Source organism: Miniopterus schreibersii (genome assembly GCF_964146895.1).
Source record: "Miniopterus schreibersii genome assembly, chromosome: 16".
In the NCBI taxonomy this organism is placed as follows: domain Eukaryota; kingdom Metazoa; phylum Chordata; class Mammalia; order Chiroptera; family Miniopteridae; genus Miniopterus; species Miniopterus schreibersii.
In genome coordinates, this window is record NC_138116.1 from 3,035,217 (window position 1) to 3,148,019 (window position 112,803).

General features: G+C 53.8%; 4 protein-coding genes and 1 long non-coding RNA gene across 12 annotated transcripts; 4 read left to right on the top strand and 1 right to left on the bottom strand.

The window, feature by feature from the left end:
• Positions 1-3,202: 3,202 nt before the first annotated feature.
• PRPSAP1 (phosphoribosyl pyrophosphate synthetase associated protein 1) lies at positions 3,203-21,748 on the top strand. 2 transcript variants are annotated; one of them, XM_081116175.1, is made up of 10 exons: positions 3,203-3,928; positions 6,506-6,558; positions 8,752-8,818; positions 11,994-12,166; positions 13,321-13,436; positions 13,862-13,917; positions 14,395-14,540; positions 19,068-19,138; positions 19,924-20,070; positions 20,572-21,748. In XM_081116175.1, exons 4-10 carry the CDS (start codon positions 12,013-12,015, stop codon positions 20,728-20,730), a joined length of 849 nt encoding a protein of 282 aa, XP_080972301.1. In that variant the 5' UTR covers positions 3,203-3,928; positions 6,506-6,558; positions 8,752-8,818; positions 11,994-12,012; the 3' UTR covers positions 20,731-21,748. The 2 variants fall into 2 exon arrangements, with proteins under 2 accessions (XP_080972301.1, XP_080972300.1); XM_081116174.1 differs by having other exon boundaries at positions 3,205-3,628.
• Positions 21,749-29,102: 7,354 nt separating this feature from the next.
• Positions 29,103-43,769, top strand: QRICH2 (glutamine rich 2; the record flags this gene model as incomplete). Its single annotated transcript, XM_081161988.1, has 17 exons — positions 29,103-30,626; positions 30,753-31,665; positions 32,709-32,794; positions 33,323-33,420; positions 33,835-33,949; positions 37,254-37,508; positions 38,058-38,180; positions 38,284-38,358; positions 38,517-38,681; positions 38,774-38,895; positions 39,398-39,463; positions 39,711-39,812; positions 40,433-40,636; positions 40,934-41,078; positions 41,567-41,654; positions 41,983-42,111; positions 43,591-43,769. 17 exons carry the CDS (start codon positions 29,103-29,105, stop codon positions 43,767-43,769), a joined length of 4,389 nt encoding a protein of 1,462 aa, XP_081018114.1.
• Positions 43,770-46,269: 2,500 nt separating this feature from the next.
• UBALD2 (UBA like domain containing 2) lies at positions 46,270-51,440 on the bottom strand. The gene is made up of 3 exons (XM_081161467.1): positions 51,033-51,440; positions 50,722-50,784; positions 46,270-47,302 (listed from the first exon to the last, which is right to left on the bottom strand). Exons 1-3 carry the CDS (start codon positions 51,150-51,152, stop codon positions 46,985-46,987), a joined length of 501 nt encoding a protein of 166 aa, XP_081017593.1. The 5' UTR covers positions 51,153-51,440; the 3' UTR covers positions 46,270-46,984.
• Positions 51,441-64,314: 12,874 nt separating this feature from the next.
• Positions 64,315-112,425, top strand: RNF157 (ring finger protein 157). Of its 7 annotated transcripts, none has more exons than XM_081115727.1 (19): positions 64,315-64,493; positions 72,542-72,660; positions 90,357-90,445; positions 90,942-91,088; positions 91,539-91,656; positions 92,450-92,516; positions 92,814-92,857; positions 93,077-93,124; positions 94,632-94,707; positions 95,484-95,639; positions 96,050-96,162; positions 98,408-98,646; positions 99,201-99,306; positions 100,891-101,002; positions 101,397-101,590; positions 101,860-101,922; positions 102,893-102,941; positions 104,660-104,770; positions 109,682-112,425. In XM_081115727.1, the coding sequence occupies exons 1-19, from the start codon at positions 64,406-64,408 to the stop codon at positions 109,801-109,803; spliced, it is 2,061 nt and encodes a 686-aa protein (XP_080971853.1). In that variant the 5' UTR covers positions 64,315-64,405; the 3' UTR covers positions 109,804-112,425. The 7 variants fall into 7 exon arrangements, 6 of the variants coding, with proteins under 6 accessions (XP_080971853.1, XP_080971854.1, XP_080971856.1 ...); XM_081115728.1 differs by having other exon boundaries at positions 94,632-94,703; positions 95,480-95,639; XM_081115731.1 differs by lacking the exon at positions 64,315-64,493 and adding an exon at positions 65,529-65,853.
• Positions 74,121-76,366, top strand: LOC308546602. The gene is made up of 2 exons (XR_013997361.1): positions 74,121-74,217; positions 74,324-76,366. It is a non-coding gene; the product is annotated as an uncharacterized lncRNA (long non-coding RNA).
• Positions 112,426-112,803: the final 378 nt, after the last annotated feature.

Below are 112,803 nucleotides of genomic sequence, written 5' to 3' on the forward strand. Positions count from 1 at the left end.
TCACAATGACTCCACTGTGTCCCCAAGCCTCCCTCACCCCAACCTGGTTTCAAGAAGAGCCAGGCCAGTCCTCATGAAGAAGTGGGGCCTCTCTGCACAGATACCCACTCTCCCCAAAAGCTGGCCTCTTCCCCCTCCTCCCTCCCATGACTAACAGACACTCCTCTCAGGAAATGTCAAGGACTTAGAGGTGGCCTTTCAGGAACCAGGGACAAAGGCCAGACAATTCTTGATCACAAAAAGGATTGATAAGAGTCAGGACCATACAGCAGCTTGGTGATGCTGCTGGGACTCCGCCCCATTTCACCCTCTGCTGCCATCAGGGGGCGCTAGAGGGTCCTTCACCCTGGAGCAGAAAGGACCAGCTGCTTCCTGTCCCTTTCCTGGTCTCCTGACCGTTACCCTGGCAATGGGAACATGTGGTTCCAGGTTCCAGTGTCCCTGCACTCCCCGAACCAGCCTCTGTGCCTCTCAGACATACCAGCACGAGCTGGGCACTGCCCCCTCCTCAGATCTGAGCCCCAGCTCCACGGGACTCCTCCAGGCTTCTAGGATCCCATGACCCCACCTCTCCTCTTGCTCCCCTAGCCGTGGGGTGGGGTCCTTGCTCCCTGCAGTTACTCTCTCTGCTCCCCAATGACCGCTTTCTGTCATTTCTGCCCTGCAATACTCATTTAACCAATTCTCAATATTAAGTTCTTAAAACAAGGAATGTGGTTTGTTTTCCCGATTGCCCCAACTCATAAATATGTATGAACATTTCCCATCTCCCCTCACCTAATAGCTCAGAGGAGCCGGACCCTGTTCTAACTCACGGATCCCTCGCAAAGCGCTTCCAGCCAGCACCCTGCCGGGGAGAACACTGAGGCCAACGCAGTTTGCCGGTGGTCGGACAGCTGATAAGGGTTGGCTCCTGAGACAACAGTCCTATCGCTGCACCTGCAGCCTCCAGGAATGTCCCTGAAGCATTAAGTGACTACTTAGTGTTTCAATTTACGGATCGACCATAGCTACTCTGGGACACTTGAATCGCTTGAGGGTTGTAGCTATTATAGAAGCCGGATCTGCTTGAACCTGCCTGACACATTAGCCGCACTTGAGCCAGGAACCTTGTGACTTTCTGAATTATTTGGTCCATGACTTGTTATAACCCGTCTCCTAATGTTCACTTCCTCCCTCCTCAGCCCCTCCGGCCTCTGGCCTTTTTCCTCCCTCCATGTCTTTCTCTTTGATCCCATCTTGCAAGTGCTGCTATAAATCTGGTCATATGGGCAAGGAAATAGCTCTTGTTTGGCAGGTGATTCTGCAGAAGCTCTAGAAGGCATTAGAAGGCACTAGATGGCTTCTACTTGAACCAAAGCCTTCAACGATGTATGAGTATTTGTGATACCCTGAAATACCTCTCCCAAGAGTTACTGAAAGGCCCGCAATAGGTGAGGTTCTGTCCTACAGAGGACTGTACAGTGCGACTCCATTTCGGATTTTCCAGCGGCCAACCGCAGCAGCTGCCCTCTACCACTGTCCTTGCTGACGTTGGGAAGGGTCACTCCCAGCATGCTTGGCTCCATCTGCCCCGTATTTTGCTCTCGCCTCAGCGTGGTTTCTGGTGTCCTACAGAGAGAATCAGCTTAGAGATCCAAGTTGGTATTATTTTTAGAAATAAAGACATTCCGTCTCAGCTTGCCGAGGCCTGTTCAGAAAAGGAAAACAGGGAAAGGCCCGATATTTTTCCAAAGTTCAAGCTGGAGTAGTGCAAAGTGGAGGCGAAACTCCTGACTCATTGCCTGAAACGTTCTTCTTTGTTGCAAAGACTGACCTTGCCTTCCAAATAACTCAGCTCTTGAGAACAGGGCTGAGCAGCCCTAGACACAGGCCTCTTTGTCTTGTTCTGTCCTCTCTTGGACAATTCCTCACGCCAGATCTGAACCTGTGCCACCCTTTGTCTTCTTTAAAACACTGTAGATCATATTTCCACAATTCATGCTGAACCTGCAGCCCAGTTAACAAGAGGATCATTTTTTTAAAACTTGAAAACTGAAATTGGAAATTGTCGGATACAGGAAATGTCACCTTGTGCTGGGCAGAGCTGTTTTTGCCCTTGTAGGAAATGTCCGGCAGGTCAGAGTCTCAAGAGCCAGCATGGTCTATAGAGAAACATTTAAAAAACACACACACACACACCACTGGATCTGGTCAAGTAAAGTCTCCCTTCAAACTCCGCAAAGGACCTTCTTTATAACCTGGACTAGGCAGGGTTCTCCAGGGAAACAGAACCCACATGACATAAATACATGGCAAATGTTGGCGAACTAAGAGGAAAAATAAAAACTCCACAGTCGCAGACAAGTAGATTAAAAATAATTAAGGCCCTGCCAGTGTGCTTCAGTGGTTGAGCATGGACCCATGAACCAGGAGGTCACAATTCGATTCTAGGTCAGGGCACAGGCCGAGTTGCCAGCTGGATCTCCAGTAGGGGACATGCAGGACTATCAATCCATCAATATTCCGCTCTCACATTGATGTTTCTCTCTCTCCCTTCCTCTCTAAAAAGAAAAAATCAATAAAAAATATGTTTTAAAAAAAATACATGGAGTGGTCCAGAGGTCTGGGCTGTGGTGGTGGTGGTCCTGGTGGTGGTAAGCGGGAAGGGCTTAGTGTGATCGAGGCGATCTAGAAAAATTTCGTGGAAGGGGAGGAAGGAAGACATTATTAAAAGCAAATTAAAAAAAAAAGCAAAGACTGTCTGGAGGGCCTTGGACTCAGGAAACCTTGCCTTACAAGGTTGGATTCTGGGGACTCACGATCAGCTCAGTGCACCCCCTCCGGGCAACTTCAGTATTGCAGGGAGAAATAGCCCCGCCCTCCACTTTTAAAAATCAATCAGCCTAACGCATGCGCCTCGCAGGGCTAGCGCCGCGTTACCATAGAGTCGCAGAGCTAGATCGTCGGCCTCCTCGGAGGCAGACATTTTGGGTCCTGGCAGGAAAGTTGGAAAGGGCTGGGACCACTACCAAGCCAGGCTACACAGCCCAAAACCTTGACAGCGGAAGACCTCCTGTGGGACGATAAAAATCAAGCGACGGAGCGAATTAATGGTGCTTCTCTGGGAAGAACAGGCTTTTAGAGTTGCCCACCGCCTTGCCCTCACTCGAGATGGCGGCTCCGCGGGCGCTCTAGCTGGCGCCTCTCGGATTTCCCGGATGCCCGGAGGGGGCGGTGGCCTCCCCGCTGGGCGTCTGGAGGCTGCGGCGTCGGTCGCCGGGAACGCGGGTTCGGCCGGAGCTCGCTGTGGCTTTTGGTACGAGGAGGGTGAGGGTCCCAGACCTCTCCTCTCCTCTCCTCTCCTCTCCTGTCCGGCTTCTCGGCATCTTCCCCAGCCGGGCTCCCGGGCCTCAGTCGGATCCCCCCCGGGCTGCAGCCCCTCACGGGCCGGCCGTAACCGCGCCGCGGGCCGGACGATGCCCAGGAAGCTGCTGCTGCTGCCGCCGCTCTCCGTGTCCTCGGCTTTCCGCGCCCCGCGAGTCTGCCCCGCCGCACGCCAGGCCATGAACGCCGCCCGCACCGGCTACCGGGTCTTCTCGGCCAACTCCACGGCCGCGTGCACCGAGCTGGCCAAGCGCATCACCGAGTAAGGGCGGGGCCGGGCCCACCCGGGGGACCCCTGCCGGCTGCGTCCTCGCTTCTCTTTCCCTCCGCGCCCTGCGCCGGGCGGAGGGACGACCTGGCCCCGTCGCCCCGTCCCTCGGGGCGGGGGTAGCAGGGAGCAGAATCCTGCCGTTTGGGGGGCTGGACAGACCCTTGGAGGTGCCCGAAGGCGTCCCCTCCTCCCCAATTCTGCAGACTTTTGATGACTTAATACGTCCCCACCCCGGTTGCTCGGGCCGCTCTCCCTCCTTTCGTGACCCTGCTGCGGCCGCCAAGGCCAGCGGTGAGGATTCTGCAACCCCGGAGGGAGCGCCTTGGGGGGGGGGGCCTGGGTCGGCTCGAGGTGACCTCGGAATGTGGTCGTCGCCGTTCCCAAGCCGCCTCAACGAGACGCGGGGGCCGGGGTGCAGTTATAAGGCGCAGGACCCGGCGGGTGCCGCAGGTGGAGGGTGCGCGGGGGGCCGCGGAAGCCAAGCTGTAGGGTGCGGGGGGGGGGGGGGGGGGCGTGAGAACAGGGCAGCTCCGGGCGAGCAGATTTGTGGGAGCCGGCGACAGAAAGGGCGGGTCTGGCCGTGGTCTGCAAGTCAGCTTTAGGCCGGATCATTTAAAGCAGTCTTCGCCTCTGCGCGTCTGCTAACCCAGGACACCTGTGATCCTGAGTGGCCTTGAGACGGCTCGAGGTGCCTTCCCGGTCTTGCCACTCACTAGCTCTGTGACACTGGGCCAGAGGCTGGATTTTTCTGAACCTCATTTGTAAAACAGGGCTGACTCTGTCTCCCAGGCAAGAGTATTGTGAGCATGCATCGCGCGTCTTGCAGACAGAGCAGAGGCTCCCAGGACTGCTCACTGAGGGGCCCCTTTCCCAGCCGACTCCTGCGGAGAATCCGGGAGCCCTGGTGTAAAGGAAGAGCTTTATGAGTCCCCATACACTTGTTACAAATATAAGACATAAAGGGAATAGCGTGTCTCTTCACCTTTAAAGTAATTTTCATGCTTTAAATAACTTACATTCGAGTTTCCTCTGAATTTTCCCCGAGTTGGTGAACAAAGGCGTGGTTATATATTTAGATTCTAGATGGAAGTGTAGAAGAAAGGGGAAACTTTAGTGATATTTTTTTCAGTAATGCTTCTTTTCTTTTCAGTTGCAGTTTTAAGTGAGCACAGTGAAAAAAAAAACACAGTCGTTTTGCAATCTACCGCCTTGTTTCTATTTCTAACCCCGACTGTTTGTCTTTCTTTTTGAGGCCAACTAAAACACTACCTTTAAGTATAAAACTTGCGTTTGTTTATTTTGGGGCAGGTTTACCACATTGACCTTGCTGAGCGAAAGCAGAAAGTTGGAGGGCACATTTTTTTATTATTACTAATCCTCACCCAAGGATATGTTGTTGTTGATTTAGAGAGAGAGGAAGGGAGAGAGAGGGAGTCATCGATGTGAGAGAGAAGCATCGACTGGTTGCCTCCCGACTGGGGACTGAAGCCAGCCAACTGAGCCACCCTGCCAGGGCTGGAGGGCGCGTGTAAAACGTCCCTGGTTTTTGCCTTTTTGTTTTGGTATTAGGCTCCTCCCTGCCTGGGTCCAGGAAGGTTTTAAGTTACTGTGAAGAATAAATATTAGTAATTCTCTTACCTATTTCATATGTTGAGTTTCTCAGATTTTATTTGAAAAAAGGGTTTTACCACCAAGCAGAAGTTTGAGGATCATTAAATTGGGTTGACCCCTGAGGTTGTGATATTTTATTTCCATGATTCCTTTCAGGTCTAAATGTCAAGCAGGGATTTAAAACTTTTTTTTTGCTGATGCACTTTAATAAAGTTAGGTGCATTACATTCCCAGGCTATGTGTGAATTACATGTGTGCTGTAATGAACTCCCTGTTTCCATCCAGCTTCCACACGCTGCCAGTCTTGTTTCATACACTCCTTCACTGTTTTTGGCTGGAGTATTTAATGGTAAAATAATACATAACAAAATTTACCGTTTTAGCCATTTTAAAGTGTACAATTCAGTGGCATTAGGTACATTCACAATGTTGTGTGACCATCTCACCTTCCCAAACTGAAACTGTCCCCATGAAACACTCTCTTCCCCTTCCCTCCTCTCCCCCGGTAACCTCTGTTCTGTTTTCTGTGTCTTATGAATTTGCCTGTTTAGGTGCCACCTGTAAACAGGATCATGCAGCGTTTTTCTTTTAGTGCCCGACTTATCTTATAATACTTTCGTAGCATGTAACAGAATGTCATTTCTTTTTAAGGCTGAATAATATTCCATTGTATACCTGGCCAGAGTATTTTTAAACAGATTCCAACCTCACATCATGTCATCTCACTTATAAAATGGTAATGCTAACCGGTGAGAACTAAAACGACGACGAAAGTGCACCACCGTTAATTCCTGAGCATCGTCTCGCCGCAGGCCTTGTGCATCGTGCCCTGATTGTGTCAAAAAGGGCTTTTTACACTTGATTTGTTCTAATCGGGATCCAAACAAGCTTCACCCTGATTTTGGTTAATGGCACTGAAGTCTGTATGCTTTTGACAGTTCGGGCAGTGACCCCTGGCTTACGCTTTTGGAATGGTTGCTAGGAACCGAGTAGGTTTGGGAACGATTTTCCAAGACAGTTACTGTTCAGGAAACAGCGAGCTAGACACTAGACTCGGTTGTTCCAGTAAAGCATTGCCTCACAAACAGGTGAGCACGGGAAGCTGCTAAACGGACTTTTAGTTCTTACTGAATTACATTTTCTAAGTAGTTTTTCGGCAGAGAATGCCAGTCCAGGTATTTTCTTCTTTTTGTCAAACACGCATATGAGCTGGGTTGTTTAGAAAGAGCACTGCTAATTGCCTTTCTCCCCCCACAGGCGTCTTGGTGCTGAATTGGGGAAGTCTGTGGTGTATCAAGAGACCAATGGAGGTAACGTTAAAATGATTTCCGAAACATACTCTGTTCTCTAAACTATGCTTAATTGGCTGGCATGTATTTAAAAGGCAAATGTTACTCATGTTTAACACAAACATTTTTCTCTTTGGCATTAGAGGTGTAAGTCATCATTCTACACTTCCCTTTAGATCTTGGCTCCTTGTTTTTTACCTTAAAGTCTCCTTTCCCCTTTTTCCAAGGTAATGCAAATACCCTGTCACGTGGAATGAAACAAGGAGAGCTGTGGAGAAAGCCTCTTCTCCTTTGTTGGGCGATGCTGGTGGATTCTCCTTGCTTTTATCTGTCTCATTGGGCCATCGGTAGCATCAAGAGCCACCTGGCACTGGGTAGTGGTGACTTATTAAAAAACTGTTCTGTTCACTCTTAAGTTTTTCTCTCGAGTTTCTTGTAGACTTTCACCTGGGCTAGTGACCTGCTTTTGCTGCCATGTGGGTTTCCATGGGGAACCCTAACATTAAATGATCATGTTGGAAGGCATGTTGCTTGTGGCCCATGTCCTAGGAGAGCTATTTCGGAAATCTTGGGGCGGGGGGGGGGTACTTATGGTTATAGTTCCCTTAGTCGGTGCAGAGACACCTTAGCATCAGATGATTTAGAATTCTGTTTTCAAAGTTGAAAGCCCCGATTCACGATTCTATTGCTTGCTTTTCTCTTTCTGAGGTATAATTGTCTATGGTATGAGTAGCTTAAGGAGATAAATTACTAAGACATAATGATGTTTGGGGACCTAAAAAAGTAAAGTATTCAAAAAGGAATTGTTATTTTAATGGATCTATATGTTTCATCCAACTTCCATATTTACTTGGTGACTTTAGGTCAAGTCAGGAAGTGCTAGTATTTAAAAACCTGAAGGTGAAGACAGATAGGTGAGTCTATTTGGCAATAACTACTTTAATTCATAGTGGTAGCATTTGGGGATCTCATGGAATGAGGCACTCGAAGAGAAGGTGGTTTAATGAAGACTTGTTCTCCATTCTTCCGTCACTGTCCTGGGCCTCCTTAGCTCTTGGGCTGTTGAAGTAGCTCCCTAGCAGGTCTTCCTAGCTCTGTCTTCAGCCTCTGTAGTCCAGTGTACTCACTTCCACTAGGATATTCCCAAAATGCAAATCGTTTGGATTTACTGCTGCTGAGAATCCTATAGGCTAGAGCCCAGTGTCCTCGGCAGTCACTGGGGCCCTGGGACCTGGCTTCTGCCCACCTCGCTCGCCTTATCTCCCACCGGGTCCATCAACACATTGTGTGCCCTGACTCCAGGTGCATCTAAGTCCAGCCTCTTCTCACTGCCTCCACTGCGGCTGCTCTGGGCCAGCCTGCTGTTTGTTGCTTCTCTGGATTATTTAAAAAACAACTGGGTTGGTCTCCCTGCTGCCACTCGTGTCCTGCCACAGGTTTCTTCACACAGTAGCCAGTGTCCACCCTTCCCATCCTTGAATCCGGCGGTGGTGGCTTTTCTATCACACTTAGAATAAAATCCAGACTCGTGCGTGGCCAGGCCCTGCTGGCTCCCTGACCTCCTGTCTGCCTCGCCTCACCCACTCCACTTTCCACGTGGCCAACCGCCTGTCCCTCTGCCTGGCACGCTCTTTCCCCACACCTTTGCCTGTTCCCACACTCCCTTCCTCGCCACACATTCCACTTGCAATGAGGCCATTGTTCCCAGCTCCTGGCTCTCCCTCCTTTCTCACGCGGGTCTGCCTGGCACGTGGGCCTGAGAGTTTGCCAGCCGTGGGCATTGCGTTGCCTTTCTGGGTCAGTCTCCCCCCCTTGGTGCAGGTCCTCCACGTAGGGACTCCAGCTCTAGGCTGGCACGGAGGAGGCTTCCGCAGCTGTCGCAAGAATAATGTGGATGTTAACCTTCGGCCTTTTTATTTGCTGCATACTTTCCCCTGAGTGTCTTATCTTTCTTTTGGTGACGGGTGTTCTGTTTTGGACCCTGAGGTTTTATGTAGACCTGTTTGTTACTTTTGCCTTCTCATCTATTTTCGGCTTATTTCCCCCTTCGCTTGACTTTTTTTAAAAACATATACATGTCACCCTGAAATCAGGGTTTATTTTGGTGCACTGAGTGAGGTGCTGGGTAGATTTGTCTTTGCTCCTCCAGATGCTTCCTGATCCTCGCATCATGAAGTCCTTTCCTTAAAGCCACTGGACATTTTTATTTTTCAGAAACAAGAGTTGAAATAAAAGAATCTGTTCGTGGACAGGATATTTTCATTATACAGACAATACCCAGGTAAGAGTTAGCACTACTTTGATGTAATTCATTATCGTTTCATATAAACAACAATTCCGTTCTCTTTAAATTATAAGTGTGTTTGCATGTTAAACGCTTTTCCTGAGTCCTGTGAGTCATTCTAGCAAATTCATAACCCAAGAAGGGGGTCATGGGAACCTCTGATTTATAGTGGGTCAGCCACAGTCACAGGTGACAGTGAGTCTTGGCATTTGTCATATGAAGTGGGGAAGGGGTGCCGCCCTGCTGGACTGAGCCCTCAGCCTGTGGGATCTGATGCTATTTTCTAAGAAGATGGTGTCAGAATGGAGTTGAATTTCAGGACACCCAGCTGTTGTCTGGAGATTCTGAGAATTACGTGATGTGGGAAAAGGCCCGCACACATTTGGTGACCAGAAGTGTTCAGTGTTGTCAATGTATAGCCTCCTTTGAGGATGTTGAGAAAACTGTGTCTGAAGGAGACTGAGGACCACAGGGTCACAGAGTGAGTTATTTGAACCCAAGTATAACAAAGTCCCCTACGTGATAGCTGGCAGATACTAAGTACTTTATTTTTAATATTTTATTCTGATTATAAAAGCAACGTTCATTATTAAAAATACAGGCATTATAGAAATCTGTGTAACAAATCATTATCTCTCTTTCTAAAATTCAAAAGCTAAAAAAGTTTAAAAAAAGAAGAAATCTTGCCCTAGCCAGTTTGGTTCAGTGGTTAGAATGTCAGCTGTGGACTGAAGGGTCCTGGGTTCGATTCCAGCCAAGGGCATGTGCCTCAGTTGCAGGCTTGATCCCCAGCCCCGGTCGGGTCTCACATGGGAGACAACCAATTGGTGTGTGTCTCTCACATCTATGTTTCCCTCCCTCTCCCCCCCCCTTTACTCTCTCTGAAAAGCAATGGAAAAAAATGCCCTCAGTTGAGGATATAAATAAATAAAATCAATTGATTTTTTTATAAAGAAAGAACATTCACCACTTGTTTTGCTACAGGTGTTAATCGGTGGAGGTGGGGCAGGCGGGGTAAATCCTACCCCATTACCGCATCTCCTGCCCTCTGGAGCTGGTCCGGCTGTGGTCCAGGGCAGTTAATTGATGTATATAAACCATGTCTGTTTCCTCACCTCACATTCCTTTTTGCCCATCGAAAAAAGCCAAGTTTAATATAGGATGCGCTTCTCTGAGGGCAAAGAAAAATGGTGACCAATTAAGGCGACCTGCTTAGATACAAAGATGGCACGAAGGCCATGGTGTACGGGAGCAGTCTTCAGGAGCAGACAAAGCAGGGGCTGCCAGCCGGTGTTTTCTCGGCCCCAGTGACTGCCTGGTGTCCAGCCTGTCCCGGGCCCCTCAGTGAAGGGGAAGGCCAGTGTGGCAGAGCCCCCGTGGCCTTCCTGACTAGTAAGCCTCCCCCGCCTTGGGCTGGGGGCTGGAGGCTGCTGCTCTCCTGGCCTAGCTCCTTAGGAAGAGGAAAAGTGGGAAATAAAAACCTCCTGGGAGAAATTAGTAATAATGGAAGGAAAGTTACTCCTCCAATTAACACCTGTTCGCTGGGCCCTTGTGTCCTATCCACACCTCCGGTGTCATAGGTTGTGTATTAGAAATGCTCTCACAGAGCCAGCTCAAACCCACCGCCTGGGCAGGCGGTCTCCAGGCTCGGTCGCGGTCACTTCAGCTCTGGACGTCTTGCTGGGATCTGGTAGGAAACCAAGGCCAGTGGGGCTTTTCCTCACGGGCGGAGGCTGGGAGGGCTCTAACCTCACGCCTGCCGTGGACAGGCCGTCCGTATATGGAGAGGGCATGTGGCGCCTGGTGCTTAGTCTGGATAAGGACTCCTGAGTCATTTACGCGCTGCCCTCTGGAGACTCCGCGGGCCTCCAGCCTAACATTCAGAGCCCACAGGGCATCCGTCCCTCTAGGTGTTTGGCAACATGCTTTTTTTTCTAATCCTCTCTTGAGGGTATGGTCATTGATTTTAGAGAGCGTGGAGGGGAGAGAGAGAAGGAAACATCAATGTGAGAGAGAAACATTGGTCAGTAACTTCTTTAGTGACAGGTTTAAGCCAGCCCTGCCCCGTGTCCTTGTGCATCTATGTTAACACACCTTTGAAGTTGCGGAAGTAAACCTCCCCAGGCCTGTAAGAGTCTAGTTAATGCCCTGTAAGCAGAGCCCCTTGCTTTCTCCCACCGCCTTGTAATCTCCTTACTCTCTCCTTAATTTCAAATGCGTGAAAGAAGCTGTAAAACTGCCATCCTCCAGGGCATTGGAGATCTTGCTTCCCGGCAATTTTCCTCGTATTGGCTCAAATTGACGTTTCTTACGTCACCAGCATGAGGAGAACATGCTCCAGTTTACCTTGGAGGAAGGAATGATAACTGGACAGGTCCTCTTTGTCTGGGGAGGGCCAGGGAGGTACACTCCTGATGCAGAAGAGGGGCGGTGTCTTTACGGGCAGTGCCCGCCTTGGCTTGCTCAGCCTTGGCAGAGGCTGGCGTGCTCGTTCCTTAACATTGGACATGGCTTTTCTTTGAATGCCTTTCAGATTCCCGTTTCATCCGCTGTTTGCCTGGGTAATCTTTGCCAGGCGTCTGTATATCTCAAGGAAAGACGGGATGGGGAGATTTTTGGAAATTAAGTTCCAAGACCTCTCATTTCCTACCCTACCCTTCATCCCCAAGGAAGAAAGATACCAGAGCCTTTCTGGTAATCTTACCTCCCTCCTTAATCTCAAGTGTGTAACAGGAATTGTAAAACTCACTCAGTTTGAAAGACAGCTAACTAGAAGGAGAGGCGGGTGGCTTTCCCTCAGCGTTCACAGGAAAACCAGGGACTGGCCTGCTCCCTGAGCCTGAGTCCCCAGGATGGCACCAGCAGGTGTGGTGAGCACTGTCACCGCAGTTGAGGTCCGTTTCACAGGCCACTGCAGTGACCGTGCCACTGACGGGAGGTCCGGGCAGAGGTGAGGATTTAAGTAACCACAGGTGGAAACCGGAGTTCACACAGCTACAAAGGAGAGTTAATACGCTTTCCCTGTACTCACGAGGTGGCACATCAGCTAGGGTGGCAGTAAAGTGCCTATGATGCCCATCTGGGGAGCTCACGTTAAATTGCTGAGGGCGAGATCTGTTCTAGGGGCTAATAAATGAAATTAACCCTCAAACGCGACCCCCTACTGTTGCAGAGATGTGAACACGGCCGTGATGGAGTTGCTGATCATGGCCTACGCCCTGAAGACCGCCTGCGCCAGGAACATCATCGGCGTCATTCCCTACTTCCCCTACAGCAAGCAGAGCAAGATGAGGAAGAGGGGCTCCATCGTGTGCAAGCTCCTGGCGTCCATGCTGGCCAAGGCGGGTGCGTGCGCCGGCCCCTCGGGACCTGGCCGCCCTTCCCTGCCCCGCCCCAGGCTCTTGTTCCCGGTCCCTCGGAGGCGCGCCGCTTAGGAGTAGTGAGCTGAGGTAGAAATCGGCCCTTTTCCCGTCTCTAGAGGACATGATCCGCCTGCTCCCCTGCTTTCTGTGCTTCTCTAACCTCGGCCTTTGCCATGTTTGCTACTTCCTTTACATTTCACCTTGTCACTGTTACAGCCTAACTGGCCGTCTCGGCGTCCGTGTGTGATCTTGGAAGCTTCGGGCCGAGGTATTTGCCTTTGTTAGCTGGATTCTCTTTATGTGCATAGTATTAAAACTGGGTTTTCTCTCACTACTTCTTCGGCTTGTGTACTCTTGTTCCCCTCCTGATGGTCATGGTCTTTGCTTTTATTCTAATGTATTTGGGTAGCGGTGACATACTTGTGGCCTATGAATCAGATGTGGTAACACTTAACAGTTATTAGAATTTTATTTGCCTGTTATTTGTTTTTTAACAAAAGAAAAAACTACCACATTTGAGTCCTCAGAAACATACATCTGTCTCTTTTTGTTTAGCCCTGTTGATTATATCCGTTTGTCTTCATTGTTTTTCCAGAAGGATATTCCATGGCCCATTCTTTCATGGCAGACAGCAGTTGTCTAACCCTTCAAGATCTTATCTTTGTCGCACTCAAGTGTCTTGTTTCTAACGTGTGCGGTACTTCGCTTTCTCATTCCTCCTGCCACAGCCGCAGTCTTTCAACATTTCTTCCGAAATTCTTTAGTCAAGGCCTTACTATTTTTTTACGTCCCTTTCTGCTTCAGTATTTATTAATTCCATCTTCATATTTTTTGCTTCTACGTGAGTTCTTTTCTCGATTTTGAGGACCAAGCAAATAGCAGAGCAGAGTGCTTTTCTCAGCCTTGGATCTGTGTCCGTGTGGAGGAGAGAGGCTCCTTTACAGTAGGCTGGGCACGTTCCTCAGTTTGTTAAGTTTTGTTAAGGTTACAGATAAAGTCTCTAACTAATGTGCTTGTTAACAGTACCCCCGGCCTTCAGTCCTCTGTTAGGAAACAGGAGTTGGGCATCTAGTTTGTGTCCCCTGTAGCCATTAACTTGCAGGGGTGAACTTGTAATTCTCTGTTTTAAAATTTCAGGTTTAACTCACATTATCACTATGGATCTTCATCAAAAGGAAATTCAAGGCTTTTTCAGCTTTCCCGTGGACAACCTTAGAGCCTCACCTTTCCTGCTTCAGTATATCCAGGAAGAAGTGAGGAGCCTCCGGCACACACCCCACTGTCCTCAAAGAGGCCCCATGTAGTTCTCTCTGGTATCAGATTTCAACACTGAAAGGCTCTTCCAATGACCTTGCCCTTAGCCTTGATCCCAAGGCAGCCAGAGTTCAGGCGTGGAGGGTCCTGTAGTTCAGAGGCTTTAAAATGGATGTCCTTCTAGTATCTTTAACAGTTTGCTTATTTTTTTTAAAATGAAGGTTTTAAGAATTACTTTTTATCTTGTTGATGTAACAGTACTTTTGCAATGATGTTCATTGACAGGTGTTAAAATTCTAAAATGTGTGAATGAAATTCTAGTATCTATGGTTGCTGGTGTGGGTCATTGTTATAAAGGAAAAAATGTAATACCAGCCTCCAGGTATAACTTTTCAGTATTTTCTTATTTTTCCTCCAAATCTAGATTCCAAATTACAGAAATGCAGTCATTGTAGCTAAGTCTCCTGATGCTGCAAAAAGGTAAATAATCCAGACACTTATAAAACCGCTCGCGGTGCTTTCTGAAGTCAGCATGAGCTGTTGGGCGTCCAGGGTCTGTGCCCCCCGGGCCTCCCCGCCTCGGAGCGGGACGCCGTCCCCCCGGCTCCCGGCTCCCGGCAGAAGGAAGGCAGGAGGGCCATGAGCACGTCCCCGGCAGTGGTTTTTAAGAGACCATTTCCCAGCAAAGCTCTTTCTTCTGAAGATGAGGGTGAGAATATTGGACAGAGGGTGGAACCAGAACGGTCTAGAAGCAGATACTAGCTCACACCTCAGCTCGCGTGCCTCTCGAGGCTTTTACACTGGGGCCTGGGCCCCGCATTCTGTTTCGTATAAATAATTCCTTCGTGTGTCCCTAAGACGTTGAATGATAGTCATTTTGTGATTAATAAAATGATGGAACAGTGACACTTGGGTTTTCTTCCCCGTGAATTTCACCGTCTCCCCTCCTTGTCTTAGGGCGCAGTCGTATGCTGAGCGGCTCCGCCTGGGCTTAGCTGTGATCCACGGAGAGGCCCAGTGCACAGAGCTGGACATGGACGACGGTCGCCACTCTCCCCCAATGGTCAAAAACGCCACTGTCCACCCCGGCCTGGAGTTGCCGTGTAAGCTTAGCTCTCTTTTTTACCTTATTTGTAGACTGGAGAAAGGCTTGGATAATATGAATGGCTAGGAGTTGATACTTTCATGGATGTGCTATTGGTGTTTTTAAATGACAGAATGGTATTGCGTAGATTTCGCCTTTTGCAAATGGAGATTGGGTTACACATGTGTAGACTGTGTCAGACAATTGCACTTACCGGGTAGCACTTAGCATTCAGAAGGTGTGAAATAATTTTAGCTTTAGTAGAGAAGTTGTATGTGTGATGCTGTGAAATCCTAAGTTTTTATATCTTGGTACGACGGGTGGTGGCCACCGTTGATCAGCTACCCGGCTGTGGCGATCAGGGCGCTCTTAGCGCCGTGTTAGTCCTGGAGCTCTTGACCTGGCTCCTGACAGACCTGTAACTAATCCAGCAGTGTGGAGGCTGTTTATTTCCATGGAATTTTTGAGTGGCAATAACCAGCATTCTATACTGGAAGACATATTATGCTTTTTAGAGGAAGGAGAGTATTTCCTTTAAAAATATGTATCTACTTGCCATGCCTCAGAAACATGCAGGTGGAAACAGGAGGATGGTTATACCCCAGGTTTTTTCAGACAGGCTCCTGTCTGAGACGTAAACATTCTAATTGTTTATAATGATCAGACTTGGGAAATGAGCATTGTTATAATACTATTGTCTGATCTTCAGTCCCTATTCAAATTTTACCAGTTGTCCAACCAGTGTCCTTTAGAGCAAAAGAAAACAGTGTTTTTCTGGACTAGAACCCAATAGGAGATAACACGTTGTACTCAGTCGTCACTTCAGTCTCAGTCAGTCTGGATGCTCCTCTCTTCTTTGTCTCTTGTGACCTTGATTCTTCTGAAGAGTATGGGCCGGGCACTTTGTAGCATGTCCTTTAATGGGGGCTTGTTGTTTCCTCATGATTAGGTTGAATCAGTTGTTACTCCAATTGTTGTCAAATGGTGATTTTTCTAATTCCCCTTCTTTCCCCTGGGTGCCTTTGTTTGTATCAGTATGGAGTCGCAGATCTTATTTTATTCAGTGTGTTATAATCTAACCCATGCAACTGTTTATTTTAATGTTCAAATTGTCTCAGATGTGGCCAAAGAGAACTCCTGAAGCTGCCTCCCGTGTTCTTTTGACGTGCTCCTATCATTTTTGGTAACTGTCTTTCTGGTAGAACCGAGACGTGGCCTTGTACTTTCTCAGCCCTGGAATGTGCTCTATCATTTCTGGTAACTGTCTTTCTTTCTGGTAGAATGAGATGTTGCTTTGTACTTTCTTAGCCCTGGAATCTGCCCCGATTCCTTAAGTGAGAAGGGGTGTTTAGAAACCAGCATTGGGCTTCAGGTGTACACGCAGTCACCACACTCTACTAACCTTGACTTACGTTCTTTCACCAGTGACTGAATGTGTTTATAGGATAAATTCCAAGAAATAAAATTACTGGGTCAGGGGTTGTTTTGATAGATGCTGCTTGCTGACCACAGTATTGTATGTGTGGGATTCTCTGTTCTGGGAATGTTGCTGTTACTTATGATCGGGACAGTGTTTTCCCTGCAGTCACCCTGTGTGTCCCGGAACCCCTTGTAAAGCTCTGTCCCTTCACGTGCATGTTGGGTGCTTACATCACAACCTCTGGAGTTGCCACAGGGTCGTTTTCTGTGATCCCCTTTTATAGATTTAGTCAATTCTGAAAAAATGTTATTCCTTGTATGTAATTGAACCTTCCGGATTAAATATGCTTTATATATATTTATCAGTTATGTTTCCATAATTTATTTATAGTAATGAAGGTGACGATATTAGAATGTTAGGAAAAGGCCAGAGGAAAGCAAATGTCACTCTTGGAGTCTTTGCATCGGCTAGGAAGATGCACTGTTTCATCTTCCTGGAACCCGGTCTTTTAGAGCAGCCACCATTCTTGCTAAGGGCGACTTTCACCCCTAGCGGATTTTGGAGGCATTTCTGGTCGTCTCGGCCAGGCAGAGGGGGGACATTGCTGGAATCCAGGGAGCATCCAGAGGCCAGAGGGGCTGCTGAACATCTTCCATGTAACCAGCGGTGTCCAGTCCCTAGTCAGCAGTGTGAGGTGGGGACCCTCTCGTAGAGTCACTTATTAAAGGGGAGGTGGTTTCTGTGGCTGTTTTATAAGGTGGACTGGGGACCTCCCGGGTGGCTCGGGGGCTCGTGCGTGCGGGAGCATCGTGTGCCGCGGCTCCCCTGCGTGCCGTCTGCTGCGTTTCATGCGGAGGGAGCAGACGCGCTGTCCTTGAGCATCTGCTGGCTGTGGATCTTGCCTTGTTTACATGTAGATTTATGAGCTTGAGACTTGTTTCCGCTGGTTCTCCTGGAGACTGTACTTTATTTCTCATCTCTTTTTAATGTCAGCCTGACAGCCTGACATTCCACTGAACTAGAACTGGACCAAGATTAAGATTAAAATGGATCGGGAATAAATAATTCTCCACAGTCCTTTTTTGTTCTTTATTTTAGGAGAGAAAGCTTTGGTTAATTGACTCTGGGGAGAGAGTGAAATTTGTGTGTGTGTGTGTGTGTGTGTGTGTGTGTGTGTGTGTGTGTAAATGCAGCATTATTTTACTTGGAAAACGCTAATTTTAAACGCAAATGACAGTTTTCTTCGTCTTTCCTAAGAACATTGGAACATTTGCCCTGCAGTAAGTTGAAGTAGTTTTAACAGTGACTTCTGGCCCCAGTAGAGGCGCACAGTTCATTTTCTCCTTAAACAGGTTGGGTTTTGTTTGCCAAAGTGGAGGAGATCAGCGACTTGAACACAGGGTGGCAGGAGCGCCCTTACTGCGACCTTCAGTACCTTACCTCTGCTGAACTTGTAAAGTTCTGGTATTTTATTTTCTGGGCAAACTATTGGAAAAATTTTGGCGTTTTTTTAGCCTGCCAGGTACTGTTTTTTCTGTTGACCCTGTAATGAAGTCTGTCTCTGTTTTTTAGTAGCCGCCAAATTGTGTTTTCAGGTTTAGCCCGCCCTGAGCCGGGGACGGGCACCCGGGGAGCAAAGCCTGCTTTTTGAGCCCGGTCCTCGCGGAGCCTGTTTCTTACTTCAGACGGATGGATGAGTGTTTGCGGGAGGCGGATCAGAGACATGAGCAGGGCGCTGGGGCTTGTTTCCTGCGTCGGACCAGAGTTGAGTCTCTGCTGCTCTTTGATGAGGGATACTGGCTTGCAATCTTTGTCTCTTTTTACAGAGAAAAATGGTCAAGAAAAGGACCACGTCTCTTTAAGAAGCGGTCGGTCCCCAGAACCGCCCGCCTCCGTGGTTTGACGAGAGGCAGGACTCGGGGAAGGCTTTCCTAACGGTGGTGGTGTATTTTCTTCCCCTTGGGTGATAGTTATGTACAGAGCCTTTGTGACCGTCCACATTCAAGAAATTGCCCTTGTTTCTGGAACGGGAAAGCGGGGAATGCATGTTGAAATTTGCCAGGAAGACAGCGCTGTTTCGCCTCGGCTCGCCTGGCCCTAGTTTGCCGGAAGGCGCCTGTTCGAGGGTAGACGCCTGCAGGTGGGAGTCAGCTGAGCTGGGCTTGAACGACTCAGCGGCTGGTGACCACTGGACTTAGACCATCACCAGTTTTATTCTTTCCCCCTCCCGCTACTAGCCTAATACATATTTCTGAATAAAACTTTCTAAAAACCTAGGATACGTGGCCCACCCTGAAATATTCTCAGTGAACTGACCCCTTGAGGGTGAACTCTGTTTCTCCTCTCTGCCCTGTAGCTTGCTTTGTGCCCCGATGGCCTTTTCCAGATGGCACTTCTGTAGCGAGATCAGACGCCTCTGCCTTGAGGCCTGATTAACCCCCGAAACCAGGACGGACTCGGGGCTATTGTCAAGCTCCTTGTTCTCAGGAAACTGGTTATGTCATTAGAGTAGCTGTCTGTTAATAGGTTTCGTCGTCCAGTTAAGGCCGCTTTGGAAGAAAGCGAGCGCTCCTTGCCCGGCAGCGTGCCCCGTGGGTTTCTGCAGAGCGGGCTCCTTTTCCACGGTGACAGGCGGCAGTGAGCTCCTCGCCCTGCTGCTCCGTCGTCACGGCTGGGCCAGTAAAGCCTGGGGGCTGCTAGTCAGCACGGGGCTCGTCTCAGCTGAGAAGTGCGGTGTGTGTAATACGCACGCCAGGTACCTTAGGCTTAGTGTGAAAACCACGTGAAACGTTTCTAATACATTTGCATATCGATTACATATTGAAATGGTATTTTGGCTATATTGGGTAAAATAAAATCTATTCATTTCATCTGTGTGTGTTTTTAATGTGGCTACTAGAAAATGTAAAATTGCATGTGCCTCACCTTCCGTTTCTGTTGGACAGTGTGCTCTAGAGTATGTTTCTGAGAGACCCGCTGGCTCATTGGAGAGGATCTGCTGCTTTGTTCTTTTATTTTTTTGATCTACAGTGGTTCTGCCACCCCTTCCGGAGGGCGAGGCTGGTTGTGAGCACGTTTTGGCGATGCACGACTAACCAGGTCTTGTCATTTGTTTTGTTTTGCTAGTGATGATGGCCAAAGAGAAACCACCAATAACGGTGGTCGGAGACGTTGGAGGGAGCATCGCGATCATAGTGGTATGGCGCGCGTCTTCCTTCGTGTGCAGAGATGACACCTCTGGCTCTTAGTAGGGTCCACATTGCGTTGTATTTCTAGTAACGATGATAGATTTAAATGGATCTGTCTGTCCTTTCTCACCCAAACTCCTTAGGACAAGTGGAGGTTTTTATATAGATGAACAGGGATTATTACAGCCTACAGATGTAAAAAGAGCACAGGAACTCTTGTAAGAAATTCAACCCCATAAGAAATTCAACCCCATTCGTCTTTAGGGCTGTGGGTCCCAGCGAACCACCTGACCCTCTCAGCCGTGAGCTTTAGGGCCATGAGGTGAACTGAAGGTGAGCGGCCCCATTTCTCCTAACGAGAACCTGTGTTATTCTTCAGATGGGAACAGGATGCACTTGCTCCCAGCTCTAAATGCCGTTGCTGGGCCGGAGGGTCGTCCTTTGTCGTAGCTCACTTTATTTCTTTGTACATGTCGTTGAACTTTCTCTCAGAAAAAGTAACTGAACACTGGCTGTGTAGGATTGATCTGAAATTTAAAACAGGAAGTGAGCCTTGGCAGTAATAACTAGCTGTAAATGTCCCATGTGACTGTAAGGCTTTGCTGCCCTTTGCACCGACAGCCACGCAAAGCACAGTCCATGAAGTTCTGTTGCCATTGCTGGGTGCTCGCCCTTTGACCCACGCAGATAGCTCTGATTTTGGATTTTACATCCTCTGAAACAGGTGCAGAGAGTATGTGTTCATAGGCGGGGTGGACGGTAGCTCCTTAACGCCAACTCCGCTCTCTTTTCAGGATGACATCATTGACGATGTGGAAAGTTTCGTGGCTGCTGCGGAGATCCTGAAAGAGAGAGGTGCTTACAAGATCTATGTCATGGCCACTCATGGCATTCTGTCTGCGGAGGCCCCCCGCCTGATCGAGGAGTCCTCCATTGACGAGGTCTGTCTGCTTTGAAGGGGCTTGAACACTTAGCTTAAGTCAGGGTTTGCTGCTCTCTTTTCTGTGAGCAGTGAAATGACTCAGTTGGTATTGCTCACCCCCCCCCCCCCCCAGAGGACCTGTGGTGGCTGATGGTGGTTGGGCAGATATATACTTAGGAATATATGTCTGTTTTCATAATGATTTGCTTTACATACTTCAGTGTAATTTGTATTTCAATATGGTTGAAAGTAGCGTTTCTCTTTTGAGTGGTGCTGGGGCTTACCCTGTCACTTCTGCATACAAAGACCCTGGCACTCAGAATCCTGTGTTTTGAACCATGAAAACTTTCCCTTGTGTAAAGTTGGTTAAGTCTAATTTGTAAAAACTGTACACTCAGCGGAGTAAGGTTTTGCAGGTTGGGACTTGGGCTCTGGGTAATAAATGTTGGATAAACTTTTCCGAGTGACCATGAGGGGCACATCAGTAACAGTGTTTGTTTCCCACTGTGGCCATGACTAGGTGGTGGTGACCAACACTGTCCCTCACGAGGTACAGAAGCTGCAGTGTCCCAAGATAAAGACCGTGGATATCAGTCTGATCCTTTCTGAAGCAATCCGGAGAATCCACAACGGGGAGTCCATGGCGTACCTCTTCCGAAATATCACCGTGGATGACTAGCTTTCACGGCCGCCTTGCCTGGGACTGTGCCATCAGCTATGTACAGTGTTTCCTTTCAGGGGAGTCGGGTCTCTGTCTCGTCAAGTTTGGTAGGTAGGAGGCATTAAGTAGCCGAGAGGAGACAAAGCTAAGGGATCAATGGCCTTAAATGTGTGCCCTTGTCCTCCGGTTCCTTAAAGAAGACTTGCAGGCACTTTCCTGAGAAGAATTGGAAAACCTTTTGCTATCCGAAAGGAGTCATGGGCAGATACAGTTTTAACTCTAATGTCCATGCAGTTTCAGCCACAGGGACGTCACGTTGTGTGGAACTTGGTTGGGGAAGCTGGGTGCCCTGGCTCTGTTTCCACTCCAGTGTCCGCTCCTTAGTCAGCGTCATGTAAGTCCTTTATAGGGAGTTTTCTTTCTGAGAAACTGCTGTGCCTACAGCCACTGAACGGGGGGGGCATGTAGGGTTGCTCCCCAGCAAGGACCGCGGCGAGAGAGCACCTGTCTGTGTCTGCGTTTGTTGCTCTTCAATTGCAAATAAAAGAATCTGTTGTTTTGCCGGTCTCTTCACGCCATTGCACAGCCGCCCACTGTCACACCTCCTGGTGACTGGGGAGACAAGGGAGATAAAGGGGGTAGGCCCTGGTTGGTCCCAGTCCCAGACGTAAGTCCCCTGCAGGTCTGTCCCCTTCCTATGCATTGAAGATAAATCCTTGAATAATACAGTTAAGACCTAAATTTGTAAAAAAGAATCAATTGTACTTTTTCCTGCTATAGGTGACACGTATATCGCATCACTTAGGACTGCACCCAACCTTTCTAAGCAACATTTATAATTATATAATCAGAATTCTAATCTCTACCCCAGTTGTCAGGTAGACCTTGCTGCAAATGTGGTGTAAACTTTCTGTGCCTTCTAGTCTCCCCGGGTCAGGACTGAGTGTAGTAATGAGAGGGAGTGTCTGCTCGGCAGTGACCTGGAAGTGCTCCTTGGTTCTGGCAGTTCCTGAGATAATAAAGGCCATTTTGCACATTTTGTACAGTTGTATTTCTCTGCAGGAATGCTGCGTTGACATTTCTAACCCTTTCCTAGTGACCTGAAAAGTTCCCAGCCCACAATCAAGACTTTGGGCACATTAGCTTTTCAAGCATACAAATAAGTTGCCTTCTGCTAATAGTCCAGGTTGGGGCATTTTTAGCAAAGAACTTAATGATAAAATGAGGAGCGTGGGTCGAGGAGGAGCTATAGACTTCCTCAGGAAGTCGGTTCTTGTCCTTAGGTCGGGCAGATGGCTTGTCCTTCCTGGGCCTGTCGTCAGGAGTATAAAGGGAGCTTCGGAGTTGAAAGCTAAGGCCCTTTCAACTCAGATCCCACTTATACCTCCATTTACTCTCCTCCCCTGTGTCTCTGAGAGCAGAGGCTTTTAAATGTACATGCTTAGTGGAAGCATGTTAAGTAGGATCTCCTTCCTGGGACTGGGTTGAGACTATTAGAACATGCCCTTTCTTAGAGTCCTTGTATATTCTGTGCCTGGCGTGATACCAAGTCCAAGGATGTGAAAATGAAAACGGAGGACTCAGAGCTGACATTCCAGGGAAGCACAGTAACATCCTTGGGGAAAGTCATGGAACTCAGAGCTGAGAAAGCCCACGTGCCCTTGCCCCCACGCACCGCAGCTCCCGGTACAGGCGATGCTGGATCCCAAGGCTCTAGCTTTGTCATCTGGCTTTAAGTTTTATAAAGTAAGTGTGTGAGTGCACCAGAGAGTACAAAAATCTGCTCTTTTGAAGATACCAGCAACCACATGAAGGCCTGTGTGCCAGGCATTGGGAATGTAGTGGTAAGCTGAGTCCTCGGTGTTACCCTCATGGAGTTATAGGCTGTGTGTAACTCCATTCCCAGGGGACACTGCTTTTTCCGGGGGGGAGGGGAGGATATAAAGGGTTTCAGTTAAATTTTACCAGCTCAGACTGAACTAAAAATTTAAATTTGAAAGTTAAAATAGGAGTAAGTACAGGTTTTGTTTAGCTTTCCCAAATATTTTACACACCACTTGGAAGAACCTGGGATGGGAGGGCAGGCCTCGTTGAGAGCACCAGGTCGGGCCATCCCTGTCTAACCCCGCCTCGCCTGGCCAGGTGAGCATGCTCTGAGAGAGAGGAGGCCTGCGCAGCGCAGGAAAGGTCTGTCATCTGCTGACTGACTGGCACCACGTGGGTGGTGAGTGGTCTTTTCTAAGTTACCCTCCCTTCTGACTCTGCAAAGTGATATGGGGCCTGCCCCCAAGGGGCCAAGGTCCCAGGACCGCACCCTTAGGTCTGTGCCACTGCTGTGTGTAGTGGAACCGCGAAGGACACAAGCATAACTGCCACGACGCCAGGTAAACCCCTGCACGCCTAGCGGCCTCCAAGGGTGAGTGACTCATGGGCCTTCCTAGGCTAAGGGATGGCTGGAATCTAGGTGAGCGTTAGGAGGCTTTCCCCTCCTCAAACCAATGTGCTTGTTCCCTGATAAAAATGTCTTGGGACAGCCTAGCCAGCGTGGCTCAACGGTGGAGCATCAACCTATGATCCAGGAGATCCCCGCATGACCCTGGTCAGGGCACGTGCCCAGGTTTCCCCGCTGGACCCCCAGTAGGGGGCGCTGCAGGAGGCAGCCGATCAGTGACATTGATGTTTCTCTCTCTCCCTCTCCTCTCTCTGAAATCAACACAGACATATTTTTAAATGCCTCGTACAGTCCCATACCATCTTTCCATCTTTCCACCTTCCCTTGGGCGCGTTTGCTGAGAATAAAAATGAGTGGCCCCTGGAGCGTGGCCAGCCAAGCCTTCCCCAGACCCCTGCAGAGGAAAGGCTCCCCCAGTGAGTGGGCAGGTCCCGCGAGGCGCCGCCCGCCTGGCCCCGCACCGCACCCCTCTGGGCGCGCGCTGCTGCGCGGAGGGGCGCGCGGGGACCCCCGCGCCGGGTCCCTCCGCCCTCCCCCCGCCGCGTCACGCAGTTCCAAACGTCCGCCGCCCGCCCGGGTGAGACCCTGCGCAAGGGGAGGGCGCCCTGGGCTCCAGTGGAGTCGGAGAGACGCGGAGGAAGGTGGGGAGGAAGGTGGCGGGAGGGCCGCGGTGCCCCAACCCGCCCAAGAGGAGCGAAGGGTGTGCCGTCTGGCGGGCGCGCCTCTGCCCTCCAGGCAGGCTCCAGACCGGGACCGGTGCCCAGCGCGGCTGGGCCCAGAGGCAGGGCGCCCCTGGACCCCTTTGGGTCCCTGAGAGGCCGCAGAGGCGCGGCCGGCAGTGAGGGGGTCATGGCCAACCTGGCCAACCGTCTGGCTACGGAAGCGGACCGCTCCTGAGACTCGCACGATGCCGCCGATGACAGGTGCCACCAAGGTCTCTCTCCGGGAGCTGGCCGATCTGGCCATCGGCACCCCGGAGGTGGGCGCCGTCAACTTCAATGCCCTTCACACGCTCATCGTAGCCATACTCAAGAACCTCCACCTGCAAGACACCCGGGTGGACTTCCAGACCCTGTCGCCTGAGCAGAGCCGCTCCTTTGAGTCCCCACGGGCCTCAATCAGTACCCCGCAGCTTGCTATGCGCAAGGAGAGGCGAAGGAGCAGCTTGGCCAGGATGCCCCCCCAAACGCTGGAGAGCCAGGTGAAGGACCTGGGCGGGCAGGTCCAGGACCTGGGCCGGCAGCTCAAGACCATGGATAACCAGGTGCAGGGCATCATGACCCACATCCAGTACTTCACTGGCCTGGTCGGTGGGCTGGACTTGGACAGTCCAGAGTGGCTAGGGGAGCAGGAGAAGGCCAGCGAGTTGCCCTTTGCCGAGGAGATGGCCATGCCCATCACCAAGATGACCACATCCATCAGCGAGATGGCCACACCTGTTACTGAGGTTGTCACGCCCCTTACTGAGAAGGCCACGCCCACTACCGAGAAAGCCATGCTCCAGATGACCAAGTCCGTTCCCCTGATGGCCAAGCCAATGCCCCAGATGACCAAAACGACGCCTGAGATGGCGAAGGCGACACCCGAGGTGATGGCCAAGGCAACGCCCAAGATGATGGCCAAAACAATGATGCCCCAGGTGGCCAAGGCTATGCCCGAGATGGCCAAGATGACGCCCGAGATGATGGCCAAGGTGATGCCCGAGATGATGGCCAAGATGACGCCCGAGATGATGGCCAAGGTGATGCCCGAGATGGTCAAGGCAATGCCCGAGATGGCCAAGATGACCCCCGAGATGGCCAAGATGACGCCTGAGATGATGGCCAAGATGACGCCCGAGATGATGGCCAAGGTGATGCCCGAGATGATGGCCAAGATGACGCCCGAGATGATGGCCAAGGTGATGCCCGAGATGGTCAAGGCGATGCCCCAGATGGCCAAGGTGATGCCTGAGATGGCCAAGGCGATGCCCCAGATGGCCAAGGTGATGCCTGAGATGATGGCCAAGGTGACACCCGAGATGATGGCCAAGATGACACCCGAGATGGTGGCCAAGATGACACCTGAGATGGCCAAGGTGATGCCCCAGATGGCCAAGGTGACGCCTGAGATGATGGCCAAGGTGACACCCGAGATGATGGCCAAGATGACACCCGAGATGGTGGCCAAGATGACACCCGAGATGATGGCCAAGATGAAGCCCGAGATGATGACCAAGGTGACATTTGCGATGGCCAAGCCGATGCCCGAGATGACCAAAGCAGTGCCCGGGATGGAAATGGAAATGCCAGAGGTGGCCATGCCAGTGCCTGGGATGGCCACACTGATGCCTGAGAAGGCGCGAGTAGGGTTAATGAAAATCTGGAAGGACCATCCCCAGGTGAGAACACACCAGGCCCGTCTAGATGGCTCTCCAGTCCAGTCTGGAGCTAATCCCCAAAGGCACCCACGACCACCCACCTGGGGGCATAGTGGGGGGCAGGGAGGCTGGAGCAGGCAGGTGCTAGGATAGTGGGGGTGCCAGGCCTCGGTGCAGCCCCAGCCCAGTGGCCCCCACTCTGCCTTGTAGGTCGCGGAAGTGCTCCAGAGCGTGGTGGAAGATGTGAGAGCCCTGAAGGAAGCCCAGCAAAAGGAACAGGAGTTCCCAGAGTTTAACCCAGTGGTGAGGGCGGTGGGGACCCCACCCCTTCTCACGCAGTCCCCTTCCTCGCCCCATTTGCATGGAGGCTCTCCCACCACTTATCAGACACCCAAGGATCCTGAACCCACCCAGAGGGAAGCTGATGACTTCTCAGAATAATTCTTTGAATTTCCTCTAAACAAGAATAAGTAAGTGAGGTGGTAGGTGTTAAGAGACAAAGCTCAGTCCAAGAGGTGGGGGGCTGGGATGGAGTGAGTTCTGGGGTCACCCCTTTAGCCTCCCAATACCCACCCGCAGGCGCAGCAACACTCACACGGATCTTCGTTTTCTTGGAGCAAGAAGTACAGACCCTCCCGCATATGCTCAGGGGGTGATTCCAGGGAGCGCTCCTGCCTCGGATGTCTGAGGCCTCCAGAGGGGATGAGAGCTGAAGACGGAGCACAGGGCGAGGCTGAGAAGAGACTTTGAGGGGAGGGAAAAGCACAGAGGAGGCAGGGGGGAGGCCCGGCCCCCCGGGGACTTCGCCCACTGACCTCATTTTGCCTACCTGTGTCATTCTGGCCTTGAGACCCCAGTGGGGCTCATTTTTGTTCTGGGAAGCTTTGATTTTGAAAGTGTGGGGTGGTGGGTGTTTTTTTTTTTGGTTTTAGGTTTTTGGTTCTTAGAAAAAAGGCTTGTTTTATTTAACCTTTAGATACTTAGATTCTGGAGGTTTGCAGAAGTTACAAGTTTCAGCGACTTGCTTTTAAATGACATAGCCGCGCCCTAGCCAGTTTGTCTCAGTGGTTAGAGCCTGGGCCCGTGGACTGAAGGGTCCTGGGGCGAATTGGGTAACTCAGTTGCGGGCTCTATCCCTGGCCCCGGTTGGGGCACGTGCAGGAGGCAACCAGTCGATACACATCCATTTTTTTTCTCTCTCTCTCTCACTTCCACTCTCTCTGAAAAGCAATGGAAAAAATATCCTCAGGTGAGGATTTAAAAATAAATAAATAAATACATAAACAAACAGCACAGCCGCTCAGATGCCCTCGGAGTATCCGAGAACACTTGTCCTTGGGAGGGGATGTCAGCCTGGTTCTGCAGTCCGGGAGCCTCTCTTTTGTGGTTTGAAGTGAATCCCAGGACCAAAGGCCCCCCTCCCAGCATCAGCATTTGCTACTGGCGTATTTGTCCCTACTACCTACCCACCCTCTGCCCCTCTAAGGCCCACACACCTTCCCTCCTCTCCCCCGTGCCAGGATGTGTGCAGGGGCCAGAGGAGGGCCTGTTCTGACCCTCCACCTCTGAACTCTTCTTCCAGCAACTCCTGCAACGGATTGAGGACGTAGAGAGGATAGTCAGAGGCCGGGAGGAACTCCTGGTAACGTCCGTCCCTCCGTCCACCCGCCAGTTCTGTGGGAGGGCCCGCGAGGGGGGTGCGCGCAGCCCGAGCCTCCCTGGGCTCCTCGGGATCGCCGTGGGTGCCTGCGTCCCTCGGGGTGGGGGAGGATGATGGGCGGCCCTGTCTCAGGGCGCTGCCCCTGGGTTGAAGGGAAATCCTTTCCATCCCTGCCCGGTGCTCCACTGGGGCCCACGTGGGACGGGAGGCCGGCTGCCCACGACTCAGTGACTTCTCCTTGGGGCCAGGGCCGTGGAGGGCCCCTTGGGTCCTGTTTAGCGCGGTTCTGTTCCTAAAACTCCCCGGGACTAATCCAGGTGTGCGCGCGCTCACATCATCTGTTCCCGCCAGGAGCCCTTCAGTCGGAAGATGATTATGCTGCCCGCTGGAGAGGAAGTCACCATGGTCACCTGGGAGGAGCTGGAGCAAGCGATCACCGACGGCTGGAAGGCCGCACAAGGGGTGAACACATGGGCAGGGGCTGGGCAGCGGTCTCAGCAGGGCCCCCGGAACCTCTCCCTCTTCACTATTGCACGGTGCTCTATTATGTCGATGTTTGTAATTTATTTCACAGTCTCCTATTATGCATATTTTAGCTGTTTCCCCCCAATTTTGTAACGAAGTGCTCCGTGTGACATTCACAGGAGTGAGTGAACACACTCACAGGGACGTGCATTAGTGACTTGGCCAGCTTTTGGCCAATTGCCTCCCATGGGTGTGGTTTCCATTTAGGCCCCACCAGCTTTGTGCATCTGGGTCCCTCAAAAAGTGTCCCGCAGGGATGCAGATGCAGGCAGGGGGAAGAGAGTGAACCCTTTGGCGCCACCAAGTGGTCACCTGGGTGTGACAAATATTGTCTGGGTACAAAAAATGCTCTGCTGGCCCAAGCCGGTTTGGCTCAGGGGTCCCGGGTTCGATTTTGGCCAAGGGCACGTACCTCGGTTGCAGGCTCGATCCCCGGCCCCGGTCGGCGTTCGAGCAGGAGACAACCAATCAATGTGTCTCTCTCACATCTATGTTTCTCTCTCTCTCTCTCTCCCCCCTCCCTCCCTTCCACTCTCTCTGAAAAACAATGGAAAAAATATCCTCAGGTGAGGATTTAAAAAAAATTAAAATCAAACAAACAAAAACCACCTTGCTAGCCCAGTGGCCCAGTGGTTGAGCATGGACCCATGAACCAAGAGGTCACAGGTTCAATTCTAGGGCAGGGCACCTACCCACAGGAGGTAACCAATTGATGTTTCTCACATTGATCTCTCTCTCCCCCCACCCCTTCCTCTCTCTTTCAAATCAATAAACATACTCACATATCCTCGGGTGAAGATTTAAAAAAATGTCAAATTCTGTCTTTGTGTCCAGCTTAATTTGGGGGACCAGAGAGTATTTTCCCCAAGAGCCTTAAGTTATCCAACTCAGATACCCCAGATTCCCTCCCCTCCAAGTCTTACAGTATTTTTTACTTGTAGTCTCTGCTTTCTTTCTTCCTCTTCAACCAGGGCCTAGAGTCAACACCAGGACTTCTTAGGCGCAAAGGGAAGACTTCCTTACTCTCCCATGATAGTCCAAGTGGAGCCTCCAGTAAGCATCCAAGTGTTGACCAGTCTCTGGATTCTGCTGGTGGTTTCGGCCCAGATCAGACCTTACCAGGAACCAGCAGACCAGGATACCCCTCCGAAGGGGTTCTTAGCATGAAACGAATCAGACCGACCTTTGCTCCTGGGTTTCCTGATAGAGAACGGTACCCAAGGGTCCATGACGAAGTCCGCCTGGCAAAGCCCTATCAACCTCCTGTGTCCCAGTTCAGAATCGAGCCTGATCATCACGGGCCTGAGCCACCAGGCTCAACAAGTCTGAGAAGAGACGAACAAGGTGCATTCCCTGGCCCAGGTCAACAGGAGTTGGCCAGAGACGCACACCATATGGTCCGAGAACCCCATGGGAGCCTGAGCCTCAGCCCAGGTCAAGTCGATGCAAGGCCAGACCAGTATGGAGCAGGGCCACCTGGCCTGGATCAACCCGAGTTGGTACCTCCTAGCATTTACCCACATGGCACAGCCCCCTTCAGCATGAGTCAGCTGGGTATGATGCTGCCTGGAATGGATGAGCAGGGATTGGTACTACCTGGCATGGGCCAGCAGGGTGTGGTGCCACCATGGGTGCCTGGCAGAGATCAGCAAGGATTGGAGCTGCCTGGTGCAGGGCAGCCTGGCATGGTTCCACTTAGCGCATACCAGCCTGGTGTGGGATTTCCTGGCACAGACCAACTTGCTGTGGAACGGCCTGCAGTGGACAAGAGTGGTGTGGGACCCCTTGACATAGGTCAGCATGGATTTGCAATATTTGGCATGGATCAACAAGGATTGGTTGCACCTCTTACAGATCAACAAGGTTTCGTACAGCCCAGTGTAGAAACACCTGGCTTCATACAACCTGGCTCACAACAGCAGGATGGGATCCAGCCTGGTGCGGGTCAGCCTGGCTTGGTCCAACCTGGAATGGACCAGCAAGGTTTGATCCAACCCGGTGCAGGTCAGCCTGGTTTAGTCCAACCTGGTGCAGGTCAGCCCGGTTTGGTCCAACCTGGGATGGATCAGCCTGGTTTAGTCCAACCTGGTGCAGGTCAGCCTGGTTTAGTCCAACCTGGTGCAGGTCAGCCCGGTTTGGTCCAACCTGGGATGGATCAGCCTGGTTTAGTCCAACTTGGTGCAGGTCAGCCTGGTGTGGTCCAACTTGGGATGGATCAGCCTGGTTTAGTCCAACCTGGTGCAGGTCAGCCTGGTTTGGTCCAACCTGGGATGGATCAGCCTGGTTTAGTCCAACCTGGTGCAGGTCAGCCTGGTTTAGTCCAACCTGGAATGGATCAGCGAGGTTTAGTCCAACCTGGTGCAGGTCAGCCTGGTTTGGTCCAACCTGGGATGGATCAGCCTGGTTTGGTCCAACCTGGTGCAGGTCAGCCTGGTTTAGTCCAACCTGGAATGGATCAGCGTGGTTTGGTCCAACCTGGTGCAGGTCAGCCTGGTTTAGTCCAACTTGGAATGGATCAGCGTGGTTTAGTCCAACCTGGTACAGGTCAGCCTGGTTTAGTCCAACCTGGTGCAGGTCAGCCTGGTTTAGTCCAACCTGGAATGGATCAGCCTGGTTTAGTCCAACCTGGAATGGATCAGCGTGGTTTAGTCCAACTTGGTGCAGGTCAACCTGGTTTAGTCCAACCTGGTGCAAGTCAGCCTGGTTTAGTCCAACTTGGTGCAGGTTGGCCTGGTTTAGTCCAACCTGGAATGGATCAGCGAGGTTTAGTCCAACCTGGTGCAGGTCAGCCTGGTTTAGTCCAACCAGGAATGGATCAGGGTGGTTTGGTCCAACCTGGTGCAGGTCAGCCTGGTTTGGCCCAACCTGGTGCAGGTCAGCCTGGTTTGGTCCAACTTGGAGTTGATCAGCGTGGCTTGGTACAGACTGGTACATATCCACCTGGTTTAGTGGCACAGCCAGGTGCATATCCACATAGTTTAGTTCAGTCTGGTGCCTATCCACGTGGTTTGGTCCAGCCTGGTGTGGCAGGTCAGTTTGACTTGGTCCAGCCTGGTCCAGGTCAGCCTGGTTTGGTTCAGCCTGGAGTTGATCAGCATGGTTTGGTACAGCCTGGTGCATATCTGCCTGGTGTAGTACAGCCAGGTGCATATCCCCATAGTTTAGTTCAACCTGGTGCCTATCCGCATGGCTTAGTCCATCCTAGGGCCTATCCTCGTGCTTTGGTCCAACCTGGTGTCCATCCACCTGCTTTCATGCAGCCCGGTACCTATCACCGTGGGTTAGTTCAACCTGGACTAGATCAGTATGGTTCGAGGCCACCTGGTGCTGATCACCGAGGCTTCATGCCGTCAGGCTTCTCACGCCCGTATCAGCATGGCGTGCTTCCTGGAAGAGACCGACATACCCAGGTGTCACCACTCCTGACCAAGCAAGGTTTGATGTCGCCTGCTGTGGATCAACAGGGTTTGGTACCAGCGGAAACTTACCAACAGGGATTGATGCCTCCTGGCACAGACCAGCGTGGTCCAGCGCCATTAAGCACACATGTGGAATCTGCACGCCCAGACCAGATACACCCAAGTGCAGACGCCCGCGGCCTGTATGCTGGGCCCCTGGGCCCACGTGTTGATCACCATGTCCCAGCAAGTTTGGATCCAGACCACCCCAGGATTCATATGCCGATTACCCCAAGCCAAGATTCCACATTTTCCAGGAGCACAGACTCCCTCCACACTCTCGGGCAAGTCTCATTGGAAAGGAGTGATGAGCAGGTTGGAAAACACGACTCGCTGGAGAAAGTGGCTCCCAGCTTCCCCATAGCGGTGGAGACGTTCCGTCTGATGGGAGAGCTCACCGGGCTCTACATGGAGCTAAAGGAGAACATGAAGACCCTAGACGAGGCGAAAGCTGGCCACTCGGACCTGGAGAAGATCCAGTACCTGCTCTCGCTGATGGGTGGGTGCCGCTGGCGGGGAGGGGACCCGCAGGCTTCCTTCTAACTGATTGATCTTGCCCGCCCCGCCCCCCCAGCCGTAACTCCTGGCAGCCAGTCTCCTTCCCGGGCCCCCAAACAGAAAGCCTGTTCTTAGCCACCCTGTGTTCTCCTAGAGCAGAGGAGGGATCGTCTAGCCTGGGCCGTACTGGGTCTGGCCCTGCCAAGGCGGCTGCAGGCGGACTCGAAATTCAATAAATCTGGGAGCTTTTTTCATAGCTAATTTTTTTCTTTCTTTCTAAAGAGTTTAAAATATATATATATATGTATATATATACACACATATATATATATGTCTTTATTGATTTCAGAGAGAGGAAGGGAAAGGAAGAGAGAGAGAGAGAAACATCAATGATGAGAGTCATTGATCGGCTGCCTCCTGCATGCCTCCCAGTGGGGATCGAGCCCGCAACCCGGGCATGTGCCCTGACGGGGAATTGAACTGGGATTTCCTGGATCCTAGGTCAATGCTCAACCTCTGGGCTATGCCAGCTGGGCTTCATAGCTAATTTTTAGGTTGATAATTTCGTATGGCCCATGAATGATGTTATAAATATCCAAGTGGCCCTTGGCAGAAAAAAGGTTCCCCACCCCTGTCCTAGAGCCTTCAGGGTCCAAAAGATGGAATTAAACCAGTGGGAGTGAAGGAGCCTCCGGAGAGGGGGGGAGCAGGTTCTTATGCCTTTGTCAGGCTCTCTGGACAGCAGCTGGGGAAAGTGTTGGGGCAGGGAAACCAATAGCATCGGGTGGGGGTTGGAGGAGAGAATGTTGAACTAAACTCAACCTTTGCCCGCTCTAGGCCCAGGTAATAACTGAGATTTTAGAGTTGGGTGGAAAATGTGGGCCGGTGGTCCCAAAGCCCGGTAGGGTATTAAGCCCTAGGTGGATTTTTTTTGAGGGCTAGGGACACTCCTGACCCCTTTCTTCCCACCCCCTCCCCCCAGCCCTGTGTTCTCTGGGTGGCCTCATTGTGGGGCTGGAAATCTGAGCCTTCCCTTTTCCATAGTCCAAAAGACTATGCCACCAGACCTGCAGGAGCAGCTGAAGACCATAAAGGCCTTGACCAAAGAAGTTCGGCAGGAGAAAGCAAAAGTAAGTGAGGGGCTGGCTGCCCTGCCCCGAGCCAGGCTGGTAATCCCGCCTGCCTGTGTCCTGCTGGGTCACACGGTCCTTTCACTCTCTGTTATCTCACTGGGTCTTCTAAGCCTGTCAGGTGGGAAATGCAGCTCAGACATTACCGTGTTCGTTTCCTGATGGAAAACCTGACGCTCAGAGCTGTGAAGAGTCAGCTGAGCCAACAAGGAGGCCTGTGCTCTTTCCATTGCATGCGACCATTTTCAGTCACACCCGGTCCCCGGAGCCTCGTGTGTGGGACAGTCTGGGGCCAGTGGTCACGGCAAGGGGCTGCTGGGTCTTCAGTTGTCCTCTAAATGCCAACTGTCTACACCCAGTGGGATGGATGGGTGGGTGGATGGATAGATGTCCGGAAAGGACCTTGGCTTTTGTCAGAAGGTTGGATTAGGATTAGGGACTGGGGAGGGGCTCGCTCGGGCTGAAGAGGCACCTTCGGAAGGCAGAGAGCTCCAGCCGGCCTGACCGCCTCTTCCCTGGGGCCCGCAGGTGGACAGGATGCAGAGGATCCTGGAGGGCGAAGTGAGTCTAGAGCTGGGAAAGGAGATGCAAGCTGGCCAGCTGGGCATGCAGCTGAGTCTCCTCAGGTACGTGCCCCTGCCTGGCATCCCCTGTTCTCAGCCAAGGAGCTGATAGCCGGCTTTGGTTCACCCATACCCTGTTGCCCATATCTAGTTCAAGTTGCTGGTGGAAGTTCAAGTTTCTAAAACAGCTCAGCACCAGGACCAAAAAAAAGCTCCTCAGACTCTGTCCCCAGTTGCAGCTGGAAGGGAGTGCGTGCTAGAGCCCCTGAGAGCCCTCTCTCTGCAGGGCCCGACCCACCGGCTAGAAGCACACTGGGCACCCACCTCTGGGACAGGCAGGGCCTTGGGCTCCCTAGCCTGAGCCTGGGGGGGAGGGGAGCCGGCCCAGGGCCATCCTCTACCCCTGCCGGCTGGGGCTCCGCACCGGGGGGCTGGGCCCTGGGGGGCTGGGGGCCAGGCTGTCTCTTATGCTCGCAGAGTCTCTGTGGCCGACATCGAGAAGGAGCTGGCTGAGCTGAGGGAGAGCCAAGAACGGGGCAAGGTCAGCATGGAGCACTCGGTCTCCGAAGCCTCCCTTTACCTGCAGGACCAGGTGAGGCCTCCACATTCAAAGCACAGGGTCCTTCTCAGAGTTGGCTGGCCAAGTGGGGGCAGCCCAGGTTCCTCCCCGTGTGTGTGTGTGTGTGTGTGTGTGTGTGTGTGTGTGTGTGTTGGGGGAACTATACCTCAAGGGATCCCTCTCCGGATCCAGAACCAGCTGTGAGGCTGCAGGTGCACAAGGGGAAAGGCCCGTCCACCTGCCATTAAGTCTTTTTCCCTCCCCCTATCTTTTAAAATTAGATAATTTAAGCCCAGCCAGAGTGGCTCAGTTGGTTGTGCACCAAAAGGTTGCCGGTTCAGTTCCCAGTCAGGGCACATACCAGGGTTGTGGGTTCAGTCCCTGGCTGGGGCACATACAGCAGGCAACCAATCCATGTTTCTCTCTCACATATATGTTCCTCTCTCTCCCTCTTCTTTCCTCTCTCTCTCCAATCAATAAAAATATTTTTTGCCCTGGCCAGTGTGGCTCAGTGGTTGAGCATCAACCTAGGATCCAGGAGATCGAGGTTCGGTTCCCAGTCAGGGCACATGCCCGGGTTGTGGGCTCGATCCCCAGTTGGGGGTGTGCAGGAGGCAGCTGATCAATGACTCTCATCATTGATATTCCTCTCTCTCTCCCCCTCTCCCTTCCACTCTCTGAAATCAATAAAGACATATTTAAAAAATATTTTTTTTAAAAGAAAAATAAATGAAATCAGATAATTTACATATCATGAAACTCACCCTTTTAAAGTGAACAGGGCAGTTCTTAGTACATTTACAAAGTTGTGCAGCCATCGTCATAATCAAATTCCAAAGTTCCATCACCCCAGGAAGAGACCCTGGCCCCGGGAGCCGTCCCTCCCTGTCCCTGCCCCCAGCCCCTGGCAGCCGCTCACTGCTCTCCGGCTCCAGGGATCCCCCCAATCTGGACATTTCGCATAAATGGGGTCATGCACTGCGCGGCCCCTCAGCTCTGGCGTCTTTCGCTTTGGCACGATGTTTTCCAGGCCCATTCATATCGCGGCATGGATTCCGTTCATGGTTATGGCTGCGTAATATTCCACTTCATGGCTATAGCACACTTTTTTATCCATTTGTCAGCTGAAGGGCATCTGGGTTGTTTCTGCCTTTCGGCTCTAATGAACATTGATGCTATGAACATTCGTGCCCAAGGTTTTGTGTGGACATATGTTTTCATTTCTCTTGGTCACGTGCCTACAAGTGGACCTGCTGGGTTATGTGGAAACTCGATGGCCGGCGCTTTGAGCGACGGCACCAGCGCGCGGTTTCTCCACACCCTCCCCGGCACCCGTTCCCCTTTTATTTCGTTAGTTATTAAGTGGTAGCCGTCCCAGTGGGCATGAAGCGGGATCTCGTTGTGGTTTTGGCTTGCATTTCCCTAATGGCTAATGATGTTGAGCATCTTTTCATATGATTATTGGCCATTTGAATGTCCTCTCTGGAAAGATGCCTATTCGGATCCTTTGTCCATTTGAAAATCAGGTTGTCTTTTCTGTTGTTGTTGAGGTGTGAGAGTTCTCTATATATTCTGGATACTAGATTCTTGATATGTGATTTGCAAATATTTTCTCCCATTCTGTGGGTTGTCTTTTCACTCTCTTGATAGTGTCTGCTTTTATTTATTTGTTTATTTATTTATTTTTTAAAAAATATTTATCTTTATTGATTTCAGAGAGAGGAAAGGAGAGGGAGAAACATCAGTGATGAGAGAGTCATTGATTGAGCCCACAACCCGGGCATGTGCCCTGATCAGGAATCGAACCCCGATCGCCTGGATCCTAGGTCGATGCTCAACCGCCGAGCCACGCCCGGCCGGGCAATAGTGTCTGCTTTTAAAGCTTGGGTGAAACTCTCCTTGGCCACCCCAGAATGTTCCCAATGAGGAGCTGCTGGACCGGAACCAGCCCTCTGAGTGCTCCCAGGATCAGATAGGAAAACCCACTGAGCCCAGGGGGCTCATGTCAGGGGCCCCTCGATGCTACAGGCCCATTGTGGGCCACTCCCAAGTTTGCTGGGACAGTGGTGTGACCACTTCATGACCCAGAGCCGGTTGTTGTGTGTGTGAGTCACCTGTCATTCCAAAGCCCGTGTCTGAGCTTAGCAGCCTCCAGGTCAGTCCCAGGGCCACCTTTGGGAGTATCCCCCCCCCTGGGTAGCCTGGCCTCCTGGGCAGCATCTTCAAGGTACCACCTTCCACACCCCAGTTCTCCAGCTGCCAGGGCTCCTAGCTTTCCTGAACACACTGCTGCTCTCCTGCTTCCTTCCCAACCCCCAGGGCTGCTGCTTACTCTTCCTGATCCCCCTGAAATGCCTGCAGTTTGGGGAGTGTCTTCCTGTCTTCCAGAGGGAATGAACCCACCTTCTTTAAAAAAAATTTTTTGTATTGATTTTTCAGAGAGAGAGGAAGAGGGAGAGGGGGAAACATCCATGAGACAGAACCATGGATCGGCTGCCTCCTGCACACCCCCTACTGGGAATCGAGCCCGCAACCCGAGGCGTGTGCTCTGACCGGGAATCGAACCGGTGACCTCTCGGTGCACGGGGTGAGGCTCATCCAGCTGAGCTACACTGGCCAGGGCCTCTGACAGGCTCTTCTGGACCCTTCAGAAGAGTGTAGGCTCTTCTGGTTGCGAGCAAGAGCGTCGCACCGAGCTCAGGCAAGAGGGAGCTTGCTTGGCTGTGTGTACACATGCAGGGAGCTGGAGCGAGGGGCAGTCCCAGCCAAGCCACTTCCTGTCTGTCTGTCTGTGTCTGTTCTGGGGTGTACCCATGCCCCCATGTCTCTTTCCTTGTCCACCTCTCTCAAATAGCGTCACATCTCTCTTCCATTCTACTCTGACAGCTTTCGTGTCTCTCACTCATGGTCCAAAGTAGCTGCCCAGGCCCTGCAGTGTCACCCACTTCCATGAGAAGGGGCTTAGGTTGGCCGAGCCTCTCTCTCTGAGCCAGGCAACATGGCACAGGTCTTTGGCCAGTATAGGGACTGGTTGCCTTTGAACTGGGACCAATCATCTGTAGAGACAAATAGGGACCCTGGGAAAGGTCTGGAAACCTTTCTCCTGCGAGGGCTTCACTCAGCATGAATGCCACCCTTTCTGCGAACCCTGGCCGCTGTTTAATGGACAGATGCCGAGCGCCTCCCATGTGCCACACTCTGCGAGGCACTGAGGGTGCTGTGACCGCCCAGGCAGGGCTGGCGATGGGCAGGAAGCGCAGGCCTGTGCCGACGGTGTGGACGGCGCGTGGCCGGGTCTTGCTCACGGCCCTGCACCGGCCTTCTCGCCTGCTCCCAGTTAGACAAGCTCAGGACGATCATCGAGAACATGCTGGCCTCCTCATCCACGCTGCTGTCCATGAGCATGACCCCGCAGAAGGCCCCGGTGGCCTTGTCACCTGGCCAGATCGACCCTGAAGCCACTTGTCCAGCCTGTAGCCTGGACTTAAGCCACCAGGTCAGCACGCTGGTGCAGCGTTACGAGCAGCTGCAGAACATGGTCAACAGCCTGGCGGCCTCCCGGCCCTCCAAGAAAGCCAAGCTCCAGAGCCAGGTGACTCCTGCCGGCCGCCCTCCCTGATAGAGTCCGCAGGGGTTGCTTTTCCATGGTGGAGCCCACAAAAGTTCCTGGTCCTTCCACAGGGTTCCAGCAAGTAGCTGGGGGTGGGGGGCACGGCTGGGGAAGCACAGCTGGCTGGGGGTGCAGCAGTGCCATTCACGTGCCTTGGGGGTGCTGGCCTAGCTTCAGGAATCATCGACTCTCCTTCACGCGTCCTTCAGACGCTTTCCCAGTTCCCCTCCAAAGGGCAGGCTTGCTGGTAGGGTGGCCACAGCCACAAGGCCCTGGGTCCTGCCTCTTAGATACTGGAATTCTGATTCAGCCCAGGACAGGTGGGGAGACTGTAGCCCACAAGCTGACTCTAGGGGCCCACAGGGCAGCACACCACTCCTGAGCCTCAATCACCACTCCTGATTGCCCCACTGGCAGCCCTCGAGGCTGGTCCACGGGGAGGCAGGAGACTGAAGCTCATCAGGGGCAGCAGTGCCCCCGGGGGATGCCCCAGCAGCCTCAGGGATCCTGCCTTTGTCCCTCCTGCTGCAGGACGAGGAGCTGCTGGGCCACGTCCAGAGCTCCATCCTGCAGGTGCAGGGCGACTGCGAGAAGCTCAACATCATCGCCGGCAACCTCATCGAGGACCATCGGCAGAAGCAGAAGGACATCGATGTGAGTGGCCGGCGGGTGGCTGGGCCGGGGCCGGGCGCGGGCGTGGCCTGGCCGCCCGCCCTCCAGCTCCTGGTCCCTACCCTCCGCTGCCCTGGCCTCCCAGGTGCTGTACCAGGGCATCGAGAAGCTGGAGAAGGAGAAGGCCAACAGGGAGCACCTGGAGATGGAGATCGACGTGGTAAGGGCCGGCCACAAGCAGCCTTCCCGCCAGGCGGCCTTGCTGGCCGTTCTTTAAAAGGCCAGGGGTGGAGGGGAGCCCCTGGGGGAGGGGGCTCAGGGGACCCCCCCATGGCTCTCTCCCACTGGGGCGGCCTCCCCTCCTCTCTCTCCGGGCAGAAGGCCGACAAGAGTGCCCTGGCCTCCAAAGTGAGCCGCATCCAGTTTGATGCCACCACGGAACAGCTGAACCACATGATGCAGGAGCTGGTGGCCAAGATGAGCGGGCAGGAGCAGGACTGGCAGAAGATGCTGGACAGACTCCTGACAGAGATGGACAGCAAGGTGAGGGGCTCCAGGGCCCTTGGATTAGGGCCCCACAGACACCCCACCGGCTTTCTTCGAGCTCAGCTGGTTGCCCCCGCCCCCACCCGCAGCTGGACCGCCTGGAGCTGGATCCCGTGAAGCAGCTGCTGGAGGATCGGTGGAAATCCTTGCGACAGCAGCTCAAAGAGCGCTCCCCCCTCTACCAGGCGGACGAGGCAGCCTGCATGCGGAGGTGAGGCCCTGACCGTGGCGGGGGCCAGCACACTCTGCAGGGCCTGGGTGGGCCCCACTGGCCCTCGTGTGCTCCAGGGGAATGGCCGATCCTGCCGGGGACTGCCTCGCAGTAGGAGTGACAGTGTGTTAGAGCTCGGGCCACCTCCTATTACAATGGAAAAAGGGAGGGGCATGGAAGGGAGGCCCCAGCCTCCAAAGTGGAGACACTCCTGGGGCACCTGGATGGCAGGATGCCCGTTACTGGCCGCCAGAGGGCGCCCGAGGCTTACACAGAGCACCCCTCGGGGACAGGGTTAGGACGTGTGGATGCTGGATCTGCATCCCATAGTGGGCGCGTCTGGGAGAGGGTGAGCCCCGGGGAGCAGGGACAGACCAGCCTCCAGTGCCTGGGGCCTGCTGGGTGAGCCGAGCTTCCAGCCCGCCCGGCGATGGGCTCTCCACCCTCCCATCCGGACCCTCTGGGCAGGCCACTCACCCTCCCCGTGTCCCATTCCTCACAGGCAGCTCTTGGCACATTTCCACTGCCTGTCCTGTGACCGTCCCTTGGAGACACCTGTGACTGGACAGTGAGTGCCCGCACCCGGCTCACTCCAGCTGGGCGGCCATAACGGGGCGGGACAGTAGGGCCGTATCTCCTCCGTTCCCTGCCGGCCTTCACCCCCTGTCCTGTCCCTCACGGGGCCACGCCTGTCCGCCAGCACCGTGCCCACCTTGGCCCTCACCCCAGCCCTCGGGTGGCCTGTGGGGAGGGGTTGGTGGGTTTGGACGGCGAATTTCTCACCCTGCAACCCTCCCTTCTGTGTCCCTGCCCAGAATCATCCCCGCGACTCCCGTGGGACAGAGCCTGCCGGGCCACCGCTCCTCCCGCCCCTACACCATCTTCGAGCTGGAGCAGGTCCGGCAGCAGAGCCGCAAGTACGCGGCCGAGTCCCACGCAGGGCTGCTCAGGGAGGCGGAGACAGGTGGCGGGGGCGCCTCCGCACCACCGGGCACTCCTGAGCTGGCGCCGGCTCCGCCCAGGACTGCAACCACCTGCCCTGGGGCTGCGGTGCCGGCCCCCTGACCTCCTCACACCACGTGCGCCAGGGTCCCCGCCGCCCTGGCACTGGGGCGACATCGCTCAGCGAGAGGGGCTCAGTGAATATACCTACGGGAGCTCGGGGCTGTTTCCCGTTCTCTCGGCTCCTGCCCGCCTCCCTGCAGCCTTTCCACCTCCTGAGAATGGGGGTTCAGCGGAAAGGGTGGTTTTCAAACTGCGCTTAGGAGTGTAGGGGTTCCAGGCATGTGGGTCCAGGCCCCCCAGATTAGCTGGAGGGGCTGGGCTTCTCTCTGTGGGGCTCTTAGGCACTGCCCGCCTCAGGAAACCCCTGGCAAGCCTGGACATGGTCCCTTGGGGACTGTGCAAAGGGCTCCTGCCCACCCAGGGTCCTGCTGACCTGGGGGTAGAGAAAGGGGTGGGGTGAGCCGGGCTTCTGCCTGGCTATGGGCTCCGGCCTGTGCCACCACCTCACCTGCCTGTCTGCCCGCACCCGCAGCCTGAAGCTGGGCAGCTCCCCCTTCCAGCGGGCGGACCTGGCGTCCATGGAGCGGAGCGTGGGGCGCCTGCGCACCATGCACTCCAAGATGCTGATGGACATCGAGAAGGTGCAGATCCACTTTGGGGGCTCAGTTAAGGCCAGCAGCCAGATGATCCACGAGCTGCTGCAGGCCCAGTGCCTTGGCTCCCCCTGCTGCAAACGGTAGGACAGCAGGTTGGCACAGATCGCCCCAGGGCAAGGGCCGTGGGAAGGCGCCCACTGCTGGGAAACCCTGACCCGGAGGGAGGGAGGCTGTGTGTGTGTGTGTGTGTGTGTGTGTGTGGTCTGCAGGATGGCCAGCCAGGAGGTTGCTCTGCTCACTTGTGTCCCCCCCCCCCCGTTCTGTCCCTTGCTCCTGCCCTGGCTCCCAGAGACCCCTGAAGACAGCTGCCCCACCTCCCTCTGGCCAGGCCTCACCATAGGTGTCCCAGGCCACACCAGTAACTGTCTTCCTCACAGAAGGACGGATATGTCCGACTACACCTACTCCACGGTGTCCCGGCATTGCGGGGGCAGCCACACCCTCACCTACCCCTACCGCCGCAACCGCCTGCAGCACCTGCCGCAGGGCCTGTACCCCGAGGACATCCAGCTGTCCTCGAAGGTCAGTGCTGCCCGGGGCCACAAGGGAGGCGGGCCCTGCACGACCCCAGGTTCTCAGGTCATCTGGAAAAACTACCCGAGGCCACCTCATCCCACCTCTGCCCTAAGGCAGTTTCTTTTTTCCCTCTTTTTCTTTTTTAAAAATTTACCTTTATTGTTGAAAGCTGAGGCAGTTTCTCAATCAGACCCAGTGAAAGCCTCAGGTTCTTACCCTTTGCTGGGAGAAAATGCCGTCCTGGCCGCCCACCCACCTGGCGCTACAGCCTCCACCAGGGGCCCTGAGAACAGCAGCATCTCCAGCTCCCCTCACCCTGTCCCCCTGTCCCCCTGTCCCCCTGTCCCCCTGTCCCCCTGTCCCCCTGTCCCCCTGCCCCTGGAAGGGTGCCGAAGTCTGGACAGGCCAGCACTGTGCCCAGGCCGGCGTGCAGACAAGACCAGAGGGGAAGCTCTGGGTGCTGTGTGCTAACGGCCCCTCTCCCATCTCCACAGCATCACGAGGTGGATATCTTGGGCTTGGATGGACATATCTACAAGGGACGGATGGATACAAGGCTGCCAGGCATCCCAAGCAAAGACAGTGAGTGTCCCCGTGGCCCAGCCGCCCCTTGGGCTCCTTGCTTGGGTCCCACAGGGTCCATCCAGCTCCTGGTAGGCCAGGCATTTATTGGCCTGGACCCTGGCTGCCTTCCTCTCTACCTCCCTGACTGCAATGTTCAGGTCTCCAAAAGCCCTGGCCACCGTTTGCAGGTGGCAGACAGCTGTCCACTCAGCTAATTAGCTAGCGTGTTATGCCCCACCCTCTCTTGAGGCCAGCTGTGCCCGGCAGCCCTCTCCCCGTCCCCGTGGGCCCCACAGAGCTGGGTCGGTGTCTGAGAGTGGACCTTTCCCTCCACTGTCCCCGTCAGGCTCAGGAAATATCAAGCACAAGGTCAAGCAGTCCCGGTCCCTCACACACCGGCAGCCGTCCCTCTGCGACAGCAGCCAGCTGCCCTCGCGGCCTCAGAGCGCTCAGTTACTGGCTGGCAACACCTCAGGTAGCGTCCCTCGGGCTGGAGCGTCCCGGAGGCCTCGGCACGGCCCCGGGCCTCCTCCCTGCCTCGTGGGCTCCCGTTCCTGCAAATGGCTGGCATGTGCCTAATTTCCCGGGAGTGGAAGGCCTGGGAGCCGAGGGATGGGACGGGAGGCAGAGAGAGCCCCTCGCCCCCGAGTGCTGGATGTATCCCAGGCCTGTGGGGTGGATGCTATTATGAAATGTCCCCATTTCACAGAAGAGGAAATAGGGGCAGGGTCGCAGCCCAAGACTGTCTCCAGGCCCAAGTCCGTCCCCTGCTCACACTTGCTCACAGGCTCTGTGTTGTGGCTGCTGGGCACGGGGCCACCCCCCACCCCAAGAACCCCTCTGTCTGACCCTGTCTGCAGAAGAGCTCTCCTTGCCCCCAGGTCTGGAAGTTCCTAGAATCCTGCTGTCCCCTGAGGGACTAAGTCCTGCCTGGAAATTAGATGGCTAAGGGCCTCCCAGGGATAGGCCACAGGTGGGGGCCAGAGAGGGACACTGGTCTGAAGTCAGGAGGCCAGGTCACTTCCAAGTAACTCTAAGCAAGTCTCTCCCCTCTCCAGGCCTCAGTAACAGGCTTAGAGTTAGGGCCCCACGAGAATCTAAGGAGGTGCCACCCCCTTCCTATAAAAAGTCACGGACCCACAATACTTTGAGACGCTTGCAGGAGGTTCCAGCTCCCCCCGCCCTGGCCCAGGTGCTCTTCACCCCCTCCCAGTTCCAGCTCAGGGAGTGTCCGAGGAAGTGGGAACAGCTGAAGTGTGGGTGGTGGTCACAACACCTGGCCTGTATTGAGGGCCCCTCACCGGCCAGCCCTGTGGAGCTTTACACGTGGGACCAGTTTAGTCTCCAGCCAACATTAGGAGGTCTTGCTTATGCTGAGAAAACCCAGGCACAGGATGGTTAAGGTACTTGCCCAAGGTCATACAGCTAGGAAGCAGCGGCACTGGGATTCAAAGCCAAGCCCTCTGCCTCCAGGTAAGAGGCTGGGAGAGTGGATCAGGGATGGACAGAGCACGGGTCTGTGGCTGTTTTCTTGGGGGCAGTGCACTCCCTTCTCCCTGGCACCCCACCTTCTACTCCAAGCACCCTTGAAATGTCATGGGAGCAGGAGAGGGAGGGCGAGAGGGAAGTCTCAGGGAAAATTCCGGCCCTTGTCTGTGTGGTTATTGCCTAAATAGTCCCTGTACTAATGAGGAAGCATTACCAAAGGGGCAGGCTCTTGCTCGCCGGAGGGCTTGTGTGTTTTTCACTCGGCAGTGATCAAGGAGCTTTGCTTAGGGGCTCCTGTGAGGACTGCACTCCCAGCCCCAGGGCAGGGCCCTCTCCGGTCTGTGTCCCCTCCCAGCCTGGCTAGCAGGGCGCTCTGACTCCCCTGGGCTCTGGGCGAGCTGGCCAGCTGGGCCACTGGTGGGTGTGGGAGCGAGGCAGAGCCACAGCAGTGTCTCCTGCCTTGCAGCAACTCGTCAACAGACAGACAGACCGGTGTCCTCAGAAGGGCGCTTCCCCCAGCCAAATGTGGCCCACCCACCCAGCCCCAGCGAGATGGCCCGGGGGCCGGAGATGCACGGGGATGTGTCTTCTGGGGAGGGTCTGGAGGAGCCCACTCGGGGGCCGAGGTCCTCCACTGCTCACTGAGCAGAACTATAAATAAATGTTCAGGAAGAACCTGGGACTCAAGACTTCTCTGGTCTGGCTCAGGAAGACAGAGTCGGAGGGAGGGCCCCTGGGTGCCTCCTGACTGCTCCCAGGTCCAGGGACAGACCTTCTCTTGGAAAGGCCTGGCTTGTAGCATGAGAATTAGACCACGGCCATCCAGGAGCCATCCTCTGAGGGAGCTGGGGCTCCAGGGACTGGCGGGCGGCATGGGGCCTGCTCACACCTACCAGCTCTCCCCTGACCTCCACCAGACTGGGCTGCTGCCTTCCCTGGCCAGGGCCCTGCCTTCCTGTCTTGAAACTCATGGTGTCCATGAGCATGCTGTACCTTGGAGCGAAGGTGAGGGTGGCAGCTGCCCGCTGCGCTCCTGCTGCTGGCTCAGGGCAAGGCCTAGCTCCTGGCACGGAGCCCGGGAGCACTGCCACCAGCCACCTGGCACGGTTTCTGTTTGAGGTCCTCTTCAGCTTACCCTGCAGAGGGGGGAGGCTCAGATGCAGGGGCTGCCTGGGCTGGGACAATCACCTTCCCTCCTCCTCCTAACCCCAAAAGAGAAGAGTGTGGCCAGAGGCCTGGCCTTGTCCTGCTCCAGCCCACACAGTTCCACTGCTTTTCTCTGCTCGTCCCCAAAAGGCAGGGGTGCTCACTGCCGAGTCCTCGGTGCTACAGATCTTGGCAGGTTGGAGGGGATGGAGGAGCACGTGTGTGCCTGGGCTCAGGCAGGGGTGGCCACTATAAAGGACAAGCCCCCGTCCCCAGTCCCCAGTTGAAGCTCCAGGGACAAAGCAGAGCTGCCCCCTCCCAGAGGACTCTAGTCATTGAAACAATTCTGGGCCTCAGGTCTGTTCTCATTGGCTCCCTTCTCAAAGGTGGGGATCCCCCACGCCCAGTCCCTATCTCCCACCCCCCTGGGAGAGGCCTACTTTAGGGTGTGAGGGGAGGGAGTGACAGAATCGCAAAGGAAAGTGTGGCAGGAAACAGCCCAGAAAAGGGTTTCTCCCTGGTCCCAACCCCGTGGTCAAAGGAGGGGGGCTGGCTAGGGTATCGTGGGAAAGGCAGGTACTCCCTGTGGAGGGGCTTCCCCCTGCTTTCCCCATCTGCCCAGATGCCTTTCATCTTTAAGTAATGACCCAACACTCACGCTAGAGGGCAGGAGGGGCAGCCTGAACCCCTGGGTCCTGGTGGGCACGCCCATATGGGTGCCCTTGCCTCTGCAAGCAGAAGGCAGCCAGGACCAGCCGCTCCTCTGCTCCTGCTCGGGCTCCTGTTTCTCTCACCCTCCCTGAGAAATGTCAGGTCCCTGGCCTAGAATCCAAACTCACCAGCTTGGCAGGGAGAGGCAATGGTAGGGACAGGCCAGCCCTCTGCACCCAGGCCTCCCTCTCACAGGACAAGGAGCGACACTCCCCAAGCAGCCCAGGACAACCAACCCTGCACCTGGGCCATCCACTGGCCCTCACCAGGCTGTGCCCACCGTGGGGGTGAACCCAGCCCAAGTCCCAGCACGACCACCCACAGGCCCAGGGGCTGTCCCTGCCAGCCTGGGAAAGCACAGGTGGGCAGCGTCAGGGGTGAGGGTGGGAGGAGCCTCAGGGGTTTCCTATCAGGAAACAAAACTGAAAGGACAAACCCAGCTTCAAAGGACAGGATCCCGTGCAGGGGTTGGGGGCAGCTGTGCCATCCTACCTTCCCGCAGGGGCAGCCCCACAGCAGGCTTGAGAAGAGAGGCCCTGGAGCAGGTGGCCTGACTCACTAGGCAGGGCCCTTCTCAAGTGTCACTTCACTTTGGGCCTAAACCTTCAGACCTCCCAGTCCCACTGTGGGGCTGGGGCTCATGGAAGAGCCCCAACCCTGGGCCAGACCCAGGCACCAGGGAGCAGACTCCTCTTTAGCCACCTGGCCCAGTCGCACTGGAGAAGCTGAACAAGGACCCCCGCAGGGCCAGGGGGTGCCTCCTGCCTGGCTCTGATGCCTGGAGGTCTCTTAGAAGCCCACACCATCTGGGCTCCCTGACAGCCTTTGTTGACTTTTGGGTCTGGCCACACAACATGCACACGAGCCAGGCTACCCCAGAGGAAGGAGGCCAAGGGCAGGAACAGCAGAGCCGAGAAGGGCCCAGTAGGAAGAGGCCTGGGACTGCCATTAGGCCAGCAGGTGGAAAGAGCAGCCAGGCCCAGCCCACACTGTGGGTGAAGGTGGCGGCCGCAGGACTGAGCCTGCCTGTGATGGGCAACAAAGGCAGGTCAAGAAGGAGAGAGGGTCACAGTAACCAAGGTGGGACCTGTCCCTCCCTCCCCACTCAACTGGACCAACCTGTCCACCAAGCCCTGGTCTGGCCATCCAGACCTTGTCAGAACAGAGCAGCTGCATGGCTGGGGCGCAGGTCCCTGTCCTCACCCCCCCCCCCCCGCCATTTGCCCCTCCCCCCAAGGAGGGACCTTCCCTACCGAGGCAAATAAAGGCACAGCAAACCAGGGAAGTTAGAAAAGTCTCTTTTTTAAGTTTTTAAATTAAAATTTCACCCTGGTGAAATGATTGATTTGGAAACTAAATCCAAAGGCAAGCTCTCTACTCTGGCATCTGCTCGGCCAGAGCATAGCAGGAAGCAAGCCCCAAGTGAGGCAGAGCCTGGGCCTCTGCCCCTTGCTGGCTTTCTAGTCCTAGCCACCAACTTGGGGTGACGATGTCTCATGATGGCAAAGAGGCCCCACACACTGGCCACCAGGCACCTCGGAGCCCCTTCTGCAGTCACAAGTAGGAGTGGGGGTGGCCTTCCTCCCCATTCCAGAAGCACAGCCTTTGAAAGGAGGCAGCAGAACTGTGTGCCTGCAATGTCACACCACCTGCCATGCAACACCTGCCCTGGACTGGGCGGAGGAAGGGGTGCTGCCCCTCCCCTCTGATCCCATACCCCAGGCCAGCCAGCCCCATTCACATACATTAGTTATATTTATATATTTATATATTATAGTTATATATTAAAAACAGAAAAAACTTGCCTGCAGAGAAACTCCTGAAGGACCCAAGTGGCTCAGGAAGTTTACTATCCCCCCCACCCCCCAAAATTCCTTTATAAAATCTTCCAGTGCGATCTTCAGGAAACCCCCACCCGCCCCAGCACCCCCAACCCTGGCCCTCCTGCGTCCCCAGACCCCGGACTGCCCCCAGCTCCAGCCCAGCGCGCGGCGCGTCCAGTCTCATCTCTGGCCATCCACTGTAGCCACGGCTTTCTGCTGGGCACCCCCCTGCTGTGCTCCGGGGGGCCACGTGGGCTGTGGGTGGTGCAGGTGGTGGAAGCTGTGGGCCGTTGGGGAGGAGGGCGGGATCCAGGTGGCCTGGTGGCTGGGTGGGGACGAGGCCCAGAAGGGGCTGAAGTTTGCAGGGGGCGAGCAGGCCACGGCCGTCATGGGGCTGTTGCTGCTCTGCAGGCCCTCCGAGGCGCGAAGCTTGGAGAACATGGCCAGGGCGTCAGGGAAGTTGGGCGGTGTGGCTGGTGTGTTGCTGGGGGTGCACATCTGCTCGGAGAAAACACAGGTGTCGGGAGGGCTGTTCGCTCAGACCCCTGATCCTGAGCCACACTGCGAGGTCCCAGGGAGCCTCCAGGGGGCTCACCCAAGCCGGCCCCTCCTTTATTCCCATTTGCCAGTCCACAAGCAGCTTAAGCAGGACAAAAGCACCCCTCTCCCCCTGAGCCAAAACCAGAGTTATGATGCTTAGGAATGATACCGAGTAGTGTCAGAAATAAATGGTTAATTCCAATTAGCAGCTGAGTGTCAGATTAAAGCGAGGACCAGGGAGCAGCCCAGGACACCGCTTCTCAGCCTCACCCTGGTAAGAGCCCAGCTGGCCCCTCAATAATGTTCCCTCATGTTCCGAGGGGTGCTGGTCAGGGGAGGGCGGCCAGATCCTGGGTCTGTCTCCTGGGTCAACCATGGAGAGGCCAGTGTTGGTTTTCATTCCATGTCAACAAGCCAGCCAGCGTATATCTTACTTCTCACAATGATGCCAGGTCATTTCCATTATCCCCTCTAAACTGCAGGTGGGGAAACTGAGGCCCAGAGCTCAAGTCCCTTGACAAAAGACACACCCACTGAAGGGTACAAGTAGAGAAGATGGTCCGCAGGCCCAAGCTCTAACCTCTACTCAGCCCTGGTCCTTCACACGTACACAGTCAGGTGCAACTTCATGCCTGGGCTCCCCGAGGACAGAAACCCAGGATTTTGATTTCCTGTGTCCCCTGCATCTCCCCCCATGCTGCTCTTGGCCAGAGGCTGGCAGAATCTGTTCAGCCCCCCTCAGCCCTCTTCCTGGGGTCACCACAAATATCCCATCATCTGCTGTCTTCTGCCACTACCCTGGGAGGAGGCTCCCCAAACTCCTCACTATCCCCTGCCATTTCGGATCAGGGAACCACAGCCAGGAAGGGCAGGGGTGGGGTAAGGGATGGGATTGGCACTCTCCCTGTGAATATCAGGGCCTGCAGGCCACCTCAACCCTGCGGGTAGAGGTACCATCCACCCTCACCAGGGGCGTGGGGCAGACAGCAGCCAAGGCCTACACAGATGGGGTTGGTTCTGACCTCCCTTTCCCAGGAAGCCACGGAGTCTATCTTTGAATTTCTCCTAATTTTAGCAACACTGGCCCCTCCCCCAGGCACAGGGTAGGGGAGAAGATTCTAGGACTCTCCACCTGGCAGAGAGGGAGCTTCACAACTCTGCAGTTAAGCCGCAGCCAGAAATGGAGAGGGGGGAACACCCCACCCTGTTAACTGGGCCAGCCCAGTATCAGCAGCTAGGAAGCTCTGACCATTGTCTTCCTGGGGGCAGCCAATGTAAGCCTTGGCCTCACCCAGACCATTTCCCTCCTCCCTCCACTATTCCCGCCTCTACCCTCCACCCCCCACCCCAGAGCTGACTTCTCGGCAGCAGGAAACAATGAATGGGGGGGAGGGAGTGTACAAGCCAATTGCATCACAGCATCGTGACCAACTTCCCCAGTTCACCAAGCAGGCCCGTAGACTGTCTCCTGAAACAGCCATCCCGTGCCCGGCTGCTGTGTGAGCCTGGGCAAGTTCCTGAACCTCTCTGGACCTGTAAAACTAGGGGTTTGAACCAGATGCGCTAAAAACCCCTCCAGCTCTGTGCTTCTGACAACTATGGATGGGGCTTCCCAGCTCTTAAACCATGTCCACTGCACCGTCAAAGTCATACAGTTTCCAACCCATGGGCCTTTCCCCCCCTCTCGGCCCCTCCCAATCCAACCCAAGACCCCCCTCTCTGAGAAGACGCCTCCAACCATGTGAATGTACAGTAATCTACAGGACAACCACTTATCAATTGCTCATGCCCTGGGTCACTTCTGATGTTGCTACTATGCCATTACTGGTCTCTATTGTTTTTATTTAACTTTTTCCTTTGATTTACTGTCTAAGAAAATGACTGGCTCCTCGAAGGCAGGGTGCTCTCCACCAGCCCATGAGGTACTCAATACCTGGTGCTCCGATGGATACACTGATTACAAGGTCTGTTACACAACCCAACACCTGCCTCAAGGGAAGGAAGCTTCAAAAGGATTGCGATGCCTTGGATTGGCAGATAAGGGGCTCCAGGACCTAAAGTGACCTCCAGTCCCAGTTCTCCCCTGGCCTCCCTGCCACAGCAGCACAGAATGGGTGTTCTGGAAGGCCTGGGCCTGGTGGGGCAAGCCAAGGCCCCCTTGAGAGGAGATGGAGGCAGGGTACGCCCAGGCTCACGGTGCAAGGTGGGAGCTAGAGCTTTCCCACGGTCAGGTGCAGGGGTGGGTGAGCCTTAGCAGCCACAACCCCGCAAGCAACAGCTCTCCCGTCATATCCAACCTGTGTTTGTTTTTTGACTTAAATACAGCATGAGCCATTCCAAGAAAAAGCTGGTTAAAAGGCCCAGACAGACCCTTCTCTATTTGTCCTTTGGAACGAGATGAAAACAGGGTGCTAAGGAAAAGACAGGGCAGAGGAATCATTCGCAGCTCCTCCCGGAGGGGGGGCAGCTCTGGAAAAGGGGCCATGGGCAAGGACACCAACTGTCAAAAATGCGCTCCCCAAGCCACAACATCTCGGGGGAGTAATGTTTTACAATCCCTGGGATGGGACAGTCCCTCCTTCCCCAGCAGAGTAATAGGTAACTGGGGGGGGGGGGGGGGGGAGAGACAGAGCATTCAAGTGTCTAAAGTGGAAGGCATGTCCTGATGTCCTGTGCCCCTGGAAAGCACGATACCCCCCGGCCGGCGGCCGGCAGGGCCAAGGCTCAGGCCTGGGGGGGCCGGCGGAGAGAAGCAAGCACCTCCGGGCCCGAACCACTCCTGTTTCCTGCGCTTCTGCGTGTTCCCATCCTGGGATTAAAAGCAAATTCTTGGCATTTTCTTGTCGGAATCCGTATGGGCTCCCTGCTCAGGGTATGTTCTTCTTCCATAAACAGGAAAGAGAGAACATAGCTCTCGGGGTCGAGCCCGGCTCCCGGCCTGGGGGGGGCTGATCTCTTTCCTGCTCCCTGTGGAGCTGGGCTGTTTGGACGGGGGGGGGGGGGCTCCCCGTAAACAGGCGCCCCGGCTCGCGGACCCTCACTCAGGGCCCTCCCTTCCCGGGGCCCCCGGCTCCCCGCCGGCCGGTTCCCCTCGGAGCCCCCCGCCCAGCCCCCGCCGCCCTCGCCTCCCCCTCGCGCCCCGGCCCCGGGCGCACGGCTCCGGGCCGAGCCGCCGCCGCCCGGGAGGCCTGGCGGCCGTCGGGGGAGCCGGCCGGCCGGGCACCGCGCTTTCCTGGAAGACATTTTGGCTCTTTGTTTACATCGCGGCGCTCGCTCCCCGGCAACATGGCTGTCACCGCGGGCGCTGACAGCGGCGCGGCCCGCGCCCCGGGGCCCCCGCCCGCCGCCGGCCCTCCCGCCCGGGCGGCCGCGCTTACCATCTGGTGGTGGTGGTGGCCGTTGGGAATGTTGGTTTCTTGGAAAAACGTGCTCAGGGCGGTCTGCGGACAAACACAGCGGCGGGGAGGCCGTTAACCGGGGCCGGGAGGGGAGCCCACCGGGCGGCCTCCGCAGGGTCCCCGACCCCTCGCTGAGGGAAAGCGGCCGGCCGCGCGCACGGGGAGCGGGCCGCGGGGCCCTGGCGCGGCCGCGGGCCGCCGGACGGGCGATATCAACAGAGCTGCCCCCGCGCCGCCGCCGCCCAGCCCCGGGGCCCGCGCCGGCCGCGCGCGCGGAGGGCCGCACGCACCTCGAACTGCCAGTGGGCCGCCTGCAGCAGCTGCTTCGCCTGGTCGGCGGCACAGCCCGCGGCCAGCACGAACTGGTTGATCATGACCTGGTGCCGCAGCTCCTCCATGTTCACCGACATCGCTCCGGCCGCCGCGCAGCCGGGCTCGGCGGCCGCCCTCGGCTCGCGCTCGCCGCCGCCCGCGGCCTCCGGACCCTCGCCGCCCCGCAGCCCGCCGGGCGAGGCTGGTGGTGGTCCCGGCTCCCGCGGCCGCCGACACGCCAACAACGGAGCGGGGCGGGGCCGGGGCCCAACGTTCCGGGGGCCGCGAGCCGCCGCCGCTGATTGGCCCGCGCCGCTCGGCCAGCTCCCGGTTCCGAGCGGACGTTCGGTTCGAATCCCACGGCCCCGCGGACCCGCACTGTTTCCCTTTTTGCTCGGCCGCGCCCATTGGCGGAGGGCCGCGCCGTGGGGCGCCCCGGCATTGGCCGGCCGCTGTGTTTTGGCCCGTCCTGGCTCGTGGTTGGCTACGGCCGGGTGTTGGGGGCGGAGCCGAGCGCGCTGATTGGTGCCCCGTGGGCCTGTTTGAACTCAACTTGAAAACCTAGAGCGCCCGCTGATTGGCCCGGGCCCCTCTGTTTGGTGTTGTAGGCTTGGGGGTGGGGCGGCCAAGTTCATTCATTACTTCATTGAAACCCAACATGCTCAGCTGGAAAAGCAAGACCGTGCCTTTGACTCACTTCCTCTGAAAGATGTGGTCATCTCGAGAAACAGAACGATCAAAATAGAAAGCAGATCGAGGCTCCGCGGCTGCTCAAGTCTCAGCATTGTTTATATTTTTAAATCTTTCAAGCAGCTCTACTTTTTTTTAGCCTTTTATTGAAATATAAGGTACCCCTTTCATGCCTACTTCCAGTCACTATCCCCCCGCCCCCCTAAGGGCCAAGCAGTTTGGTTTTGGGTTTTTTTTTACGTTTTTAGATCAAGACTTTGCTCTCTGAAAACGTAAAGCAATGTTAATGTACACTAAATATAACTGCAAGGGAGTAAATAAGACTTTCTCAGTCACGAATATCCTAAACCCAGAATTTTTTTTCTTAAGTTGATTGACCTAACCGAATATTTAATTTCTACTGTCTTTTTCAAAAACAATAAATGAGTGTTATACAGGTCCTGGCTCTCAATCCTAGCCATTTAAAAACAAACTTTGTTTATGTTGTTCCACCTTCTGGATTAGAATTTGACCTTGAGGGCTGTGTTTGGGAATTGTGGGGGTGGATACAGAACCTGCAGTTTAAGCAGGTGGAGGAAGGGGCAGAGAGGTTAGGAAGCTAATACTACTAGGGATTCACTGTTAGAATGTCTGTTTCTAAAAAAACTTACTTTTAGATCTGAAATACCAATCCCAGAGTATATTTGGAGGCTAAGAAGAAAGAAAGCCAGGGCTCTATTTTGAGTTTGCCTAAAGTGGATTTAACTCTCCATCGAAGGAACCTTAACAATATAAAAATAGAACATAAACAGGGAAAAAGTTACACCCAATGTTTATTACTGATGAAAAACTGCCTCGGGATTTTAATGAGTTTATCCCATTTAGTCTTTTGTTTGTTTGTTTTGTTTGTTTGTTTTGAAGGGACAGGAGTCAGCTTTTTGCCTGCTGAGACCTGTTTCTCTTGCTGTAATTACACTTGACCACCCCAAAGTGTACCTGGGCTCAGACCTGGAGTGTGGCTGGAGAGTCAAGTACAGCTCAAAGCTCTTCCCTTCCGGTAACTGCAAGGTGAAAACAAAAGTGAGCAGCCAACAGCTTACGTTGTCAGGGAGCTCAGGCCATAGCAGCCCTAGAACAAGGAAGTACTGTCATTGCGGGGCTCCAGTTTTCACAAGTACGTACAGGTGCCGAACATGCCAGGGCCATGAGTAGTAAGCTCTACCTGGGCAGAAGCATTTCAGGCTGCAGGAGCCCTTAGATCTTAAGTTAGGAGTTCTCAAGGAAGGCAAGGGGCCTAGAAATGCCAAAATAGCCAAACCTCTTGCCTCCTGGATACCAAGGCAGTCTATCCAGAAGGTTTGTTTAGTGTTTACCATTTGTGGGGCACAGCTATGGGCACCTGGGAGACGCATGGAAGACGAGACCCCCAAGCCAGAGAGACTTGGGTTATGGTTATCTTCTATGGGCATAAGGTCACTCTGGGCCGAGGGATTGGTGGCTGTCAGGCAGAAATGCTTAATCAATAATTTGGCTTCTGGGAATCTGGCCGGGCTTCCCCTCCTCTGGCTAGTTAAGGAAGGCGTTCCTGTCCTGGGAGTGCAGAGAGAATGAATGAGGTCATGTTCTTTGAGGCCTTTGAGCTGCTGGGATGAAAGCAACTCCTCAAGTGCAAGGTATTATTAACCAAAGGTGTTATTATTTTAATCTGCGAGGACAATGTGCGGCAGGTAAAACAGAGCAATAAAAACATGCCCATTGACAACAAATAAAACACAGTAGTGGCCATGGAAGGAACAAAATCCTCATTCCATCAATGTTCTAGGCTACAGAACGAGCCTGGATGCGGCAACTGAGCCGAGGAACAGTCTCACCCACTATTTCCTCAGGGTCCGGATAACAAGGACGTTTGGAATGGAAGTCACTGAGTTGGCCCTGAGACCGGCAACAGTAGCTGGAACCTAACAAACGGCTGCCATTTCCAAGCACTTCCTGTGAGCTATGTGCCTGAGTTTAATGTCAATCAACTCATTTCAGTCCTTGCAGCAACCCAGAGTCCCATCTCAAAGTGAGGCAGTTAAGGCACAAAGGACAGGAGGAGCTTACCCAAGGTCACAGCAAAAAGTAGTGGAGTCGGCATTGCCCCAGTCCAGTTCCAGAACCTTGTGGTTAACCATTACCCCACACTACCTTCCTTAATGCCGTAGTTGTCACCTCAGCGGGGCTCACAAAGGGACACTTTCCAAACAAGAGCTGTCAAGGGCACTGGGATGATTTCTTTTCTTTTTCTTTTTAAAATTTAATTTAACTTTGTTTTGATTATTTGTACTGGGGACGCTTGAAAATGAATGAGCCTCCACCAGGACAAGCGGGCGCTGGCTGTCGTGCGCAATCATGGGGGCGGGGTGGAGAACTGCTAACCCCAACCTCCATCTCTGCGCTGTGCCCGGTACCTATTCCTTTTGATCTTCTCTCTCCTACTCCCCGACCCAAATGGACCCAAGTGTGAGAGGAACTCCAGGGCTCTCGGGTATGGAAGGCCCACCATGTGCAGCTTCCTCGGGAAACTGTGTACCTCTGCACAGCGGCGTGGGCTTGCAACTCCCAACTGGCCTGAGGCTCAGAGAGGGCAAAGGACCTATTCAAGGTCACACAGCCCCTGCCTGATTTATGGTAGCAATATTAGATGATTAAATCAGGTTTGATTGATCCAAGAGCTCATTTCTTCCCTCCCTCTCCCCCTCCCCTCCTCTCCCCTCCCCCTCCTTTCCTTTCCTCCCTCCTTCCTTGAATTCCTATTTTTAGTTTCCCTATTGTTGCTTTAAGATGCCTAGACAAAGGGACAGTGTGGTTTGGAGAAGCAGAGAGATTTTGAGAGAACAAGAGGAAGATGGGAAAGGATCCAAGTGCTAAGATAAGAAGACAAAGGGAAGAGACGCAGCACCCAGGCGCGCTGGGCAGCACTCCCTGAGGTGGCAGCTGGGGTACTGACAGGCAGGATAGCTCCCCACCTTCATGGGCTTCTAACGCTATTACTAGCTTTGTTTGTTTAATGCAATCTAATTTCGTTACTACTTTTCATTGCAAATTTATGCCATTTCTACTACATGGAGGGTTGGGTAGACCTTGGAAACATTCATTTTTTTCTAGTTTTTTTCCTGAAGGTGGCCAGGGGCTTAGTGCAGGAGTGCTCCTTCTACTCCAGACACGTTCCAGTCCTCCCCTGTGATCATTGAGATTTATGTCTATTGAAAATGTGCTATGAACCCAGCTCTGCCCAGTTCTTCTTTTGGATTACCTTAATTACTACAACAACCCAGTGATGTGGAGACTGTGCATATCCTCGATGAAGAAATGAGGAAAGCAGAATCAGAGAGGTTAAGTGACTTGCCCAGTCACTCAGCTAGCTCAGGGTGGAGCTGAGATCCGAACCCAGGAACGTGTCGCTGCTCCCGGCTCTGGTGCTTTTAAATATCACACCCTCCTCTCCAGCCTCACCTACCCCTGAATCCTCCTCCTCCTCTCCGTAGGCGATACCAAGAGAATAGAAAAGCTTGTCTGTGTCATTAGAAGTAGCAGGAAGGTCAAAGAGGGTCCCCTGGGGATGAGTTCCTGCTGGTTTACACCAGATTCCATTTCATCAAATGTCACGTGTCTTACGAGGGACAAAGGCCATACCACTCCCAGCACAGTTAATGGCATTTCCCAAAAGCAGCACTGGTGGCCTATACTCCCTGTCCCGTACCTGTCAGCACAGTGATAAGGTGGCCTCACCTCCAGTTGCAGGTGTGTCTTGTGGTAGGTGAGTCCCTGGCAATCCTTTCGCAGAGACCCCGAGGCCGAGTCTTTGGCGAGAGGAAGAGGCAGCTTTGTAAGGAGGGCCCTGCTTCTCTGGAGTCCTGGAGCGTCGGTTTGGACTCAGGTTCCCAGCCACTTTCTCTCAACCGGACGGGAGCTGATCAGCCTGGAGCTGGGCCTCCCTAGCCCCACCCTTGTGTCCAAAACACAGGAGGCTTGTTGCCGTGGCAGCTGCTAACTTCAAGGTTTGAGGCGCCTTCACACCTGACTGCTTTTTTTTTTTTTTTTTTTAGAAATACATCACACACCAAGAGTTTCTGTACGACCTATGCACAGTTTGAGGAATAGTGAAAAAATCACCCAAGTACCCAACAAAGGACTTAAGTCCAAGACCTTTGAAAACCCTCACATGACCCTCCCCAAATACAGATTCTTTCCTCTCCAGGAAGATTCAGCATCCTTACATTTGTATTAATCATTTCCTCGATTTTCTTTGAAATATAATCCTATATGTGTGCATCTCCAAACAATGCATTGCGGGTGTGATAGATGGATTCCATTGAATAGGTGACTCACCTTTCTGCAGGGTTCATTCCCTCTCTCCACTAACTGTGCTGGGTGAGCTCAGTTCAGCCCCCTTACCAACATGGATCCCTCGAAGCAAGGGCTGGCTCTTCCCTTCCATGACCTTAGACAGCAACTCTGATCCAAGCTAGCAATCCTATGAGGTAGTCATGGAAGGCTCCTTGGAGGAGGGAGACCTGAAGCTGGGAAGGAGTGGAGTAGATAGAAAGGAGAAGGAAGGGGATTTTTGGAAGAAAAAACAGTGGAAGCCAAAGCACAGTTACCTTGAAAGCAAGTTCATAGCATGGCTCATTCAGGCATCTCTTGGGAGACAGTGGGGTGGGGGAGATGCTAAGCTTGGATGGCCAAGGGTTAGAGTTGGCCTGCTCTGGGCAGTAGGGAGAAGAGGCAGTTAGTATCATTTCCTTTAGCCACGAAAAATGGCCCATGCTTTCTAAAGATGATACAGAGACCCCTCAAATTAACCGGGTTAGGCTAAGCCACACTGAGGCGACATGCAACCCTAAAGTCTTACTTTTCACTCATACAAAGTTCTGGGCAACCTGGTGACTCTCAGGAAAAAGCGCCCTCTGGGCAGTGACATAATGAGTTGGCAAAATACAGCCCTGGGGCTGCTGCCCGTTTTGTAAATAAAGTTTTATTGGGACATAGCTATGCTGACTTGTTTGTGTAGTACCTGTGCCTGCTTTCCTGCTACAGCAGAGCTGAGTAGTTGCAACGAGAACCGCAAAGCCTGAAGGGTTTCCTCTCTGGCCCTTTCCACCATCTGGAACATGCCAGCAGGCAAATAAATGCTTAAGCCCAGAAGTAACACACTGTTTACCATTCACCGTCCGGGAGAATCACGCGGCGGCTCCTGACTTCCAGGGGCTGCGGGGCTGACCCTCCGTCCGCACACTCGGGTGGGAGAACATTAGCAGCTTCTAAACAGCAGCCCCCACCGGGCAATGCGATGAACCTACTGTCACCTGCTTATCTCTGACTTGCTTATCTCTGAATCTCAGAGTCATAGAGGGAATTAACATCAGAAGAGCGGAGAGAAATGTTGACCAGGTTTTTGATGAGATGCTTCTCGAGGTTTCAGGAGTCACCACTGTTTGGACCGGGGCTTGGGTGTTGCTAATAAACACGGGCATGTTCCCCATCAAGGGGAAGGACGTCTTTACTGAGAAGGAGAGCGCTGGTTTGTACACAACAGAGTCGGGAAACCACCAGAATGTGCCTTGTCACCAGTGGCATCGGTGCTCACGTGCCCTTGGTCCTCGGAATGGTCAGAGCACATCCCATGTCCTGCCCTCGGGGAGCTTCCAGCCTTGAGCTGCCCCACTGACCAGCCTATATAGATGGAGCCCAGTCATCAGAAGGGACTGTGCAGGAGGCAGGGTGTCTGTCCAGGCCCGAAGGCGGTAGCAAAGGACAGGGTCCACTGAAATGTCTGTGGGGAGGAAGACTATTCATCTGCCTGAGCTCTCAGAATGAGCTTGAGGCTTCAAAGGACTTCCAGAGACAAGAGGAGATGGAGGGACAAGGGCTTGCTGAAAAATGGTCCTAATTCAGATAAGGAGATGCTGTAGAAGGAAGTGGGCAGGGTAGGGAAGGCAGATTACATTTGGAGAGAGGCAAGATAAGGTGGGGGTGGAGAGAAGCCCCATGCATGGCCCTTTACCTCTGGTGCCTCTACAGACAGACGCCCCTCGCTCCCCACCCCCGCTGGCTTGGTGACCAGCAGGCCTGGCACCGGGACAGGTTTTCCCTGTGAAGGATGGTAGGACAGGCAATCTGGCTAAGACCTGAGACTTGGAACTCAGATGGACCTCAGGCAAGGCCCTGCTCCCTGCGCCTTCTTAAGGGAGCTTCGGGTTTCCCATCTGGGAAATGAGAACGACTATAGCACGTATGTCTTAGGGTTGTTTTGAAGATTAAACGAGACGATACCCTTAATTAAAACTGCTTGGATGGAGTCATTGCACACACAAAAATGATTATTCTTCATACTATTTAAATTGTCATTTATTTAGTGAGCACTTACTGTAAGGGAAACACTGGCCCTTCTGGGGAGTTTGAACAAACCTAAGACCAGGGCATACCCTACACTGGCCCTGGGCTGAGTAACTGTCCCCAAGATCCACAGACCATAAGAAAAGAGCTGGCTTTGACCCCTGTTATGTTTGGCTCCAGGGCCTTGTATGTCTTTTGCCTTTGGAGGCTGGGGATAGCCTGCATATAAGTTTCAAATGGGTTCTACAGAAAATCATTCAGTGAGATTGCTGAGAAGGGGAGCCATGCTCTCACGGGAGTCGAAAGGGCGCACGTGGAAGAGTTTTTCATGAGCAGACACGTGAACGGGATGGCTGCATGTGGGGTGCAAGTAGGAGCTTATGGGGGAAGAGAGGAAGGAAAGGGTTCAGGGAGGAAGCATCTGTTTTGCGCAAGTAATAGGGAGCCACTGAAGGTACACGGGCAAGGGAGTAAATGATGACTGCCGCATATCAGGAAAGTTACTCCGAGAGTGATTTTTATTTTATTTTTTATTTTAAAATTTTATTTATTGATTGATTTGAGAGAGCGAGTGGAAGGGAGGGAGAGGGAGAGAGAGACATCAATTTGTTGTTCCACTTATACATTCATTGGTGTGTGCCCTGTCCGGGGATCGAACCTGAAACCTTGGCGTATGGGGACAACGCTCTAACCAACTGAGCTACCCGGCCAGGGCCTGGGAGTGACTTTTAGAATGGATGAGAGGAGAGAGGAAACGACAGTGGAGGCAGGAAAACCAGAGAAGCTAATGGAACTGCCAGACCTCTTTTCATACCCAGATTTCACCTCGGAATATAAAAGATAACAGTATACAGCCAAACACACAATAAACACACACCTTGAGGTGCATTAAAAAGATCCAAGGCTCCCAGCAGTTCACGGAGTGAGCCACAGCGCGAGGAGCACCTGTTTATTACTGTCAGGCTCAATGAGGAGCCTTTGAAGTGTCCTAATGAGGACAGCAGTTATCACTTAACTAGACAAGCAATTAGCTCAGGAGTAACTGTGTCATGGAGAAGGAAGTCGCTGAATTGCTGACGGGCGGTGGACTTCAGCCGGACTCAGACTCTAGTAGGGACACACTACGCGTGTGTATGTGACACTTTTAACCCATTTGCTGAGAACCTGATCTAACCCTTGGTGGCCGGCACTCCTCCTTTCTCTTCGCCCTTCGGTGCCTGCGCTGGGAGGAGGTGGGTGACTCTCTGTCCTCAGCTCGTGTCAGGGGCCTGGGGGGAGGGTGTAGGGAGACTGCGGCTCCGAGAAGCTCTGTTGCTTCCTCTGCCGGCTCGACCACGGTTATAACTTCCACGCAAGGGCCCGTGACTGTGTGTCCGTCCTGCATTCGTGTCAGGTTTCTGAGCTTTGCCCTGGAGTTGGTTTCTCCTCCTATACTGGCTCTGGAAGACGGCTGATGCCGAAAAAGAAGGAAACCAAACCAGCGGCCCCGCTTTCCCAAAACAAGGCCCAGGGCCTGGAGCCGGGATCCCGGGGCTCTGAACCAGGCTGCCGCTCACACGGCCTCGGGCAAGTCCCTTCCCTTCTCTGAGCGGAGGCTGCCTCGTCTGTCTGGAGAGGGGCGCTGGACGGGTGGCCCCGTAGGCTTCTTCCAGATCTGCAGCTCCAGCCGGGACACCCAGGGAGAGGGAACAGAATTCGCCCTCCTGTCCTTTCCCATGGTCTAAGGAACCGCAGCTGCGTGCTGGCGGGAGCGGTGCAAGGGCTGTCACCGGGCCGCCTCTTCCTCGGGCAGCAGGAGGGAGATGCTGGGCCGTCTGCCCGCCTGCTGTGTTTACCCAGGAGGGCGGAGAGGGGGCCAGTGGGTACCGGCCCGCAATGTTCGTGGGTGCGTTCACGCGGCTTTATCATGCAGAGCGTGGGGCTGAGCTCAAAACCCAGGGCGGAGCGGAATGAAAGAAGACGGAAGCGACTGTCAGGATGGAAAGGAGCGGACGGGGCCTGGTACTTGCTAGGAATGATCTGGAACTAAATGAAGGCGAAGAGAACGGCCTGGTTCTTTAACCGAGCCCATGAGCAGGAGTTAGGCGCCGCACCTGCCTGAGGAGAGCGAGCGCCCGCGTCAAGGTTACGCTGCTCCCCGGGGCCAGGCCACGCAGGGCAGTGTCAACGCTGTCTTTCACTGGGGTCTTGAAAAGTAGATTAAGAAGCTGCAGACCCAGCCGAAGTTTGTAGCTGTTCGAACAGTTCTCCTTTGTTAAGGGCACACAGCTGAGGAGGGAATTAACAGCGAGGAATTCACATTTGGCAAGAAGCAAAATACAGAAGCCCGGTTGCGGGTTTCCTAAAAGACAAGGTCATTCTCCTCAGCGGGACCCGAAGTTGCCAGAGGAACCATGTGCAGGGTCCCAAAGCATGTAGGAGCCGGCTCCTCTGTCGGCGTCAGCCTGGCCCACGGATCTGAGCAGGATGCGAAATTCCCTGCTGGTGGTTTTAGCTTTAATCCGCTGAAACCACGGGCCTGAGAGGGGGATTAGGGCCTGAGAGAGGCCGTGGGTTGCTGGTTGGGCCCCTTCTTTTGGAGACACCCTGTGCTTACTCCAGAACAGGCAGGGCTCCAATCTTCCTACCCCCTTGCGAGGGCAGAATGGCCACGCAAACAGCCAAGAAGGGGCCTGGCTTGCTCCCCCAGTCCCGGGGCGTCCCCTGCCCGCCGCCTCGTGAATGCCGGGCTACAGACCCAGGCAGCGGCGGTCGGCGTGGCACCTGCAGGCTCCTCCCTGCTACAGGGATCTGCGCGAAGCGCTGAAGTGCGTGGATGTGTTCCAAAGGTGAGCAGAAACCAGGACAGCCCAAGTGAACAAAATTAAATGCCCGAAGGGATGAGCTGACCTGGAAATGGCTCGTCCATGTGCTTCCCCCGCATGTTTCTCTTTGTCCCTTAGACCCACGGTTGAGAAGGGCTCGGAGCTGATTAACTAGGGGGCTTTTGCCTCCCTGCCTTCTGTGGATGCTTAGCCACCCCCTCCCCCCCTCCCCCCCTTAACGCAGGCTGCTCTGCTGGGATCCTCCCAAGGGCTGCGTTCTCAGCATTGGACGGGACGGCACGGGATGCTGTGAGGCTGTTTGCTCAATGGACGCGTGGTATTTGCATGTAATTTCCCTGTGCACGCAGTGCTACCCTCCCCAGGCCGCTTATTCAAATTAAAAGCATTTTTATAGTTCTCTCCACGGCAGTCACTGCTGGGTTATTTCGCTCTTGTCTGTACCATCTTCTCCCTCAGGCCTTCTCCCTGGCCCAGGCCTCCAGCAAGGGAGCCAAGTGGCGCCAAAGAAGGACCAGAGAGGAATGTGGGACTGGCAGCCCGGAGGGACTGCTCCAAGGGCTTGGCTGCTGATCTGCTCTTTGCCCTGGACACTGGCTGAAGTTCTCTTTTCCCAAACTGTAACACTGTGATTACATTGTGGGAAATGGGCCTCTAACTCAATTAGTTCACAGAAAGTCTCTTAGATCTAGAATTTTCTCTGAACTATCCCCTATGCCTTTCTCTTCCACCTCACGACCCTAGGCAGCTGGCTATCGCTTTCCTTTGTTTGTTTTTCACTGAGTCTTGATTCAATTATTGCTTGGCTATTTACAGACTGATACTGCATACTCAGACCTGAGTCCGAAGGTACACAGGCTTAGGGTGCTGATTTGTCCAACTCAAAACTCAGTGCTTTTACCCTGCCTCAGTGTTTTCAACTATAAAATGGGGGTGTTACTAGCACGTACTTCATAGCGTCGTGGTGAGGGATGCATGCTTTAGTATGTGTAGAGCTTTAAAAATAAGGCCTGTTTGCCCTGGCTGGTGTGGCTCAGTTGGTTGGGCATCGCCCCGTGAACCGAAAGGCTGCCGGTTCAATTCCCAGTCAGGGCATGTGCCTGGGTTATGCGGGAGGAGGCAGCCGAGTGATGTTTCAGTCTCACATCATGTCTCTCTCTCCCTCTCCCTTCTTCTCTCTCTAAAAATCAATAAAAATAATTTAAAAAAAAATAGGGCCTGGCATATAGTGTTGGATAAATATCCACTAATGGTACTGTGCTATGCCATGTTTTTCTTTACTGTCCCAAGCATTGATTCATGACTCATTCGTGGGAACAGAAACCTAGTTATAGGCTTGGGGGGGCTATTAGCCAAGATGGGGAATGAACCCTTTTCCCAGGCTCACAGCTGACTGAAGTGGGGTCAGAACAGATCCTTGGGAGCAACAAGACAGAGCTGCCAGCCCTGGCTGGGTTGCTCAGTTGGTTAGAGCGTTGTCCTTATACCCTAAGGTTTCGGGTTCAATCCTCGGTCAGGGCACATACAAGATTCAACCAATGAATGCATAAATAAAAGGAACAACAAATCGATGTTTCTCTCTCTCTCTTTAAAAATCAATCAATCAATAAATAAAGACTGAGCTGCCTGATTGGGCCACATCCCTGCCTGGCTCTGGCTGGGAAGAAGAAACCCTCAGACACAATAAACCCCTACAGGGGATGGCGCTCCCTTTACGAAATGCTGAGGGCAGGACAAACGGAGGCCTCTGAACCGAGCCCGGGGTTATGGGGTAACAGTTCGCTCTGTGATGTGCTGAAGGCCTATTTTGAAGCGGTTCTAGACTCTTCATGACTTGTAGTTCACCTTTACCCAGTAATTACAGGTAGGACCTGCTTGTGGTGAAAGGTGGATCAAGGTATGTCTGAAAGCCTTCTAGTGGTTAGGGCCAGGGGCGGGAGGGAGGTCTCTGAGCTCTGCCAGGTAGCTCTGGTGCCTGGGGGGAGGCTGCCATCAGCTTGTCTGAGCCAGGGGCTTGCCCTGCAGCTCAGTCTCCTCAGTGTCAGTCAATTTAAATGACCAGCAATAGCCTGGGCCGATTTGGCTCAGTGGTTAGAGCATCGGCCTGCGGACTGAAGGGTCCGGGGTTCGATTCTGGCCAAGGGCATATACCTCAGTTGCAGGTTCCCTCTGGCCCTAGTCCAGGCATGTGCTCGCGGCAACCAATTGATGTCTCTCTCTCTCTCCCACTCTCTCTGAAAAGCAATGGGGAAAAAATATCCTCGGGTGAGAATTAAAAAAAAAAATAACTAAGTAAAGGGCCAGAGATATCTTCCTGCCATCCAGGGACCTTGGAGAAAACCAAGGCAACTGGGCTTAGGTACGTTCAGCTCCAGGTTCTGTTGGCTACTCTTGAAAAGAGGGGTGATGGAAAATGCAAAATGTTATCAGGCAAAGGCGAGAGTCTACACAGCGGCCTTCCAAACCCACTCCAAACCCTGATGAGTTGTGAAATCACGTTCTAGCAGCTGAAATTTTTGCTGATCAGTCCACCCTCTCAGAAAAAAACCAAAACACCAGACCCACAGATAAAAGGTTTCAAACACAGGTAGGTGTCTGTAATTAAGCTCTGGGATGACGTCTCCTGTCTGTCCAGCTCCCCGCTGTTCGGCGTGTGTTTGTATCACGAGGAGCCCCCGTTCTGCCTGCGTGGCCCTGGCTTGACTGACGGATCCAGGCCTCTCCAAAGTTTCCAGAAGGTGCACTCGGAGGTCATCGACTGTCCTGCTCTCATCTGGGGCTGGCGCTCCCCTAGGTTCAGGGCCGCCCGCACTGGCCCCGGGCCCCATGGACAGCGTCTGTAGAGCTGGGAGACGGGACTGGCCGAGCACTTGGGGTGGAGGCGACCACGGGGGGGGGGGTGAGATGGCCACGCCGCGTGACCCTCCGTGGGCCCTCTGTGCGGGTCCTGGCCATCGGCCTTGCGGATGTCGCGTGGGGGCTGCAGAGGGCTCCCTCCGGGGGGGATGCCCGGGCCGCCTCGGGTTTAGGGGACAATGGGGGCCTCGCGCGCCACGCGGTAACCTGAGCCGGCCGGGCGGGCTCCGTGGGGCCACGCGCCCTCCGCCCGGGCCCCGCCCCGCCCCCGCGAGCCCCGCCGCGCTCCGCCGCATCCCGCAGCCCATTGGCTGGCGCCGCGCGGCCGCTCCCGCCCCGCCGCGCCATTGGCCGTGGCCGCCGCGGTCCCCGCGCGGAGCCGCCGCTGACATCACGCGGCCCGAGGCGGCGGCGCCCCCGGCCCAGCCGCAGCCCCCCTGGCCCCGGCGGCGCGGCGTGCGCGGGGCGGAGGATGGTGCGCGGCGCGCCCGGGGCCCCCCGCCGCCAGAGCCGCAGCGCCGAGGCCCAGGCCGAGGCCCCGCCGGCCGCCCCGGGCAGGCGACCCCCGCTCCGGGCGCGGGGCGAGCGGCCGCGCTGAGCCGCCCAGGGAGGCGCGCGCAGCGGCCATGGGCGCCCTGACCAGCCGGCAGCACGCGGGCGTGGAGGAGGTGGACATCCCGTCCAATTCCGTGTACCGCTACCCGCCCAAGTCCGGTGAGGGCGGGCGGGGCGCCCGGCTGGGAGGAGGGCGGGCGCTGCGGGGCGGGGCCCGGGGGTCCGGGGACCGCGCCGCTGCGGGGCGGTCTTGGAGGGCGCGCGGGGGGCGCGCGGGGGCCTGGGCGGCGTCGCCTTGGTGAGCGGCCTGCGCTCAGGCTGCCCCGCGACGGAGACGTGCGCCCCGGGGACTGCGGCTCCCGACGGGCGGGGTGCCCAGGGCGCAGCGCCAGGTCCCCTTCCACGCCGCCCGGGACCCCGTTTCCCTTGGGGAGCTGAGCGCTAGGGGAGGCGAGCTCGGCATCCAGAACAGGCACCTGTGCTAGGTGCCGGCCCTGGCCCAGGCACCCAGGCCCCGGGGAGGGGCAGGCGCGGGCTGGGTTTCTCGGGGGAACTGCCCGCATCCGCTGCTGGGAGATGGGGGAGGCGGGACCTGCGCGTGCGGTGCGGATGCGGTTCAGGAGGCCGTCGGGAGGGGAGAGAGGTGTTAACAGAGATGTTTGGGCATCGAGGTCTCAGTCACCCCCGCTGTCCCTTTGCCAGAGTCGCAGGGGAGCCTGGGTTTGGGAATGGGCATCGCTCTGGGAAAGGGCGCAGGTATTTACAATGGGTAGGGGCGCTGTGTTTGTTTTCAGGATCATTCAGATTTAGACAAATGTCAGCGGCCTCTGGGTTGCGGCACAGGCATTGGAGAGAGAGGAGGATTTTGACAGCCAAGGAGAGGGGCTCGCGAGGAGGTTGAGCGCCGGCCAGCTCTGAGCTGTTGGTGCCTGACGACCAGACCCCCTGCTCTTTTTCATTGCTCTTTGCAAGACTTCAGGGGACCCATGACTACCGCCTTCCCTTTGGCTTAGGCCCTGATGAGGCTTTCGGTGATTTTGGAGAGGTGTCAGAATTGGGCAGTGGAATAAAAGGCCTGCTAATGAGATGAGCCTGTTTCCCAGCAGTGCGCGCAGTTGGTGCCAGGCGAGAGCAGGGGCCAGACAGTGAACCTGCGCCCCTGCAGAGCGGCTGCCGGTGCTGCGTTTCTCACCACTTTTGTGCCAAAGAAGGAATCCTTGCAGAGATGAATGTGCTCCAGGGCTGTTTTAGAACAGCCTGAGATAAAACTGTGGCTCATTCGCGTGGTAATCAAGCTCTGGCTAATTGCGAGGATATGAAACCGGTGCTAAAGGATGCGTGCGTTTTGCTTTTTAATAGATGACTCTAAGCACAAGTACTTGTGAATTTTTTTTTTTCTTTCTGAAACCACTTAGCTTTTATTGATCCGGGGATGAAGCGTGTTTTGCTGAGCTTGGAGTTTTCAGTCGAGTTTGCTGCTGCAGAGCATCCAGGCCTCCTTCACATTGTGGGAATTAGGGTAGGTCATTCCCTGGGAGGATATTGATATAAGTCTGAATCTTGGATGATGGTAATGATAGGACAGTGGACCAAACGAAAACTTTTTGTAGTCAACACACTATGGTTTTAAACAATCCTTTCCACGCTACCTGTGAATTCTAATCATTGAAGTAACAGAAGGTATGGTGGGAGTTTGTTTCTCTATAGCATTTCATAGCATTTCTGCATTGGCATAGGAAGCTATTTATATAGCACTATTCTGCATTTGGTTTGGTCTTTGTCATATTTTCTTTTTAATTTTATTGAGAGAGAGAGAGAGAGAGAAACGTAGATGTTAGAGAGAAACATTGATTGGCTGCCTCTCATATGCACCCCAATGAGAGATCGAACCTGCAATCTTTCGGTGTATGGGGCGATGCTCCAACCGACTGAGCCACACTGGCCAGGGTAGATCTTTGTCATTTTTGAGTTAGAAGCTATACATGCTATTCAATCCTTCTCTGAGATCTTTGCCTCTTTTTTCTTTTTTTTTAATGTCTTTATTGATTTCAGAGAGAGGAAGGGAGAAGGAGAGAGAGAGAGGAGAAATATCAATGATGAGAGAGTCATTGATGAGCTGCCTTCTGCACGCCCCCTACTGGGGATGGAGCCCCCAACCCAGGCCTATGCCCTGACCGGGAATCAAACCTTGATCTCCTGGATCCTAGGGCGATGCTTAACTGCTGAGCCACGCCCGGCCAGGCAATACATTTAATACCAGAAAAAAACAAAATGTCACTCTGTTCAATGATGAGGTCATGGAGATTGACAGTTCAAGTGCTACTAGTACTCTTTAAAACATTTAAAAGGAGGTCATTCTGTTACTTTGGAAAATTCCGGTGACTTTTCCTTGTTTGTACTTTTACTTCATTGAGAGCAGACCGATTGCTTTCACTTCTTGATTTTGTCTTAAGATCTAGGCCCTTTGATTTCCTTGTATCGTGGTGGTTGTGCTGTTTTGTGCTTTAGCATCTCCTGTCTCTTTCTCTTTATTACATACATGCACATTGCTGAGCACCTGCTGTATGTCATGCCTTGCGTTGTGGGCCAGTATATGGATTCTGATCCTGTAGCCCAGTGACTTTGATGCCTCTGGCGAGCAGCAGGACAGAAGCCCTAAAATCCACTTTGTCATTGATGATGTGGGGCACAGAGGGAGTATTAACAACACAAGCTATTTGGTGGTTGTATGAGTCAGGACTCTCCAGAGCATTGGAATATATATATATATGTGTGTGTGTGTGTGTGTGTGTATATACATATATATATATGATTTATTGGCTCTTGTGATTGTGGGAGCTGGCCGGCAGGCTAGCAACTCAGACATCAGTTGACATTGTAGTCTTGAGTCTCATATCTGTAGGGCAGGCTGGCAGCCTGGAGAGTCAGGCAGGATTTCTATGTTACAGCCTTGAGGCAGAATTCCTTCTCCAGGCAACCTCAGTTTTTGCTCATAAGGCCTTGAACTGATTGGATAAAACCCACCCACATTATCAAGAGGTTACCTCTTTTACTTAAAATCAATTGATTATAGATATCGGTCACATCTGCAGTTACCCTCACAGCAACTAGACTAGTGTTTCCCCTGGGCTAGCACCATAGCCTAGCCAAGTTGACACATAAAATTTAACAGAGTGGCTTCCACTTTAATTATTATTACTAAGCTTGAATTTTTAGTTGCCAAAAGAGTGCTTGTACTATGAACATATATTTTTAAAAACAAAAAGTTACAGTCTTTAAAAATCATTATTTAAAAATGATGCTTCTTCCAAAATTTCAGAGCTTATCATCTAGTGTCAGAAGCAGAATGCATGCATGCAGAGATAAATAAGAATACAGAATGTACCATGACCAAACGGGATCTATCCCAGGAATGCAAGATTGGTTCAATATCAGAAAAGTCAATCAATATTAATACCTGCTATATTAGTAGAATAAAGGGGGGGGGACCTGCTGTATTAGTAGAATAAAGGGGGGGGGGACACACATGAGCATCTCAATAGATGCAGACAAAACATTTGACAAAAGCCAATACCCATCAGTGATAAAAATGAAAAAATTCCACACCAAAATGCGTACACAAATGTTTATTCATAGCAGCATTACTCACCATAGCTAAAAGATGGAAATAACCCAAAAGCCCATCAACTGATGAATGAAACAACTGAGAAAGAAAATGTAGTAAATCCACACAATGGAATATTATTAGGCAATAAAAAGAGATGAAATGTTGACATTTGCTAAAACATGGATGAGCCTTGAAAACACTAATGCTAAGTCAAAGAAGACAGATGTATATATTGTATAATTCCTTTTACAGGAAATGTTCAGAAGAGGCAAATCCACAGAAACAGAAAGTAGATTACTGACTGCCAGTGGTGGGGGAAGGGGAAATGAGGAGTGACTGCTAATGGGATTCTTTTTAGGGTAATGAAAATGTTCTAGAATTAGATAGTGGGCATTAGTTACATAACTCTGTGAATATCCTAAAAATCCATTGGATTATACCCTTTAAATAGGTGCTTGTATGGTACGTGCATTATATTTCAATCAAGTTGATTTAAAAATGGACCATCGACCTAAATACAAGAGCTAAAACTATAAAACCACTACAAGAAAATAGAGGAAATACTTATTTGATTCAGATTGGGCAAAGAGGTCTTTGATACAACACCAAAAACATAATCCATAAAAGAAAAAAAACACTGATAAATTGGATTTCTTCAAAAATGAAAATGTTTCTGCTTCAAAAGACAATAGTAAGAAGATGAAAAGACAAACCATCGTCTGAAAGAAAATGTTTACAAATCACATAAAGAATTTGTATCCAGCCTGGCCGGCGTGGCTTAGTGGTTCAGCATCAACCTATGAACCAGGAGGTCACAGTTCGATTCCCTCTCAGGGCACATTCCTGGATTTCAGGCTTGGTCCCCAGTGGGGGGCATGCAGGAGGCAGCTGGTCAATGATTCTCTCTCATCATTGATGTTTCTCTCTCTCTCTTCCTCTTCCTTCCTCTCTCTCAAACCAATTAAGAAAAAACATATTTTAAAAAATAATTTTAAAAAATCTTTTTCTTTTTTTTAATATATCTTTATTGATTTCAGAGAGAGGAAAGGAGAGGGAGAGAGAGAGATAGAAACATCAATGATGAGAGAGTCATTGATCGGCTGCAGCCCACAACCCGGGCATGTGCCCTGACTGGGAACCCTAATCGCCTGGATCCTAGGTCGACACTTAACCACTGAGCCACGCCCAGCCGGGCTAAAAAATCTTAAAAAAAAAAAAAAAAGTAACAACCCTTGGTATGGATCTTTGTTCTAAGTAGCTTAATAAGGTAAATTCAAAAAAAAAAAAAAAAAAAGATCCTGCCGCCTTAAGGGGAGTTCTGGTGCCAGCTCTTAAGATAAAATGCTCTTTATTCCATCTCCTTCCAGAAGAAAAGGTTATTCATTGAGTTTCAGGCAAAGATTGGGTGTCCAGATGGAACGATAGGGCAGGTGGTTAAAGATCAGGAGTGAAACTCCAAGGAAAGATGAAGACAAAGCTTTGGAAGTCAAGTGCAAGAAAGGAGAAGCCAACATGTACTAATTGCCCACGGGGCCTAGCCAGCTACATAGGTGTTCATCCCAACAATAAGTCTTTTTTGAAAGCGTGATTTTGTGTGTGTTTTTAATCTCTGTTTTACAAATAAAGAAACCAAAGCTCAAAAATGTTAAATAATTTGTTCTAGGTCACCCTGCTGGGAGACAGTAACATCAGCATCAGACCCAGCTCTGTCCTAAGTCAAGGCCTTTGCTTTGATTCTATGAGGGAGGGAGAAAGGGAGGGGGAAGGAGGGAGGGAGGGGGGAGAAAGGAAGGAGAAAGGGAGAAAGGGGGAGAAAGGGGGAGAAGGGAGGGGAAAGGAGAGAGGGAGGGGGAGGGGAGAGGATGAGAGGACTGGGGAGAGGATTGCGTTCTAAGAGACATGTCCACATTCATGACCTGGGTGAAAAAATGGAGCAAGTGAGAGGTAGGAAGAGAGTCAGACTGAAAGAGGTTTCAGAAGCCAAGGGGCAGAGAGCCCCAGAAATAGAGTTGAGGTCTTCCTGGAGTTCCTAAGGTGCATGGAGTGTGAGAAGAGACCGTTGGCCTGGTCGGTGTTCCAGAGAACAGTTTCAGTGGAGTGGTGGGAACAATTGTAAAGATTTGAGGAGTTACTGGATGTGGGGTGGGAGCAGAGAGAGGAGGAGGGATGGATGGATGGATGGATGGATGGATGGGTGGATGGATGGATGGATGGGTGGAAGGATGGGTGATGGATGGATGGAAGGAGGGATGGGTGGTGGAGGGATGGGGGATGGAGGGATGGGGGATGGATAGATGGAGGGATGGGTGATGGATTGGGGATAGATGGATGGGGGATGGATGGGTGGAGGGATGGGGGATGGAGGGATGGGGGATGGAGGGATGGGGGATGGATTGGGGATAGATGGATGGGGGATGGATGGGTGGAGGGATGGAGGATGGAGGGATGGGTGGTGGATGGATGGAGGGATGGGGGATGGATGGGTGGAGGGATGGGCAAGAGGGTGGACATTAAGGCATGGGAGATGGAATTGTTTTTTGTGTTTTTTTTAAGCTGGGGAGAGAGTGTGCTTGTGTGACGAGGCGAGTGAAAAGCCAGCGGAGAGGAACAGAAACGTTAGGGAAGGATGGCTGTGGAGGCCTGCAGGAGGTCGAGGCGGCTGGGAGTGAGAGCTCAGGTGAAGACGCCCTTGGACTGGGGGAGGGGGGATAACTTCCTGAGACGGGGAGAGTATGGATAGAAACAGGGGCGTTGTGAGGGGTTGAACTTCCGTGGTGGAGGGTTCGGAGGGAGCCCCACGAGGACGAAGGAAGGTAATAGGGGGGCGACGTTTACTAACAGCATTTACTGAGTAGTATTCATGACTTGGGTGATTCATCCATTAATGTAAACTCCGTAACTTTTCTGGTTTCACCTCATGTATAATAAATACGTGATTTCTCACGTATAGAAAATATATTTTACTAAGCGTCGGCTGTAAATCGCTTAGATGCCGTGAGATGGCTGCTTCCACTTGCGGCACCTCCCGCTCTATAAATAATGCACTTGGAAAGTAGGGCTCGCAAGTTCTGGACGTAAATAATTGATAGTCGAGCTTTCCTGCCCGACGGCTTGCGCAGTGGCATCTCCTGCAGGTGACTGCTCCTTGCGCTTTAAGCTGTCGGGTCCCCCACGCGCCTCCGTCTGGGCTGCGGCCGCTCTCGGCTCTCGAAGAATCTCTTCTGGCCTGTTGTTTAATTAAGGAGCCGCCTCGCTTTGTGGGGAGCGATTTCATCCTTGTTGTTTTGTCTAAAAAACATTTCTAGACTAAAGCTTCATGCGTAGAAAATCCAAAAATTGACAGCTTGGTTGTTTTCCTGTTAGGATTTTCGTCTTCCTTCCTGTGGCTTCTACACGGGCTGGGCTGAAAGGGTCCAGTCTCATTTTTTTTCAGAGTTTGCTGTGAACCTTCAATGAAAAGAGACACTGATTTAGGGAGTGAAATCCGTATCCCAGCTGATGTTGCTCGCACGGGAGCCTGGGGCGTTTCATAGTTGCTCCGTATTAACCCGAGAACTGGGGTGAATGGGAGCAGTGGTGAGGTGCGTGGTCGTGTGAGTCCTTCACTTTGGAGAGCTTACCTTCGTGGGGGAATTAGGTTGTAGAAATCTGGGTTACGAGGCGTTTCTTTAATTGTCAGAGCTGGAAAGCATTCCCTGACAGAGCCTGCAGTGTCACCTGCGCCTCCGGTGGTGACAGGTGACTGTCATCACATGCTGGCACTCCCTGGCACAGTTCCGGATCTGTCTGGATGAAGCTTGTGGGGATTCTGCCCCCTGACTGCTGGCTGCATCCAGGTGCTGTAGTGTGGGGCAAAGAGGGCCGTGCCACGCCTGACGCCACGCGGCCTTGGCCACGGCCACGGCCACGGCTAATGAATTTGAGGCTCACGGTGTGCGTGCGTGTGTCTTTCTTTCATGGCACTAAACTGTTGTCCGGTTAAACTCCATAATCCGTGTAGTAATTGCTAGGCAAAGTCAGGGCCAGCTGTAGTATTTTAATTCGTATTTTCCTATTAAACAATCATTTGAAGCACATATGAAAATTGAAGAGCTTTGTAGAGGGTTGTACACGTGGTGTCGGGGGCTCTGAGACTCGGTGTTCGGGTAGGAGCTGCCTTATGAAAATCTAGGCAAAGGACTGTATGTGTCTGTATGTACGCTGATCTCCGTGGTTAAGATTCCTGACTGCGCGAAGGACAGAGAATAGCCACCTGGAGTGTAAGCGGAAAAATCAGGGACAAAATACACACATACGTTCACTGATGTGCCTCATGGGGCCTTCTCGTGGTTGGGCCGATGGTATTAGAGACAGGTCGCGGCAGAGATTCAGTTAAGAATGCTGGAGGGGAAAACAGCGATCTGGTTTATGTCTCCTAGCTTGGCTTCTCGCCGCTTCGAGTTTGCTTATTTATTCCATGCCATTGTGCAGACCCAGAGAAGGACGGCCCCCTGGGCTTAGCAATTGCTGTTTGTTGGGAGCTAACATTTTTTCGAATCTGCGCCTTCGCTTGGGTGAGTCGGCCTGGCTTCATTTGCTCTTTCTGTGTCGCCCTCTCCAGGAAGCTATTTTGCCAGCCACTTCATTATGGGAGGAGAGAAGTTCGACTCCGCTCACCCCGAAGGCTACCTGTTCGGAGAGAACAGCGACCTGAACTTCCTGGGGAACAGACCCGTCGCGGTATGGCTGCCATCCGTCTCCGCCGGGGCTAAGCGGCCACTGCCAGCCGTCGCTGGCCCCGCAGTGTCTGTAGCTTGGTCTGAGTTGAGAGGGGTCCCGGGAGGCAGACGGCGGCCTGTCTGGCGGAGCTGGGGCCTCTGGCACTAGATGCTGAGCCGAGGGTAAGGCCGTCTCCCAAAAGCCAGCTCTCCGGGGGCTTCAGCCCTCCGCCTAAATGCCAGCTCTGCAGACAGCCCTTGCCCAGCCCGCCAGCTTGCCCTCTCCTAGCTTTATTTCCTTCTTCAGGGCGCTTAATACCATATAAACTTATTTCTCTGTCTCCCCCCCTGTTTACTATCTGCCTCCCCCTTTAGAAAGTGAGTTTCGTAGGGCAAGGACTATTCTGACTGTTGCATCGCAGCACCTAGGCCGAAGCCTGGCCCGTATTGATAGCCCTTCATAAAGAATAAAGATTTCTTGAATGAATGGTGGAGGGTTGCCCTTGGCGTCTGAGTTGATGTCAGGCTCTGTCTCTCTCGGTCCCTTCAGCTCATTCCGTAAACGTGCTCGGAGCGCACTGTCTGCACCCAGCATGCAGCTTGGGGATAATAGCTGCCCTGGGGCTGTTGAGCGGCTAAGGAAGGTCCCATGGACTTTGGACATTATTTCTAATCCTCCTAGAGACCCACCTGTCCGAGGAGTTGTTATTAATCCCGTTTTGTGAGCTGAGCGAGAGAACTGAGGTTCTGGGAGATGAAGAATGATCGTAGCAGCATCGACGAAGGGCATACTCCATGCCGGGCGCTGTTCTAAGGTTTCACGTAACGTTCCCAATGCCCTGGCTGGCTTGGCTCAGTGGTTGGAGTGTCAGCCCGCAGACTGAGGGGTCCCGGGTTCGATTGTGGCCAAGGGCACATACCTGCGTTGCAGACTCTATGCCGGCCCCAGTCGGGGTGCCGGGAGGAAACTAATCGATGTGTTTCTCTCACAGTGATGTTTCTCTCTCTCTCTCTCTCTCTCCCTTCCACTCTCTCCGAAAAGCAATGGAAAAAATCCTCTAGTGAGGATTAAACAAAAAAAAAAAAGGTTCCCAAACTCACATCAGTAGGTCTGCCAGGCCACAGAGCAATAACCTTTCTTCCCACTGCTTCTCGTTGCTTAAATATCCTGCCTTCCTGTCTCTTAGAAACCCCCGTTTAGTCCGGCAGACAAAAACGTATGAGCAGGAAATGTTTAAACGGCAAGAAAGGTCCAAAGTGAAGGATTCTGTAGGGATGGGAGTGAGAGAGAAGCAGGCGAGGGCCCTTGCCCCGGTGCTGGTGCTGGTGCTGGTGCTGAGAAGAGGTGGCCGGCGGTCTGTCAGCAGAGGGGTGGGGGAGGCGCTTTCCAGGAGTGAGGTGCCGCCTGCAGGCCTAGAAGCATTCACGTTTTTTGTTGACCCAGCAAACATTTACTGAGCAACTACTATGTGCCAGGTACTGTGATAGGCGCTGGGGCTACAAGGCTGAAGTGAGCAAATAAGGAAACCGGTCTGGCGGGAGTGGACATCTCCTCTGATGGCGAAAGGCGATTGGAAAGGTAGGCGGGCTCCGTGACCCGGAGGTTTCTGACTCTCTCCTGTAGTCACGGAGAGTATTAAGGATTCAGAGGCGGGTACATGACCTGGAGAAATTTGTTTTTCCAGGACGATGAATGTGGTGATGGGCTTCCCATCTTGAGCTGTAGTTCAAAAACAATTTTGTTGGTGGTGGTTTTACCGTTTTCGTCTGGCGTGGTCCCTCTTTTAATCCCGAGTCCAGCAGCACTTCTCAAAATGCCAAGTCCTTCAGCTTCAGGTGCAGTTCCACCGGCTGTGACTTGCCAGACGTGCGCTCCGGTTTTGCTGCGATGACCTTGGCAGTTGGAGGAGAAAGATCTGCCCTTCGTGACTGAGCCGGGCGTTTCTCTCCCGGGCTGAAGCCAGCTCACGCTGGAGCGCGGCCCCTCCTCTGCATGGACTCGCCCTTCGCATCAGTTTTGTCTTTTGTCTTTCCTCGTGTCTGGTGTCAGAATAGTTTTTTGTTGGTTGGTTTGTTTTTCACATTTTTGACCTTTCTGGGCCGTAAAGATGAGGTTGGAGCACATCAGTGCTCCGTTAGGCTCGGCTGAGGCCCATGCTGCTGACGGGCTTTCCCAGAGTCCCGCCGTCGCCATGGTCACCCCTGTCCCCGAGCCCGCGGCGGGCTGGACGGGCGGCCTTGACCTCACATCTGAATCTTTGCCGCACCCGGAGCGTCAACACGGGCCTTTCTGCTGTTGTTTTTGGTAGTAATCCTTACCGTATCCTTCGCGGCGCGCAGAGCAAATGTTTTTTTTCTCCAAAATTTCGCGTTAAGAAAGCAAATCAGAAATTGGTAGCTACCAAGCAGTCACGGGAGCGTCAAGTACAGCTTAGGGAATATAGTCAATAACGTTGTAGTAACTGTACGGCGCCAGGTGGGGACCGGACATATGGGGGGAACGCTTCGTAAAGTATTAAGCATATGATCGTCTGACGACTGTGCTGTACACTTGAAACCAATACAGAATAATATGGAGTGTCGGCTGTGATTGAGAAATAAAATTTAAAAAAAGAAAGGAAGCAAATCAGACAACTTTGCACAGGTGGCTAGAAGTATAGACTGAACGTAGCCCACTTTCCCTTCCCTTCCCCGCCCCTGTGCTATTTAATAACAATCAGAGCTGACATTTATGAGGCGCTCACTGTTTGCCAGGCCTGGGTGCTCTAGGCTGTCCAGACACGTTGTCCTCCACCCTGATGAGGAAGGTTCTCGCTTGACAGATGAGGAACACAAGGCACAGAGAGTTTAGACGAAGGTTCCGGAGCCTGCGAGCGCCTGTGTCAGGATTTGAACTCGCCGTCCAGCCTCAGAGCCATTTCTGCCGTCAGGTCAGGTGGCCTCGGGACCTCTGCCCACCTCCCGCCTGTGAGCCCCTGCACCTGCTGGGGTGTGGCGAGGGGTCTAAAAGTAGACCGAGTGGCAACGACATGTTCTCCTGGAGTCTTTCTTGAGAGCTCTGCTGGTGTGTAATTCCATCCGCCCGCCTCGCCCCTGGGTTTGCGTCCCTGCGCATCATGCCTGGTTAGGGAGGGGGCCCAGTGATTGAGCAGCGAGTGGCCTGAGTCCGCGGGACCTGACGGCTACTCTCTAGTAACACATCTCCGGTGTCCGGGCCCGGGCGTCGGGTTGCAGAGGAAAGAGAGCAGCCTTTTAAAGCTGCCCGGCCGCTCGAGGCAGGAGCGTGAAGACGGGGGTTGACGTAAATTGTTATATAAAACAGAAATGACATGGACTTCCTGGCCTGTGGGACTTGTGGTCTTCCCTGGCGTTCCTGAACGATCAGACCAAACAGAGGATCGTTCGATGGACCGTCGCTCCGCCTGTAGTTTATACCGGAGCGGTACTGAGCTGCTGCTTAAGAGAATCCATGAAAGTCAAATTTATCGTCTCCCGGGTCAGATTTAAAGAACTAGAGTAGCCCTGGCGGGCGTGGCTCAGCGGTAGAGAGTCAGCCCATGCACCAAAAGGTCTCTGGTTCGATTCCCGGCCAGGGCACGTGCCCGGGTTGTGGGTTCGATCCCCAGCAGAGGGGCGTGCAGGAGGCAGCCGATCCATGACTCTTATCACTGATGTTTCTCTCTCTTTCCCTCTCTCTGAAATCAATAAAAACATATCTAAAAAAATAACGGAATGCCAGTTTACGTGTGTCTGTGCATTTGTATTTACGGGTGCATAAAAGCACGTAAGAGAACGATGCATTTGAATGTGTTGCAGTGGTAACCCTTGGGGGTACGTCGTCACAGTCACCTATATGTTGTTTGAATTTTCCCCATTGAACATGGTTTCATTTTTTAATTAAAAGCATTTTAATTTTCTTAGAGCATAGAGAAGGGACTGCTGCTGAGCAGAGGAAGGAAGGGGGTCTAGGAGAATATAAAGAAGTAGGAAAATCAAGGAAGTTCCTAAAATTATGGGTGTGATTTTTTTGGGTGAACTACAGGAAGGGCGTGTGGCCCGCTGAGGAATGGGGCGAGGTGGCCCGGCCGGGCAAGCGCTGGATCGCGCACGGATGTGCCTGCTTTTTCAGTATCTTGGGGAAGATAGTGTGAAACTACTGCCTAGATTTTTTTTTTTTTTAAATACAAAAAGCACCACCCGAGTTCGCTCCTTCTTCAGCTGCAGGGCTGCGTTGGCTGAGCTCGCGAGTGGGATGTGTGACAGACCCGCCGCCCTGCTTTGGGAGGGAGACGGGGATCGTGGTTGTATCTGTCTGGTGTGTAGACTTCAGGGTCTAATTTTGTGGATTAAAGTGATAGAAAGGGGTTGCCCCGTAACCTGAAATTATGACGAAGGAAAGAGTCTCGGGAAGAAGCTGGGGAGAGACGAGCGAGCAGCAGCAGAGCGTTTCTTAGTAGCCGGTCCCCTAGCGGGTTACCTTCCCTGAGAATTTCAGGACCAGTTCGGAGCGTAAACTACGCGCTGGGAGAAGGCGGAGGCGGGGGAGGAGGGGAGGAAGGAGCTGCGCCGCCTCCGTTTTTACCTTAGTTTGGTTTCTTTAATTATCATTAGGCGATGCCCAGCATTGCTCTCCCATTCCACAAATCGCTGATTGATTGACTCATTCAGTCATTCCTTCATTTCCCTGAGCAAGACAAAAGGCCTTTCCTGCTTGAAGGAACTTTTCCCAGAGCCAGAGGCCTGAGCCCGTGGGAGGAGGGGCTGACGGTCCCGAGGCAGCGGGCGAGGGAGGTCTGTGCGCTGCGGGCCAGGCGGCACAGCTGAAGGGGAGGGGAGGGTCCAGAGGGGGGGGCGCAGGGAGAGCTGCGGAGGCGGAGCCAGGACGCCACCGAGGGCCCGGGTGCCTTTCTGCGAGCCTTGGACTTCTGTCCCGTAGGCATGGGAATCACAGATGGATTTAAGACTGGGAGTCGCCTGGCCGGCGTGGCTCGGTCGGTGGTTGAGCATCGACCTATGATCTAGGAGATCGGGGTTCGATTCCCAGTCAGCGCACAGGCCCGGGTTGCGGGCTCGATCCCCAGTGTGTGGCGGGCAGGAGGCAGCCGATCAATGATTCTCTCATCATTGATGTTTCTGTCTCTCTCTTCCTCTCCTTCCCTCTCTCTGAAATCAATAAAGATATATATATTTTTTATTAAAAAAAAAAAAAAAAAGACTGAGCACCATGCCCAGCTGGTATGGCTCAGTGGTTGAATGTCAACCCACTGGTTGCTGGTTCGATTCCCGGTCAGGGCACATGCCCAGGTGTGTAGGAGGCAGCCAATCGATGTTTCTCTCTCGCCGCTGTTTGTATCTCTCCCTTCCTCACTCTCTAAAATAAAGAAAAAAAATCAATAAAAACATATTTTTAAAAAAAGACTGGGAGTCGTATCATACACATTTTGAAAGATCAGTCCGACCGCAGTGTAGAAAATGAATTAGAGCACCGTAAGAACAGATAAGGGAGAACCAGTTGTCCCAGTGAGACTCAATGGAAATCTGGTCGGGGGCAGTAGGAATGAAGAGGAGGGGGGTCTGGTATGTGAGGCTGGTGCCCGGTTGGCAGCCAGTATAAGGGGCAGAGACTGGCTTTATAATTATAGATCTCCGTGGCCTTCCCGAGGGACACGGCCAGCTCGTGGGCTTTCTGTTGTATGTGGCAGACCCATGCCTGCTCCTCTGAGCCCTTTCACTTTCCAAAGACGGCCGTGCCCATTCTGGAAACATGTCGTGTGGCCCACGGCTTCTCCAAGCTCCCGAGAGGCCCCCTCCCCTGGCACATGTGAGACCCAGTGCCCTTGTCAAGGTGGTAACTCTGCGTCATGAGAGGATGTCCCCATGGCAACAGGCTCTTTCTCCACTGGCTTTATACTCCACACCCCGTGACCAGCACCCTCAGGACCCACGCCACACACACCGCCTGCTCCTGTCAGTGTGTGTGTTGGCCTGGCCCACGGCATCTTGGCACAATACCCCCTCCTCTCTCGGCAGGCCCCGCAGCCCCAGCTGAGTGATACAGAGATTTGACCCCAATTTTGGTCTGAAGGCCAGGAGGGAAGAAGTGCCCAGGTCCTTTGTAGGGCAAGCTTTGTCTTCAGGCACAGGATAGCCGTCCCTCTGTCCTGCAGGGAGGGGGGTCACCACTTTGAGGCCCAGGGAATCTGGGGTTTGTGGTTCTCAGGTAATCTACACAGGCCCACCCATCCTGAGCCTTTGACTTCACGCCTTCCCCGTCAGGGCCCTGACTTTGGCCTCGGAGACTTGCCTGGGCTGCGAATTTTAGTTCTGCCACTCCTTAAAAATTAGGTCCCGTGCGTGCAGGAGGTAACTGTCCTTAAATGTTCCCGAAGGAGGTTGGCTGACTGTCACACGTGGCTTTAAATGGCTGATGGCTGCATATGAAAGTTTTATTCATTTTCCATGAGCTCTCTCTTTTTTTCCTATGTTTCTTTCAATGAACTCTTTTTAAAAAATTATTTATTGATTTTAGAGAGAGGAAGAAAGAGAGAGGAGAGAAACACTGACTTGATGTTCCAGTTATTTATGCATTTATTGGTTGATTCCTGTCTGTGCCCTGACTGGGGATCGACCCTACAATCAGTGAACTCTCAGTAACAGCCGCCCAGTTCCACAGTCCTGATTGTGACCATTTCTCCCGCACCTCCTGCACCGGGGACAGTCCGCCTGCCACATGTCACACTATTACAGCGCGCCAGGGACCACGGCCTGGTGACGGCACTCACTGCCCTCTGGCTGGTGGGTGACCTGCCCCCAGAATCCCACCCGCGGAGTCTACCTCCTGGGGCATCTCCCGGGACCGGCGGGATTCGGTCGGGCTCTCTGGGAGCAAACCTGAGCTGAGAGCTCGGTGACAGCCCTCGATCGAAGGGGCACTGTCCAGAGAGGGGATGACGGAAGCCGGACAGGGCAGGGGGTTGAAACTGAGCAACAGCGCGGCCTGGTCCCTCGGTCCAGCTTTGGGGGACAACTTGTACCAAAGTCTCGTATCTGTAGGTTGGGGCCAGCCTGCGGTGCACCCCCTCGGTGAGTCACTGGCTGTCGGGCCCTGCGGTGTGGCGATGGAGGAACAGGCACTGTCACGGACCAGGTGGCTCTGGTTCCTCTTTCCCGGGGAAGGGGCAGCCACCGGCTGTGTGTGGCCAAGGTCCTCGGTGCCTGGGGGATGCGAGCACAGGCCCGGAGGGTAGGGTGGGGCCCCCCCACAGGACTGCACACCCCGTGCACGCTTCTGCCCTTGCCTGGTCATCTAGGTGTTTCTTGGAGGTCATTCTCAGTCCACTTACACAGGTCTGGCGGCTTGTCCCTTTCAAACGTGAGGTTCACAGGTACAGCATCTCCCTGCGTGTGGCCACGGTGTGCTCGTTGCCGTGGGGCATGTGCTCCCGTGTGAGTCCGCCCCAGCCTGTCCCCGGGTTGTGCCGGCATCGGGGGGCTGCTGTCCTGGGCGCGTTAGCTGCTGTGGATGGTGCGCATGGCCGTGGGCGGGTGGCCGGTCAGCGCGGCTTCTGCTCAGCGGCCCTCAGCCCGAGCGGTGCCCCCGGCTCCCCGCACGACACGCGCCCTTTCTCTCAGACCTGTGCTTTTTTCCACTGGGGGGTCACGTGTTTGTTAGACCACCAGGGTCGACAGACAGGAGGTGAGCCTGCTTTACTCCCGCTTTGCTCCGGCCAGTGTGCCCATGAACTGAGACCCTCCGAGAGCCCTCCGGTCACTGCGGTGGGATTTATGCGTCTCCATGGGGTCTGCTGCCCAAGAGGCTAAATTCCAGTAGAGCGCGTGTGGGGTTCGCAGGAAACCCGCGGGGTCATAGCAAAGGGAGACCCCCCCCCCCCCCCCGCTGCATTTACTCCCCGAGCTCTGGTATCATAGGTAAGAGCCACTTATCTAATGCTGGTGTTTCACTAAACATTCTTGCATCCAACTATCAGATTGGCATACGGGTAGAATTCTTTAAAGAAGATAATATTATCCTTGGTGACGATCACATCACCACTGATAGCCTGTATTTTTATGGCCCTGTATGATTTTGAAAACATTTTTTATTTGATTTTTAAAAATTTATCTTTATTGTTGAAAGTATTACAGATGTCCCCCTTTTGTTCCCCCGTTGATCCCCTCCCCCCCGCATCTGCAACCCCCCCCCAGGCCTTCACCACACTACTGTCTGTGTCCGTGGGTTATGCACATATGCATAGAAGTTCTCTGATTAATCTCTCCCCACCCACTCCCCACCCCACCTTCCCACTGAGATCCCTCAGTCTGTTCCATGCTTCTAGGTCTCTGGATCTATTTTGTTCCTCAGTCTACTTTGTTTATTAGATTCCACATAGGAGTGAGATCATGTAAAACTGAACCAGGTAGAATCGGAAAACCTGAGTAGGCCAATAACAACTGATGGAATCGAAGCAGAAATTAAAAAACTCCCAGCCAACCAAAGCCCTGGTCCAGGCGGCCTCACAGGGGAGCCTTCTAATTCTTTCGGTTGTAGGGTTAGATGGTTTACTAAAAATTCTTCTTGCTTTTTGAGGGAGGCCTGTGGTGCCGTGAACTTCCCTCTCAGGACTGCTTTCGCTGTGTCCCATAGATTTGGGGTGGTTGTGTGTCATTTTCATTTGTTCCCAGGAAGTTTTTGATTTCTTTCTTGATCTTATTAAGGTAACTCACTCATTGTTTAATAACATGCTACTTGGCCTCCGTGTGATTTTAATCACCCCACCAGATAGACAAGGGCGGCCGGTTCCATTTCACAGATGAGGAGCCCGCTGCCCGGGCCGCATCTCAGGGAGCGCCAGAGCCGAGGCGAGCGCCTGGGTCTTCCAGCTCCTGGCTGCCTCCTGCACGCCCCCCACTGGGGATCGAGCCCACAACCCGGGCGCGTGACCTGACCGAGAATCGAACCGGTGACCTCCTGGTGCATGGGACAAGTCTCAACCAACTGAGCCAAGCTGGCCGGGCTGTTTTCCAGTTACTTTGTGAGCATTAATTGTGCCACCCTGCCATGTAGCCTGAAGGACAAATGTTTAAAATTCCAAGTGTCACCGCAGGCATGAGCTGTCCTCACCCGAAGATCTTATCCCCCCGTTCCGTTTGCAGATACCCACTTGTGTCTTCCACTGCGCCGGCCTCATCACTCTGGGCCACACAAACACGGCTCCCATGTGGATTTTGCCCCCAAGCTCGGTCTCACAGGAAGCCCTGACCTGCACACACAGGGAGAAGACATCAAAGGGACCTTATGACATAAGTTTGCTGACTTGGAAAGTGCCACTAAACGTTTGAACTTCTGGGGTGTTGAATGTCCTGTTTCTTCACAGACCGGCACACAGAGAACTCTGCGGTGTTCGGCAGTGAAACTAAAGCACATGTTGTAGGAATTTCCTCGAAATTTCTTTGAAACGTCCTGAGACCCGGGGTGCACGCTCTCACCTCAGTTTCCTGTTGTGCAGCCCGTCTTACGGGAAACTGTACTTACTGGTGCTGCATTTCAAAGAAAAACCTGGTTAACTTTTTCATCTTTTAAAGAGCTGCATAGTGACCTTGAATCGTAATGAAACTGTTCTACAAAAGCCTCTAGAAGTCAAAGGGTTTGGGGCCCGTTGGCTTGACAGGTGGGCACAGATCACTGTTTCATTCTCAAACGGTCTTGCCAGGCCCATCGACTAAAAGAGTAGCCCTGATTATTATAGAAATTAATCAGACGTAGGCCTTCTTTTTATTATTAATTATTTTAATCCTCACTTGAGGATATTTTTTGTTGACTTTTAGAGAGAGAGTGGGAGGGAGGGAGGAAGGGGGAAGAGAGAGAGACAGAGAAACATCAGTTGGTCGCCTCCCGCAGGCAGGGCAGGCAGCCCAGGTCCTCACCCTTGGCTAGGAATCGAACCTGAGACCCTTCAGTGTGAGGGCCAACCCTCTAACCACTGAGCCATGCCAGCCAGGGCCCCTTTTGGTGTTTTAGCTCTTCAGTACCTGCTCAACCAGTTCCTTATATTGAATTCTGTCCATGAAAACAACTGGTGTGGTTTCTGTTTCCTCGGCTGGACCCTGAATAATAATACAGCCTTTCATCTCACCAGCGATGAGGTAGCTGTCCCGTAAGCCTGTTTTGCAGGTAAGGAAGCGGATGCCTGTGAGGGTACAAAAATTTGCCTGAAATCACATAAGAGCTGAGACCCACACCTTCCTTTTTTTTTTGAAAAGGATGTTTTATTGATTTCAGAGAGAGGAATGGAGAAGGGGAGACGGTGAGAGAGAAACATCGATCGGCTGCCTCCTGCACGCCCCTGACTGGGGACCGAGCCTACCACCGGGGCATGTGCCCTGTCCTGGAATCGAATCGTGCGTGACCTCCTGGTTCATAGGTCCATGTTCAACCACTGAGCCACACCAGCCAGACTGAACTTATTTTTCAAAAGTTATTTTATACTTCCGGAAGGGCTGCAAAGATAGCGGAGAATTCCCATACACCCTTCACCCGGACACCTTACGTGACCACAGTATGTTGATCCACACTAAAAATCGGCAGAGGTGCATTACCGTTTACAAAAACTGTTATTGGGACTCCACCCATTTTCCCACTCAGGGCACTTTTGAGTCCCAGGATCTGCCCGGGGCACCGCGTTACCTTCGGTTGTCATGTCTCCTCCAGTCCGTGACAGTTTCTCGGGTTGTTCTTACTTTTCACGACCTTGGCGGTGTTGAGGTGTACCGGTCAGGTATCTGTTTGGGTTTTCTGATATTTCCTCGTGATCAGAGCAGGGTGGTGATGGATTTGGGGGAAGAAGCCACAAGGGAAGCGCCCTTGAGGTCCATCATGGCTTATTACTTGTTCCTGGGGATGGCGACCTTGGTTGCTTGGTCAGGGTGGTGTCTGTCAGGTTTACCCACGGCAGACCTTCCTTTTCCATAATTTATTTGTTAGACTAAGCCAGTCACTGAATCCTCTCGCTGAACTTTGACTTCCTGCCTGATTCCGGGGCTCTGCTTTCTCAGCAGATCATTAACTAGGATCTCTGTGTTCACAGACCCGGAGCCGGCCCGGCAGTGCTGGAGATACGGCCGTGCTCCTGTCCGCTGCTCCGCCTTTGCTTCCTCCTGTGTTCAGACTTGGCACTTGGCTGTTTTCAGTCTCAGAAAGCTGATGGTTAATGCTCAGACACCTATTTATTCTTAATGAACGAGATCGCCTCTGACAAGCCCCGGAAGATGACCCGAGCCCGGCAGGTTTAGCTCAGTGGGTTGGGTGTCGTCCCAGGCACCGAGAGGTCACCACTTTGATTCCCGGTCAGGGCCCGTGCCCCGGCCTCAGGCTCGATCCCCAGCCGGGGACATGCAGGAGGCAGCCGATCGATGTTTCTCTCTCATCAATGTTCCTCTCCCCCTCCCCTTCCCTCCCCCTCTCCCTCTCCCTTTCTTTCTCTCTCTTAAAAAAAAAAAATCAAAAAAAAGACGACCCAGGGACTTGGTAGCAGGCAGGAAATCAGTAAAAAGAGGAAGAGCCATTCAGAGGCAGCTGCTGAGAGCAGGGAAATTGCAGGACGTGGCTCAGGGATGGAGACTTACAGGGATGGACCGAGGGGCGGCCGGTGACAGACATGGAGGGCGGCCGAGGTCTCAGGTAGGAGGCCAGGGAAGGGACTGGGATGGAACACAAGGCGAGAGAGCCGCCAGTGACATGAATCAGCCTCGGAGCTGGACTCTGAGCATGACACATTGTGGATATTTGTATCCTGTCTCTGAGATTCGCCATCTGGAATATAAAAGTTCTAGTATGCCTCTTTGGGGAAAATATATATATATATATTGTATATTTTAAAATGCCCGTTTTGACTGATGTGGTGCTTGCGTCTCTGGGCATGTTCTTTACACACAGTATCAGGCGTCTGAACATCTCTTTCTTACAAGCGGATTCTTATTTGCGAGCCGGGCGGTGAGTCTCCCAGCCGGGCAAAACCCAGACGTCGGGCATCTGGAATGGGGTGCTTATGTGAAGGGGGTGGCTTCTCCGTACAACTTGCTGGACGGAAAAGATGGCTGTTCCTACGGCAGTAAAAACCCTTCTTTGTCCCCTTTAACTCTCCTTAAAATTAGCTGGTGTTGGGCAGGATCCTGTGTATCTGACCACAGCTCATCTTGCGGAAGGTGCTTTTATTGTAGACGCTGGGGGAGTGTTTTGTCCTGCTGGGAGCCCCCCCCCCCCCCCCCCCCCCCGTCTCGGCCAGGGCTTCCTATCAGGGAGGAAGCCGGAAGTCGAGTGAGTTTCATTTGTCATCAAAACAGTACACAGAGTCCCGTGGGTGCGTTTTGCTGTCAGCGTGGTACTGAATGGTTGCCCGGTCTCAGCGCTCCCGATAGGAGGCAAGACCGGAGCCACAAGAAGGGGGACACACGGGTCTGTGATGGTCGTCGACGTAGACCTGTGTGAACTGATGATGGTGCTTCACCCTGCAATGGAGCGTCCGCGCCTCCCGTGTCACCTGTTAAGGTGAACAGGGAGAACTGATTCCTTGAGCCTGCTCATGCTGGGGTTTAACTATTTGGGGGAAGGTCAACATTAGCTGTGGTGTCACAGAGCCATGACATTGGTCCTGTGTTCTCCCCGCCAGGGGACCTGGCAGAGTTGTTAACAGACCATAAGTAGACCACCTTCGTGGGTCTAAACCTTCAGCAACCAGACCTGGACATAGAGCGTGTCTGAGTTAAGGTCATCCTGTGACACCCTCTTGGCGTGTCCCCGCCCCCCTTTGATTGGAGTGGAAAAGGGTGCCTTGCGTCTCGTCAGCTCCGTGATCACCTTTCTGCTGTGGTGGTGATGTCCCCACGAGGACTGGATGGAAAATTAGTGAAAGGGGTTTTTTCTGCTGTAAATTTAGCTCACTGACGTTCTGGGCTCCGGCAGGCGCAGTGCAGTCGGCCTCGGGGCTGCAGCTGGTTGAACAGGCAAATTTGCACTCGTTCTGCAACGTTTGAGCACAGGCTAAACTGGTCTCCCCTGACACTGATCTAAGAAAATGTTCTGAAGCATCACCCGTCTAAAAATACCCGCTGGTAACTTTTGGACACACTACATTTCTGAGAAAAGAGGAAGTAGAGAAAGCTGAGAAAATAACCAGGCATCATGAAATTTAAATAAAAAGCCCTAAAACCTATAAAAGAAAGGGTTTATGTAGTGCTGTAAATGAGTGATTCATATGACCCCAGATGTTGGTCTCCATAGTAACTATCATTTGATTCTTTGGCGTAAGTAGTACACATCTGCTGATATATAAAATGAGTACTTTTCTATTTTAATAATAAACTGTCTAAAATAATTTTCTTTCTCTTTGGAAGCAGATTTTTGGCATTTGGGGCTCTCTTTTTTCTAAGTAAAAACTTCATTAGTGCATATTCATTTGTTTTCTTTTACCCCCTCCCTTTTTTTATAATTAGGATTCCTTTCAAGAAATGTTCATTGGGCCTGGCCGGTGTGGCTCAGCGGTTGAGCATCACCTTAGGATCCAGGAGATTGTGGTTCGATTCCCGGTCAGGGCACATGCCCAGGGTTGCAGGCTCCATCCCCATCAGGGGGCGTGCAGGAGGCAGCCGATGGATGTTTCTAACTATCCCTCTCCCTTCCTCTCTCTCTAAAAACAAAATCAATAAAAAAAAAAGAGAAATGTTTATTACGTCATTGTCTGTAATAGTGAAACCTGGAAACAACCAAGCATCCACCAGTGAAAGACTAGTGAGCGAAGGATGGTGCGAGGGAGACTTCCGTGAAGAGCAGATGTGGTAGATGTGGTCGCTTCCAGGGAAAAGACGGGAGACGCCCAGAGTGAACCTGGAACACCCTGCGGGCCGGGAAGGAGGGAGGTGCTCAAGGACCACGGGCAGGTTGGAGGATGGGCGCCAGCTTGAAGGCGCGCCCGGGCCGAATCGGGGATGCTGCACGCGTGCCATCCGGCCTGAAACGAACCTGCCGTGTTAGCACATGACGCGCTTTAAACAAGCCTTTGTATGGAAGTTATTGTTTGAGTGGATTACAGATTCCTGGTAATCGCCCAATAATTTATGACTGGAACAAGGTATCCTACTATCTCACACGCACTGTTACCGTGTTTTCTCTAACAAAAATGTGAGTGCATCCGTCGTGGTAGTTTAACAAAATGTTTGCTATTAGAATGGCTTAAAAATATCTCGGATCTATGGTTGATATATGCATACCTATCACGCGCGCGCACACACACACACGTGCACATACACACGTGCACATGCACACGCACACGCATGCACACGGTGCAGTTCCCCGTTTGGTCGCCAGGTGGCACTTTGCCCGTGTAAGGCCCACAGAAAGGAACCCTGAACACCGGGGTCAAAGGCCAAAGGGAAACAGCATGGCCTGCAGCCTTGACTGGCAGCCCCCGGGGCCCACGGGCTGGGTTCACCCGGCTGAGCCCACACTGTACCCCCGTCCTGGCCTTGAGGGGGTTGGGATTTAAGTGACTCCGAGATTTGGGCTTATTTCAGTGCCGATGCGACAGGCCAGTCGAGGGAGGGCCCTGTAGCCGCGTGCGGTGCACCGGGTGCAAGCGTCAGAGTCTGCCCCTCACAGATGGCACTCAGGGAGGTCGGTGTGCCCGGCCCCCTTCTGACCCCCAGGCCAAGCAGGGCACAGCGAGAGTGTGGCGTGAATGGGCAAGTGTCTTGGTCCTGTGAAAATAACGTAGGGAGAAACCGCCGTGTCCACCGCGTCCGTGTGACCGAGCGTCCCGGGCGGAAGGCGAGTGGCCACTGCCCCTGCCGCGGCTGCCACCCCTGCGTGTCCCTCTGGGTCTTGTGCGGGCGTTCTCAGAGTTACAGACGCGGACGTTGCCGTGCGTGCTCCGGGCTTTGCTCTGAGGTGGCCCCCGGGGCTCCTGCTACGATGCGGGAGTGCGACATTAAGCGCGCCTAAGCGTAAGCGTGTCCTGCAGAGCTGGGACTGGCTTCCGAGCCTGAGCAGCTGCCTGTTGAGCTGTCAGACTCCCCGCTCTCTGCTCGGGTTTCTAGAGCGTCCCGGGTCGGAACCACCTGCACACTCGCCCCGAGGCTGCCGAGGCGGCTGCAACAGAAAGGACGTCGCTTCCGGATCCAAGGCCTGGGTCTACTGCTCATTAGCCCTGGGACCTTCAATAATTGCACGAATCTTTTGAGTCTCAGCTTTTTTTTTTTTAAAATATATTTTTATTGATTTCAGATAGAGGAAGGGAAAGGGAGAGAGAAATATTAACATGGATGAGAGAGAAACATCGATTGGCTGCCTCCTGCACGCCCCCTGCTGGAGATCGAGCCCGCAACCTGGGCACGTGCCCTAAGTGGGACCGGAACCCGCGGCGCCTGCCACACACGTGTCAGCGCCCCGCGCGGCCAGGCCGTGGCCGGGAAGCAGCAGCCCGCCCCAGGCCCCACGCGGAGGGACTGCCGGCCTCTGCCCCGCGACCTGACGGCCTGCCTCAGGCTAGTCCGGCTTATGGGGTGCTTCCCATTTCTCAGACATCGCTCTGGAATAAATAAACTCGCAGCTTATGGAGGAGGCCTAGTGCGGCTCCCAGAGCCCATTGCACTTTCGTAGTGAAGACAGGCTTCAGGGAAGGACGGGCGGACAGAGTGGAATTAGGTCCCCGCGGGCCGGCGCCTTCAGGCAGAGTTAAGGCTCAGGTAATATTCTAAGGGGAAGACTGAGAGCACAGGGCGTTTGTGGTCGGCTTTTCCCCCTTTCCTATTTTTTTGGTTTCGGAGGGTGTGGAGGAGAAACGGCGAAGATTGAAGGAAGAACCGGTCTTTTTTTTTTTTTTTTAGCTAAAGAGGAGTTATGGCTCACTCCCAAGTACCTGTGCAAACGTATGATTAACTTACTACTCCAGAAAAGTATTTTAATCCCAAAGTCATTTATTTTGGCTTTAGAATAGACTAGCATTTGTGTCGGATTTTCCTGCCTAATTACTTTTTGCTTAAGCTTGTTTTAAAATTGTTTTAAATTCCTTTATGGTGACAGCCCAGGGAAGGGGGGTGGGGTGGAGAAATGGGCCACAGATGGGTCTGAACTAGGAATCCAGCTCTCCGGTATAAAAGCCTCCTCAGACTGGGCTGGTAGGAGACAAAATCGGAGTCAGCTTTCCGGAGAACAATTTGGCAAAGATATTTTTTAAAGTCTTAAAAATAGGCTTACTCTTTGATCCAGTAATTCCACGTGTAGGAATTTGTCCTAAGGAAGTAATCAAACGAGCCCGCAGAAATGTGGGAACATGGCACTCACCATGTTTATCTCAGGAAATCAAAAGTAAAACCAACGTAAAACAGTGAAGACTATGGAACTGATTAAGTCAAGTACGCTCCTATCGCCGACGTGCGTGGTCATGTCAAATCACAGACTTTAGAAATGTTCACCCCGTCTTTCCAAGTGGAAAAGAGACTGAAAAATAGTGTGTACAGTTTGAAACAGCACGAAGACACAGAGGCAGGTAGGCGGGCAGGCCGGTGGGTGCGTGGCGGCCTCGCTGGGAGGACTCCGCGGTGGTAACCTTGGTCTCCCTGAGTGGTGAAAAGATGGCCGGTTTTGTACTTTTTTGTGTTTTTCAAGTTTTCTGCTTGAATATATGTTACTTTGTAATTAGAAAAAACCAACTATTATGTGTTTTAAAGGGTACATGCTTAATGTGTCAATGAGAGAGATACAATGTTGCTCTTCAGTACCCACAGAGTGGGTAATTTGGATGCACACCTGACAATTTAGATTGAACATATTTTCTTAAGGGTCACGTTCATACACAGGAATTATCAGCAATCGTATCGAATTCATAAAACCAGATGTACTGTAGGTTATGTTTTCCAAGCGAAGGAACCGCCTTCAGCAAAAACCTGTGAGTGTAACCTGGGTGCCCAGTTGTCTGAAGCCAGTGCCAGGAGGTAGCTGGACGCTTCTGGGAGGGAGCACCACGGTTTGGCAAAGCTACACAGACTAGTAGGTTTTCTGTGAATTATATGCAAAAAGTACTTATTGCCCACAAAACAGCAGAACAATACTGGGAACATTTGAACTCATTCTTAATCCTCTGAGAGCAGTGCCCAGTTAAATGTGTTACTATTTCTCCTTTCTTATCCCATTGTCATCAACTCGGATGCCAAGAGGGAGAGTGTAAGGTAAATTCTGGGCAACCAGGAACCTTGATGACCCCAGAAGAGCACTTGGCTCACATTTGAAAGACCCCTGCTGCATCTGATCAGCTGGGGGGGGGGTTGCTCTTCGCTGGCGGCCCTGCAGCTCTGCACACGCAGGCTTCTCCTCTGTTCCCAGTTCCGAAATTCCTAGGATACCGCGTGGCTTCACCCAAGGAAACACCTTGCGGGTCTGGCTCCCTGTCCTCCAAGGTCAGATGGAAAAGCCTTTTGTGATTAACTCGCCACGGTGTGTCCTTTGGTATTTGGAGCCGCAGTAGGCATTTTCATTAGTTATCCAAATTTTGAATGCTGACTCAGATAAGCTTCACAGAATGGGAAAGGCAGATCCTCCAGTAGTTAGGAGACTGGGGCCTGTCCACCTCACCTCGCAAGGCTGTTCTTTGTCACCTGAGAGGCCCTGTGCCCGTGAGGAACAGTCATGAGTCTTTATAAACACCCCACCTTCTCGCTCTTTTCTGACAGTTTCCTTACGCGGCCCCGCCTCCCCAAGAACCAGTGAAGACTCTGCGAAGCCTGATCAACATTCGGAAGGACACGCTGAGGCTCGTCAAGTAAGTCCCGGCACTCGGGCCAGGGGCCAGGGGCCTTGTGGAAACTATTTAAACTATGTACTAGTAACTTTGATTACAATGGAAACTAAACATAAATAAACATAACTAAACATAAACAAGTGCGTACGGACGTTAGTTAGTAGTAGCGCTGTGAAATATCAGCCATCACTAGACGCCCTGCCGTGGTAATGAGGTCCCCTGCCACCATCCCCAAGGAGGGTGGAAGCCGAAGTTTATGGTCATGGAGAGAAGCCTACAATATGTTAACTTAAAAAAAAAAAAAAGATATGGTCCGGCCAGCGTGGCTCAGTGGTTAAGCGCTGACCTATGAACCAGGAGGTCACAGTTTGATCCCCGGTCAGGGCATGTGCCTGGGGTGCAGGCTCGATCCCCAGCAGGGGGCGTGCGGGAGGCAGCCGATCAATGACTCTCCCTCTCCTTCCTCTCCCTGAAATCAATTTTTAAAAAGATACGTTTTTAAATACCGGTTTGCTAGATGTGCCGAGGAGGTGAAGACCCCTGGGGAGGAGGCCGGCAAAGCTAAAGTCCACTACAACGTGGAGTTCACCTTTGACACCGATGCCCGAGTGGCCATCACCATCTACTATCAGGCCACTGAGGAGTTCCAGAATGGCATTGCCAGGTAAGAACCAGACACCAGGCGAGCCGCTCCCTCCCCGGCCAGGTGAGGCCCGTGCCTTAGACGCTCGCCTGGGGAGGAAAACATTCCTTTCCTGCAACCAGGTGAGATCTGGTTCTTGAACCTGCTTCTACAGAGCCTCACTTCCGCCCCTTTTCTCTTTAAATTGTGCCCTGTGGGTGCAGTGGCAGATGGCAGCGTAGCCCTTTAGGCCATTAAGATGCTGTGAAAACTCTATTAAGCTGCCCTCCTGTGACTGAGTGGGTCTCATAGATAAGTTTAATGGCATTACCAAGCAAAAGCAAAGGAAATAGATAACAAAGGGGGTCTGGCCTACTCTGCTTTATTCCTAGAGCCTGTGGATAATTGGGAACAGGCACGAGCTGGAGGAAGTGGTCAGATCCGTCTGGGCTGCACACTGACTCTCGCTCTGCTTCCTGCTTTGATCAATAGCTACATCCCCAAAGACAGCAGCCTGCAGTCGGAGACGGTGCACTACAAGCGAGGGGTGTGCCAGCAGTTCTGCCTGCCCTCCCACACCGTGGACCCCTCCCAGTGGGCCGAGGAGGAGGTGAGCCGCCCCGGGTGGAGGGGACGGGACGGGCTGCTGGGAGAGAACGCGGGGCAGGTTCCGCACGTGGACCCAGACGGGCCTGGGAGCTGGTTAGGACCACGGCCAGCAGCAGAGGGACTAAGTCACCCAGGCTCTCGAAGGTCATGCTCACCTTCAGCCTTGGGACTCCTTCAGATCCTTGAAAGGATACGCCTAACCTCGTCACTTTTCTATTCCAAACTAGCCGTTAGCCTGGGGCATTTCAAGACATCCACGCTCAAAGAAAAGCACCTGGAGGGAGGTTAAGGGCTATACCTCTAAGAGATTTTAAAAAGAAACTAGTGGGCCCAGTCAGCGTGGCTCAGTGGTCGGCGTGGCTCAGTGGTCGGTGTGCTCAGTGGTCGGCGTGGCTCAGTAGTTAAGCGTCAACCCAATCACGAGGTCGGGGTTCGATTCCCGGTCAGGGCACATGCCCGGATTGTGGGCTCGATCCCCAGTAGGGGGCGCTCAGGAAGCAGCCGGTCAATGACTCTCATCATTGATGTTTCTCTCTCTCCCCCTCTCCCTTCCTCTCTCTGAAATCAATAAAGACATATTTTTTTTTAAAAAATGCAATCTCTATAATACATAAATAAATACATAAAGTAAAAAGAAACTGGTAGCCTTCTGTCAAACGGACGCGGGTGGCTCCGAGGTCGGTGATGGAGAAGCCGAGACAGGTTCTTGGTGACACAACACCTCCCTTTCTGATGGTCCCTGTGCCATTTAACATGTGGGCTCCTCTGTTCTTATTTCTCTTCTTCCCCTCCAGCTTGGCTTCGACCTGGACCGAGAGGTCTACCCCCTGGTGGTCCACGCCGTGGTGGACGAGGGAGACGGTATGGGCGCCCTGCCTTCTTTTGCCGACACGCGGCCCTTTCGTGGCACGAGGCCCGGGGCAGCCGGGGCCGCCTCTGTGGGTGCCGGGCGGTGCCTGCACCCCCCTCCCGCAGTCCTGTTCCCAAGGCCCTCAGGCTGACAGGAACCCCCCTGGTTCCGTGACGTGGCCCTGTGGTGACAGCCCGGGACGTGTGCCCGGCTGCGGGGAATCGCGGGGGGCGGGGGGCGGCCAGCGGGCCTCAGGCAGGTGTATTGCTTGGCTTTCCTCGTCACCCATGTGCCTTCGTTTCTTCCAGAGTATTTCGGCCACTGCCACGTGCTGCTGGGCACTTTCGAAAAGGTGAGTGAGGGGCTTTCTAGGGCCTGACGTTAGCGCAGTTCACTCTTTCGCGGGGGGACGCGTTAACCCTTGTTGCTGGCTGCTGAGCTCAGGCTGGGGGGCACTGTAATTCCATGGCGGGGGTCCCAGAACATGCGCAGTTGAGAGAAGTCGCAATGAACCGCTGGGGCTTTCTGGCCTCCCCCCCGTCATGTCATAACTGTCATATTTTTATTCCAGCACACGGATGGGACTTTCTGTGTCAAGCCCCTCAAACAGAAGCAAGTAGTAAGTATTGAGGGCGGGGACTGTTGGTGCCCCCCCCCTTTCGCCTTTGCTAAGCACTCTTCTTTCCCTCTCACCCCCCTTTTTTTTTTAAATCAAAGGAGAGAAGAAAGGGTGTGCTTTTGTATGTTGGAAACTACGTGGGTGGCCTGGAAGGGACACTGAGTTTTGGTGTCTTTACTGTTCCAGAATTGTTGGCGTCGAGGCAGCCATTCTCCGAGCAAAGGGCCTGAGAAGTGAAAGGACAAGATTTGTCTCCTGCCATTAGGTTTAGCGAGCACTCCTTTTATCCAAAATGTCAGGCCTGAAACACTTCAAGCTAAATGAGAAAGCGCTGGAACCCGACTCAGGGCCAGTTAGGGCGCCTGGCTTCACGTATCCCACCAGGGCTTTTCTAACATCCAAAGTTCGCCAGCCAGCTGCCCCCTTCCAGAGTGACCCGCCAGTCAGGCACCTGTCTGCCAGAAGTCCTACCCCAGCTGTGCCCCACGCCGTCCCCTCTCACAAAAGTAGGGGGAGAGCCCTGGAGGGTGAGGAGGGGGCAGTGGTGCCTGGGACACTGGCAGCCCCCACCCATGGGGTAATGGGCATCGGAAATCCTACAGTATTCATTTTTTTGAGGGGTGAAGTGCTCTTCCCTCTTAATGAGGGCAGTAGTAGTCAAAATACCTTAGTATAAATTAGTTGATAGCATCCTTTCTCTTAAAGCAGGTTTTAAGAGAGGCAAACGGACCCTGAGCCCAGGGTGCTGCCTCGATAGGGTGGCCGGCTGGAGTAGCTCAAGGAAAATGGCTTATCTGTGTTTCTGGTGCTAGATTGGCGTTAGTCACAGACTTTGTCAGACCGGAGAGTAGGATACAAAGTCAGTGACAAGCTAGGTCTCAGGAGAGGGGACCTAGACAGAGGCCAGGGAGCGGAGTGGCCTCCATTAGAGAAACCAGGGACGGGCCAGCTTTAGCACCGCCATGGCCCAGGCCAGTGGGAGGGACACTGGCTGTTGAAGTTGGAGGTTTAAGAAACAAGGCCAGGAGGGGAGATTTTGCCGCCTGTTGGGGACGGGCGACTCCGTGGCCGGGGAGGGGCTCAGGCGGCCTCTCCTTCAACCCCTGCCTTCCGCACCTGTCCCTTCCCCTCTTTTCCTTGCCCATTTCTTCTCTTTATTTCCTTTCCATTCCTTTATTTTTACAATGTGTCATAGCTCGTGTTACATTTTGATACATAACTGTTCCATCTTTTTCTAGCCTACGCCTTTCGTTAACTGTCAGCAGTAGCGAGGGCAGGACACGTATTATGGCTGTTTGTGAACCTTTGTGTCCCTGTTGGCGTAACGGTGGGTGAATTAACTGGTTTTCTCTCCTCTCTCAGCGAGGAGACATGAGTAAATAAAAGCAGCCTTGGATTTTCCCATTGTGAACCCGCAGCCCTTAGTGACGAGCGGGGGCGGGAGTTGCCGCTCTTATCTCAGTGGGGTCAGCCTGCCCTTGAGCTGCTTTCCCTGTTTGCTCGGCAGGTAGACGGGGTCAGCTACCTCCTCCAGGAGATCTACGGCATTGAGAACAAGTACAACACGCAGGATTCCAAGGCGAGTTCGGCCGAGATGCTGAATGCACTCTCCCCGAGAGGCACAGTGAGGAAGTCTCTTGATAAAGCCGGGATCTGGAGGTGTTGGGTGCCAGGCTCTGCAGTCAGTTCGGTCCTAGAAGGCTATTTTTCTGTTCCTCATTTCAGAGCATGACACTTCAGTTACTTTGGAGGCCCTGGCCAGTGTGGCTCAGTTGGTTGAGCGTCGCCCCCTGCGCTAAGGTCCCCAGTTCAGTTCCCGGTCAGGGCACATGCTCGGGTTGCCGGCTTGATCCCCAGCAGGGGGCGTGCAGGAGGCAGCCGACTGATGTTTCTCTCACATCGATGTTTGTCTCTCTCCCTTCCTCTCTCTCTAAAATAAATAAAAACCTATTTTAATATAAATAAATAATACATTAAAAAAATTTTTTTTAAATCACTTTGGAAATGAAAAAACAACGGGCCAGTTTGGGTTAGTCCTCCGAGAGCCCCGGGCCCCCCGTTTGCTGGCCGGGCTTTCTGGATGCTGATCTTTAAACCCCTCCTCTTCCCTGTGTGGTCCGCTCGGCTCGGCGGCTCAGCTGGTGGGAGAGGCCGGGTCTGAGCCACACGGACGAGCTTGAGATAAGGGCTCCCAGAGTAAACGAAACCGAGTAGGCGGATCCACCGGGTAAACTGTAAAGCCCCATGGGAATGTGAGGGTCTGTTCCTATTTCTTGTCTCAGTCCTTCGGGCAAACCGCCTGGTATAGAGCGTATGTGTCTTTCGTCCCGGGCTCAGTTTCTGTCTCCCCGCCAGGTAGCAGAGGATGAGGTGAGTGACAACAGTGCCGAGTGCGTGGTGTGTCTCTCGGACGTCCGGGACACCTTGATTCTGCCCTGTCGCCACCTCTGCCTGTGTAACACCTGCGCGGACACCCTGCGCTACCAGGCCAACAACTGCCCCATCTGCCGACTGCGTAAGCCCCGTCGGGTCCACACGCAGATGGGCGCTGGGCTGGGGGATGGGTGCTGGGCTGGGGGGGGGCGCTGGGCCGGGGGATGGGTGCTGGGCCGGGGGATGGGTGCTGGGATGGGGGATGGGTGCTGGGCCGGGGGATGGGTGCTGGGCCGGGGGATGGGTGCTGGGCCGGGGGATGGGTGCTGGGCTGGGGGATGGGCGCTGGGCCGGGGGATGGGTGCTGGGCTGGGGGGGGCGCTGGGCCGGGGGATGGGTGCTGGGATGGGGGATGGGTGCTGGGCCGGGGGATGGGTGCTGGGCTGGGGGGGGCGCTGGGCCGGGGGATGGGTGCTGGGATGGGGGATGGGCGCGGTGTCTGACTCCCGCACCCAGCTGTCCTCACCTGACCTCCCTTTTCCTTCTTTGCAGCCTTCCGGGCACTGCTGCAGATCCGAGCCATGAGGAAAAAGCTGGGCCCCCTGTCCCCAACCAGCTTTAACCCCATCATCTCATCCCAGACGTCCGACTCGGAAGAGCACTCGGTGAGTTGGGCTCAGAACCACAACCCTGTGTGAACCAGCAGTGCGGTCCCCTCGCTGCCGCGTCTCGCCTCTGGCCCCTCTCTTTACCCGGCTTTGCAGCAAGTAATTAAACCCTGGCAGCCGAAGTAGCTAGTAAGCTGGCTGAGACCACGTTGCCTTGAGACCAGCCTGTAGGCCCTGGCCGGTGTGGCTCCGTGGTTAGAGCTCAGTCCGCCCACAGACTGAAGGGTCTCGGGTTCGATTCCGGTTAAGGGCACCTACCTTGGTTGCAGGTTCATGTGGAAGGCAACCAATCGATGTGTCTCACATCGATGTTTCTCTCTCTCTCTCCCCCCCCCTCCTACTGTCTCTGAAAAGCAATGGAAAAAATATCCTCAGGCGAGGATTGAAAAACAAACAAAAAAACCTCTGTAGCACAAGGGAAAATTGGATAGTGATCATCAAACCCTTTTCCTCCTGGCAACCGGGTGCTGATGGTGCCTAGAGCCCTCCGGTACTTTCCCCCTGTGGGAACTCCCCCACGCGGAAAAACGGGGGCTGTCTTAGGTTGGAATACAATTTACTGTCTTTATCTGAATTCTCAAAGGAGGTGACCGTTTTTCTTTATCCCATTTTCGTGGCTTCAGGGGCTGGGAGCCAAGCAGCTGAAGTCATTCCCCTTTGTTTCAGGGAGGAAGGCAGAGTGTTGGAGGGAAGCCTCCGCGTGGTGTAGCTGTAGCCCAGCAGATACTCTGTGCTAGGGGAAGACTCTCATCACTCAGTAAGCGGTGCTGGGACAGTTAGCTATTTGGGGAGGAAAAATCAGTTTAGCGCTTTGCTCCTTAGCAGATAACAAGTTGCACATGGAGTCGCTAGAGAACCGTACTCCAGACAGAGCAAAGCAGGCAGAACCTCAAAACCTGGAATAAGTTACCGACGACTCTCCGGAGGACTGTGGATGGGAGAGGGCTCTCTGAGCTTAAAGCAATGGGATACGATAAACCAGACTGTGCAGATTTTACCACATAAGAAATTTAAACTTCAGATGTGTAAAACATGACCAGAGTTGAAAGGCAGACAACCACCCATTTAAAGAAAAGAATTGTCATCACAACATTTACATGAGAGGAAAGCCTCGTGTGCGCACCGTGGGTCGTGTGAGTAAAACAGGAGATGAATGCTCAAAGGACCCCAAAAGAATTCTCAGAAGAGGAAACATAGCTGGCTGACAGCCGTGTCTTTCAAAGTCAACCACATTAACGATCAACAATATGCAAATTGACAGGAGACACCAGTTTCACCTTTCAGATTTAAAAACCTCTGCTCCATACTGGCAGAATTAAACAGGTTTCCTGTTCTGCTCTTGGGAGTGTTAACTAGTAAGGTCACTGGGGAAAAAACAAAGCCACTGTATATATCAAGAGCCTTAAGCACGTTTATACCTGGTAATCTAAGGTCTAATTTTTAATACCAAGAAAACAATCTGAAAAAAATATTTATGCACAAATGTCAGGCATAAATAATAGCACCGGTGGGACCATCAGGAGGAACTCCCAGTGCCTGTGAAAAGGGGACATGTGTGAAGGAAAACATTTCTGTCCAGGGAAATAAGCAGGATATAAAATTGTTCCTGACAGATAGATTGTAACTATAAACAGTATAGAGGGGAAAAAAATTGGAAGAAAATACACAGACTGCTAATAAAGTTACTACTTTGGGTGATTTGATTATTGATGGTATTTCCCCTCCTTTCTACTTTTTTTTTTTTTTTTTTAATCTTCACCCAAAGATATTGATTTTAGAGGAAAGGGGAGAGAGAGAGGAGAGAAACATTGATCGGTTGCCTCCCGTACGAGCCCCATCCGGGGATCAAGGCCACAACCTAGGTATGTGCCCTGACAGGAGCCGAACCCCACCCCTTTGGTGTACAACACTTCGCGCCAACCACCTGTGTCACCAGGCCAGGGCCCCTCCTTTCTACTTTTACATATTTTCCAAATTTCCTGTAACAAACATATATTTCTATTACAATAAAAAAGTAAACATTATTCAGAAGAAGTTGATGTAGAAGCAGAATCTAGGCATCTGTGGTCCTTGTGCGTGTTCTCTTTCTTTGGCCTGTAGCTCAGAAGCAGCTTTTTTTGACAGCCTCCCACCCCCCTAGCAGACCTAAAAGAAAAACATTTTTCCAGTCAGAGCAAGAAACAGGATCGTGCGGTAAAACCAAGAGCATCTAACTCACTTTCAACCTGTCCGATTCCCCTAGTCCTCCGAGAACATTCCGCCGGGTTATGAAGTAGTGTCCCTGCTGGAGGCCCTCAACGGGCCCCTCACCCCGTCCCCCGCGGTCCCGCCGCTCCACGTGCTTGCAGACGGCCACCTCTCAGGGATGCTGCCGGCCTATGGTAGTGACGGCCACCTGCCCCCGGTCAGGACGCTCTCCCCCCTCGACCGCCTGTCCGACTGCAGCAGCCAAGGACTGAAGCTCAAAAGGAGTCTCTCCAAGTGAGTGGCCGGCATTCAACAGTATGGGCCTGGGGTCCTTGGTGGGGTGCTTCCAGCCACCCCTCGCCTCCTGGCTGCCTGGGGCAGGGCAGACCCTCTGGGCTGCTCCCAGAGGTGCTCCTTCCACGGAAGACCTGGGGCTGACACCGGGGGGAGCGTATCCCATCCCTTAGGAGAGGCCGATAAGGGGGCCCATGGGGACTTAGGAAGGTCCAGCAGACAGATCTGTTACGCATTCGGTTGGGTGGGGGAATGGGGTCTTGGGAGCATCGTTTAGTCTGAAGATCTGTATCTCTTAAGCATTTAAACCCAACGAGGCACAGTCCCGGTCAGCTTTCTGCTGCAGAATAAAGATGGTGTCTTATAGATGAAAATATTAGGACACCCAAAATGCCAGTGGTTTTTCCCAAGTGCCGACACGAGTCATGGAAGGAACTGGGGAGAAAACTCACGCGTTCCAACACCCAGACGAGGTCTCCCACCCGCCCCCTGCTCCGTAGGATGTGGGGCGCCCGCGCCCTTTCCTGCGGCGGCTCAGCTGCGCTCCGTTTCAGGTCCGTGTCCCAGGACTCCTCCGTGCTGCAGGAGAGCGACGGGCGGTCCCGCAGCGAGTCCGAGGCGCGCGTCTCCCCGCGGCCGGCTGCTCAGCGCCTGGGAGAGGTAGAGCACGCCGGCCCCCTCTCGGGCGCCGCACCCCAGGGCTCGCCCCTGCAGGCCCACCTGCTGCCACCCTTCCTCAGACACCTTTGGGACCCTCTCTGGGAGCAGCAAAGGTTTCGTTCCATTCAGTCATTCACGGCCGAGCCTGTGCTGCTCGCCTGTCACTGTCCCGTAAGCCGAGGACAGCAGCAGCAAGGAGCCCGCAGAAATCCCTGCCGGGTGGTGCTTCCGTTCTTGATAGCGGGGTGGGCGTGGGCACAAAAGGCAGAAAGGAAAAAACGTGTCAGGGGGCACTGCGGGGCACTGTGACAGGCGGGGGAGAAGGGGTGTCGGGGCCAGAGGTGGGGTTGCTGTGTCCACAAAGTCGTCCATGAACAGAGACGGAAGGAGGTGTGAGAGCAAGCGGTGCAGGTGCTGGGGAAAGGGCACAGGCACAGGCAGGTGGACAAGCCCTGCGAGCACGTGCTGGGAGGGGAGGAGGTGGGGTCTCCTGCCCCCTGCACCCCCACAGGCTCTAGGTAACAGGTCCATCACACCCACTCGGCAGCGCGGTGAGCTGGGTACCGTGGAGCACACAGAGGTGACAGAGGCTCCTGTCCTCAGGAGCTCGTGGTCTAGCGGGGACAGGACATGACATGGCTAACAGCACATAGCTGTTGCTCAGCTAAGTGTTTGTTGAATGAATGAATGAATGAATGAGTGAATGAATGAATTTAAGGATAGGAAACAGGTGTGCCCATAACAGGGACAGTAAGTGCTGGGCAGAGGTGGGAGAGATGGCAAGTGGAGGAAACCAGGGGAAGCGTGAGGGAGAACGAGCCTGGAGCTGAACCTTGAAATTCTTAGAAATGAAGAGAGAGGCCAGAGAAGCACTGGGGATGGGGCAGGGCTCTGAGCAGGTCAGTGGTTCTGTGAGAGCTGTTTCCTGAAGGCCCACCTGCCGGAGGTGTGTCGATGGATCAGGGGGAGACAGACTGAGCCAGGAGCCCAGGCTGGAGGGAATGGGGGTCTGAGGTCAGAAACGCAGTCTGCCGGGAGGAAAGAGAATGGGTTGTGGAGCTAGAACCCGTGGGACTTTGCATCTGCCTGGGGTGGGGGGGTCGCCTGCCCAGGTGGCTGACAGGCGGGGTACCAGGGCAGGTGGGGGGAAGGTGGTGTGGTAGATGACTGAGCAGAACTAACCCGACATCCACGTGGAGATGCGCGGCCGGGGGCAGGGGGGCAGCCTCCCCTTCAGAAGGAAAGCTCTAACCCTGGGGAAGCCTGAGGTGTCCCCGTGTCCCAGCTGCTGGCTGACCTGTCACCCGAGCTGCGGTCTTTGTACGGCCCCAGCAGGTGCTGTGCCTCCAGCAGGACATGCTGACTGACTTTGCCCCTCCCCTGGGAGACAGCGTCCAGGCCAGGGCTGGAGAGAGGGTGACAGGACACCACCCTGCCCCTGCATGTTCCTGATGTCGTGACCGTGACCTCGGTCCCTCCCAGTGTCCCCTTCCCTCCTCTTTCCCCGAGTCTCCTGCCCTTTCACGCTTCCTCCCCGTGTATGTGTGTGTCTGTGTGTGACCTGTGCTCCCTCCATTGCCCCAGGAATGTGGCGTCACTCCAGACAGCGAGAATCTCACCTTGTCGTCATCAGGAGCCATCGACCAGTCGTCTTGCACAGGGACGCCCCTCTCTTCCACAATTTCCTCCCCGGAAGGTACATGAGGGAGCAGGGAGGGCCTGTTGATTCCCCCGGCCCTCAGCGCCCCTGTTTCCTCCCCAACAGACACACTAACACCTGAGCTGCGTGATGCAGGCCCCACTTGGGAGGGAAGGAGACCTGCTCACCTGGGGGGGGTCTTGCCCCTGAGCTGGGGGACCGGCAGCTGTCTTCCTCCCAGTCCTGCAAGTCCCTGGTCCCCAAGGCTGAGTTCTAAGCTCTAAACACTAAAGAGCAGAGCCAGGGAAAACCTTAAATTAAAACCCTTTTAGGTGAGGGCAAGGGAAGGCCACCGTGGCCCTCACCGCGCGGCGCAGGGAGAGCCCCGCTCCCGCTCAGCTCCCAGAACCCTTGCCTGACCTCCGTCTCCCTCCACCTCCTGTCTCCAAAGACCCCGCCAGCAGCAGTCTGGCCCAGTCGGTCATGTCCATGGTGTCCTCCCAGAGCCAGCACTCCCAGATCAGCACCGACACGGTCTCCTCCATGTCTGGCTCCTACATCGCCCCCGGCACCGGCACCGAGGACGAGGGAGAGGCTCTCCCTTCCCCGCTGGCCGCCAGCAGGGCCACCTCAGAGGAAGGAGAGGTGAGGGAAGGGCACGGGGACATTCTTACCTCTGTGTGTGACATATCCCGAGCAGCTCCCTGAAGGGTGTGCTGGGGACATCTGCGGAGCCCCCACCGTGCTGGGAAGGGGAGCCTCGGAAGTGGGGGGTGTAACCCCAGGCTCGCCTCTCCGGCCTGGCTCTACTTGGCACCACTTTGGTCCTGAGGACGTGGCTTGGGTTCACTGCCGGGCGAGCCGGGTGTGGGAGAGCCGGCGTGTCTGTGCCCACATGCTTGTTGCTCTTGCAGGCGATGCCAGGGGCGTCTCCAGACAGCAACTTCATGGGCCTCGCAGAGGAGCAGGATGCGGAGGTAACACCCACAGGGGACCTGGTGCTCCCTCCCGTCAGAGGGTCGGCTGGTGCTGCCTGGGGAAGCAGATAGGACGGGGGTTGTTCTGGAACCATTCTTCCTGGGTGGCACAGGTCAGGGGTGGTGTGGAGGGAACAGCAGCTGAGCTCTGGTCGGTGGAGCATCGGTTAGCAGAGGGCTCTGGTCTGGTCTCAGTGTGACAGGCATGGAGTGGGCCCTCCGTTACCTTAGTGACTATTCGCACAGGTGACTGGGTCACAGGCGCTTTCTGGCTGCTGCCTTCCCCCCACCCCCACCCCCACACCCCTGGAGGGAGGGGAGAGACAATTCACTGTCAGAAGTAGCTTGACTGAGGTGTATGGGAGGTTTGTGAACCGCCTGGCTCACAGTGAGGGCTCTAGAACTTTTACTTTTCTCTCTCTAGAACTTTTTCGTGAACCACATGGTCTCCAAGGAGTGTCTGGATGGGGTTTGCGATCCTAAGGGAGTTCTGAAGTTTTATGGCCTCACTGTTTGTTTTTTCACTGTTTCCACCTTAGAAAACAGTATGAACTAAACCGGGACCAAGGCTATTCCTGGCGCTTCTAGCGAGCATCCGAAATGTGCCCCAGGCCCAGTCCCTCCAGGCGGCCGTGCTTCGCCCAGCCAGCCTGCCTCTGCCCAGCCTCCCAGGCTGCTCCTACTCCACTGGCGTCGGCCCTGGGGTTAAATGCCGTTAGGATGACTAGTTCGGTCTTTGGCCCGTGAATGTACAGTTGGCCATTAAACAGCACAGTTCAAACCCTCATTGTCCCCGAGTCAGCCGTATTTTCGGTCTGCAGCAGGAGCCTGTGTGTGCAGAGGGCCGACCAAAGTGACACGCGGGTTTTGACTGCGTGGGTGGTCAGTGCCCCTAACCTGCCATCGTTCGAGGGTCGGCGGTAGTCACTTGACTGCTCGGTAGACTCACGGCACCTTCCTTCTGTTGTAGGGAAATGATGTTACAGAGGAAGACGGCGGATCACCCACACAGGAAGATGGTAAAAGACCTGGTCTTCTGCTCCCTCTTACCCTACCCTTTCCTGGGTGTTCTTTCAAGGAGGGGGCACTGGCGTGAGTTGGTGGCATTCCTCAGCGCTGTGCCCTTGGGGAAGGGTCACCTCCTTGATGGATAGTAGAGCAAGCAGGGTGTCCAAGGCCGCAGTGGCCCTCCCGGCTCATGCTGGGCTCAGAGCCACGGCCGGCAGGAGGCGGTGGCCGCAGATCTGTGGCTCTGCGTTTACACCGAATACATCCCGAAGCTTCTCGGGCGCAACTCCTGCCGCCTGCCTTCCTGCCCCGGCTTCCCAGCCGAGTCCCCCAGAGCTGCTCCAGCCGCCCCGAAGTTTAGCAGCAGCAGCAGCAGCAGCAAAACTGTCTCCTCCGCCTGGGAGAAAGGACTGTTAGGCTGCTGGCTTGGTTTTGCTTTAGCGAGGAGAGTGGCTGGCCTTACGGGAAGGGTCCTAGGAGCCGGCGGCACGGGGAAGGTGCCGTGTAGAAGAGCGTTCTGCAGCTGTTGCAGTTGTTTTCTTGTAACGATTCAGCCTCCAGTATGTCCTCGGTTGGAAGGGTGTTGCTTCCAGTGCGGCAGCTGGAGAAGGGATGGTCCTCAGGGCGGGGAGCAGCAGGAAGGAGAGGGTGGGCCGGGACGTCCCGCCCAGGGATGGAACACAGCTGATCCAGGAACCAGCGTCTCTCCCCTCCTCTGCTCTGAGGCGCCTCCGCGGAAGGACGCCTCCAAAGCAGAGCCGGGCCCCAGCGGACGCAGATGTCATCCTAGCTGCTTCTGCTTCAGCGCTGGCCGTTGCTTGGGGAGTTCAGGGGTGCGCATGCTGACTTGACCACTGTCGCCTGGCCAAGTCGCCCTGAAGGAGGGGATGGCCGCCAGGGCTGTGCCTCCACCACACCTGTGCACGCCGGCCGGCCGCCGGAGATGGGGCCGGGCACTTCCTCCACCAGGTTGAGGTCGTCAGTGCTCAAGGCTCCCTTTGTGACTGTCCCCCCACACAGAATATTTGCTTCTGACAAGCGCAGGGCCGCGGGTGTTTTCTACCTGTCATTCTATAGCCCCCTTCCACACACACACACACAAAAAGAGAGCACTTGAAAAAAATAACTTCTAAAACTTCCCCCTTCTCCGCTCACATGTCTGTAGGTTTTGGGTCAGTCCCTTAAAACATGCCCACAATAACAAATTTCATAGGTCTCATAAGAAAATGAATCCTAATATTGTAGATGTGGTGATTCTGACTTGATATGCAAACTCATGGAACCTACGGCCTTTCATTGCTGCCCTGTTATTTAGCATTTGCAGAGCCCTGTGGTCATAAGCACAACCCACAGCACAGACAGACACAGGCAGGAGCAGGGTAGCTCCACCAGCGGGTCCCCCAGCCCCTGGCAGAGCTCCGCTTGGGTCACGTCCCCCGTGTCCCGGCCAGCAGCCCTCCCCGGGGCCTGACCTGCTGTGGAACAATAGCTGGCAAGGGGCCAGTTAGGGAAAGGGAGCAGCCGGCTAGCTCGAGAACACGAACATGCCCGCACAGTTCGATTCCTTTATTGTCCACTCTCTACCCACTTAGTTATTGTCTTTTTTTTTTTTTTAAACACATGGTTTGATTTTTTTTTGTCTCCATCCTTAAGATTTTTTTATTTTAAGGACAGCAAAGCAGAGGAAAATCCAGCCAGCCCCTGTCTAACTGCATTAACTCCATTACAGGCCAGAGGACATGCGCATTCCTAGGTATGGAGTGTGACAATAACAATGACTTTGACATCGCAAGCGTGAAAGCACTGGACAATAAGCTGTGCTCTGAGGTCTGCTTACCCGGTGAGTGGCCGTCTGCTGAACATGAACTTGGTGGGAGATGCTCCCCTGCTCACACCCCCGCTCTCTCCCTGGGACACCCATCTCCTGCCCTGCAGCTCCTGCTGAAGCCACGAAGCCACGGGCTGTGCTCAGATGCTTTGTGTCCTAAGGGAGAATGTTAGGCCAGGGAGAAAGGAGCAGCTCTCCCTCTCCTTCCCATCTGCCCTGACCAGCCCCCTCCATCACGATCTTGCAGATCCCATGGCGGGCAAGATCCCATGGCTGGCGGCCTGGCCTTGTGTCCTCAACCGGAAGGTCGAGGCAGACACACCTCTCTACCTTGGAGAGAGCCTGAGCCCTTGCAAAGGACATCCGTAGCTCCCCCGAAGGAAGGTGTTTCATTAGACTCAGGGAGGAATTTGAAAGCCAGCATTTTATAGACTAGCGCATGGCTCCCTGATCCAGTTGCATTATACTTGTTAGCTCTGGATCCCAAAGGAAAGGTCAGGGGTCGAGGGCGACTGCTCCCGGGAGCCCTAACTTTAAATTTCATCAGGGCTGCTGAAATGTAGTGTCCTTCTCACGACATTAAACAGAATTTAGGCCGATTTCCTGCAAAGGAACCGCATTAATCACACGGTGAGCACTGACCTCCTTGGACCCCATGCTCATGTGAGGACTCCATGAGCCACTTCTCCCGAGTGGACTCGGTCAAACTTGCCCTCCCGGTTTTACGGCAGACGTTGTCCCTCACACGTGTTGTTGGTAATCTCTCCAACACCCCAGCCTCAGAGCAGCCCCATCATGTCATGGGTCCAGTGCTTTACTCGTTCAGCGAAGTGCTCGGAGGCATGGGAGCCACACAGCCTCCCGTGGTTGCCACGCTCCATCAGCCTGTGAAAGACACGAGTCCTCGCACGCCCGGGCCCCGCACAGGCTGCCGCCGGGGAGCCGGGCGCTCGGGAGATGCTTCCTCCAGCCTCCCGAGGGCTCTCGGGTCATTTTCTGTTTAGCGCTGACCCGGTCAGGTCTGGACGTCACCTCCTGCCTCCCTCTCCCCACCTTGCTTCTGTCTGTCTGTTTTTCACGTCTTTTTGCCAAGTGTAAGTCTGTCCGTCTGGTTTATTTTTCAATCCATTTACGTTATCTAGACTTTGTATGGAAGTTCATGTTCGCTCTGTGCCAACACTGTCCTCCCCGGCTACGCCACGCCCGCCCCCGCGCTTGCTGGGCCTGCACACATCCCAGAGGCTCTTGCTTAGGTTTCCATCCCTAACGGGCGAGGGCCCGTGTTCCATATACTAAGATTTTCCGAGAAAAAAAGTATTGCGAGGATATATTCACTCCTGTTCCAGACAAATGGGGATGCTTCAGCGCAGGGTTATGGGAAGGACCGGTCTTGGCCGCAGATGACATCTCTGCCCTCACTACGCCCTGTGTCTGTGGCAGCTACGCCGACCGGCTGCTCGCTGGGCTTCAGGAGAGAATCTAGGTTCCTGCCTCCCTCGGGGGGCTCTCCCACCCACCCCCACCTTTTGGCAGAGGGAGCTGCTGGGAATTGTCTTAGCTGACCATGGGGGGGAGGTTGGAAATTATGCCTCTGCTTCCTCCTGTTCCTAACCCCCTCCGGCCAGCCTGCTTGTTGATATTTATTCCATGGGGTTGTGGGAGGGGAGTGAGAAGTGAGAGGAGGGAAGAATCCCTGGGGTTCCTGGTGGTGGTCTTGGAGGAGAGTCAGCCATCTGAGCTTAAACTGGGTTCACAGTTGAGGCCAGACACGAACCAGACGGCGCCGTGACTACTTTCGGGAGAGGGACTCAGGTGTGAGCGCATGAGGTGGCCCATTGTCCCCTCGCCAGAGGTCTTGGGGCTCTTGTGGGAGAGGGAAGGCCTAGCTGCCCTCTCGGTAGACCGCTCTCTGGTTCTGCTGTTAGCCTCATACAGGTAGCAAACCTGTATGAGAGCCCTCTGGAAGCACCCGCTGGGTTAGTGACAGGCTCATCCGCTTTGGCAGGTCCCATGGAATGAACTGGGCTCTTCTCCCTCCGCCATAAGGTCAAACTTCCATCAGATGACAGAGAGTGTCCTGGCTGGCTGGGCTGCTCGTGGGCCTGTGGCCTCAGGACAGCTTCCCAGGCCCTTGGTCTCTGCTTGAGTCTGTCTCCCTCCAAGCAGATGGTGCTCCCTTCTCAGAGGGCCAATGAGAAGAGCCATGGGGGGGGGGGGCGGCAATCCCACCCTCCCTGTCTGCATCACCCTCCCCATGCTCCCGGGTGCTCTGTCAGCAGACCCAGCCAGAGGCCCAGCCCCTGGCGAGGACCGCACAGGTCCCCACCCTCACCACTCATCAAGTGACGCTGAGAAGGGCGCCTGTATCTCTGACCCCCTCCTCCCCTAAGAGGCTTCTGGGTGGGGGGATGTTCTGAGATTGTTCTGAATGGCTCTCAAAGGGAGGAAATCTAAGTTGGCAGGTGTAGGTGGTGAGCAGATTAAAATTTGGAGACCATGCTAAGTAGTTGTGGTTCCAAGGAATTTGACACACAGATGGCAAGATAGTGACCAGGGGACCAGTGGTGATTCTGTGAACAGCCATTGGGGAGTGTAGTGATGGGAAAGAGCAAAGATAATTTGGGTTTCGTAGGGGAGATACAAATACAGTTTTAAAATGACTGCGTTGGGCAGAAGTGGGCATAGCTAAATGAAATCTAAAAATACCTACGGAGACCTGAAATTCAAGGGGAGTAAACGACCTGAGACTAAGATGCTCCTGGGAAAGTTGACACTCCCGAGGCACCAGAGGCACCAAGGAAACATCCAGTTTACTTTGCTGGGGACAGAAACCTTAGGAAAGGGGAATGCAGAACGGCTCTAAATGTGCTCCCCAAATCCACCTCTAGAGGTCTCCTCACTTTCCCGTTTCTGATTCCCACAAATGGGGAACTGAATGGAAAGCACCTTTATCTGTCTCCCTCCAAGGGTTTTAAACCTCCAAGCTCCATTTTCGGGCTGAAGGGCTGGACAGAATGGTCGTTCCGGCTCCAGTAGCCTTCGGGGTTTCCTTCCCGTGGCCAAGCTCGCCCCTTGGGCCGGGTGAGCGGAGAGCAGCAGCGGGGTGTTGCTGAGGCCCGTTGCCAGCATCCCCTTTAGGGGAAGGACGCCACCGAGTGTATCAAGACACGGGGCAGAACAGGCTTGAGGTTGCCCCAGAGGAAGCGGCTGTCAGCCTGGCCACGATTGTGTAATAGCGTGTCTGCAGCCAGGGCTCGTGTGAACGCAGAGCGGCAGCCTCCTGTCCGCAGTCTCCTGGCGAGCCGGTGGCGTTTTTATTTTGTGCATGCACGTGTGTCTTCTCTCCTGTTTACCATCTGCTTTTGGTCTTTCCTACCGAACAGCCGCAGCTCCGGAGTCCTGCCCCATAAACATTGAGGAATAGGTATGAGATCTACCAAATTATATAAACGAACACACAATTCATTCTACTTTGGGGTTCCTAGCATAAACGGCAGTTGCCTTCTCTCTGTCCGGTCACATGTGGAGTGCCACCCTTAGAGGGGAGGAGCTCCGCTCACCCACGTCCCCGACTCCAGTACCTCAGGGACCAGCGGTCCCCAAATTCCAGCTGGGTGTGAGAGAGACCTGAGAATTTCCTGTTCTACTCACTTCTCCCCCCCTGGGGTCCACCTCCTCAGACTATTATTAGAGACTTAAGAGGGATTATCACACCAGGACATTTCTTGGAAATAAGCAGTTTATACCGCTTAATCCCAGAGTTTCTGCCACTAGAGGGTTTCGTGTCTTGGGCTGTCTTGCCTGAGGCCGGCCCCACACATTTGTGAGCGGCAAGCCACGGCCCACCCTTCAGAGTTGGTTGGCCCTGCCCAGGAGGAGCTGATGGTCTCATGGAGGCGGTCAGTGTGAGAAGTGGGGTGGCAGTGCCAGCTGCTGGGGGAGCCCTCCGAGCCCCCTGGGCCTTGTCCGGCAGGGGGCCTGTGAAGGCAGGGTGTGGGGATTCCTCTGCTGCTCGGAGGCGCAGGGGCCAGAGGAGGGAAGGCCTCCCTGACGCTGGGACTTAGGTCTGCATCCTGCATGTGGGCAGCCGAGGCCCTGCCTTTCCTCTCCACAGAGCTCCTCGCTGCGCTGGACAGAGCCGGGTCCTGGGCTGGGAGGGCAGGAGGGAGAGAGGAGGGAGCCTGAACGAAGCCTGGGCGCTGGCTGTTAGGCATTTTCTGCTAGTCGGTGCCCAACTCAGTCCTCACCAATCCTGGGAGTTAGTAAAGTGACCTGCCAAGGCTCATACAGTGGACTGGGGGGAGGATGAGGTCAGTGGGCGGTGACACCTGTGGGACCCAGAGGCTCTCAGGCTAGTGTCTCCTGGGATTGATGGCACCAGCAGAGAGTAAACCTCTGGGCTGCTCGGGTCAGAAAGAGATGAAGAGCAGCAGGTGTGGGGACGGGGTGCTGAAGCCATGGCACTACCCCCCCCCCCATGTCCCTGGCACCCTGCAGAGTTGCCCAACACTTCCTGCCCTACCCTGGCTCTACGGCAAAGGCAAACACTCTGGGCCCAAACAAACGCACTCCTCTCCCTGGGCTCCACTTCTTCCTGCCCTGAGAAAAGCTCAGCTAGATGCAGTTTCTCTCTCCGTGTCCATCATAACATGCAAGCAACTTCAAACAGTGCACAAAAGTGGATGCTAGGGCAAGTTCACAAAACAGGAAACATCCTGTGCATCCCTCTGTCGGTGTGCCACAGTGGCCGAGACTGTCCCTGGCCCAGTGGCTCTCACGCGCTGTGGCCTGCGCATGCATTGGAGTTTCAGGTAACACGCTTCCTGCCAGCTTCCGTGCCGAGCTCCGGGGCTGCCCTGCTGGAGACACCGTCTGGACCTGGCCACATGTCGGGCTCCTGTAACCTTCCTTTCTCTCCTCCAGGCACCTGGCAGGCTGATGACAACGTTGTCAGTCGTCGGAACACAAGGCGCCGGCGCCTGTCCTCCAGCAGCCTGGAGGATGCTGAGACCAGGTCCTGTGTGTGGGGTCCTCTGGCTGTCTGAGAGCCCCACCCCCAGGCCCGAGCTCCCTCCTGTCCCCGAGTTCCATCCATGGCCTCCAGGGCATCCTCAGCAGGACACGCAGACTTTTACACCCACGTGGAAGCCGGGTGTGGATGTCAGCCTGCTCTTTGTCCGTCTCATCTCTTTCCATAACCATGACCCCGTCCCTCCTTCCTCGCGGGCTGAAGGCACCGGGTGAACAGCTCACAAGACCTTTTGCAGAGACTCTGGAACGTCTCCACTGGATCTTGATCTTCAGCTGGAGCCAAGGCCCGCAGGCTGGTTGTTTCTGGAGCATCTTTTTTCTCCTTGGGGGTAGACCAAGAAGACTTGGAGTTTTAGTGGCTGCATTACAGAGACCCATCTGACATTTCTTGGTGTCTGGGACGTCATAACCAATTTGAAACCTCCAGTTTGAGGTGGGTTTGGGGGATGACTCCTGTGAGAAGGGAAAGCCATATTGCACTATAAGTGGAGTTTCCCTCAAGGACAGGAGACATGGTGGCAACCAGAAGGTAGGTTGAAAAAACAGTTCTTGCTTCTGGCAGGCGAGCTAGTCTCCTGTGCCTCATGTTTCTGCCTGCTTAGGAAGGAGGCCTTGAACCTGAAAATCCCGTTACATGACCACTCACAGGAGGGTTTGTTAGGATCAGGTGCATTCATGAAGGCCTGGGGCTCCATCCTAAGGTGACATCTCAAAAAACACGTTTTTGACCACCTCTCTGTACCAGGAACTGTTTCATCACTATGGCCCATCAGGTGGCACTCATCCCTATGTTCCCCGTCTCCACCCCTTTTTGTTAATAGTTGAAGAAATAGGCTGAGAGAGGGGTGGACCAGTCAGTGATCCTCCAACCAGTGCCCAGGATTCCCAGAGGAGGTGGTGGAGAGCACTGAGCTGGGCAGCAGTGGGCTGAGCGCCTGGTGGCTGGAGCCAGGGCCTTCACCCCTGGGAGCCTCCCCACCCCACGTTTTCTTCCCCTGCCTTCCAATTCTCCTGAGCCTGATAGGGGAATGGGAGGTATTGCCTTCCACAGGCTCTTTAGAGATTTAGAGAGATTGTTCAAATCATGTGCTCCCCCCTCAGCTCAGCGTAAGGCATATAAACAAAAGCCTGAAGGGCAAGGCTAGGCCAGACCATGAGCTGGTGGGTGTTTCTCCTCTCTCAACACGAGCGCTGTGGATTCCACATAGTTCTGGGGTAAACGCTTTGTTCACTGGCTTTTGGAAAAGGCGGTTATTCAGTGGAGCAGGGGTTGGAAGCCAAACTGAGTACAGCACTTCGTGAGGCTGAGATGAGGAGCCTCGGGCTATGCCCATCCTGATGGCTTGTCTTAGTATTTAGAATTGTCGCCTAGAAGAGTTTCTCAGGGCCCTTTCCAAGGCCTCCGAGAGAGCCCAGTGCCCCGAGGATCCTTTGCACCTTCTGTGTGGCTTCTCTGCACCCCAGGCAGGTGGGGACCCTCACACTGCCGAGTGGTTGTGGCTCACATTCAGGGGGAAGAGTCCTGCTGTTCTGACAGACATGACATGAGCCAAGCTGGAATCGAAGCTTCTGTCTTGAGTTCCCATGTCCACCTTCTCTGAAGTCCAGCAGAGTCCTCTGCTGGTTCAGGCCCCACTTCATGTCCTTCCTTTCCCTGAACATTCTCTCAGCCCCTTTCATATTTAAGATCTGAGCAATAACCCCACTCCCTGATTTCCTTGAAGTTTGAGGCCCAGAAACACCAGAGAATGGGTTTTTCCCCTAGCCTAGGGTAACGGCACACAGACCCACCTGCTCTCCCGGCAGGTGGTAGTCACAGTGTGGTGTCACCTGAGATGAAGGAAATGCAGGTAAACAGTGGCCAGGAACCCTAAGAGGAAGCCGTCACCTTCAGCCTTTCTGAGGAGTCTGTGTCCTTGCCCAGGGAGAGGCTCAGAAAGATTCTTGTAGGCCTTGGTTGCATAACCAAGACATCTGCATTACAGAATGGCCCTTCAGTCCTTGTGTTTCATACTTCCTGTCCTCTCCCCTACGCCCCCCCCCCCTTTGTTCTCATTTAGATCTTTGGCAAGCAGAAATATCCCATCCAAAGAGGCTGGTCCTCAGCCTGATCAGGGGACAGGGTCAATGCCAGCCCTACTGCCCCATCCATCACCTGGACACCGTCGTGTTGTGAGCAGATGACCCATAGAGAATGGATGGGGCCTGGCTTCTCACACGAGGGCACAGACTAACTGGAGGCCTGTCACTCCTTCCTGCCACTCAGGTCTGAGCTCTCCCATGGCCTCCAGGTGATCCTGGCCTCCTTGAAGAGCCTTCTTTCCATCCCACCAGAGTTCATGCCCACGCTGGGGCATCTCTTGGGCACCAGACCCACACACTTTAAGCCATCTCACCCGGAGAGGGTTAGCATCCCGTCCACCTGATCTCGGCACGCTTGTTGCTCCCTCTGCTTTCGGATCTGCACACCTGGTGTGTGCGAGGCTGTGTGTATACTGTTGTGCCGTCTGTGGACCCCTCTCACTCCCTGGAGTTACACTAGTGGGCACACTACAGTGGGGACATCAAGGATGCAATATTTATGGATTGCTGCATGATTCCTAAAACTGAATAAAACTGTTTACAAGGGAAGGAGAGCTGTTGACTGTGCAGTTGGCTTATTCGTGACAGTTTTTGTCTGACTTTCTCCAGCAACCTTTACTCAAGAGAATGTGTATGTGGAGTGGGAGGGGGCCAAGGGTGGGGAAGGACATGCCATCCCCTGGGCACAGGCTTCCCACCCCAACCCTCCCGCGCCAGGGCAGAGGCCTGAGTAGGGAGCCCTCAGCCCCACCCTTGCCCTTAAACCGGAGAACTCCCAGCACTGCAGCTCCTCAATAATTGAAGAGCAGGAAAGCTGGTGACAGGAGGGAGGCCAGGGGAAGGGAGGAGGGAGGGCCACAGCCCCATGTCCCTGCACCCTGTCCCTTAAAGGTTGGTGAAATTGATGGGGCAGATGGCCCCCTGGGAGAATC

Bases quoted from the DNA above. Each gene is read 5' to 3' on its own strand.
- PRPSAP1 (XM_081116174.1), top strand. From the start codon at position 3,459: ATGCCCAGGAAGCTGCTGCTGCTGCCGCCGCTCTCCGTGTCCTCGGCT. The intron at 13,437-13,861 runs GTGAGGAGCCTC...CTCCAAATCTAG, and splicing joins TTCAGTATATCCAGGAAGAA to ATTCCAAATTACAGAAATGC. The intron at 20,071-20,571 runs GTCTGTCTGCTT...GGCCATGACTAG, and splicing joins AGGAGTCCTCCATTGACGAG to GTGGTGGTGACCAACACTGT.
- UBALD2 (XM_081161467.1), bottom strand. From the start codon at position 51,152: ATGTCGGTGAACATGGAGGAGCTGCGGCACCAGGTCATGATCAACCAG. The intron at 50,785-51,032 runs GTGCGTGCGGCC...GTTTGTCCGCAG, and splicing joins CGGCCCACTGGCAGTTCGAG to ACCGCCCTGAGCACGTTTTT. The intron at 47,303-50,721 runs GTAAGCGCGGCC...TTCTCCGAGCAG, and splicing joins GCCACCACCACCACCAGATG to ATGTGCACCCCCAGCAACAC.
- RNF157 (XM_081115727.1), top strand. From the start codon at position 64,406: ATGGGCGCCCTGACCAGCCGGCAGCACGCGGGCGTGGAGGAGGTGGAC. The intron at 64,494-72,541 runs GTGAGGGCGGGC...CGCCCTCTCCAG, and splicing joins CCGCTACCCGCCCAAGTCCG to GAAGCTATTTTGCCAGCCAC. The intron at 94,708-95,483 runs GTTCGGCCGAGA...CCCGCCAGGTAG, and splicing joins CACGCAGGATTCCAAGGCGA to CAGAGGATGAGGTGAGTGAC.